General features: G+C 39.9%; 6 protein-coding genes and 1 long non-coding RNA gene across 11 annotated transcripts; 4 read left to right on the top strand and 3 right to left on the bottom strand.

Annotated features, from left to right (window-relative positions):
* Window positions 1-1,453: 1,453 nt before the first annotated feature.
* LOC306993927 lies at window positions 1,454-28,577 on the top strand. The gene is made up of 3 exons (XR_013796573.1): window positions 1,454-1,582; window positions 26,215-26,283; window positions 28,272-28,577. It is a non-coding gene; the product is annotated as an uncharacterized lncRNA (long non-coding RNA).
* Window positions 28,578-32,260: 3,683 nt separating this feature from the next.
* Window positions 32,261-61,833, top strand: ush1c (Usher syndrome 1C). Its single transcript, XM_079604141.1, is given in 28 exon segments — window positions 32,261-32,923; window positions 35,788-35,855; window positions 39,057-39,200; window positions 40,998-41,136; window positions 41,598-41,706; window positions 41,961-41,985; window positions 42,100-42,157; window positions 42,907-43,010; window positions 43,163-43,247; window positions 43,346-43,405; window positions 43,485-43,541; window positions 43,923-44,065; window positions 44,775-44,840; window positions 45,185-45,330; window positions 46,241-46,290; window positions 46,454-46,618; window positions 46,882-46,998; window positions 47,100-47,741; window positions 48,330-48,383; window positions 49,756-49,869; window positions 50,709-50,771; window positions 52,708-52,749; window positions 52,898-52,951; window positions 53,050-53,149; window positions 53,406-53,515; window positions 55,498-55,553; window positions 55,734-55,825; window positions 55,828-61,833. Coding segments are annotated over 28 exon segments (2,931 nt in total). The 5' UTR covers window positions 32,261-32,887; the 3' UTR covers window positions 55,860-61,833.
* Window positions 61,834-78,855: 17,022 nt separating this feature from the next.
* Window positions 78,856-81,371, bottom strand: LOC306993919 (uncharacterized protein). The gene is made up of 7 exons (XM_079604133.1): window positions 81,299-81,371; window positions 81,154-81,202; window positions 80,861-81,045; window positions 80,214-80,368; window positions 79,592-80,055; window positions 79,274-79,479; window positions 78,856-79,185 (listed from the first exon to the last, which is right to left on the bottom strand). The coding sequence occupies exons 2-7, from the start codon at window positions 81,167-81,169 to the stop codon at window positions 78,979-78,981; spliced, it is 1,233 nt and encodes a 410-aa protein (XP_079460259.1). The 5' UTR covers window positions 81,170-81,202; window positions 81,299-81,371; the 3' UTR covers window positions 78,856-78,978.
* Window positions 81,372-87,324: 5,953 nt separating this feature from the next.
* Window positions 87,325-94,161, top strand: LOC306993917 (uncharacterized protein). 2 transcript variants are annotated; one of them, XM_079604130.1, is made up of 7 exons: window positions 87,325-89,703; window positions 89,776-89,845; window positions 89,990-90,234; window positions 91,132-91,286; window positions 92,095-92,525; window positions 92,624-92,829; window positions 92,928-94,161. In XM_079604130.1, the coding sequence occupies exons 1-7, from the start codon at window positions 89,656-89,658 to the stop codon at window positions 93,105-93,107; spliced, it is 1,335 nt and encodes a 444-aa protein (XP_079460256.1). In that variant the 5' UTR covers window positions 87,325-89,655; the 3' UTR covers window positions 93,108-94,161. The 2 variants fall into 2 exon arrangements, with proteins under 2 accessions (XP_079460256.1, XP_079460257.1); XM_079604131.1 differs by having other exon boundaries at window positions 89,613-89,703; window positions 89,796-89,845.
* Window positions 94,162-100,217: 6,056 nt separating this feature from the next.
* On the bottom strand, window positions 100,218-104,097 carry LOC306993918 (uncharacterized protein). The gene is made up of 7 exons (XM_079604132.1): window positions 103,963-104,097; window positions 103,848-103,895; window positions 103,534-103,718; window positions 102,100-102,254; window positions 101,488-101,951; window positions 101,181-101,386; window positions 100,218-101,092 (listed from the first exon to the last, which is right to left on the bottom strand). Exons 2-7 carry the CDS (start codon window positions 103,861-103,863, stop codon window positions 100,886-100,888), a joined length of 1,233 nt encoding a protein of 410 aa, XP_079460258.1. The 5' UTR covers window positions 103,864-103,895; window positions 103,963-104,097; the 3' UTR covers window positions 100,218-100,885.
* A 7,618-nt stretch (window positions 104,098-111,715) lies between these two features.
* Window positions 111,716-115,505, bottom strand: LOC306994007 (uncharacterized protein). 4 transcript variants are annotated; one of them, XM_079604279.1, is made up of 7 exons: window positions 115,428-115,505; window positions 115,313-115,360; window positions 114,988-115,172; window positions 114,062-114,216; window positions 113,407-113,870; window positions 112,134-112,339; window positions 111,716-112,045 (listed from the first exon to the last, which is right to left on the bottom strand). In XM_079604279.1, the coding sequence occupies exons 2-7, from the start codon at window positions 115,326-115,328 to the stop codon at window positions 111,839-111,841; spliced, it is 1,233 nt and encodes a 410-aa protein (XP_079460405.1). In that variant the 5' UTR covers window positions 115,329-115,360; window positions 115,428-115,505; the 3' UTR covers window positions 111,716-111,838. The 4 variants fall into 4 exon arrangements, with proteins under 4 accessions (XP_079460405.1, XP_079460404.1, XP_079460407.1 ...); XM_079604278.1 differs by having other exon boundaries at window positions 115,313-115,376; window positions 115,428-115,490; XM_079604281.1 differs by having other exon boundaries at window positions 114,062-114,905; window positions 115,428-115,457.
* Window positions 115,506-122,491: 6,986 nt separating this feature from the next.
* LOC306993928 (uncharacterized protein) lies at window positions 122,492-128,615 on the top strand. The gene is made up of 7 exons (XM_079604142.1): window positions 122,492-122,610; window positions 122,709-122,743; window positions 122,889-123,079; window positions 126,552-126,706; window positions 126,828-127,258; window positions 127,357-127,562; window positions 127,661-128,615. Exons 1-7 carry the CDS (start codon window positions 122,594-122,596, stop codon window positions 127,838-127,840), a joined length of 1,215 nt encoding a protein of 404 aa, XP_079460268.1. The 5' UTR covers window positions 122,492-122,593; the 3' UTR covers window positions 127,841-128,615.
* The last annotated feature ends 2,726 nt before the right edge of the window (window positions 128,616-131,341 follow it).

Below are 131,341 nucleotides of genomic sequence, written 5' to 3' on the forward strand. Positions count from 1 at the left end.
ATAATACTCCTTTGCCAAGCAATGTTGGTGTGACATACTGCCATAAAGCAATCCACCCAAAATTAGTTGCTTTAGGTTCCACTGCCCATTTTAAAAAGGGATGAGACTATCTATATGTCTCACCACAGCTTCCTGTTTCAATAGAAACTATGTTTTTTTACTGACTAATGTCGACAAAGACATCGAAAGATAATTCTTTTGAGATTTTGTGATATCATGTTGCCCATTAGAGGTACAAACATCCCCAAAAATGCTAATTATTGTTATCACATTGGACTAAAACCCACTGAGTTTACTCCACTTCCCCCAAAATAATGTAGTAGGCTATTCAACATCTTTTTGCACTTGTGGTGTTCCCGGTCAAAAATGACCGGCCAAGAAAAAATTGCTTATAAATCTCTACAGTATATTATCTTCAAATGAGGCCTGCGATCAATCAGTTTACAAATAAATACAAAACCTGGCCTAATTGAAAGAAAACAATTTGACAAAAACTTCAACCCAAATGTTGGCGATAATGTAGCATAATGAGAGATATAAGCTATTTTGTGTAGGCCATTTTTGACGGGAAACACCATATGACTTTTTTCCATTTTGTACAAAACAAAAGCATCTCAAAACAAACTTCCTGGTTAAACATTAAAGTGTAATAAACGGTTCAATATTTTCCATATTTTGTTGAATATTGACAAATATATCCACAAATAAGGCTTTTTCACTCAAAAACGAAGGTGCATAAGTTCAGATCAATGAGGCCTCCGATCAGTCAGTTCCAAAAAGAAATACAAAACCGCTCCTAAATGAAAGAAAACAAGTGGACAAAAAGATTTAATCCAATTTTTGATGATAATAATATAGCATGACAAGCGATTTACAAGCAATTTGCGAACATCAAAGGTGTTACAGGTTTTTTGATACCGCATCAGGGTTAAAGCTTAAAGTTACCATGATTTTGTTTTGTTTTTTGTTTTTATGTAATATTGCCGTATTTATTATAAATCATTTATCGATGCACATTATTTTTTATTATTACTTTGCCCTTGTAATCTTCATAATCAAAATAACTTCCTCTCCCTCTTACAGCAACATCTCTTCTCTTCTCTGATGGCGTGAGGGCGGGACAACCTGTCACTCACATGAGATCCACCAATAGCAAACCACAACAATCTAATCAATTCCCCATGATCAAAATCAAGGCTCATGTTCGAGAAGATGTTTCACACAGATAAACGTCACAACAGGGAAGAAAACACTATCACAACCTCCGTATCATGACGACTTTAAAATTGGTCATTTTAGCAATTTCAAGACTTTTATCAATTCTAACAATATTACTAATGGTAATGTTTATAGTGAATTACGCACCGTTTCTAGCATGCTATCATTACACAGAGCCAAGGTATGTACATACTACACGTGTCTCTGAATAAGGGATTGACAAACAGCATAAGCCACTGTGAAGCGAATAGGTTGAGGCATAGATGTTACATTTGATGGTGGGCTCAATATCTTCTGAGGACTAAACTGGAAAGAATTTCTCCGTCGAGTGAGCTTGCCCGCTCACCATGCAAAATCGAGTGAGGTAATCCACACTTTCATTAGTTATGACTCTATGCCTGAAGTATGAGGATAGCATGACTACTACATGAAATGAAAACAAGATTTCGCATGCTTACGGAAAGCAGCCATTACTAAACTTTGTGTAGTGGAGTATATTTGTACTTTTAATTCATTTAAATAATATCATTGATCATCATCCTGTGTTTGGCCTCTGAGTCAGCCATACTAACATTCTGTTCCTGACAAACACTCAAGGATTAACTATACTCTCGCAAAAAAGTTGTGTGAAGTCGTGGGGGACATAAAAATAGCCTGTGTATATGTGTGTGTGTTCCCAATATAGACCCTCTAGCTTGTAAACTGATACTTGCTCTTGTTGCGTGAAGGCCGGTGTCATAGATGTGTTTACGGCAATATTCTGACAGCTTGTGTTGCTATGATTCAGATTTTGGTTCTAAATTGACGAAAGTGAGATCTGACCAATCTGATCTATTTGAGGATTTTACGAATGATCAAATTAAAATTGTTTGATCGACCCTTTTCATTTTGAAACTGTTGTATCTACTATTATTATCAAATTATCTAACCTTGCTGATGATGACCAAGAAGACTTAAAGGGATAGTTCACCGGTTGATGGGCGCCGTTGACTTCAATTGTATGAACAAAATATATACTATGGAAGTCATTGGGGTACACCAACAGTTTGGTTACAGACATTCTTCAAAATATCTTCTTTTGTGTTCAACAGAAGAAAGAAATTCATACATGCTTGAAACAACATCAAAAGATGAATTTTCATTTTTGAGTAAACCATCCCTTTAAGGTGCTGTATTTACAGTTGTTGCAAATTTTAATGGCCGTAATTGTTGACAATAATGTAACTTCAACAGAAATTTCACTATGTCCAAACTTGCATACTTATACTAAGCCCTACAGCATGTGCTTTGTTGGTAATGTGGAAGTACATTCTTCTGAGAGTGTAGCAAAAGAGTATTGGGAAGAACATCATGAAATGTTGATACAATAGCATTATTGCTAATTGTTCATTTAATTTAGCATATAGGTAAATTTGTTTCCTTAAAATTCATCATTAATGCACTTTTAGGTTTGTACATTTAAAAACACAACACACATCCTGTTTAAGATGCGAAGGCTGTGCACCATGGGAGTTTTTTGGAAAACAATATAAAATATATGCCTGTTGGAGTCTCCAAATACACTGACCCTTGGATGTGAGTTTGAGTATCAATAAAACCGTAAACCCCCCGAAAATAATCCATTTAAGAACACATTTCTATGTTTGGGAAAGCATACTACCATACAACTCTTATTGTGTATATTTTGCACATTATTTATTATTCTGTATGCATCCAATACCTGTGGCCTACTACATTTGCCAAAATGTGCAGTATTCAACTGAGTATAGCTTACAAATGTGCGGAATAAAATTTCCCATAATGCAATGTGTGCCACTTGACCATCCGTCTTGAAATTACGAACCGGAAGTGTTTTTTTTTTTTTTTAATATAAAATAATACAAGGATGCATTAAATAGATTTTTTACTTTCTATTCATCAAAGAATACTGGTTCCTCAAACAACTAAAATGTTAAGCAGCACAACTGTTTTCAACATTGATAATGACAGGAAATGTTTAATATAACATGCATGTTGAGGTCCTGTTTAAAACAATGTGGCAAGCTATTTTAAATGTAATTTTGCAAAAATATAATGACCAGACCTATTTGTGTTACAATTGGCCTGAAATTTGTGAAATTGTCACCTCTCAGTAACAATGGTGTAAAGCCTGGGGTAATTGCAGTTGTATTTGGCTTTAGCAAAACTATCAACACCACTGTTTTGATCAGGAAACGGGATTAAAGGATTGGACAGGAATGTTGCCTCTGATTAGCTCTTGATGTGGAATGAAGGTGTTAAGATGAAGAGAAGAACTAGGAAAAGTTTTGTTTCAAGGGAACATCTTTCATTGTGTCACAGCGTTTGCATGTTGAGCTGCAGATCATTGCATTAGCAGCATGCAAGTGTTGAGTGCACGCATGTGCATGTGAGTATATCCGAACAAACACACGTGTGCCTACAACCACACATACTCCAGCCACTACACACTCAACCTCTCAAGCTGTCTTTCCTCAAAAAACTGTCAACAGCCACTAGCGGATTCAACTCGACATCTGCAACGTCTCAGACATCGCTATTGTTTTTCCCCCTTTTTGCTCGCTCTCTCTCTTTCTCTCTCCATCTCTTTTGCCCTATGCTGCTCAAACAGGCCTACCCAGCTTTTGTTTCAAAAAGCTGATGAAATTGTCCCATGGTCTACAGCTGGTGCTCTGGACTTGACTTTGAAATCAGAGCCGGCCGTGGAGATGTTTGCATACCGCTTGTAAGCAGTGAGTGGGTTCAAGAGACCACGTTAATTAATGGACAGGATCGCACTGGTTTATCAACAGACCTCCCGTTTCAGCCCATCTCACGGTTTAGAAGAATCTCAAATGGACGTTTAATAGGACGGATGGGAACATTGAAATGACTAGCAATTTGAAGCAAAGCTGAGAAAAGGGAAGAAAATAATCGAACACGGTGTTGTAGGACTCTAAACTGGTCTTGGTCTCGAGAATGGTCTTGAGACCATTTTTTGAAGGTCTTGGTCTTGTTTCAGTCTCGACTGCATTTGTACTCAGTCTTGTCTCCGTCTCAGATTAAGAGGACTCAAGATTTTATTTCAAGATCGGTCAAGAAAACAATGGGGATATCACTGAATTGCCGGTGCATTGTCGGATTTATTTGTTAACCGTTGATGTGATTGGATTTAAAGCATACTGCTTCAAATAAAATCAATTACTTATTTTTAATTTGATGTCTTTTGTTACTATTGTGCCAGGTCAGAAATTAACAGGGAAGTGTGTCAAATATTAATACAAATGTCCAGAAAAATCAAGATGAATTAGAGGAGTGCTGGACTTGTCTTGGTCTTGACTTGGTCTCGCTTTGGCTTGTTCTTTGTCTTGTTTTGGTCTTAACCCCTCAAAGTCTTGGTCTTGTCTTGGTCTCAACCCCTCAAACTCTTGGCCTTGTCTTGGTCTCAACCCCTCAAAGTCTTGGTCTTGTCTTGGTCTCAACCCCTCAAAATATTGGTCTTGTCTTGTTCTCAACCCCTCAAAATATTGGTCTTGTCTTGGTCTTAACCCCTCAAAGTCTTGGTCATGTCTTGGTCTCAACCCCTCAGGGTCTTGGTCTTGTCTTGGTCTCAACCCCTCAAAGTCTTGGTCTTGTCTTGGTCTCAACCCCTCAAAAGTCTTGGTCTTGTCTTGGTCTCAACCCCTCAAAGTCTTGGTCTTGTCTTGGTCTCAACCCCTCACAGTCTTGGTCTTGTCTTGGTCTTAACCCCTTAAACTCTTTGTCTTGTTTTGGTCTCAACCCTCAAAGTCTTGGTCTTGTCTTGGTCTCAACCCCTCAAAAGTCTTGGTCTTGTCTTGGTCTCAACCCCTTAAACTCTTTGTCTTGTTTTGGTCTCAACCCTCAAAGTCTTGGTCTTGTCTTGGTCTTAACCCCTTAAACTCTTGGTCTTGTTTTGGTCTTAACCCCTTAAAGTCTTGGTCTTGTTTTGGTCTCTCATATATGGATGGTTTGTGTAAACGGATAAAAAAAAAAAACTGATATGACCAGAAGAACATTTTAGTTTTTCTTTTACAGTAGCAAAATACTTAAATAAACAAGGTTACAGTTATATGTTTTAACTCAAGTTAAATTAGTTGTATTTGCAATATTTAGTAAATCTTTGTAGAAATGTAGTCATTTTGGAAATGTTGGTAATTTTTTGTAATTTTAGATATTTTTGGTAAATTCTAAAGTTTAATGCTGTTGCCCTATTTGAGGTGGAAAAGTTATATTAGCTATATTATATTGCACTCCTAGGTATCGTTCATGGACATACTGTGCAGGATTCAAAGTTATTTATTTATTTTTTTACATGACTGAATGACAATTTTTGAACCCAATGCAGGTATTTCCAGAAGTAGTTTTGTCTAAATGGTAATTTGTTTTTGTCTTGTATAACTTCCATTTTAACTCAACTAATTAGTGGGTCCTAACATCCCTTTATTTTTCTTTGCTTAGCATATGCAGGCCTGCATACGTTGGTTAAGGTAAAGTAACCAACCTAAAAAGAACACAGTGTAGCTAAAAAAATCAGCTAAGTACCTTGACAAGTTTCTCAATAGCCTTCAAATCTTCTAGTATGTCGCATTAACTCATCATTGTCAACTTTCATCAAATTCGCACTCCATTATTTAGCTTGTTAGCATGTGGGAGAATGAGTGTAGTAGCTCAACAAAAGGATTCAAATTCAAATTTTGAAAGCATGTTTTTGATGGTCAAGCACTCATTTAACTTTAGCACCTAATTTTTCTCGCATTTTAATAGTTCAGTGTGTATTTCGCAGCTCTACTAATAGGACAAGTGTAGCATTTGACAGCTCGCGGTCTTTCACGCACCGCGGGACAGATGGGCCAGATGCCCATCACACCAATCCCACTTTTTCCATGCAGTTGTTAGATTCACCAGTATTGAATGAACGCAAATCTAATCGATATCAAAACTCTATATTAAAAACACGCTAAGACACTAATCCCCGCGCTAGCGCTCGAGTTTCACACGTTCTGAAAAGTGGGGATTTTCTGCTCTTCCAAAGCAGTTGGAGTTCAGATCACACACACTTCAAAGTGTGTGTAGCATCAGAGGTCCGCACCTCCTCCGAAGTTTCCCGTTCCACCTTCTCTCCGCTAGCGTCTCTGGATATCATTGTCTGGAGCGTTTAATCGAATAAATCACGCTTTGCTTTTTATCTCATCGTGAGGCCCTTTGTTTTCAGCCTCCGAAACAAAAGCATCAATAAATCCTGTTGGCAAACAGGCCGTCTAACATGGAAAAGTGATCCTGGGCTGGAATTACAAAGGCACAGAGAAGGGAATTGAGAGATTAAGCAAAGGATGTGAACGTAATGACTTTAAAGCAGATAATCCTGTGCATCTGGGGCCAGCAATTGCTTGATATTTATAGTTGATCATCAATCTTAATTGGTTTGTTATTCTTTATGAATAGAATATGAACGTGAGCGCTGCTTTGTTTTGCTTTCATTCATGTGTGGTAGCGCTGGGAGGAAATGTAGAGGTGTCTTTGAGGGACATTCAGCTCAGACTCTTTAAGCTGAAAGAAAAGCAACAGCCATGCACTCTGTGTCTATGACTTAGACAGGATTAGACTTATTAAATTTGAGTAGCTTTCTCACACCACACAGGCTTTTTCCCTCCTTTTCCTAATCCTATCAAATCAACATCAAATTTGGCTCACTGTGAACATAATAGCCAATATATTTGTTTTAAGACTTTTATTATTTCAAGTTATTCCAATTGGTTCCAATCATTTTATAACATTGCGTTATTTTGCATTTGCACATTGCATTTATTTTATCAAAAATACAGTAAAAAGGTAATATTATTAGAATTTAAAAGTGTTTTTTTTTTATATTTTGTATAATATATATATATATATAATTTTTCCTGTGATGACAGCTGAATTCAACATCAGAATCCAGCATCATTACTCCAGTCGCAGTGTCATATGATCCACAAGAAATCATTTTGATTTGCTGCTCATGAAGCATTTATTCTTATTATCAATGTTGAAAACAGTTGTGCTGTGCTTTGGGGCCGTTTACACAACACCGTTTTGAACTAAAAACGGAAAACTTTTTATGTAGTTTGGCCGACAACAGCGTTTTGAGGGCCTGAAAATGCAAGCTTTTAAAAATCGGGTTTCAAATTTAAATGCAAGTTCCATGTAATCCAAATCGTCTCCTTGTAAACAAAACAAAAACGTGAATTTGTGATGTTATGCGCATGCGTGTTATATATTTAGTGTAGTATTTCTTTACAAAAAATACAGCGTTTTTAGTCATTTTCACACATCCGTGTGGACAGGGATCGTTTTGACGACGTTCTCTTCTGTACGAAAAAAAAAAAAGGATAAACTTTTCCGTTTTCAGTGCATTGTTGTCATGTAAACGTGCCCCAAAATTGTAAAGCTCATGTTCTGTTTAGTTTTGTTCTCCCTGTTCCCGTAACCCGATTTCTCATTCCATGTTTGTTTCCATGGTTTCCAATTGAGTTACGCACCTGTTTTTTGTTTTGTTAATTATCATTCACTGTGTATAGAAGACTTTGGTTTTCCCAGTTATGTGTTTGTCATCATTATGTTGAACGGTTGTTGTCTTGTTTATTTCTCCTGCGTGTTTTCCTGGTTTATTAAACAGACTTTGAATTCATTCTGCTTCATGTGTGCTGAACTACAATGTGACATTAATAAATAGAAAGTTCAAAAGAACTATATTTATTTTGAAATAGAAATCGTTTGTAACAATAGAGCTGTCTTCACTGTCACAATTAATACATTTATAATGCATCCTTGCTGAATACAAGTATTAACTTCTTTAATCTTGATTTTGAACAACACACACACACACACACACACACACACACACACTATTTATTTTTAAATATTGATTCATTCTATTTTCTTCATGTCAGTATTAGGACACGTCACATTGCGTCTCTCTGTGTGTGATCTACGTCATTTACCAGGAAACTAACACGACTACAAGACATTTACATTTTGGCTGCTTGTTTGATGGACGGCTTTATGACTCTATTCTTGTCCTCAGCGTCAATGGAACACAAGCCAATCAGAGCTAAGTACGTACACCCCCCCCCCCACCCCCCACCCCGTCGTCTCGCGCTTCCTCTCAGCCCCCCTCTGTATGTCACGTACTGCTTATTTCTCGTGTGTGTCAGTATATCAGAAGGTGATCACTTCGTAAATTCACAGATCATCATGGTAATATGTAAGAGCTCATGAAAACAAACTTGTATATGGCTCAAACACACTTAAACATTATCCAATAATGAATTAAATGCCCTTGTAACTTTAAACCTACAGAGTCGTAGTTAAAGATCTTTCCACAGGGGGGCGTTTTGTTATGAATAATTCCTCACATTGGGATTGGATCAATTAAATCACTTATTTTATTAATAATAATTTAGATATCTAACTCTTTATATTGTGGGCCTACTTAAAGTTCATATACACAACTGTTAAAAGTTTGGGGTCAGAAATGTTTTTAAAATGTTTTTGAAAGAAGTCTCATTTGCTCACCATTTATTTGATAAAAATACAGTAAAAAAATATGAAATATGATTCAAATTTAAAAGAATAGTATTCTTTTTATGTATTTATAAATGTAATTTATTCCTGTGAAAGCTAAGTTGATTCTTCAGAAACCATTGTATGCTGATTTTCTGAAGTCACATTTATTATTATAATTGTTATTTAATTATAATATGTTGAAAACAGTTGTGTTGCTTCATATTTTTGTGAAAAACATGATACATTTTGTTCAGGTTTCTTTGAATAGATAGATCCAGAGAAAATAAATAATGACTTTAATTTTGATTAACACATCCAGGTGATGACATTGAACATATTTAATAGATTAAGATGCTGTCAACATGTGAATGATCTATATATATATGTCAGTGTCAACACAAACATATGAACATGTCTGGATGCTACAGCCAAACTTATATAATTTGCTACAATTGCTAATGAGATTTCTTTTTTTTTTTTTTTTAAATCCTTCGAAATAATTAGTTTAATTATTCACTCACCTTACAGCCACCCAACCGTTTTATATTTTAAAAGGCCTCTGTTATATCAAGCATATGAATGCATGAAAGGTCAAAGGTCATCTTCTCTCCAGACACACGCCTGGCATGATGTTGCGTCCTGTTGTCGACTGGCATGTCTCTCTCAGAAGCTGATAATGCCCACTGAGACCAAAGCCATTCCTGGCATTCATGGGGAAATGCCATAAGCAGGCAACATAATCTTCCTGTCTGATGTGTGTCTAGTACATCTAGTCAGTTGCAATATGGAGTCTACAGTCTGTTTGAGCATTTTCAAATGCTGAATTTATGCCCAAATGATCAGTAACTCTCTCATAGTCAGTGATAAAGTAATGCTGCCTGACAGCGCTGTAGGATTTGGCCCAAGGCCGAGCGCCATACCTACGTCTCCATGCTTTCTGCCAGCCATAAAACGTCAGAGGGTCTAGATGTTCACGGTGTGCAAGCCTGTTGCTTTCTAGTGCTCTGTGCTCGCGCCAGGCAGATAAATTCAGTATTAGAGCCGCACTAAAGAGGGAATGAACCCAGCAGTAGATCTGGGCAATGACCACACTCCTGCTGCAGCTGCCCGAGTCCGACGGGGAAAGAGCAAGAACAAAGGAAACATACAGTGGGGTCCAAATGTTTGGGACCACTGTGGAAAATTATCCTACAGTACTGTACTTTGTATTTTTTCCCTCTAATTTTTTTTTTTTTTTTTTTTGTATTCTAAATTATTTGAACAGGATAACAGTTTGAGTGCACTGTAAAAAAAAAAAAATCTGCGATTATTTATCACAACTTAATTTTCATTTTAGTGTTTATTTTTGTATTTAAAGTGTGTAGTTTCTCTGTTGTTATGTTTGCTTGTAAAGCGCTTTGAGAAAACAACTTTTAAAGGCGCTATACAAAATAAATGTATTATTATTATTATTAAAATCCAACATTGTTTCAACATTAAAAAGTATGTGTTCATGCTTGACTTAAAATATTAAGTTTAGTTAACTTTAGTTTAGTTTAGTTTAGTTAAGTTGGATATTTAAGTTACTTCAACAAATTTTAAGTTGTTAAAACTAATCGCAGCCACATTTTTTACAGTGTGAAAGGTAAATTGCAAAATAAAGTTAAGATTTTCAAAACAAATGTGTTGCAAATACAAAAACAAAAAAAATAAAAGAATACAAAACAAAACATAACAAACGCAAAAAAAGAAATAAACAATAAACAAAACAAAACCAAGACTCAGCACTTACTTATTAACTTATGCATGAGAGTTCTCAAAAAAGAAAACAAGAAGAAACATTTTCAAATAAGTGTAAAAAACACGTTTACATTTAAAAAAGTGTTTATCAATAAATATATATTATTTATAAAACGGTTAGTTCCAATCCTTGATTCTGATTGGTCAATAGCTGTGTTTAATAACCGTTCACCCAACTGTTCTGTGTTGTGTTCACCTCATTACCCTGTGTATGAGATAGAGGTGCAATTTGTTTTGTTCATGTGAGCATTTGTGGGGGGGGGATTTCTGTCACAATGGACCTTTCTGCCTTCCACTTATTGTGCATTGAGCAGGAGGATCGCTCCCTCGAGGGACATTTGGACGAGTTCCTCAATCTCGCTCACTTAACATCGTATCCATGTGACAACCAATGCACCTTCTTGCTCGCTGACCTGAACTCTGCCACCAAAGCGCAGCTGTCCTGGTTTGGACCTCAAGGGAATGTGTAGTGGGCACTGAGCTCCAGTGGATCTGCTTTCACCGTCGGCCCAGTAGATGACCACGACAGCCCCACTCCTGACCCAGTGCCCAGCCAGATAACACCACGCTGCGAGGAGCTACAGCATGTGCCCCACAGACGGAGAGAGCACCTCAGCCGCGATGTTAAAGCCCAGTGCAACTTCTTCACTAAGAAGGTCCTGAGGGGACCCCGTCTGACCTGGTGTTTTAGCCGGCTGACTCATCCAGTGCTGTGGAAGTCCACGTTGAGTACAAGGGAATGGAAGTGAGCCCTGCCTACCTTTCTGCCACTGAAAGTGACTACTGGCTGGATTTAATGGACAGTATCTGTGAGTCCCCCCTCCCCTGGATTTAATTTGTTTTGTCAGTCTCTGTGTTGTTCTACAGTCTACTCTTCAGCCCTCAACAACTCCTGTCACCCAGTCATTGCTACCTCCCATCAGTCCCTCTGTTCCACCTCAGCCTCCTCTCAGTGGCACGGCTACACCATCGGCCTGCTGGGAGCCATCTCCTCCTGGGAGTGAGGAGCCCATTGCTCTGCCTCCGGCCTCTGATACCCCTTTTCCACCAAGGCAGTTTGAGTGCTGGTTCAGAGCCAGAGCCTAGTTTCAAATCAGTTCTTTGTCTTTCGAAACCCAAAGCACAGATCGGCGTATAACACCAAAAGCTCTGAACCAGGAAAAATGGTTCATTAGCAACACCAAAAACATTGCTGGTCTAGAAGTAAGAACCGCTTGTGTCAGGGGCTGGGGGCGTAGTTACAGTGACCAACAAGATGAACAGAAACTTGTGACCGCCATTTTTAAATAGTAGCTAATTGTAATCTCCGTCTATGCAAATTACGGTGAACTGCGCGAACGTGTTGGATTCGCCATGTTTGGTGTAGGTTCGCAAAGCCATGAGCATTAATAGAAACGCAACGGCCGCCATTGTTGATGGAAGGCTTGATCGAGATGCATCGGAGCGGCGAGGAATGATCAGATCACGCTGCGGGCGTGTTTTGAGATCATACGACTCCTTCTGCTTTTGGATCGCTCTGGCAGTGCTTTGATGTCATGCGATGATCGGTCTTCGAGAAGCCGATGCATCTCAAACAAGCCTTGTTTTTTGGGTTTGGCGCTGCCACGCCAGCATTAATGGGCAAAATGAGATGTATACAGTGACGTAAGACCTGGCTCTGTGGTTGCTCTCTGGCCTGTGGAAAGGCAAACCGGTTCTTAGCTCGTCAGTCGAACCAACTCCGAACCGGCAATAGCTCTGGCTCTGAACTAGCCCACGACGACCGCCTAGGTCTTCGGTGTCTCTCCACTCCATTGGCTCTCTGGTCTGTACGGTGGGCTCCATCTCCATCTTTGTCGTCGCCTCCGGTCGTCCCCATGGTGGCGTCAGGACTCTTCACACCCTGGCCACTCCCTCCTGCGAAACCGCTGGGGTACGCAGTCTGCGCTGTGGCCTGCGTCGACTGCGTTACTTTCCTGTGTAAGGCCATCCTCTGGTTGTCACCTCCACCTGCACCTCCCTGGACTTTTGTTTATTTGGACCCTCTCCCGGATTCTCATCCTCCTCCGCCTTTTCGGGAGGGGGCGTAATGTCACAGTTATGTTCAGACTTTGTTTTCTGTTTTCCACCTGAGTTTGTTGTCATGGTTATTTATTTGATTTCGTCATTTGGTTCAGCTGTGTTCACTTCATTACTGTACCCTGTGTATGTACGTTCTAGTGTTTTCACTTTTGAGTTGTCTGGTGTCGTCTATGTTTGACTTGTGTTGCCTCTCCAGGAATTGTGAATTATGGATACTATTAAACTTAGTTTGAAACTCAGAAACTTCGTCTTTATGCATTGATACAGCACAAGTTTGTCCTAGCTATTAATAAATAAATAAATAGCTAGAACAAAAATAGGAGCGACCCATTTATCTATGAAATTATTCATATATAAATTGTATGCTTCACATAAGAAAATAATTTGAATCGTTTTCTTGCACATAGGCCATAAATCGGTGTCAGATTTCCCATGATGCATTTCAGCCATGTGTGTGCCAGCAGCCATGCATTAGATGGCCTCGACCTCTGGCACAGCAGTGAGCTGTCCTTGACTAAGGCCATAATTATGAAAGCTGTTTAATCATACGTCTCATGGGAGATCGACACAACTTCTATGTGCGAAATCGCGAACCCACTCAGCAGACGCCACAACCCTCCGACCCCTTGCACTCCTCAATAATCCTTCACAGTTAATGCATCAAGCCGGACGATGCGTGCTCGCATCCGCCAGGAACACCCCCCCAAATTTAAGACCATGACCCGCACTTACACGTGTTCAGACGGACGGACGCACACTCGGCTGTACACTCTGCGGGGGATTTTCTCTTCGTCTTGCTTTTTTCATGGAGGCATCTTGTTTTTTCGTTTGCTCCGTGACATTTGTTCTTGCAGCTGAACATGTGCAGCACAATTTCTTGATTCTTCCAGGACGGACAGCTGTGGTGCAAATTATACTTAATCCGTTTGCTTTGGGAGGATTAGGTGGTACAGTGTGTGTGGAGTGGATGCAGGGGGTTCAAGCTCCCCCTTGGGTCATATTAACCCTACACAACCAAAAGTCCTCACGCACCCCCGGTACTTTCTTTTGACGTGGACTTAGAAGTCGACCATGAGTCACGGACTGACAATTAAGGAAAGAACCGAGTTTTCGACAGGCTAATTGGTCTGTTGTTTGAAAGCACATTCATATAACAAAGAATGTTGTTTGTGTATAATGAGTGGTTCTGTTACAGGAAATTGCAATGTTGTCTTTTCTCACATTATTATCTTTTTATCTGCAGGAGTTTTATTTTCAAATGTCATATGAAATGTTGCAAAATAGCGCTGGGTCCCTTTTCAAATCATGAGATAGAATATGGACTGGCTGCATCCCACAGGAAGTTAAACTGAAATGACAGGAAGTGAGTTGCATTATTTCTCAAACCCAGAAACGAGTTAGCATGTTTTGTCAATTGCTTTTTCTTAAATTGTTGTTGGTTTTTGGTTACATGCCTGAAATAAGGTCTGTGAACACAAACTACAGGTATTTTCACATTTTACTCTCTCTGCAATATAAAGTACATCAGTCATACACCATTGGGATTTTTTTAAGCTTTTATTTTTCTTGGAAAAAGCTAGATTTTAAATAAAGACTGAAAGAGCTGTCGGAAGCTTAGTGATGGTGATGTTGCAGTCATGTGACCGTTGTTTGTAACCTGCGTTTAGCTTTTGACTTCTGGTGACTGCTTTTTGGCATTAAAATTCATAAAAGTAGCATTCATTTGTGAAGATTATCATGATGAACAAAACATGTAAGTATCGTTTTTGTTGGTCAATTTACAGACATTTATACACTGGGTTTATTTAGAGTCCCAAATAATACATTTAGAATATACAAAGTAAGAATGACGTCTCACTGAGAGCAACATACTTTTAATGTTCTTTCAAATAATTTCATATAATTTCTTACCCTCATATAGTTGTTATATTATATTTAATAAAAAATAAAAAAAACATTCCTCACATAAATCTATCAAATTGCACAAGATATATATTTTTTTTTCCATTTTATTTGATTATTTTTGATGCTTGACAGCAGGGCCGTGGAAAGACAATCCAGCGCTCTGGGCAAAATAGGAATATATGCGCCAACGTTCAATGCACCAACGTTCAAAATTTCGAGAGAAAAAATGCCGATTTATCACATATTGACCCCTACCGCTGACTTAAGACAGGTGTAATGAATTAACAGTTGACTCACCATTTAAAAGAGGACCTATCTTGCTTTGGCTGCTGCAAACTCTTCAATTACCTTGGAGTAATCCAATTTGCGACAGATTTGATGCTCAATTGAAAAATTCGACCAATCCATTGAAACGATCTTGTGACATTGTCGATTGCAGATAGTTCTCCTCCTCTCTGCTCTTTAGTCACTGCTGAACTAGCTTGATTAAGGTTAGGTTTCCCTTTCGGTAAAAAAGTGTGTTAGTTTTGGACAGCTTTCCAAAATTTTCCATTGTGGACGTCTCATGAAGATTACCCGTTACCACTGCTCAGAGTATGAAAATCTAATTCCCTGCTCCTAGCAAAGCCATCCATCGATTATTCAATGATTGTGCTCATCATATTGCCCTGGGAAAGTGCCCAGTTTGCCCAGCGCTTCCACTGGCCCTGCTTGACAGGCACAGTAACTAAAAACTGTTTTTTTATGATGTTGTGCAGCTCCATAAAGATTCTTCAAAATAAAATTGTTTAAGTATGGAGCAAAATGAGTGTGAGCAAATGACTATATAACTTTCATTTTGAGGTTAAGTCTTTAAATGAGGAAGATCCATACAGATGGGGTTCATCCCTCCGGCCCATGTCAGAACAGTGTTAACTTCCATGTTTCGTGTTTGGATGAAAACTTTGAAGTACGGCCTTTCAGCAGTGGCATCAAGCATGGCATGGGGCTCAACATTCTCTCTACTTCTATTATGGACTTGAATCATTTTAACATAGAGAATATATTGATTTCCACAGGAAGACATTAAACCCCCTTGAAAATTGTGTGGGTAACTCGAGCCCTCGCAGTAGAGCGGAGGGATTTCTGCAGCACTGAAAGACTTTTGTGTGCACATGTTGCACTTGAAATCTGCGTGCCGTGGCTCTCGTGAGGTCGTTTACTAGTTATTCTCTCTCAACTGATGTTGAGCCATGAGTTAGTGTGATGAATGCTGCCTGGTTCTTTACTAACAGCTGCAGCAGGTGAATGCCAACTTTCGCTATGATTCCACCTTGCCTCCGATGCTCGGCTTCAAATTGAGTCTATGAGACACCAGTGTTTCTAGTTTAGCTGCCAAAGTTAACATGTTCAAGAAATAGTTCACCCAAAAATGAAATAGTTCCCATTTTGTCATCATTTACTCATCTTTATATTGTTCCTATTTGGATTTCTTATAAAAGATAATATGTTTTGAATAATGTTCCTGCTGCTTTTAAGCACCATAAAATAGACCATATGGCTATATGCTAGCTGGCTATACATCATTAGTCCATACATCATGTATTATATCATATCATGTATTCAATACATCATTAGTCCTTTTTTTGTCTTACCCGGATTCACTATGGTAAGCCTAATAATAGTGTTTATATTTTAGACCTAGCAAGATAGTTTTCACTGGAAATTGTGTACATATATTACTCACCCGTGTGTGTCTCATATCCATAAATAATGAAAAATTGCTCCGGCTACTTTGGCGGAGCAAAGACCTTGGCGGCCTTCCTGGCTGTGACGTGCGCATAGACAGCCGCCGTGGCCTGGCATGGGGGACAGCAAATTCATAGACTCAGTGAGTTCTTGTATGGCCTCTGTGGCTGTGACATGGGAAGGGGTAAAGTGAGTTCATAATCAGGAATGACAAGAGTTGAGACCAGTGGACTTGGAAGCGCTGATACCACCGGACCTGTGACGAGGCAGCCGTGAGTATCTGGAGTATCTGGTGTAGCGGCCGTGACGTGACAAGATTCTGTCATGACGAGGCTCTAGCGTGGCGGGCATGACGTGATGAGGCTCTGGCGTGGCGGGCGTTACATGACGAGGCTCTGGCGTGGCGGGTGTTACATGAGGAGGCTCTGGCGTGGCGGGTGTTACATGAGGAGGCTCTGGCGTGGCGGGTGTTACATGAGGAGGCTCTGGCGTGGCGGGCATGACGTGATGAGGCTCTGGCGTGGCGGGCGTTACATGACGAGGCTCTGGCGTGGCGGGTGTTACATGAGGAGGCTCTGGCGTAGCGGGCGTTACATGAGGAGGCTCTGGCGTGGCGGGTGTTACATGAGGAGGCTCTGGCGTAGCGGGCGTTACATGAGGAGGCTCTGGCGTGGCGGGCGTTACATGAGGAGGCTCTGGCGTGGCGGGCGTTACATGAGGAGGCTCTGGCGTGGCGGGCGTTACATGAGGAGGCTCTGGCTTAGCGGGCGTTACATGACGAGGCTCTGGCGTAGCGGGCGTTACATGAGGAGGCTCTGCCGTGGCGGGTGTTACATGAGGAGGCTCTGGCGTGGCGGGCGTTACATGAGGAGGCTCTGGCGTGGCGGGCGTTACATGAGGAGGCTCTGGCGTGGCGGGCGTTACATGAGGAGGCTCTGGCTTAGCGGGCGTTACATGAGGAGGCTCTGGCGTGGCGGGCGTTACATGAGGAGGCTCTGGCGTGGCGGGCGTTACATGAGGAGGCTCTGGCGTGGCGGGCGTTACATGAGGAGGCTCTGGCTTAGCGGGCGTTACATGACGAGGCTCTGGCGTAGCGGGCGTTACATGAGGAGGCTCTGCCGTGGCGGGTGTTACATGAGGAGGCTCTGGCGTGGCGGGTGTTACATGAGGAGGCTCTGGCGTGGCGGGCGTTACATGAGGAGGCTCTGGCGTGGCGGGCGTTACATGAGGAGGCTCTGGCGTGGCGGGTGTTACATGAGGAGGCTCTGGCGTGGCGGGCGTTACATGAGGAGGCTCTGCCGTGGCGGGCGTTACATGAGGAGGCTCTGGCGTGGCGGGCGTTACATGAGGAGGCTCTGGCGTGGCGGGTGTTACATGAGGAGGCTCTGGCGTGGCGGGCGTTACATGAGGAGGCTCTGCCGTGGCGGGTGTTACATGAGGAGGCTCTGGCGTGGCGGGCGTTACATGAGGAGGCTCTGGCGTGGCGGGCGTTACATGAGGAGGCTCTGGCGTGGCGGGCGTTACATGAGGAGGCTCTGGCGTGGCGGGCGTTACATGAGGAGGCTCTGGCGTGGCGGGCGTTACATGAGGAGGCTCTGGCGTGGCGGGCGTTACATGAGGAGGCTCTGCCGTGGCGGGCGTTACATGAGGAGGCTCTGGCGTGGCGGGCGTTACATGAGGAGGCTCTGCCGTGGCGGGTGTTACATGAGGAGGCTCTGGCGTGGCGGGCGTTACATGAGGAGGCTCTGGCGTGGCGGGTGTTACATGAGGAGGCTCTGGCGTGGCGGGCGTTACATGAGGAGGCTCTGGCGTGGCGGGCGTTACATGAGGAGGCTCTGGCGTGGCGGGCGTTACATGAGGAGGCTCTGGTGTGGCGGGCGTTACATGAGGAGGCTCTGGCGTGGCGGGCGTTACATGAGGAGGCTCTGGCGTGGCGGGCGTTACATGAGGAGGCTCTGGCGTGGCGGGTGTTACATGACGAGGCTCTGGCGTGGCGGGCGTTACATGACGAGGCTCTGGCGTAGCGGGCGTGACGTGACGAGGTGGCAGTGTCGAGGCTCTGGCATGGCGGGCATGACGTGATGAGGGTCTGGCGTGGTGGCAGTGTTGTAACGAGGCTCTGGAGTGGCGGGCATGACGTGATGAGGCTCTGGCGTGGCGGGCGTTACATGACGAGGCTCTGGCGTAGCGGGCGTTACGTGACGAGGTGGCAGTACCGTAGCGAGGCTCTGGCATGGCGGGCATGACATGATGAGGGTCTGGCGTGGTGGCAGTGTCGTAACGAGGCTCTGGCGTGGTGGGCATGACGTGATGAGGCTCTGGCGTGGTGGGCATGACGTGATGAGGCTCTGGCGTGGTGGGCATGACGTGATGAGGCTCTGGCGTGGTAGGCAAGACGTGATGAGGCTCTGGCGTGGTAGGCAAGACGTGATGAGGCTCTGGCGTGGCGGGTGTTACATGACGTGATGAGGCTCTGGCGTGGTGGGCATGACGTGATGAGGCTCTGGCGTGGTGGGCATGACGTGATGAGGCTCTGGCGTGGTGGGCATGACGTGATGAGGCTCTGGCATGGTAGGCAAGACGTGATGAGGCTCTGGCGTGGCGGGTGTTACATGACGTGATGAGGCTCTGGCGTGGTGGGCATGACGTGATGAGGCTCTGGCGTGGTGGGCATGACGTGATGAGGCTCTGGCGTGGTGGGCATGACATGATGAGGCTCTGGCGTGGCGGGCAAGACGTGATGAGGCTCTGGCGTGGTGGGCATGACATGATGAGGCTCTGGCGTGGCGGGCAAGACGTGATGAGGCTTTGGAGTGGTGGGCATGACGTGAGGAGGCTCTGGCGTGGTAGGCAAGACGTGATGAGGCTCTGGCGTGGTGGGCATGATGTGAGGAGGCTCTGGCGTGGTGGGCATGATGTGATGAGGCGGCATACGTTGTGACGAGGCGGCCGCGGTGTGATGAGACTCTGGCGTGGCGGCCGTGACATGACAAAGAACTGATAACTAGATAACAACACCATGATGAGTGTGTGACACCATCACCATGTGAGTAGATGACAAATGAACAAAAAGACACATGTCACCAAATGACAAGATCACAAGTGGGAAACAGGGAATTTCATGACATGAACAAATTTCATAACAAAACAAAACCTTACCGGATGTGACAATGTGATTGAAAGTAGTTTCTACTGAACCTGTTTTCATCATCCAGTACATACTGTACAACTCAGTGAACAAAAATCCCAGAACACCATGTCATTGCTTTACGGTCATTGAGGTTACGTTTCTGGATCTTTGTAAGAATGGAAGAATTCGGTTTCTACCTATTGTAAAAATGCAAAGGTCAATTTGTCAGAGAGCAGGAGATTATCTCCATGTGTTTTGTGGTCTGTGTTCTTAGCTCAAGTATGACCATGAAATGCCATGTGGCCTGATGAGTAAGACGTACTTTACAGTTATGAATTCAAGGCCACTAGGTCTTTGTTTACAATGTTTGGTCAATTATTTTGATAAGTGAACATTCAGCTAACAAACATATGTTCTATAAGACCATTTGGTTACACTTTTTTTTTGATAGTCCACTTTGAACATTCTACTAACCCTAATGTTAATCGTAAACTAACAGTAGGCCTATACAACTCTAAGAGTTAGTTTGCATGTAGTTACAAATGAATGAGAGATTGTTGACATGTAGTTGCAAAGTTACTTATAGTTAACAGAAGTGAATTAGCGTAATAAAGTGCAACTGAACGTTTTGCTAACGTTCCCGTTTGACTTATGAAAACAGTATTTCTGAACATTCAAAACATCAGCTTTTTTTCTTCTTTTTTTATATATATATAAATTAACGTTAAGGGAACATTCCATGTTATAATTTTTCAAACATTATGAGATTTTTTTATTTTTTTTTTATGTTCTCTGAGTGTTCTAAACCAATTAGTAACATGTTAGTAACAAAAATGTTAGACGAAATTCCAGCTAAAATGTTTCAGAAAAAAAAAAGTTTCATGAATGATGTATCATATAAAAATCAAATGGTTAATACAATTTTGCTTACATTTTTAGAACATTAAACCAGATAACTCTGAATGCATGTTCTATTAACGTTACCGGAAGAATGTTTGCTCATAACTTTGAGAGAATCTTGCCATAGCATAAGACAAAGTTCTGAGAACATTACCTGTTGGCTGGGTAAAATATAGACCTTTTATCACATTTCAATGATTATCATGATTGTTTTTTAGGATTGGAAAGACTTTCTAGTGACTGCATGAAATTAATTCCCTGGTTTGAGAAGGTCTGTTAGCATTAGCGTTAGCATTGCAAGAAGAGAAATGAAACTTGTGTATACTCCACATTGAGTAGGTAGAATAGTGTAGAATGTGTGTGTTAATCTTAAATGAGTCAAAAAACATCTGTGAGAAGGCATTGTTGTCTCTTTGTAGGGCCAGGTCGGGGCTAATGGTAGATTTTACTGGATGTTTTATGTTTATGGTAAGTGACAGTGCCTGACTGACACGTAAAAAAGCTTTATTAGTGCCCACACATGCAGCTTGCTCAAAGTTTTTTTGATGTCCAAAATTGTGGTTTCAGGAGATACTTTCTGGTTTGGATCATAGCTAACTTTGCCATAGCTAACCATGCTAAATATGCTAATCTGGTTTCTTGTACAAAATGTAGCTAGGCTACATATCAATCATTTATAGTGTAGGCCTATATATGTGCTGTATTGACAAACAAAAAGTAATTTTATCTTTATTATAAAGCTTCCCATTTAATCAGCATTATGCAACAGTGATTTTAGAAAGGAATTTTTAACATCTGCAACATTACAAGCGTTTTTCAACATTAGTTTTACCACACCTCTGATTCTAGGGTGTTTAATAACTGTTTTATTTAAATTATTTATTACATGATTGTTTTATTATTAGATATATTAGAGATTTATCACATCCTTTGTGATCTGTTCTGGTCAAATACATTGCCTTTGACCTCGGCTGACAGGTCATCAGAGATCAGATGGAGACAGAAAAACCAAACATTTCCTAGCAAAGGATTTCCACCAGGGAATTCAGGCCCAGTGGCAGCTGCAGAAACAAGAGCCCTATACCTGCGGATGTACGAGACTCCAGTCCAAGAGAGAGTTAGCCTTTAATCCACAAATGTTCTTCAGAAAGTGCTCAAGTCATTCATAGTGCTTTGTGGAAGCCAAAATGGCTTTGAACGAAAATATAGCTTTAGTTACAGTATGTCATACAAAATAATTATAGGTGTCCAAGTTACACACACTGCATGTAAATGTAAAGTCATATACTGTACAATTAACCAAATCATTCCATGGAAAGTGTATGAATACATTTTAAAATTATTATATTAATTCAGTTTATTTAAAATTCAGGGAAAGTCACACGTACTTCAGATACTAATGCACTATAATGTATATGTTCACACTGAACATTTCAAATAGAAAAAGTGCACTTTAAATGGCTGGATAATGCACTTAATTAAGCGAAAAAACAAAATGTGGAATGTTAGACACTTCATGACTAACAATTAAGTGTAATACATTTAATGCACTAATGTCGCAGCTTTAATTATGTAGCAGAGGGGGCGGGGCTATCAGACTGACAATGAATGACAAAATAATTGTATAAAATTCATACACTATAAACGAATGAGTACATAAGTGCGTAAGCACAGAGTGTATAGTGCATCAAAATTGTATATAAGTGCATAGTGAGTTAAATATAATGAATACAAGTAAAAAAGAAAGATCTAAAATACCTATTTTTGCACTGCTATATATGGTGCAAAACATATTATATATTTTTTATTATGTTTTTTTATATCAATGCTGAAAACAGTTCATATTTTTTGTGGAAATATTTTTTTCAGGATTCTTTGATGAATAGAGAGTTCAAAAGAACAGCATTTACTTGAAATAGAAATCTTTTGTAACATTATAACTGTATTTAATCTCAGTTTTGATCAATCTAATGTGCCCTTGCTGAATAAAAGTATTATTTTCTTAATAAAGAAGAATATATTTAGTATATATATATATATATATATATATAGCATGTGTGTGTATCCGTGTGCTAATTGTAAATATGGTATATTTTTTAAAAATTCAAGTGAATGAATTTTTACGCATTAGAAAAGTGGCTTTCTTCAAGTTAAGTGTGAATGTCATTCATTGTGTCAGGCAGCTCGTGTAAGTATGGGTGAATGTTTGACCTTCTGTAGCAGCGGGTCGGGGCTCTTCAGATAGGGGCCCATCGGTGGAGGGGTGTGGGGTGGAGCGTGCCAGCGCGAGGGCCGCGGTCGCCGTGGGGACCGCAGAAATGACAGCTGCAGGTGTCGACACGGGCCCGGGGGGAGCAGAGGGCCCAACAGCAACTGTTAGCCTAATGCCAGGAGGATAAATAATAAAACAACTGTTAGATAAGAACTCCTATTCAAGTAAAAACGAGAGAGAGAGAAAGAGGAGGGGGATGTAAATGCATAACTTGTGGCGGAGCTCTAAATCTGCAAACTTTGGCATGGGAGATTATGTCCAGGGCTTTAATTAAACAGATGTTGCGATGAATATTTCAACTTTTGAGAAACAGGATAGTGGCGTGTGCTGATGCAATGCATGGTGGGATCAGTAAATAAGGCACCGAGCACCATGTGTTTGGGATAATGGGTCTGTAGTGGTGGCACACTTCTCAAATACGCTAACGTGTGTGTGTGTGCGTCTGTGTCTGTGAGTAAATCAATGTATGGACACACTTTATTAATACCTTAGATCACAACCCTGGACCAGCAGTTACCTTAAAATCGGTATGAAACATAAGTTTGAGATAGTCTTTTTCCCCCTGTTGTGATGTATATCTGAGTGAAACGGCTTCTCGAGAGAAAAAAAAAAAGTAGGGAGGGACTTGATTTTGTCTATTGGGAATTGATTGGATGTTTGTGGTTTGCTATTGGTGGATCTCATGTGAGTGACAGGTTGCCCCGCCCTCGTAAGCCCCAGTAAACACGTCATCAGAGAAGAGAAGAAATTAAAAGAGGACATGCATTGATGTAGGCCTGCATGAATAAATCATTTACAAGAAACAATACAAATTGCACAATAAAAAAAAAAATATTGTCAATTTTGATTTCATAGTGACTAACACCAAAATTTTCTTTTTTTGACACTATAGTCAAAATATCTACTTTTTTTCTACTCAAACTTCAGCATTACACTTACTATTAGTTTGTTTAGCACATTTATTGAGTGAATCTTCCATTTCAAATTTTGCATTTTACATCGCATTTTAATGTAATGTGTCCTTTTTTTGTTTTGTGTTTTTAATTCCAATTTTTCTTATAATTATCCTTACAGTAATATTATTTAGAACATAGTTATTTCAAATGGTAATAATACTTCACAATATTATTGTTTAACCTTATTTTTGCTAAATTTAAAACAAATAAAGTCAGCCTTGGTGAGCATAAGGAATTCTTTCAAAAATTGTACCGACCCCAAACATTTGAACAGTAGTGTATACTGAATATTGTACTGTTTATATACTGGATTATGTACCGTTTTATATTTGTACTGTATGTTATTATAATACAACTATTATTGCATTATAAATTGCAAAATAATAAATACAATTTTATAATTAAATGCAATAATAAATGTTTTTCTTTGGATTTTGTTGTGAAATTTGTTCTTGGTGGGCTCAATGAGATTTTTACTGTACATGTTAAACTAATAATGTTTTCTATTGGATGATCAAACTGAATCCCACTGGAAACAATTTTAACTCTTAGTAGCCATTTATACGATACCGTTTTTAACTAAAAATGAAAAAAAAAAAAAAGTATGCATTTTGGCCATTCATTTACACGACAACAGCGTTTTGGTGGCCTGAAAACGCAAACTTTTTAAAACTGGTTTCAAAGTGCAAATTTTTGAAAACGTCTCCATGTAAACTACAAAAACGTGAATTTGTGAAAATAGTGATGACATGCGCATGCATATTATGTGTTCTGTCAATACGGGCATAAGTGTTTCTTAAAGTGACTACTGGCCTGCCATGAATAATACAGCGTGTTGTGTTGTTTTCGCAGATCCGTGGGAACGCCAATCGTTGACAATGTTGTCTGTGTTGTCTGTATGCAAAAAAAATAAAAATAATAATAAAATAAAAAAATTCTGTTTTTAGTACATTGCTGTTGTGTAAATCCACCCAAAATGTGTCACTTTATCATAATGCAGATAACGGGACTCCCCACTTCTGACTGGTCTCCCCCTCCCCCTCGCCCCATCTTCTCACTCCAGTATGCCAGGCATCCAGCATGGTCAGCAGGGAAACTCTATCTGCTTTTTGCCATAGGAGTTTGGCCTTGGGTGTAACTTTGCCATTAACTAAAACAAATGCTGCCATATTTTTAGCTTCAGTAATTGCCCTGTCTCAGCATCCAGCTCTTGGAAGAAGCACAGATACACCCCAAACCCCCACCCTGTAACATGAACTCAGGTTAAGAATATTAACACGATGCAGAGAGTCGCAGGCGGCCCTGTGATGTGGGCTAGAAGTGTCAGGAGGGATTTTTCCATCTGGAGCGATTAAGAAAATCTAGATTGGATGACAGTTTAGATTCTCAGGGCCCTATCACACACCCGGTGCAATGCAGCGCCAGACGCGGCGCAAGTGTTTTTTTGCTAGTTTCAGCCCGATGCCGTTATCATTTTCACGTCCTGCGCCACGTTGTTTAAATAGCAAATGCATTTGCGCCCATTTGTGTGCCCATGGGATATGGTGGAATCCGGCTTGTCCCGTAGATGGTCTGTTTGCGATTTAACCTTACGCACGAGTAATCCGTTTCCTCTCTGGTGAAGCGTTCAGTTTTTCCGCATGCAAATTCCACCATGTAAATAGCGAATCCGCCATGGCGCGAGCGCAACTGGCTTTTAAAGGGAATGGGAGATGAGACTCTGATTGGTTTATTGTACGTTACGCCTAAAACACACCCATTAGTCATTAAGAGAATAGGGACAACCCTTTTAGACCATACGCCGGGTGCACATACCAATTTTCCCGTTTTCCCGCCGTTAAACTACCAAAAGTGGATTCGGACACGCACTTGCGCTGAGTTCTTTAGACCATGCGCTTAGATCGTTAAAATAGGGCCCTCATTTTTCAAGTTATCTTCTGTGTTGAAATTCAACATTATTTTAAGTTCTCTTACAGTATGTGCAGGCAAAAAAAAGTCAAAAGTCACATCTATGGTATTCCAAGAAAACTTTGTGACATTAAATTAGAAGTGATTGGATTTAAGTGTTAGTGAGGCCAGCAGGGGGCGCTCACCCTGTGGTCTGTGTGGGTCCTAACACCCCAGTGTAGTGACGGGGACACTATACTGTCAAAGAGCACCGTCCTTCGGATGAGACGTTAAACCAAGGTCTTGACTCTCTGTGGTCATTAAAAATCCCAGGATGTTCTTCAAAAGAGTAGGGGTGTAACCCCGGCATCCCGGCCAAAATATGCCCAGTGGCCTCTGTCCATCATGACCTCCTAATCATCCCATATACTGATTGGTTTAATCACTGTCTCCTCTCCACCAGTAAGCTGGTGTGTGGTGGGCGTTGCAAGTGGATGCTGCACATTGGTGGTGGTTGAGGAGATCCCCCCCCTTCCATATGTGAAGAAGCGCTATATAAATGTAACAAATTATTATTATTATTAATATTATTAAGCTATTGCTTTTCTGAGAAAATGGACTTTGCCTTGTGCCAGTAAGTAACCACCTAGCAGCCACCAAGAAACCACTTCAGTCCATCTTACCACGTCTCGAACCTCCGGGGAAATCACCTGTTTAAAAAAGAAAGAAAAGCTGAACAGTGAAGAGTCTGTTGGCAAAGAGAACGCAACAGAGGGTGTAATAAAACCAGAATCAACATTGGCTTACCTTTTTTACAGATGCCGAGAATGGAGGGATTTGAAATGTTGTTAAAGCGACGTGGAGATGGCGTTTTTATTTCTCAACAGGTGAGTATATTTTATTCAACAGATAAATTGTAGCTTTCTAATAGAGTTCATTGTAAAGTATTATCTATTGTGAAGGGTCGTTTCATTATTTTCATTATTATTTATTTTCAAGGAAGTACCATGTCTATTAATGTCTATTAAATGAACGTAGTTATATCTCTTAAGCCTTGCAGTGAATGTTTTATGAGCAGTAGAATAATCATATTCATCCGCAGTCACGCAGAGCCGAAGCACAACCAAAACAATGTTCTTCCGCAAAATGCCTGCAGTTTTAACCGCTAGAGGGCCAAAAGTTACATAGTGTACCTTTAACAAAACACAAGAAAACACTCAGAATAGATCTCCAGAAAGAGCTAACAAAACTTTTTGTTGCAATCTGGATTGGGTGAAATAACAGCTTCACCGCGATATCCTTCTTCCATCTTAGTTTGTGATTAAAGGCGCTTTCATCCCCAGCAGGCGTCTGGCATTGACAAAAGCTGTCATTTCTCTGTGAGGTCGGAGTGTGCCAGCTGACAGCTGCAGGGCTCAAGCCTTTACCCGCAGTCCTGACGCCTGCCCATGTAACGCCAGCGGCTGGGAGGCCAGCGGAGGGGCGGCGTGAGCACTAGCCCACGTCCCATAACACAGCCATTGTTCCCTCAGACCCTGCCATGGCCAATGATCATGGAGACCAATGGGATAATGCAGGAGGTGTAATCTAATATTCATTTAATTCACTTCGAAAACATGCACTTATAAAACAGACTTTGTCATATAATGTGTCATAATATCTTGTCTCATAGTTTTTAGAGCCAATTAAAAGTAGTTTGTGCTTTATAGTATTGAAAAATCGACTGGCCCCAAAAGCAAAAACTAGCGACACTAGACTAGAAGAGAAGCCTACAGTAAATGTGTTAAAATCTTAAATCAATCAATCGATTAACCAACCAATCAATATTCAAATGATTCAATGATTCAAAACAAAATAAATGATAAAAAAAAATCTAATAAATAAACAAACGTGATGGAATGAACAACTAGTAAATAAATATTTGAAAAAAAATATTGTTTGAATGATTGAATAAATGAATAAATGAATGAATGAAAACATAAATAAACGATTGAATTAATAAGTAAATAAGTTGAATAAATAAATAAATGATTGAATAAATGATTAAAAACATGAAATAAAAAACATTCAAATAAATAAACAAACAAATGATGGAATGAATGAATAAATAAGTAAATCAATAATTGAAAAAATAAATAAATGTTTGAAAGATTGAAGTAATGAATGAAAACAAATGACTGAAATGATGAATGAATACATAAATAAATGATTGATTGAATGATTCGAAACATAAATTTATAAATAAATATACAATTTATGAATTAATAAATACATACTGTACATACGGGGTCCAAATCATTGTACTACTATTGTTTTTTTTTGTTTTTTTGTTTTTACTGTTCAGGCTAAATTAACCGACATATTTTGGACACATATAAACTGACTGACAAAATTTGTAAAATAATTGTAATTATTAAGCGTTTTTTTGAGTGAAGTCTGCTATGGTCAGATGGACCAGCATCAGTAAAGATGTTTAATTTCAAAATATATTGTCTAAACCAGATCATAGCAAGAACAGGTCATATTTTACTGTAAAAACTTACAGTAAAAATAGAAGTACACTCACATTCAGACAGTCGACACACGTGCCCAGACACTGCAGCTGAGGAACTGTTATATAAAGTGTCACCAAGGTAAATGTCAAAAGGTCAGATATGTGTGTAAATTGCTTTGCCAGGGCTTCTAGGGTCAGTCAGTCCAAGTCACTCCCCTACTTTAACTTTACAAATTACAAACGTTTTCATACTGGTCATTGACTTAATTTTGCAGTCATGAAATGTGTTATTTAACACGCAACTCTCAACTTGTTTGCCACAAACATTGCTGTAAATCCTTCAGTTTTGTGAAGTGTTTGTGCTGTTCAGCGGTAGTATAGGCAGCTCGTGATTTGTCACACAGCGAGATGGATGAAGGAATTGGGGTTGGATTGCCATGAATAGGAACCTGATATCCAGGCCACCATGAGTTACTGTGAATACTGTACACTTCTCTTCAACAAGCTTCCAGGACACGTCTCCTCATAGACTACCAGCACCTCGTGGAAGGAAAATATGAGGAATCGCACAGCTAAAGATAACCACACATACGAATATATATATATAAAAGAGACCTATTTTTAACTACTGTCTGTAAAGCTACTTTAGCACGGGAATACACTTAACGATACATTTTGGAATAAAATCATAGATAAATATTCTAGAGATGTGAAGTTTGTTTTGATCTTATTGTGAAATACATTTTTCTGTTGTTGATGATATTGATAGAGATGATGTTTGCTTGATGGAGGACCCTGAGAAAATAAATATATATATAGGCTATCAATATATATATTTTTTTTTTCAATTGGTGCAAACTGCTGACCCACAACCAAAAGACACATTTAAAAATAATTTCAGTATTCAAATCTTAGATATTACAAAGATCCTTCTATTATCTATTGAAACCCACAATAATATTTAAAATATCAGTAATCATAATTTATTTTGTACTTTCAATTGGGAGGTGCTGTCCCGAACCCTAAGCAATTTTTGCAATTTTTCCATGCTTGTTTTGAAAATATATATATATATATTTTTTTTTTTAAGTAAAGTAAAAAATAATATTTATTTTACATTTTCTTTGTAAATTACAAAACTTTATGTTAAAAAATGTGTCCCGCGTTTTCATGTCACTACTGAAACAGTGTGTGTTTTAGTCCATTGGCTGATTTTAACCACACCCCTACATTTTTTGATCAGGAAATATTCCTGTGTCCCTCTCTCTCCATCATTTTGAGGGAAATGTGTTCAAAAGTCTGAAAATATGTGTGTAACTTTAAGGAACATCACTACCAAACACCTTTTTTTCTGCAATTAAGCAAACTTTTTTGGGTGTTATTCCATAAAATTTAGTTTTTATGTGTGTACAACAGTACAGAACTGTGCTAGCTAAACATGTGCTGTTTAGCATCTCTGAGCTATAGGTTCAAACATTTCTAAAATTGTCACTACCGAAAGAGGCATGTTTCGCTTGTGACATCATTGTTTTGGTAGTGAGAAAAAGGAAAACGTAATATTTTATTTGTGGGAAACAAACTAAATTTTAGCACAGTTATGCAAATCATTGGTATATTTTTGTAGTGTTTTAGTATGCAAGTTAAAATTCTGTAATGTGATGTGGTCGCTACCAAAACATTACTGTACAGAAAATGTGCCGTCACGACCGAAACATGGATGTTTTGTCTAAAATAAAGTATATTTAATCAAAGATATTATAATAGTGTTTGGTTCAATGTATATTCCAACTAATGAATCCTTAACTTTGAAATCAGTATGATAAACTTTTTTACAAAGAAAGATTGGATTCAAAATACAACAAATCTCAAAAATTACACTTGAAATATTGTTAAAATTGTAATTATTGATTTGAAACTTATTATTAAAATAGCACACAATATATTTACAAGGTAGCTGTAAACAAAATCTTAATTGGTCAATAATTGTTAATACATTATGCATTAGTGACAAATTTGGGGAGAGGAAAAATATTCCAAAACTTTCTGAAAATACAATATGAGAATTAACTGCACAATTACTAAAAATGTGTGCCATGGATGTTATACAATTTGTATACATAAAACAATTGTGGAAAAATATTTTTTTTTCAAGACGTTTCCAACTCTGACTTTGAATCAATTCTGTAGAATGGCCCATTACACAAAAATATTTTAAATATAATATTTTGATATATATTTTGTTTATTATTGTTTTATAATAATATTTAACAAATGGCAAGATTGTTCCCGTTCCAGTAAATTATTAGTGAGAGTATTGAGAATTTAAAACAAAAGCAAAAAAAAAAATGATTGTATGATGAATCGCTCAGCAAAAGAGAACCACACATTACAGTATGGAGGAAAAAAAAGAATTACTTGAATTACTGGGGGTAAAACTACTTTAGCACGAGAAAAACAAACAAACAAAAAAACAGACTTTTGATTTCGGCCTGGCAGATGATAACATGGGATAAAAAAATCCAATAGCCTACAGTAACTACACCCAAGCAACAGCATAGCAACACCCTGACAACGACTCACTCACGCCACGACCATTGTGGTGGGGACTTTTGCACTACTTCCATTTTCTTCAAAAAGACTGTAGTTTTTACACAAGTAGCTATATTCTGTTTAATCATACATTCAGTTGTTGCTGCCACACACCTTGACCACACACGTGTTGAGCATTTAGCGTAAGTGCTAGACTAACACATTTGCCTGTTCCTTTTCAACACCTTCACAATGTGGCTCTTCCTGTGAGCTTGAAGCTGGGTGGAGGCGGAGAGCAGAGGTGTGTGGAAAATATACGTTCAAAGCTTTGATTGTTCTCGATACAACTTTATAAGAAAAAAATACAAATAATATACATTACATTCGTTGTCATCGTTACTCACCCACATGTTGGCTCACACGACATGAGGGTGAGTTAAAACTGGCACATTTTGAATTGCGTGGTGAAAAATCCCTTGAATTGATTAGTAAAGCTTGATATAAAACAGGGTTATGCAGATGATACCGTCTAGTCACTACATTATGATGCATAACTGTCATACAGGAAGAGTGAGTGTTGGGCCGTCGAGACTTGCTTTCTCATACTGCCACCTAGAGATCACTGCTCATATTACCTTTTAATATTCTCGATGTAAAGCATGTTTTGATCGTATTGCCAAGTGGGAATGTTTTTGTTTTGTTTTGTCACAATTTAATTGAGTGTAAAGTTCGTCTAGAGGTTAATTTTTTTTTTAAATAGAACCCTATTCAATAAGGAAAATCATCACTAATGAGAATGAGACGCATTACAGTGAAATGCAATACAACGTATGTGAAAATGTACAAATCTTAAATAAATGCGATGCAACTAGAATTTCTTGCTCAAAATATGATGTTAAATATGAAAGGTGTCAATATAAATATGAAACCTTCGAATAGTTAAATGCTGTTTTTAGCGTTTGTTTGAACCCTTTTAAAATATGAAAGGTTACATTTTAATAACCAGTTGATATAGGCCTGCCTGCATAACTTGAGAGTGGAAGAGTGTTTTAGCATCATCGTTTTTTATCATATCATATTCAACTCTAAAGGTATTTTTTTTAATGAAATGCTTAAAGTGCTTTTTAGCATTTCTGCCTAATTTAGTCCGAATCTTTATTCTGTTCTGGGCCTAAAGTTTTGTCCGTCCGTGTGTTTTGATGGTGGGTTGATGAGATAGTATTACAGGCTGTAATCCCTCTCTGTAAGCCTTTGGGTCAGTGCAGGGCCTCGAACCCCCCAAGAGCACCACACTGCCAACAGCTGAACCAGCAGGGGCCAACCTGGCGTCTTCCCCTGAAAATGAGCACTGGACACATGTACACTGTCCCACACACACACACACACACACACACACACACACACACACACACACACACACACACACACACACGCACTCACGCACGAGAATATGCCAGCACCAACCTCAGGACACATACAAGCACGCACATTATCCTGTGAACGTGTGTGGTCTTTAGTCTAATGTTTTGTCATGGTGATAAATAATGATAATTACAAAGCTCCCCCAAAGAGCAGCGATGTAGAACACACACAACATACTGTGTGATAAAAACAGTACTGGTAGGAGTTGATAGGAACTGTAAGCAGTCGGTGTCCTGTTATGTCTACCCGTAATTGTCTATGGTACATTGCAAAAAGGGATAAGGGGTTAAATTATTTTCATTTGAAGGCACTATAGTCACACAAATTAAAACTACAGCCCAAGTGACACATGACCCATAACAATATGATGTTATGTTATGTTAGAAAGACAGACAGACAGACAGACAGACAGACAGACAGACAGACAGACAGACAGACAGTAGATAGATAGACAGATAGACATACAGACAGATTGATAGATAGATAGATAGATAGATAGATAGATAGATAGATAGATAGATAGATAGATAGATAGATAGATAGATAGATAGATAGATAGATAGATAAATAGATATATAGATAGATAGACAGACACAGACATACAGACAAATAGACAGACATATACACAGACAGACAGACAAATAGATAGATAGATAGATAGATAGATAGATAGATAGATAGATAGATAGATAGATAGATAGATAGATAGATAGATAGATAGATAGATAGATAGATAGATAGATAGATAGATAGATAGATAGATAGATAGATAGATAGATAGATAGACTGGCAGATAGTCAGACAGACAGACAGACAGACAGACAGACAGATAGGGTACTTTAGATAATAACGTCCTTTTCTGGAAAAAATGCCTTTGAATTCCCGTTCGATGTGTAATAATAAGCAATAACAGCGATATTACAGCAGAGATCGACCTCTGACCGGCGCTGATCCTCCACTGAGACTGTCCTCGCTCACTGACTCACTGACTGACGGTAGAGACGCCAGCACAACCAGCAACACCAGCAAAACACCCGCTGCTCATCATGGAGAGAAAAGTGGCGAGAGAATTTCGGCATAAGGTGATCTTTTAAACGGTTACTGCTTAACTTAAAATATGTGTTGACTGTTTTTACTAGCATTAGTTATTTGTGGACTAGTTAGACTATTTAGCAGTCGCTGCCCACTGTGCCCAGGAATGGCGGAGAAGCACACATACTTCATTTTTACGCTATAAAATATTTGTAAAGTATGTCAAATTAACATTCGCCTAGCTTCGGACAAGGAAAGTATTATTGTATCCATAGGGACCGTCATTATTTGAGTGTCCAAACCCAAGACCTAAACGATGTCTACACAGCATCCTACGACAGTTTTTCTGCTCTGTGATGTTTTAGACGTTTTTATTTTTTTACAGCGAACATGTAAAACACGTTACTTGTTTAATAATTTCGACGTAATGGCTTATTTCGTCCAATTTTATTGCTTTACGTAAGCCAAAGGTGCAGATAAAGGCGTAATGTACAGGTAGAAAGGTAGGCTGCACAGTGACGTCAACCGATGTACGCGTTCTGATTGGCTGAGCAGGTGATAGGTGTTAGTACAACAGGTATTATTTACCCTTTGCCTCCTAAATGTAAAGTTAAGACTTTTTAACATTATAATTTGCTATGATTTACCTATTCTGATAGGCTACCTATTTACATGCTCATGCTTATTTTTTTAGACACCATGCAAAGGCTTCCCCTGTGAAGTGTGTGTGTGTAAGTGTAGAAGTGTAGCATCTGTTGTGCGGTGGATGAGGCACACAATGGACAGTTTTTCACAGCATTAGCTGAAGTGTCAGAAATGTGTGGTCAGGCGGAAATGATATGCATTTATTGTTCTGCCTGTAGACGGGGGTGGGAAAGCTGCACAAAAGCTTTGCATTTAATTTTGGTTTCTTTTCTATGACAATATGTTATATTGCTCCCTTCAAATGAATTTGCATAACCTGTATAATAAATCAAGCTGGGATCAGTTACTGACGTCTGTTTTTATGATGTTAAAGTCCAAAGGTGGACCGTCATCTGGGCTGGTCACATGTTTATGACACCTTCATCATGTTATCATGCGGCCTGATATTGGGATTGATTTTGGAACAATGTGGATATACTCTACAATGTTCATGTAGTTTACCTACTTATTAATTTATTATGAGTAATCTGTTATATATTCTAATAATTAAAACAACAACCATACTGATAGGTAATATTTATTCATGCTAAATTAAAATAAACATATTACAACTGTTTATCTGCACTCATGTTTAACTTATTTAACTTATTTGAATATGTAAATTGTATTGTTCTTGTTATTTATCTATTTATCCACCCATTTATTTGTCATTAATTTATTAATTAATTCATTCATTCATTCAACAATTTTATTTATTTATTTATTTAGTTCGTTATTTTATTTATTGTTTGTGTTTGTTCATTTAATCACTCCTTTTATGTATGTAGTTTATTCATTATTTTTTTCATTATTTAATTTAGTAATTCTTTAATATGATCATTAATTAATTGATTAATTGATTAATTCATTCATTATTTTACATAACCTGCTTATTTGTTTATTTATTTCTTTGTTTGTTAATTTTTTCACTCATTTTATTTTTTTCATTTAGTCATTCTTTTATATGATCATTCATTCATTCTTTTATATAACCCGCTTATTTGTTTATTTATTTGTTTATTTGTTTATTTTTTCACTCCTTTAGTCATTATTTCATTTGTTTGTTCGTTCGTTCATTCATTCAACCATTTTATTTATTTAGTTATTTATTTCACTCCCTCATTTTATTTATTGTTTGATTCTATTTATGTATTGACGTTTGTTCATTTAATCACTGCTTTTATTTAGTTATTTTTTCATTAATTTTTTCATTATTTTATTCATGCTTTCATATATTCATTAATTCATTCATTCATTTATATAAACAGCCTATTGTTTATTTATTTGTTTGTTTGTTAATTTTTTCACTCCTTTTATTCGTTCATTTAGTCATTCTTTCATATGATCATCCATTCATTCATTCACTCAATCATTTTATTTATTTTTTGTTTCTATTTACTTATTTATGTTTGTTCATTTAATCACTCCTTTTATTTTATTTTTTCATTTTTTTCATCCTTTTATTTTATTCATGCTTTCATATATAATTCATTCATTCATTCATTATTTTATATAACCCGCTTATTTGTTTATTTATTTGTTTGTTCATTTTTTCACTCCTTTAGTGATTCTTTTATTCATTCCTTTGTTCGTAGGTTCATTCATTCACTTATTGTATGTGTTTATTTCTGTATTTGTTTGATTGCTTGTTCATTTGTTCACTCCTTTTATTTATTTAGTCCATTCATTCATTCTTTCAAATAACCCATTCATTTGCTTGATTATTTATTTATTTATTTTTAAACGAAGAAGTTTGGCTTTTCCATTCACATTCGATGAACTTCATTAGCATTCCTCTGATAACAATAACGCAGCCGCGCACTAATGTAAGGCGACACTGCTAGCATGATAAACCTCTTTATCCGAGCCCAGGAACATTAACAGGTCCAGTGGAGCAGATCTGAACTAATGATACTCACAGGCCCACCTAAACCATTCAAGCCTAAACAACATGAGACCCAACCAATCTGAGAGAGGCCTAACTCACAGACACACAATCGTTCGTCCACCTCCTCTTTCTCTTTCTCTCCCACGGCCTCGCTTCCCTCCGTCTCAGTCTCTCGCTCAGTGAGAGAGAGATGTGTTACATCATTGACTGGCCAAAACGCTTCCTCAAAACTTTTCTACAGCAGATTAGCCACCACCAGGTAAAAGATGTGCATGCGATTGATTTCTGATTATTAATGATGATCTGATCAGAGGTTTGTGTGTGTGTGTGTGTGTTGTGCAGGTGGAGCTGCTAGTTGATAATGAAGCAGAGAAGGACTATCTCTATGATGTTCTCCGCATGTATCATCAGTAAGTATTTCTTTACCCATTTTTTGGATGCGTAATATTAAATGACCCTGGGTGCTGACATAAGAGTTGCAGGTTCAATCCTAGTTATTACTGTTGCTCAGATTTGAGGTTAGGGATTTGAACAATCCAACCGCATAGAATACCATAGCATTGACAACATAGTGAATTTTGCAGAGAAAACGTCAAATGAAAATGTGTTTTTCTTTCACTGCAGTTTACAGATATTATATAATTCCTCATTAAAGTGAATGTAAATGGCATACGAATATCTCTGCTGCTGCATTGCGTTTTGGATGCTGATAAATAATGTAATTTCCCATCAGTAGTGCTGGCAATCTGCACATTCAAAAGGACAAACGTATTCGGTGTCTGTTCATCTGTGTGCAATAATAGGAAACGCTGAATACATTCCCTTAGGCCTTTATTTGTGATCTAGTGTGTAAATCAACACGTCATTGCTCCGCCGGACAGAAATAAGAGGCTTAATCCGATTGAAAAGTAACTTGGATCAGATCATTTCCACTGTTCTCATTGCGTTCAAGGGCAGCCATTCTCTGACGCCCCTTTGTCTCTGATATCTGAGTCAGGAGTGAAATATCAATGATTCATAGAGCAGCTGCCTCTAAATTCATAAGCTGATTTTATGTGGGTATAAAGTGTCATTTTCCTCAACAAGCAACAAATCAGAATGCTTTTAATGTAGGTTTCTATGCCAGGATATAAACGGAAATCAGGCAATTTTATAAAGATTTTTACTTTTAAATGAATAATGTTTCAAAGGCAGAATAATAAATGCCATCATGATGTACAGGTGAAACTCGAAAAATTAGAATATGGTGCAAAAGTTAATTTATTTCAGTTATTCACCTTAAAAGGTGAAACTATAGACTCATTACATGCAAAGTGAGATATTTCAAGCCTTTATTTGTTATAATTTTGATGATTATGGCTTACAGCTTATGAAAACCTTTTCACAATATTCTAATTTTGAACTTATGAATAAGCTGTAAGTTATAATCATCAAAATTATAACAAATAAAGGCTTGAAATATCTCACTTAGCATGTAATGAGTCTATATAACATAATAGTTTCACCTTTTAAGTTGAATTACTGAAATAAATTTACTTTTGCACCATATCCTAATTTTTTGAGTTTCACCTGTATAAATAGTTGACATTTTAAATATTAAACTACATTTATATATTTTCTTTAAAGCAGCACCAGGTAACTTTTCAACCTTAATAATATATTTCCAAGTCTCTTGTGATGGTACATCGACTTACAATAGGTTGAATGAAACGTCTGCCATAGCCTGACGGGGTCTGTAGCGTTTTTAATCGTACTTTTAAACTTCGGGTTTCGGGTAGTAACCGGCGAACAAAGAGAACTACAAAATTCGACTGCTTTACGGCATATACGTCACTTCCACCACCACCCCCACTTCCTTAAAATCGGACGTGCGAGCCAAACTTGCGTTTGTTTGCCAAATGTTATAGTCATGGCCGAAGCAGACAGAAAAGCAAGAAAGCAAAGGTTTTGTCGGAGGAAAGCAAAAAGAGGAAACGAGAAAGTGATCGTATTAAAGGCAGAACGAGGATCAACATTGGGCCAGCGTTTCCTCGCTGGCGTGAGCTGAATGAGGAGGAGGGGTGCCCGATGCCACCCGTCCCGGTTTTCCAGGGATTATTCTCTTTTTTGAGCGACAGTCCCAGAAAATTCATATTCTTTCCCGGGACACGAATTGTCCCGTTTTTTTGTGAAAATGTACTTCTAAAGTAGAATTTCCTGGTTTCAAATTAAACCGTTTCCGTCTACTGTTACTGTGTTTTCTTCATAGTTGTGTACAGTACATCCAATCCTGTGTCCGTAAACGGGTAAAACCATGGTAAAAACGGGTAAAACAGTGGATTGGCCAATGCCAGGCGTTTACTTTTATTTGATTGGAAGCTCAACTTATCGCCTAGTAACTACCTGTGCTGTCGGTCGGTCGGTAGGTCACGCGCGCGCATCAACACACATCCAAGATGATACAGTGTGAGTTTAGTTGCTAGCTAGCTTTTTAAAAACTGTCTATTTACATCTATTGTGTGAAATGGGGAGAGAGACGGACGAGGAGGATAACCACTGTCTATGAGGATAACACAGCAAAGTTGGATGAGCCACCAGTGTTAAAGAAAATACTATTTACAACCTACAACTCAGACTCAGACCACAAAAAAAAAAAAATCTGTGTCCCGGTTTTTCACAAATCAAAGGTGGCAACCCTATGCTCGACCGATGCGGACTTTCAAATATCAAATGAAAGCCTATGTCTAAAGGGCGTGTACAAGTTTGGTAGGGGCTACAATCTTGCAAGTAAATATATAAGATGTACAAAATAATATTTTAGGATACCTAACATGTCTGTGATATTTGTTTATTTGTCTTGCCTCAGGCTATAATGCAAATCGATTTGTAAAATTTGCAGATTCATCTATGGTAGCTTGATATTATAATATTGACGATATATGGTTATTATATCTACCACTCAAACATTGCATTGAAGTATCATATAGATTCAGTAAAACGGTAACCAATAGACTAGGCTACTATAATGACGCTGGCTTGTAAACGTGAGCATCGCGATCATTTGTCGTTTGGAAAAAAATAAAACCCATGAAATTATATTCACATGACTTGCTGAAATATATGCCACTGTACCTGGGATGAAGACATTTCACACGCGACGCAGGCAAAACACCTGCATGTGAACTCCTCCTACAGTGTTCTGGGCTATCATGGTTGTCAACAAATGCACGTGCATGTATGACAGAGTTTACGACAGTAGTAGAGGACAATACTGTTTCCCAACTGTAGGGGGACCCCAAGAGCAAAAAAAAGAAAAGTAACCTAGTGTTACTTTAATGATAGAGTAATGGGAATGAGGCTCCATTTTGCATTTTGGTGGTAAAAGAGTTTAATTGAAATGAAAATAATATTGCATTGTCATTATTTTAGCAATTTCCGTGCTTCACGCTTTATGTTTGCCCTCTCATTTGACTTGATGCAAAAGATTGAATAATGATTAAATAATAAAGATTGAGTATCAAGATATATAATCCATATCTTGAGCGCAAACCGTTTGTGCTTTTCTGAATTAGCTTTCCGGTTTGCATGTTCTCAATCAGGTCCTGTTTAAATGGCTTTGCTCTGCCCTTTAGATCCATGGAGCTGCCGGTCCTGGTCGGTGACCTGAAACTGGTGATAAATGAGCCCAAACGGCTTCCTCTGTTCGATGCCATCAGACCCCTGATCCCTCTGAAGCACCAGGTGCAGTACGACCAGCTCACGCCCAAGAGATCCAGGTGAGAGAGGAAACGAGGAATACAGGGCATAATGACGTGTTAAAGCGGTGGTAAAATGCCATTTTCACAAGATGTAAAATAAATCTCTCATGTCCCCAGAGTGTGTGTGTGAAGTTTTAGCACAGATATTTTTATATAGCATGTTAAAGTTGTCACTTTTTGAGGGTTTGCAAAAACGCACCATTTTGTGTCTGGCCCTTTAAATGCAAATGAGCTGCTGCAGAGGGCGGAGCTTCAAGAGCTGGTGTGTGTTAGCAGCTGCGATTACCTCACGCACACACACTAAAATGACAGAAACTGTTCTGCCTTTAATGTTAAAACGGAGTCAGACAAAGATGGAGAGACTCAAGAAGAAGTGACAACATGTAGAAGCAACAGGACGTCTCTGATTGGTTAGTTGATGAATTTATGTTGCTGATGTGGAGTTAACTATCTTCAATTAGCATATTCTGTCATGATAATCTATAAATCGCTCGTATAGGAACTGTTTTGAGATGCACACAGAGTGACTTTCTATTGCATGTGATAAGACAGATGCTAAAGTTTGAGCTGACTCACAAATGTGCTCGACTACAACAACTCTTCCTCTTCTCAACATGGACTGTGTTCCCGGGGGCGGGGCTTATGTAAATTTTAGGGTTGCTGATGTCACTAACCCGGGAGTGTCGTGTAGTCCCTACCAGCCGTTTGTTGTAGTCCTTTTCTTTAATAGCAAATATCTTCCTTTGCTTTGAGCTTTGAGCGTTGTAACTTTTCAGATGTTGTTTATGATCAAGCAGCAACATTACACACTAACTAAAGCTAGAAAAGTGAAATCATACTCAACCACCCCTTTAAAAAGAGGGCTAATAGTGCAGTATGGACATCTTTCTCTGCATGAATAACAGAGAAGGCAGTACAGGCCGAGAGAATGAGTGCATTGGAAATCAGAGGAGGAGGTAGAATGACAGCCAGTGCTCTCGTCTCCAGAGAGAATCATTGTTTCCCTGATGCTCGGTCAGACGTGGTTATGAGCACAGAGAGAAGAAGCTTATTCAGCCGTGTCTGATGCACTGCGCTAACAGGACCACAATACACTGGACTCTGTTTCCTCTCGCTGTGCCTTGCTCAGAGAAACAACAATACAAGTATTATTTTATATTATATTATATTATATACTTAAAAACATGGATCTTTTTATTGTGGTATTGATTTAGGTATTTGGGAGAAAATAAAATCATTTTATTTATTTATTTAAACCCCTAAACAACACACACACACACACACACACACACACACACACACACACACACACACACACACACACACACACACACACACACACACACACACACACACACACACACACACACACACACACACACACACACACACACTCTCTATATATACAAATACAAACTTTATTATTTTTATTAAGTAAATAAATAATACAATATCATTATTAATATTAATAAAGGTGTATACCCTCAGATATTATTATCATTACTTACTATAACATTATACTGGTTTAAGTCATTTTGGTATTTGGTATTGGTTTTAATTTGGGGGGATTTTTATAATTTTTTTCAGGGATTATTGGTTTATTTCCAAAACCGCTAAATAGATTAAAAAAAAATACATATACAAATTATATTTTAAGATTTTCAGGCAATTTTTTAAGTCATTAAAATTTGTCTCGACAAAGTTTTCCTTTATAATGATAATATCATTGTAATTTGTGGCACATAATACATTTCGCTAAATATCACTTTTACTGATTTTAGATGCCACTCTTTTGTCCACTTGTGTCATGAGCAGGAAGTTGAAGGAAGTCCGCCTGGACCGCACGCACCCTGAGGGTCTGGGTTTGAGTGTTCGAGGGGGGCTGGAGTTCGGCTCTGGGCTCTTCATATCACAGATAGTCAAAGATGGACAAGCAGGAAATGTCGGCCTGCAGGTACGGAAATCCAGAACATACTCAGTGATGCCTGGCTATGTGGCTTTCATAACTTTTATACAACATACTTTTATATGAGCATGTTGAACATATTTGGATCCTAAGCAGACACTCTCTCGCCTTATATTAAACGACAGAAAATGTTCAAATCTCAAATGGATGTGTGTATTTTACATGCCAAACCGTCATGATCAGTGCACCTTCTCTCCACTAGAGGGAGCAATACGCCTTCTTAAAGTCTTCCTGTCTTCTGTTCCCAAACACAGTTATTGTCCTCTACTGTAATCTCCATGATCAATGTTTGTCCTAAATGGCATTCAAATGCAGACCAATGCAGTGTTTATAGTCCAAAGTGCTACCTTTGTTATGACAGAGACTTGAAATATGAAACTATTCTGGTATAATTTAAAGTATTAACATTTTTAAAGTAATATTAATGTGGTTTGCTGTGTCTTCTTCAGGTTGGCGATGAGATTGTGCGCATCAACGGTTACTCCATCTCCTCCTGCATTCATGAGGAGGTTATTAACCTTATCAAGACCAAGAAGACGGTCTCTCTGAAAGTCCGCCGTAAGATTTTTCATTTCTATATACACATTTATGGCATCTTATTTTGCTGGGGGTAATACATTGATTTAGCTGTCAGTTACAGTGATTCGCTCACAGTTGAATGGTGATTGGTGTAACAGTTGAGCAATTCATTAGGAAACAGTGTCTTCCTTCAGAAGAGTTCATTATTGGGATTGCCACTAGCTAAATATATGAATTATTGACTATATATTGACGTGTTTTTGATTATTCCTATTGTGGCACTCTATTTACAGATGTGGGAATGATTCCTCTCAAGAGGTAATTTGGTGTGATCAATCACTTTAATTAGAGTGACTTTTGCTAACATTTTCAGTTGTCTTTTTAAAAATAATAATAATAATAATATTGTTATAATATTATTGTCCTAATCAGCTCCACTGATGACCCTCTGAAGTGGCAGTTTGTGGATCAGTTTGTGTCTGAGTCCGGGGTAAGCTTTTCCTTCTCCATATTTGAACACTATAAAGCTGTATCGTATTTGATTCGCACATTAATTTCCAAATCCTCTAAAGGAAATAAATGAAAAGTTTCCTGAAAACCTGTTATACATAATCTTACACATGCCTTCTGTCGTCTGATTAATAGTTATAGTAGCAAGTAAATGGCCTTTTAGTATAAAAAAAAAAAAAAAAAAGTTTGTTGCTGTTAAACTTAACATTTTATAAAGTAAACGTATGCATAACAGTTATATTTTTTGAAATATTGCAAGATGAACACTTATTGGACTGAGGCAACTTAGGTTTATTTGACTACCCATACATCATTTTTTAGAAAAATAAATTGTGTAAATTGTGAGTATCAAATATGATGCTTTTGAGGAACGTTTATTTGTTCGTCTCTCAATCATCATTGCGTTGCATTTTATTATACGTTTTGCCCCCACAGTAAAAGCTTCACAGCATAAAACTAAATATCTTCTTGCTAAGACATATTATTGGGAGATATAGAGTGACAACTGTCTAAAAATTGGCCATATAAATATCAGAAAGAGCACCAAATCTGAGCATATTTTTTAGTTTTTTCATCCTCAAGCATAAGCTTCATATCCTATATCATATATATATATATATATATATATATATATAATTTATTAATTTATTTTTTAATTATTTGATAGGCCAGGCTTAAACCAGTTGTAGCAAGTTAATGTAGTCACATTTTCTGAATCTTCCCTACAAGGAGAGGAAGACCAGTATTGCTGGCTTGACTTCAATTGGAGGGAAAGAGATTAAGGAAAAAAAAGTATTCCTTAGTTTGGTGGGCACCAAAGGCATGGGCATCAGGTAAGGAAGAAACTGAACTGATCCTATTCCTACCACACATACACACTGCACAGTTGAATTAAAACTTTTAAGGTTTATTGATGCATATTGTCATAATTAACTTATTATAAATTTAACGCAACATCTTGTGACAAAGAAATACTCTGTTGTAGCATATCGAGTGGACCAACACAGAAACCAGGCATCTATGTGAGCAATGTGAAGCCGGGTTCACTCTCTGCTGAAGTGGGCTTACAGGTCATTTCATTTAATTCCTAGATTAAACTGCATTAATGGAGCATTGCTGTTTGATTCAACTGCAGTAACACACATGTGTGTGTTTGTGTGGCTTGTAGATTGGCGACCAGATTGTGGAGGTCAATGGGGTGGAATTCACCAACCTGAGCCATCAAGAGGTAAGTAGGAGCTTCCTGGAAAAGTCGACCAATTAATTAAGAACCTGGTAACCATGTTGGCTAATGTGTGTGTTTTCAGGCAGTGCGAGTGTTAAAGAGCAGCAGGAGTCTAACTATTACTGTCCTCACTGGAGCTGTAAGTTCACTGAAAGCCCACTAATACATTTCTGCCATCAGAACATCTCGAATACTCGCTGCAAGGCTTCTCTCTCTCAGCTGTGTGGAAAAGAAAGCCATTTGCCTAGTATAAAGCTGTCGTAATCGACAGCGGTGGACAAGGGTAATGCATTGTGGACATGTTGTTTGTAGTATGCTGTTAACCTCTATATTATTTATTGGTGCATTTGTCTTTTTTACTGTTATTTTAGTTGGTAAATGTATGTGAATTATGCTTGACATATAGGCTGATTGTAAAATATAACATCTTGTGCTTCAAGCATGCTGACCTGTACGGTGTGTAATGGATTGTATTTGTGCGTATATTTCTGCATAAGTGCTGATTTGTCAACTGTTTCAGGGAAGGGAGCTGTTTATGACGGATGAGGAGCGGCTGGCGACTGAAGCTCGACGCGAGCTGGAAAGACAAGAGCTAATGCATCAGAAGAGGGTGGCATTAGAGACCAACAAAATCGTCAAAGAACAGCAGGAGAAAGAGCGCCAGTCAGTGAAAAACACACAACTGAACACTACACTACCTATTCACACTGTATTCTTTAAATGCAGACGCCTGTAAAAGAACATTTGGATGGCTCTTCCAAGATATAACGCAAGATAACATCATTTTGTGTCATAAGTTTACTTATTTAGGCCATTTACAGCATGCCAAATACCCAGATTCTACCAGCATAAGTGTCAAATTGCCACAGCAGAATTAAGAATTGGTCAAAAAAGATTTTCAGAACTTTTGGGGAAATTTTGCTTCACATCACAGACTATCATGTGTAAACCTTGCTATTACCTCACATTCTCATGTAAAACTATTAGGATTCTAGACATTACAATGTACAAGAACATCGAATAATCTACACAACATTCGCGCTGCAACAGGCAGAACACAAATGTTAACGATACAGCAAAATTTCATAACTAAATGCAGTTAAATTCTACTTTTTAATACATTTATGCAGTTTTTCTTTAACTGTATCTTTAATATAAACATTTTAGGTACTGTTCTCTTATGGTTAAAACAAAAATGAATATTCACTTGTACTTAAATACTTCTTTATTAAATGTCAACATAATCATGCATGAATCTGATGAAACATTACCACTGCTGAAAAATTGTCTTCACTTTAAAGACATATAATTAAAATGTAGTTATTTAGAGTTATTATCAATGTTAGTGTTTTATATGTGCAATATTTTGCAGGAGAAAGATGGAGATATCACAGAAGACTGCAGAGGAAGAACAACGTCATCGCAAAGAGATGGAGAGGTAACACTTGTATAATGTTGCCAAGCAAAAATATCTTCAAAGACAACAGGCCTCAGATGTCTGAGTAGACCAAATCGATGTTGATGAAAGCAATGTTGTGAGAGATGGAAGTACATTCTGTTCCGTATGTCCTAAGTCACTTCAAATTTTCAAAATTTGTCCAGTAAAATGTGTTCAAATTATATATATGATACATATAAACGTAACAAACAAAACGTAATGTTTACTGCAAAAGGGGTCAACTTCTTGTGTTGATGTTCATGACAAATATATATCAACTCAGAAATTATTTAGCAGGCTTGTCTGAATAGATGTCTATTTAATGGACGTGTCGTGTGTGTCAGAATTGAAGCATCGGAAAGTAAGCACCACAAAGAGTGGGAAGAAGATTGGGGCTCCAAGGAAAAATCCAAATCTCGTTCCCCCTCCCCTTCTCCCTCGCCCCAAACACCCACCCGCCTCACACCTTCACCCAAACCCAAAACTTCCAGTAAGTTGACAACACTTATAAAACTTCTCCAGTGCATGAACTTTGAATGCCCTCTGTAAAACTACACTATTCTCTTGATAATAAACAAGTATGTTACCGTGTCTAAAACGGGACACATAATGCACCATTACTCCTCTGCATGAACGGATGTGCATTTATGTTGGATGCATCATCTCTCTTTGTGTGCTCTTTGCCTTTCTGTCTATTTTGTGCCGTGTCTGTCACTTCCTGGTTCCATCAGCTGCTGAGTCCGATGAAGAAGAGAGCGAAGAAGTAAGTGAAGTATTCATATGGCATTATAGTAGGGGTGTAACAATATATCGTGCCACAATATATCGCAATACAAAAATGCAACAATACGTATCGTGGATAGTGACAATATGTATCGTGGATAGTTCACCCAAAATAGAAATTACTGTATAAGAAAAATCATGTTTTCAGAGTTTTAGTGTCAGTACTACATTAAACTACTATATAATGTTGATTATAATGTATTATAATGCAATGGTCAGCTTCAGAATCATGAATATTTTTATTCTGGTGTCACCATTGTCCTTGAATTACAAGCACCAAGTCCAAACCTGTTCATTTAAACCCACAATGTAATATCAAAGTTAGCATTTTAATCAACAGTACATTTTTTGTTAACCTTTTATCATATGTCTTGGGAGTATCGCAATAATATCGTATCGTGAGTTCAGTATCGTGATATATATCGAATCGTGAAATGAAGGTATCGTTACACCCCTACATTATAGACAACACTCTTTGACAAACTTCCCCTTTTTAAGACACTTCCACTGCATGTAGACTATACTCATCTTGTTTGGTTGGATCTTTTGGTAGCTTTTGGATGAATGAATCTGCAGAGTTTTTGCATGAAACTAATGTATCATTCTTGCTATCTTAGCATTCGGTTGGTTTTACCGTTACGAAGGAAAGTTGCCTACACTCAAAAAGGTACATTGTGTGCTGCAAGCTTGTTGTGCTGTTTTGGTGTCCCAGAACTATGGAATATTGTTGTTCATCTTGGAGATATGTCTGAAGTTATGGTTTGCATGATAGTTTGGTTGACATTGGTGAAAAGTCCACTAGGTGTTCTCAAATCACTTTGGATATTTAGAAAGGAAAAGAGACCAAAAAGAAGAAGAAGATGTCCAAGACTGACACTCTTCCAGCTGAGAAAAAGAACAAGAAAGAGATGGAGTTTGAGCTGAAACTTGCCAAGGAGAAGGAAGAAGTACTTGAGCGAGAGAAGCAGATGAAAATCAGCAGACTTCTGCAAGAGGTATCAGACTTGTTCTAGTGAGGTTACAGTAGGGTTTGCTGACTTTAATTGTACTCCCAGTTTAATGTGTGTAAATGATTCTGTCTCCTTGGCCTTTGGCCCTCTGACTCTCATTGATTGGTCAAATGTACCCATTTGAACAGAGAGTAAATACAATTTAGCATGTAACTGCACTATTGTACCCTTACCAATGGCAGTCCACCACATTCTCATTAGTATATCAAAGTTTCCATCTTTGGGTGTGGCTTTACTAATTCAACTAGGTGTCAGAAACTGAGAGGGAAGATCTGGAAGAGTCGGAAAAGGTGCAGCATTGGGTGGAAAGGCTCTGTCAAACCAGACTAGAGCAAATCTCCTCAGTTGAAAATGAGTCCCCAGAGGTAAAGTCTATCAAGTTTCACTCAAGTATACTAATGTGTGTTGGTCTTCTAGTCCATAGTTTGTTAGTTCAGAGTTCTAAGCAATTAAAGTGTACCTCTAGATGTCTCCAACCCGTTCTCCTCCATCGACTGGTCCCACCAGGCGGAGGTTCCCTGGAGGCTTGACATTGGCCACTACTGACCTTGATGACATAAACTTAGATGATGTGGACCAAAGTCTAAGGCAGCCTTTGAAAAGACTAGCCCCAACTCCACCAACATCCAACCAAGCTCCACCTCCCTTACCACGCCCTCCACCCTCACCCCGACTTTACCAGACATCCAACTATCGCCCTCCATCTCCAAGAACACAGCACCATATGCAACCAAGTTCCAGACCATCCCCTCAACGCCCACCTTCCCCACCAGCCACTTGGGTACCCTCTTCCTCAATAGGTCAAAGCCGGCAACACCCTTCTTCCCCACTATTCTCTTCCAGGGGTCTGTCCTCATCTCAGCCGCCTCCCCCTCCCCCACCACCTCCTCCTCCACCACCACCGCCTCCTCCTCCGCCACCCCCTCCACCCGTGCACATGGAGGACAAGTACCATGCAGGGTCATCCAACTATCCTCGCTCCCCAAGCTTATCTGAACAAGGGAGCAGGTTTGGGGACAATGGTTATCGGCAGAGAGGGGGCTTCTACTCCAGCACCCCCAGTGATCTCTCACGCCCACCAAGCCCGAAGTTTGACCGCAACTTGACGGTTAGCATAGTTAACATTTTTAGCAGTGTGAGAGTTGATTATGTATGTCATATAGGAGTGGGAATTTTTAGTCGCATCGCAATTCATTCCAATTTGATTACAAATTGATTTCATTATACATATTGCTATCTTCACTGAAGTGGCACCAATGTTGCATTTGCAACACTGAGCGAAAAACCCATAGAGAAGTAAATCCTGTGCAATGAAACCTGTGACAGCAGTGGTAATTCTTTTTGCTTTTCTAGTAGTTTTGGAAATTACGATGTTAGGATGATAACTGGCAGCAAGCTGAACATGCTTATAGGTGCCGTTGTACTGTCACCCTAAAAAATTAAACTTAGAATCAAATTTAGAATCAAAATTAAACTTTTTTTTTTTTTACCCACCAATTATGTCATACATACATGCATGCCTTGAGTTTGTTGTTTTGCAGATGTGAATACCCACTTTTAATTTCTTATTGAAGATGTTTGTTAGGATACATATCATCATTTGGGGTGAAAAGCATGTCGTTTGGTTTGACGACTTTGAATTACCTGTGATTTCTATTTTTGTTGGACTGTTGAAAACCTTATCCTTGTGGTCCAGGTGATGAGAAACACATCTCATGCTAGCAGGATATCCACCTCTAATAATCCACTGGTGAGTCCTTAGTTTGTAAATGATACATGTTGCACTGGACCTTCCACTCCATTTTTAGCACAAATCAGACTTGCCAACCTTGTCTAAACAAATGTAATGCAAGCTTAATGCAAACCGGCGTCTCTTTTTCAGCGGAAATAGTTTTCCAACAGTTCTCCATGCTTAGATGTTTCAATAGATCTGTTTTCCTGCTCTTAATATAACAACACCATTTCGAAACGAATATAGTTGCCACAAATCCTATATAAGGGGCTTTTTTTTTTTTTTAAATGTAACTCTTTGCACTGTATTATAAATATGCACACCTCTTTTTTATTTGTGAAGTAACAACATTTAAAAAGCCATTTAACAAAAACATAATTATTACTAAAAAGACATAGGGCCCTATTTTAACGATCTGAAACTCAAGTATCAAACGCGAAACGCAAGTAACTTACTCTTATAAACTTACATTTATAAATTACTCTTGCGCCCGACGCAAATCTAAAAGGGGTTGGTCTGAAGTAGCTTCATTACTCATAGGTGTGGTTTGGGCGTAACGTGAAATAAACCAATCAGAGCGTCCTCTCACATTCCCTTTAAGAGCCGGCACGCTTGTTCCATGGCGGATTGCTATTATTATAACGGTGGATTTGCCAGCGCACGCCAGGAGCGGTTCACAGCCGAGGAGACCGATGTTCTCGTCAGGGCCGTAAAACACAGAGAAGTGACATTGTGTGAGGATGATGGGAGAAACCACACAAATTAGCTTCGGTTAAACAGGCAAAATTTGGGTATTGTGTAATCTAGATTTATGCCTATTTATGCCTATCACATCTTCACGGACACAACAATGATTTCCCTCGTGTGGTAATATTTTTCCTTGTAATAATGTATGATTTGCAAAAATGAAAACTGCTGCGTCTGTTTAGATTAGAGAATTAAAGTGTATGCGCGTTGTTCACACGCTACATAATGGCCAAGCACGCGCCCTTAAAATAGCATATGACTAACGCGCAACGCGCCACTGTCTGGGTTTTTCCTGGTCAGTGGTGGAATTGTTTTCTGCAAAATAGCAGCAGGGAACGTTTCCGCCGGAACACGCTCCTCTTTTCGCTGAACCGTCCCTGGGAGCGCAAGTTCATTCACTAATTTACCGACGTGCGTCTGTGGAGGGAAAAGTCCGCTGTGCGCGGGTGCAAAATAGGAATGATACATGCGTCGGTGTACAAAGTCAATTGCGCTGGGTGAAAGATAGGGCCCAAAGTCTATTATGTCCTTAATGAAACGTTCCTACAATATTGTGTGTCGTGTGATTAGGATTGCATAACTCTTGAAGGTGTATCACGCCCTGACCTTAAGTTTGTGTCCCTTACTGCTAACCTCTGCATAGCAAATAGCCCCCAGCCCTCCAACCCAGCGGAGACAGATGAACCCTGTCATGTCCAAACCTATCATGCTACCAAGTCAGACCTCACACAGACCCACGCTCCGCTCTGAGACTATGGTAAGACAGGGAGAACCCGTGTGTGTACGTGCGATGATGATGATGATGAGGAGGATGATGCATGCATAAGCTACTGGATCTTTACGACTTTTGGACACATTGGTTTGATTGTTGCACCAATTGCTATTCGACTCTGATTATAATTTGAGTGTTTCAAACTCGAGGAGGACCAGGTACATGCAGCTTTTACTGATTGCACTGATTAAGAAGGCAGAAAGAGAAGGACAGAAGGGGAGAGGTTAAAAGAGAGATGCTTCTTCCATTTGCGTGCACAATGAGATAGTTTATCAGAATTAAAATGTCTTTGATTGATCAACATGACAAACCTAGACATGCTGTCCCTGTCCTCCATCAGACTCTCAGTCCTGTTTTATCAGATCACAAAGGAAGTTAATCACTTTGCCCTGTTCTTGTGCCTCCTCAATTTAAGTGAATGGGTGCTTGCCAATTCTATGGTTATTTTCGGAGGGTAGCAAGAAGGTCAAGAGAGGACAATACCTTGCTGTCTTGGGGTAGTATTCAGTCTGTTTATTATTGTTAAAGGTGTTTGCTATATTGCATAAGCCTCATTTTCTATCTTGTTCCCTCATATCTAAATAGTCAGGTGTAATTTCCCTCAAATGATCCAGTAACTTGTAGCTTCACCATCACTGCTGTTCTGTATATAAAAGATTATCAGTTCAGTCACGCAGGCAGTGCCTGAATTCATAGATACTAGTTAATAGGTCTATTTGCCATGCTGAGGTGAACCTCATATGGCACGTAATGAAATGGTGCAAGCATTTAATGTGTTATTTTGAGGTGTTTTTAAGAGTCAGTCACAATTATGTTTGTTTCAGCCCCCAGAGATGCTCAAACGGATGGTCACGTACAACATGTCCTTTAAATCCAGCAAAAAACAAGTAACTGTCATCATTACTTTGCGTTACATCTCTCTCTCTCTCTCTCTCTCTCTCTCTCTCTCTCTCTCTCTCTCTCTCTCTCTCTCTCTCTCTCTCTCTCTCTCTCTCTCTCTCTCTCTCTCTCTCTCTCTCTCTCTCTCTCTCTCTCTCTCTCTCTCTCTCTCTCTCTCTCTCTCTCTCTCTCTCTCTCTCTCTCTCTCGAGTGAAGTCTCTGCTGTCTGAGTGTATACATCTGCATGTGAAGTATATACTACATTTCTAACAATATTTCCCTGAGGATATTGGTACAATGTATCCATCTGAACTTATTTAAAACTAGTTTTGTTTCCTTGACAATAATTAAAGGGGTTGTATCATAAGGGATACTTGCTGTAAAAACAAAAAAAATGGTGTGTGATTGAACCAAAGTGATGTTGTTTATTTGTACATGGGTGTCTACATAGAAGTCTTAAAGGCACAGCAGCAAAAAAAAAAAGAAGTCCGTTTTGGTGGATTAAATTATATGAAAATACATTATATGACCCCTTTAAGGTCTGATATTTGGTTTGTTTGTGGAAGTGTAGATGTTATTCTGTCTACTGCATTTCTTGAGTTTAAACATGCATGTAATATATCTTGAAATACTCAAGGGCATCAGTAGTATGATTGCAATATTACACTTTTTTCAGTGAAGACATTACATTTGCACCTTTCCATGACACTGAACTGCTGGATTAACTCAAGTATCTCAGAATTCTACTCCTGTCACACTCATATATTTCCATGCAATCATACCTCCATCTTGTTTGCTGTGAAAGCAGCCTCTGAGTGGATCTCATTTGCACTGCACAAATGGGAGAACCAAACTGAAGTTTATATAATATTAGAGTGAATATGCAACGGATGGCATCTCCTTGTGCGTTTTCATTTTTTATGAGGAAGAGCATCACCAGAGGTCTGTGTGTTTCCATTTTGTTGGTTCAGTTTTAAGTGTGTTGTGGTTGTCAGAGACCCTTTATATTGTAACTATCTTTGCAGATGATTGTCTATTGACACTATCCAACTAGAAAGCTACCAATGGATCCAACAAAACAAATGCATCATTTCTCAGTATTAATATGTGCACCATGCAGTACGCTACTGTAGTATATTATGCAGTGTGTTACTGTTTCATCTATTATGTTATATCATGTTTGATGATTTATTGACATTTTATATTGTTTAGTTTTGTATTTAAAATGAAAGTTAGTCCAATCGTACCTGTTCATGCATTAGCTTTATGCATTAACAAATATGAACACAATAAGCAAAGTAAGCAACCGATTTTTGTTAAATGTGCACTCAGCAAAATGTTGTTTGCAATGCTGGCCGATATGATAATTGTCTTGGAATTTATCCTGACACCTATAGGTGTGGATGTAGCATTGCATAGCATTTCCGGTTACCAATTCCATCATATAAATGCACATTCAGCCATGATTTACTCTGATAGTGAAAATGTCCAGCAAAATGGAGGTCACAAAAATAAAGCGAGTAGCATTAAGCTGGTCATGTGATCCCAAAGTAGCGGCCACCATGAAGCAACCATGTAGAATTAAACTGATTTTTAGATTTTATGATTGTACACTATTTTAAATATATTCAAAATATGCTATTAGTTTTTGTGTTTAAATTACTTTAAATGAAGAAATACAGTGTTCACTTTTTAAGATCAGATGCTTTTTATAGATTGATTTAGTAATCATGCCAAACTACTAAGGCACTGATCTGGAAGACTAAACACAACCTGCCATTGATTGGGTTAGAGGTGACAATTATCCAGATATATAGTGTTCATTTGTCTTTTCTTGGAAATCAATGAGCACTAATTTGTTTTTGCTTAAATGATGTCCTTAGAACGAGCCTCACATTTTTACAGACTATACTATACTGTCAGTTTTTCCTATTTGTTTTGCAGGGATTTCAGAAATACGTTGATGATTTTGATCCATATTCCATGGTACTGTAACCCTTTACATGAACATTTCTATCTGTACCCTTTTGCCATTTTGATATTGTATAACACAGATATTCCACACTCCCTGAGCGTTTCTCTATATGAAATATTACTTTTACCATCTTAGCTCTATCTGTGTGTGTTTTAACAGTTCACGGCTGAGCAGCTAGCTGGCAGAGATGTGCGACTTTTGAGAATTAAGAAGGTAATTAAGAAAAAAAAAACAGATATGTGAGCAACATCTGTAAAATGTAAACTAAGAATTGGGAGATGTTTTTTTTTAATTCTATTCACATTCTTCAGGATGGAAAGCTTGATCTTTCCATTGAGGGAGGAATCGATTCCCCATTGGGAAAGATTGTGGTGTCATCTATCTACGACGGAGGTGCAGCAGATAAACATGGTAAGTCATACAAAAATAACACGTTTCCAAGATATCATAGAGATTTGGTTGGTTCTTTTGACTTCAGGTTTTAACAAACACTTTAGCAACCACACTCTGAAAACTAATGATGATCATGCAAAGGTCTAGTTTATTTCTCAGTCATTTGTGATATTGATTATATTGACTTAATAAAACATTTAGTTTTGTTTCAAAAGTACCTGCTTAGTGTTTATATTACTGTTAATTCTCTATGGTTTTGTTCATGTTATCTCAGGTGGGGTCGTGTCCGGTGATGAGATCATGGCTGTGAATGGAAAGATCCTCACGGATGTGACTCTAGCTGAAGGACAGACCTCAATGGCTCAGGCCTGGAACAGTGGAGGGGTATGACCCTCATTACAATAAAACAGCCTATCACTTTAAATCAGATCTGTCTGAACAGATTGTCCTAGGGTGAAGAAGACAATGTAGCTCATTCTAGCCAAATGGTTTGCATTCACACATATTTAGGGCGTTTACACTTGTAGTTCAGTTTTTTTTTTTTTTTGGTCTGGATCAAACAGGAAATGATTTATTTGTTTGCTTAGCTTTCACACTGTTATTTTTAAGAGCAAATCTAAAGATACAAAACACAAAACCGGAACTTACCGAAAATCCAAACCAATGCTGTGTGCTGGGCTAAACGTGCCCGCTGTATGTGCGTACATATGATGGTATTTTTTACCAGCTGAAAACTCATGAATAGCTTATAAATTGTGATGGGTCAAAACATTAACAGGAATTCATCCGCAACATCTTGAATATAACAAGAAAAAACAGGTATGCTTGAGCATTTTGTCCTTTTTGGGGTTGCATCTCGTGACTTCTAGATTTATTTGGTCTGCGTTCCACTCATATTTCAGTCGAACCTTACCAGAATTTATTTGGAAGTGGACCAAGACCCCCTGACAAGGTGGGTCTTGGTCCTCTTGTTTGATATGCATCAGGGTTCGGATGTTCATAATTATCCAAATTAACCGCACTAACAGAGTGATCGCACCAGAGTTCATTTTAATCAAACCAAACCTGCCAAGTGAGAACACACCCTTAAATACAACTTTTGTCAATAACACTTCTAAGTTAAATTCACTCAGAATTTGAACACTCGTCCATCATCAAATTCAACACATTTCTCACCCTCTTGCGTTTGTGAATATTTTGACAAATTTGATATTGCTTTCCACTACTAATTAGAGTCTTGCTCTCATCGTACATCTTACCATATTCAGCATTCACATCATGTTGAAATAACTGCTATTTACAACTAAAAACATTCACATAATGTCCTAAATTTAAACAATCAAGCCTTTTCAGCCTTCAACGGTTAAATGAACTTATATAGCATTGTGTCTGTCGGTCTCAAATGTAATTTTATTCTAGTCCTTGTGCAGTTTCCTTGTTCTTCAATTTTGCAGATGAATCAACACTCTTGTAGCAATTCGTAACTATTTAACATTTTGGCGTTTTATATTGGTAGTGAATTCATATGAATTCGTAAAATCTAATTCACGTTTTCATACGATCTGGGTTTGGTTTACGGGTGGACCTTCATGCTTAGTTTATTTTTTCAAAAAAATCGTACATTTTCATATGACTTAAATTGTATGAATTTGTCAAAATGTAATAGATAAAATTGTTTAGTGAGATTGGTTTGGATGAACATAGAGGTGAACTGAAATGTAGTGCTGTGTATTTTACTGTCACCAACAAAACTGGATCTTATTAGCGCTACCCTAGAAATGAATAATTTCAGAGTACAATGATGTGAATAGCACAATGTGGAATCTCTAAGGTTTCATTGCACAATTACAGTAATTACAGTAATTTTGACATCACATAATGCTGCATTAAACCAATTCTGCAGGATTACATAGATTTCAGTCAACATTTGTTATAGAAATAGTAAGGTTGTAGCTATGCATTCTTTTTTTAGATATTAGTAGGTTAAAACAACAACCTATTGTATTTTTTTTTTTTTACTTATTTTTCCTGGGAGACACAAATCACAAGAAAGTGCACATGGTCTGTTGCTGTAATGATTTTTTCAGCAAACATAATTTAATATAGATGAAGGGTTGGAGCAGAAGTGAAGCAGAATGTATCAATATAATTGTGCCAATGTGCTTGTCAAACATCAAGACAGTGGGGATTTAAGTAGGCTAATGTTATTCACAGTTAACTCATTTCATTAATGCAAATGAAACATGTAGGAGGAAAAATCTTTTATTGTGTATACAATTTATTTTGTTGTGTGCGAGAATTTATCTGACTTTCATCCTTTTGTTCATGTGCATGTGCTTGCCATTTTTCTGTGTATTTGTGTGCAGGACTGGATTGACCTGGTCATTGCGGTGTCTCCACCGAAGGAATATGAAGATGAAGTGTACGTATAGTTGCATTCTTTCTCATAATACAATGACAGCTCAAGTGCCCTCTAAATGCAATTCACTCAATTATAGTATTTTGCTTTATGTGGTCTATTTCAATTGTGCCCAATGAAAAGAGCAATCAGTTGGGTAAATGGCTCTCAGTGGTGAAGCTGTCATCTGCTGTATGTCTTCAGCCCTAAAGCAGCATCAGTCAGACCCACTGCAAAGAAAAAGGTTTTCCAAGGCAGTGCCCCTGTGTACAGACAGGGCTACGTCCTTCAGATGAGGACCCCCCATCCCCCAACCTGATCGGCCAATAGCCCAGTGGTAACCCCCCTAGTGATGCAGTGTGCATCATGTACATGTGACAATCTCTTTTCTTTGTCAATCTGGAAACTCAACCAGATGTTTTCATTTGGGGATTTGTTGTAATAATTATTCAATAATGTAATATACAATAGTTGTGAACTGTTGTTCACAAATCTGTGCAGTAGTTCTGATTGATGTTGTTCAAAGGGACTGTTACATGTCATGACTCATGCATTGATTATTGCAACTTTGATCTGTCCCTTTGCTACTGCATGTTACTATAAATGTCTTCAGCACTACTTTATGTGGAATTATGAAAAGATACTGCCATTGGTCCACTAGAAGCAAACTAGGAAGTAAAAAATGTACGGATGGGTATAATATTTGTACTTGAAGGCTGTAAAACCTTCAAAGATAGAAATGTAGTAGAAGTCTGAGTGGGGAGCAAACCAAGTCTTTATTTTATCACAAATAATGAAATAAAAGAAAGAAAATCACTTGAGTCGGGCACACTGCCATCAAAACAAACACTCCAAAATATCCCTTGCCCCCCAATTTTAGAGAGGAAGTTGGCTACAGCCATCTGTGCCCCCGGCCTGTGGGCCGCACGTTCGTATCCTTCATGTGATAGAACCACTAGAGGGGCGCGACCTGGGAACGGAGACAGGATGAGAGAGAGAAGGAAGAGAGGGGTTTGAGAGAGAGAGGTTAATGAGGGGCTTCCCGACACCAGGGCACGCAACCAGATGATCTTCAGCCAGCTGGATGGCCTGGTTCAGCGACCCTGGGTGGTTGCACTGGACCCAATCGGCCCTTCCTCGTTTTTTTCACCGCGTCTTTTTGCACAATCTGTGAATCAATGCAGTGACATTCTTTGTCATTTTTATATGTCAGTTTCATATATAGCATATATAGTCTTTGTTGTAAAATTCCTTTTCCTTGCTAAGAGTGCAACTTTTTTTCTTCACCCCTCGTGTGGATGTGAGATATAAAATGTTACGTTAGGTAGGTAACCCCGGTTTCCTCAAAAGGGGAACGAGACACTGTGTCATGGAGTTGACGCTATGGTAATGAAATACCCACTATGCCATACTCCCCAAATGCCTGCTCACGGTGTTGTGAAATCACCAGCGGGCTAAGCTGTCACAAAAGATTACTATACAGCACACCAAGTAACTGAAAACTATCAGCCTAAAGCAATGTCCGTAGCTCAATACCACCCCAATTACCTGATCTAAATGACCCAGGGGTAGAACTGACTAGGAAGATTGCAGGCTCACTGCGTCTGCCACCAATAAGGCAGGGTAGACTAGAAGACTGCCACCCAGACCCTCGACCATTAGTTCCAGAGGGAGCAAATATTATGCATTCTGTCCTAAGGACCAAGAGAGGCCTCAGGGGAGAACACCATTCTCTGAACTGCCTGCTCTACCAAGGAACATGGCTGACCAAAATTGGGTCTCCTAGGGAACTAGTCGACATACAAACGTCTGACTATTACCTCCAATGTGAATCAAAGGGAGTGGAGCGCCACAGCACTCTCATACCACTCCCTACTAAGTAGCTCTTATCTACTGATGGATGTCCATCACAACAGTTCCAGCGAATGACAAAGAGTGGGTCGCTAACTGCGATAAAGTCCACTTTTATGCTCTTTTTCGATACTCCTCGCAAACCATTAGGAAAAAGTGTTAACGTAATCCCCCACTGTGTCTACACTATCACCTCCAGGTATAGACTTGAGGAGTGACAAATTAAGGAGTGAGACACAAAGTGGAAAGCTCAATCTCCTTGCTGTACTGCCCATCCATATAAGGAAATATACTTATGCAGCCTCCAACTAGGAGGTGGCTCAAACTGCCCCTTCCCTTTGCCAAGTACCATAATGCTATTTACAATGTGAATGTGATTCAACGAGAAACATTTTTAATGCTTCTCCAAGCTCCATACCATAGAAGGTTACAGAAAAGGAAGTGGGACACCGAAGCGGTTTTGCCCACTCTTCCTGTCCCGTCTAACCTACTGACATGTGATCACAGAGGGATTAAATAGCTACCGCAATATTAGTGATTGAAAGGGCAGGGGCTGAAGCCATACTGAGAGGATGCCTGCATACAGGTAGTGGAAAGTTGCGCAAGCACTGTAGACCTTGGGGCTGAGTCCACATCCACTCTATAAAACCTGATGAATGTGTGCGGAGAGGACCAGCCTGCCGCAGCACAAACATCCCTCAAAGATGCACCTCTTGCTAATGCCTTAGAAGCAGCAACACTTAGAGTAGAATGGGCCCTGACTCCTAGAGACGAAGCCACCCCACATGCCGCAGGCCAGACCGACCGTATTTAAAACCCAGAGATATCGTCTGTTTGGAAGCAGCGGAACCTCAGTTGCGCCCTCCAAAGCAGACAAGAAGTTGATAAGATTTATGCCACTAGCCTGACTGGACATAACGTATTAAGCCTCTCTTTCTCCTGAGTTTCAAATGGTGGAGGAGAGAAGGGCTAAAGAACAACACAATGAACCGGTAAAAAAGGCACGTTAGGGATGTAATAACAAAATCACCTTGACCACTCCAGAAGCAAAGTCCAGGCAGGAGGAGGTAACTGACAAAGCCTGCAGGTCTCATATCCTCTTCAGAGAGGTAATAGTAATAAGAAAGGCCAACTTAAAGAGTAAGAAGCTTCACAGAGGCTGACTCCAGGCATTGGAAGGTAGCATTAGACAACCCTTTCAAGTACCACAGGTAGATCCCATGACGGAACCCCCAGTCTGCAGATTGGCCTCAGCCATTTGGCACCATGCAGGAAATGGGACAATAAGACATGTTTACCCACTGAAACCCCCTTGATCTGGTTGGGGTAAGCCTTAAGAGTTGCTGGGGTCGGTCCTGCTGACAGACGCTCCTGAAGGACCTCCAGTACTGAACCGACTAGGCAGTCAACTGGGTTAAGATGGTGTCGCTGACACCATGAGAATAATAAACACCATTTAAGAGCATACACCTTTCTGGTAGAAGGAGCCCTATCATTGAGAATGGTATTGCTAACTTCAGTAGAGAGACCAGAATCTATGAGCTGGTACCCCTCAGGGGCCAGACCCACAATTTCCAAATCCCTGTCGGGGTGAAAGATTGTCACTGGAGCCTGGGACAGAAGGTCCCTTCTGGTCGGAATCTCCCAAGGAGAGCATTCCAGGAGAGACACAAGGTCCGCAAACAGGACACAGGCCGGCCAGGACGGGGCTACCAATACTAAGTGGAGCTCCTCCTGACGGACCCTTACCAGGATTCCCTGGAGCAGAGTGATCGAAAAAAGTCTGTATGGCTCAGCCACGGAAAGATGTCCAGCCTCAGAGGAGTCCCAGAGGAGTCCCCAGTCCCAGAGGAGCTGGAGGATGGAGAGAAAACCACAGGGGACAGTGGGTTGACTCCTCAGGGGTGAACAAGCCCACTTCCGCCTGGGAAAACTTCTGCCATATGGGCTCAACTAATTGAGGGTTGAGTCACCAATCCTGGGGCCTAAGCCCATGCCTTGACAGGACGTCTGCTCCCAACTGATCCCAAATTGAGATGTCCAGGGATGTAAACTGCCTTTAAGGAGAGCAGTTTGCCATACGCCCCAAGAGCAGGATCTGCTGTACCAGCATGAACAGGGCGTGCGAATGCACCCCGGCCTGGTGATTTATGTAGGAGACTACCAATGTTTTGTCCATCCACACCAACACATGATAGCCCCACAGGTCTGGGAGAAAATGTTTTAGTGCTAAGAACACAGCCCTAACCTAGCATGGTTCTGACGGACGGAAAGCTTAGATTGCCTTACCTCAGATTGCCTACCATGGTGTGAATAGAATTCACCTGAGCCAGGACAATTGTGCCTGCATCATGGTAGAATCTCAAACCACCCGAGAAACGTAGTTCTCTGGCATCGTGTCAGATTGCTCTTCTTTAGATTTTGTCTCAAACCTAAATTCTCATTATGAGCAAAAACGACACCTCGATGTCAAAATACCAACTCTCTCGATCTGGCTAAAATGAGCAAGTCGTCAATGTAGTTTACCACCCACATGCCCAGGAGTCGCAGAGGAGCCAGTGCTGCATCCATGCATTTGGTGAAGGTTCAAGGAGACAAGGCTAGGCCGAACGGAACAACCGATATTGGTACGCTTCCCTCCAAAGCGAAACTCAGGAACTTCCTATGAGTGGGTAAAATATCTTTGTGAAAATATTTTAGATCAATCGTGACAAACCAATTCTCTGATTGGATTTGAGGCACGAGTTTTAACATTAACATCTTGAATCTGTAGATCCACAGAATACGGTTCAAGAGACGAAGATCTAAAATGGGATGCAACCCACCGTCTTTCTTAGAGAACGAGGAAGTGTTGACTGTAAAAACCAGAGTCCCTTTCTGGCAGGGGAACACGATCTAGAAGGGACTCTAACTTCTGTGCAAGAAACTGACCTTGTTCTGGCTTCACTGTTGTAAGAAGCATGCCATTGAAACACGGAGGATGATACTTGAACTGGATCCTGTAACCATTTTCTATTAGTCAAAGTACCCACCGGGGTACAGAAACAATTTTTCTTTTTCTTTGATCGCTGAAAGGTTGAGCCACAGATGTCTCTCCATAGCAACCACAGCAGCCATTTAACAGCAGCTGATAGCACGGGCCGTCTGCTTAGTGACGCGGAGAGACAAATCTTTGGCCCTGCTGGGTTCTTCACCGCTTCAGGGCCAAGGCTCTTGCCGGTGTCGAGTTCTTTGAGCAGGTCAGCCTGATAGGCCTGTAACAGCGCCATGGTGTGCAGGGACTGACCAGCCTGACCTGCTGCCTCATAATCCACAAAGAAGATGTGATCCTGCAGGGTCTTTTGGGCAAGGCTGGCCTCTTTATTGATGAAGCCGAAGTCGAAGCGTTAGTGAGATAGCCCGCAAGCGTCTCTTCTACCCTAGGCAATGACTCCAACATTGCTGGGTTATGAACACAATAATATGGAGTATGGAGCTTTCCATAACTTTGATTTCAGAATGAAGATTGGTAAAGAAAGGAAAGGTTACGTTTGATTAGCTGGAACAGACTGCCGCTCATCCAGCTTACTACAAGGCACTTCCCTTTTTTTGTTTGGCCACTTGAGATTTAATTTAGCCACCACACAAGTGACGACCTCTAGCAGCTCCTTATATGATATCTAGAGGGCAATAGTTGCACTCTACACATAACCGCACTCATTGTCAAACGACTCAAAGCTTGACCCCCAAGAGAGCGGGTCCTCGTCTGGAGAGGAAGAAATCGCAGAGCGAGCTTCCATATCCAGAACGGGAACCTCGGGTCCGTCGATAGAGCGAGAGAAAGGGTGGTGCCTGTCTCAGGCTCGTCTAAGACCTCCATCTGAGAACCCCATGAGAAAAGTCGACTTGATGCCTCGGCAGCCGTGGGACCCAACCCATGAGGTGTATAAATAAAATTCCCCTGATCATCAAAGAGGGCGAGGCGGGAGCTGTGCTTTCTCATATTAAAACGCTCACAGTGCACATAATCAGCTCCCCTGAGAGTTCATCAAGCGTACTCCGCTCCCAAACAAAGAATACACAGCTTGTGTCCATCATCCCCAAGAATGTAACGGGGGCACAGCGAAACCCATCTCCTAAACTTTGACATAGTTTTTTTTGTTCAACTCCTGTTCCTAAGACAAACAGACAAACGGTTTTTGAACATACAGTGACTGACAAGCGGCTTCCGAAGACAAGAAGCTGGTGACGCTCTTGCGCAGGTGTTATTTATAGAATTGATTACACACTGAGTTGTCTCTCCTGACTTTGGTCTAGGCCAATGTTTTGGCCTGTATTTCACATGGCTAACTCTGAAGACGTTCCCATTGGTTCCCATTGCGTCAACACCATGACACAGCGCCGATGTTCTCTCGAAGGGAACCCTCTTTTAAATATCTATCAGACTAATCTTATTTTTATATTTTCTGTCACTCCTATTACAGGACGTTCTTTTAAGACGGACCACAGGAGGAATCGATCGAGAGCCATTCCTTAGTAATTTGCAACAAGCATGTCATTTAGTATATATGTTGTAAGTGGAGCAAATACAATTATTAACATGATTTATAAATCAAACATCTGTTTTATAAATTCATAATTTACTGTTGTGGGCATTATTTTGTTGTTGAATGAAAAACAATAAATATGCATTAGCAAAAAGGTATTTTTGTGTAATGTTTTTATGACTTCTGATCATTCGCAAATTAAAGTGACCCCATTATGCTATTTTAAAGTCTCCTAATTTTGTTTTTGTTATACATTGCACATAACCAAATTTTTCAATGATTCTCAACGGATTCTGATGAATCAGCCTCTGTAAATCCCTCCTTTCCACGAGCTACTCTGCTCTGATTGGCCAGATGGCCCAGTCTGTTGTGATTGGTCTACCGCTTACATCATGCATCGAAAACAAAAACTCCCATTACCATAACTGAATTTCAGCTCCATCTGGAGACTTCCTAAAGCTCAGCGATTGAACACACTGTAAACCAGGGGTGTCAAACTCATTTTCACTGAGGGCCACTTTGGGGTCCGGTTGTAACGGTAAGACTTTTAAAATTTTACTACTCCTTAATATATTGTCTCTTTATTTTATTATTACTTATTTAAGTTACAAATATTGTATATGCATTTGCAGGGGTATCTCTAGGTTTTAAAAACATCAGCCTGAAACATGAGGGGCTGGGTAATAAGCTAACATGATTTGATACAGAGAATAATGTATATTGTATGCAGGGGCAAACTGGCTCAAAAAATCAGCCTTGGCACTGTAGCCACACCAGCACACATTACCACAGAGTCATGCATTCAAATGTCCCCAGATAAAATGTGGATTCTCTGACCTACAGTATGTGCATTTTAAGGTGTTTAAAGGCCAAAAGAATTGGATAACAATAGCTTTAAAAGCATGTCAGTGGGCAGTAGCATAAATTATTTGTAGATAACAGATTCTTAAAAGTGAGAATGAGGATAAATGTTGCGATGAATGATTCACTCTACAAAATGGAAATGCAGAATGTTTCTGCTTTTTGTTGACAATACACAATCACATATTCCAAACAGGAATGGCCTCAAATGAGAAATATTTCAAGGATTATTTTGCATAGATGTTACATTTCAATCAGAAACCAGTGCAATCTTTTTGTGTCCAGAGGCAAATTAGCAATTTATATTAGCATTAAAGATTGGTTTCAGGAACTTGTTTCTTTCCTGAGTTAATCAATGTTTTTGGCACTAATCAGTTTAATTAAAGTTCAATTGTTCACTCATAAAGACAGTCACTTGTCGCCACCTACTGGCTTAATGATGCAAGGACAGACAAGCGGAGTGATACAAACGGTGAAAAGGCTAATTCTGGTACCTATATTAAAATAATATAAAATATCAATATTATTCTTCAATCAGTTCTATGCAGGATAATCAGATTTAACAGATTTATTTTTTGACCAATTGTCAAAATAAAGTATAGTCCTACAACGCAATTTTTATCAGAGCATGAGCAGATTGCAGTACAGGGAGAGGACCAGTGAACGGGAGGATCGTGATTCATGTCATTTTACCATCGTATTTAGTGGTCCTGACAGAAAGGCAGTTCAAAGTCGATTCTTTGTTTTGGGAGATAACTTTATTTATTGTGCACTTTAAGGCCCAATCCCAATTCTACCCCTTTCCCCTTCGTCTACCCCTAACCCTTCGCCTTCCCCTTCCCCTTGACCCTTGAAACAGAGTGGCAAGGCGTAGGGGTGAAAATATTCCCCTAAGAAATGGGACACCACTACACCGTTACACGTCATTATACGTCGTCGCCTACGTCACAGGAGATGCGCCGATGTTTATCACAAACTTCCAAGATGCACAGGACTTGTTTTCTGTGGTGTTGTATTAACACGTTGGAGGTACAGACCTATGTTTGTCCTATTTATTTATTTACTGTGTGAAACTGTGTGAAATACGACATTGTGTGGCGTTCATGTGCGTTCAACTCATAAATACGATCTTTACGAGATGACTTGAACGCACCAATAGCTTGTGTGCTTTGTTCGGGGGAGAGGAGATTTTTTTTACAAACGTTTCTTTGAAGGAACTGACCGTAAATATGAACACAAGATTGAATGTAACATAAAGCAAATCATTATTTTTTCGTTAAAATACTTATTAAAGTCAACAATTCTTACATTTATGGTCTAATTTTTTGCTTGGGCAGCCATTTTGCGTCTGTAGCCGGTGTATGCTGTGACACTTCTCATACCCCTTCGTTTGAAGTGTGGTCCCGAAAAATCTTCGTTTGAAGGGCTATCTGGCCCTTCCCCCTAGCCCTTCCCCTCCAACCAAAAGAGAATCGAGACAGCCCTACCCCTCCACGTGCACGAGCAAAACCGAGGGGAAGGGGAAAGTGAAGGGGTAAGGGGTAGAATTGGGATTGGCCCTAAACTTTACAACTTTGCAGAACGTTTACATTCACAAACAGCTATTTTACACACTGCATGAAAGGGAATATTCGAAAAAACATAATAGGGGCATTTTAAGGATGCGTTCACATTGGAGCCTTTTTACATGTCTGGTTTTGGAACAAAGAAGTAAACTGTTGCAGGGTAAACTTCTATAAATAGGAGACTATATCAAATATAATTTCTATATAATTTTGTTATCAAAAGAAAAAAAATCCACAACTGCATTTCCATAGTTGTTTTGTATGTATTTCCCCAGATCTCTACGCAATAAGTCATGTATGGCACTATTAGAGACTGGTACAGTATGTTTAGGGCCTTTGAATCAAGAATGTGTTTTGTTTTAGACAGAATAGCCAGAGTTTTAGAAATTTTTGACTTTATATAGGTTATGTGGGATTTCCAACTGATTTTGTGGTCAATGATGACGCCTAAAAATTTAATTTAATTTACCCTTTCTAGTTCAAACTTATCAATTCTAATCTGGACGTTTGTATTTATTTGTTTATTACTAAATAAAATAAATTTAGTTTTATTTATATTTAATGACAGTTTATTAACATCAAACCATTTTTTTTATGTTTTCATTTCTGCTTCCACTGTGTCCAGAAGCTGTCCCAAATTTTGATTGGAACAAAGTAAAGTTGTATCATCTGCAAATAAAACACAATTTAATTGGGTGGACACGTTACAAATGTCATTGATATATAGTAAAAATAGCTTTGGTCCAAGGACTGATCCTTGTGGGACCCCACAAGTTGCCCTCTGTAACTTGGACCTGCTGTTGGTGAATTGCACAAACTGAAATCTATTCCTGAGATAGTCACTAATCCATCTTTGTGCAACGCCCCTGATGCCATATATTTCAAGTTTTTCTAACAATATTTTATGATCGATGGTATCGAATGCTTTTTTCAAGTCTATAAAAATTCCAACTGAGTAATTTTTATTTTCTATTGCAGAGGTTAGTTTTTCTACCAGCTCTATTACCGCCATTTCTGTGGATCGATTTGCTTGGAAGCCATATTGATGATCGTTTAATAGTTTATATTTTTTTATGAAACTATCTAGTCTTATTTCAAATAGTTTTTCTAGTATTTTTGAGAATTGTGGAAGGAGGGAAATTGGTCTATAATTTGAGAGTAAATGGCTATCACCATTTTTGTAGATGGGGATGACTTTAGCTATTTTCATGTTGTCCGGAAAAACACCAGATTGGAGAGATAAGTTGAAAATATGGGTTAATGGTTTAACAACAAATGTCATAACATCCTTAACTAGCGCCATGTCTATATCATTCAAATCTGTTGATTTTTTATTTTTAAATTTATTTATTGTATTTATTATTTCATTTTCTTCTACTGACTTTAGAAATATTGAGCTTGTATTCGATTTAATTATGTCAACACCCACTCCTACTTTTAATTCTGATTGCACAATATTGTTTGCTAGATTTGCTCCTACATTTGCAAAATAAGTATTAAATTCATTAGCAATATCGATTGGCTTAGTTATAGTTTTCAATTGGTTTGAAAAATACTTAGGAAATTTGCTTTTCTTAGTATTTCCTTTGATTGCACTATTTAGTACCTTCCAAGTCTCTTTGATGTTGCTTCTGAGTTTCCTTAATATGTTTACTAGATTGTTTTTATATAATTTATATTTAAGTTCGGCTTCCTTTGTTCTCTTTTCTAAAAAAAAAATTATATAGAAGATTTTTCTTGTTACATGCATTTTGAAGTCCTTTGGTGATCCAGGGTTTGGCTTCATACTTTGACTGCTTTTGCATGCGCATAGGACTATGTTGAATAGGTGGATAAAAATAGACAAGAATTTATCATAAGATTCATTTGGATCATTAGTTAAGTAGACTTCATTCCAAGTCTGAGTATTTAATTATTGTTTAAAGGCTTTTATAGATACTGCGGTTTTGAGTAGTTTTAGACTATATGCCCCTTGTTTCTTTGTATTTTGATTCTGAAAAAAATGTTGCAGTGTACTAAAGACAGGTAGGTGATCACTTATATAATTTATAAGCAAGCCACTTTCTATTCTGCTGTCAACTGCATTTGTAAAGATATTGTCAATTAATGTGGAACTATTGGCTGTGATTCTTGATGGTTTTATGATAGTGGGAAAAAGACCCTTGTCCCTTGTGTGACAATATAAAAAAAGTTACTCTGAGTCATTACAGGACAAACATTTTTTTAATAAAAATTTGAAGCTTGGGAGCACAGATATTAGTTTGGTCTAATTGAAAAAAAAAGACCCTTGTCAGATTACGGTTGAAGTTTAAAAAGTGTTATAAAAGTTCATGAAAATGATTTATGAACATTATTGTATATAAAATATATATTTTATAAAACATGTTGAACTCAATAAATTGCTAGAAAATCAAAGCCACAAATTTAAATAAGGTGTGTTCCAAATTTAAGGTTGATATAAAAAAATAAAAAACACCCATTAATTCTTGTTTAAAGGCTTAGATACATACTGCGGTTTTGAGTCGTTTTAGACTCAAATGCGGGGATTATGAAATCATGCAAGCTCGCATATTCTGCGTGCAGAAATCTGCAATTTATGAGGCGAAAGTGCGGCCCATTTGAAAATAAAGCTTATTTTTTGAGATATCAACCGGAAATTTGAAACACAAATTGTTCAGATTTTTGCCTTTGATTTTTTTGCAGTTTTAGAGTCCACCAGGTTTTGAAAATATATATTTTATATAAAATATGAATAATACATTTTTTAACATTGAACATTTTCATAAACTCAAACTTCTATAATTTTTTTTTTTTAACTTTCTTAATTTATTTCAAAACATTGCCAAATGTCTTCTTTACCAATCTTACATCTATATTCCAAAGCATTCCTGAATTACAACCATTTAAGTTTGGAATGTGCATTTTCATGTCTATTAAAAAAAGGGGGGTGCTTGATATTGAAGGGACAATATGTATCTTTTTATCTTTTTATCAATATTTTTATTCATAAATATGTCCTCAATGGTGTACAAATACCTCGGCCAATTATCTGACTTATCCTTATAAATGAAGAATTTATTATCTTTATATACATGGGATGGGTCCACGGAGGCTTTCATGTAGTTCCGCCATCTTGCAAAACTATAATAGCAGAAAGGGACAAAAAGTACTAAGCCAACGCGTTTCCACAACGCGTTTTCATCCAGAGCCAGCCAGTCACGTGACGTGACGTGACTGAAACCAGCAGAAACGCAGGTGCAGAGCAGTGAGAGGCGATTGAAACTGCACCGGTAAGTTTAAAAGTCTGGATTGCATTGTTATTATGGACCATACATATGCCACGCCACAGGAGAAGAAAACATCGTCGCCAAAAAAGTCAAAAATAGAACGTAAAAGGAAACGTGACCGTAGATTACAGAAAAAAAAATCATTTCTATTGCTAGACATAAATTGTACAAACCTCGGTCGCTTCTCTTCTCTGCCTTTGTAAACTTTCAATTCTATCAAGATCGTCTCTCGTAGCTGCCGGGCATCTTTGTTGCCGTGGTATTGACTCTCGCTCTCCTCCTCTTCCTCGTCGTCCACCTCCTCGCCTAGATCCCACTGATCCACTGCCTCTCTGTCCTCTCCCTCTCCTTCTCCCTATTGTTGAATCATCTGATGATGATATCTAACAATGAACATAAATAATTCAGAAAATATAACGAATAAAGAAGGCATAACTACTAATTACAATATTTCATGTTTTTCACGGTCAGTAATTCATACTGTAACATTCGTTTGTTTGTTGTCATGTTGCAGTTTGTTTGAAATAACACACCTGTTCACCTGAAGGAAAACTCGACGAAGTGTTATTAGAAGACATCATGTCAAAGCTTTTTGGTACATATCGCCTACCGTAGATGCAACGCACATTTGAAAAAGCGAGGCGCTGGAGAGCAAAATTAGTTTGAATGCAAAATACAAATTCACCTCTAGATGGGAGTAATTCATACATATTGTCCCTTCAACAATGTCGATTGTTAAAAGCGGCTTTACAGTAATAAACTGAAAATTTTAGGTAACATAGATTGTTTTGGCTTTATAGCGCTTCTTGAGTTAGTTTTGATTGATTCACTTTTTGATTAATTCACTTCCTGCCAACATGCAGTATCCCACAGCACTCTCATGGGGCGCCCTTCACCAGGCTCTCCTGTAAGATAAATAAAACCGTCAGAAACAAATGGTTTAAAACATACATCTGGTTCACTACGAGCCAGGGAAAGCTGAGACGGCACCAAGGAAGTTCGGATTAACCCCAACCCTTTTGGATACTTCCGCTCCGCCCCCTGATTTCTCTTCCAAGCATCACAGTCAGCTACCAAGTGATCAGGCTTACGGCAAAAGAAACACAATTTCTCCATCCTGGAATTAGGGGCAGCGTTGCCGCAGTCACGGACCTTTCCAGTCGGTGTGGCAGGCGCTGGCTTCTGAGAAGACGCTGGTGGGAAAGAAACCCGCCTTGAAAACCAGGTTTTATGGGTTAACGTGAATTCATCTGCCAATATGGCAGCCTGCTAGTGATGTATGTCTCGAGACCGGTCTTGGTCTCGAGACCGGTCTCGAGACCGGTCTCGAGACCACTTTTACGTGGTCTCGGTCTCGTCACGGCCTTGACGGCCTTTGGTCTTGTCTTGGTCTCGGACCTCTCGGTCTTGTCTAGGTCTCGCTGTCTCAGACCGACATAGTGGTCGGGGGATTTAGCAATACAATACTACAATATCCACGACGACACAATTAACGTTCGCGCCCTTCAAATGCATGTATTTTTTTGTGACACCACCGTTTCGCCTCTTTGATCAATGTACATCTTAATGGTCCAGTGGTAGATCTTTCGCCAACCGTGTCAGGGGTTCTGGGTTCGAATCCACACTCGTATCGTTTTTTTTTTTTTTCTCGTATAGTTTTTTTTCCTCATCAAAACCGATTATGTTCATCAGTGGTTGTATATCAAGCACGGACACGTTTGTGTGCATTATGTTTTGTGATTTCATCAGAACGAATAGAGAGTATCCGCAAGGGATTGAAGCGTGCGTCCGAGTGAAGACAGTGCGGCGTGTGCGCGAGCCACACGAGAAAACATTTTATCCGCGCCACTGATCGCAGCGCCGGCAACGAGCACTTTGATCACTTGATTTAAAAACCACATACTGTAGCAGTGACATGATGGGTTTTAACTTCATTCAGGAGATTTTGGGTAACTGCACAACTGATGACTTTGAGCGCACGGTGTGTGTGTGTGTGTGTGTGTGTTGTTTAATTACAGTAGGCCTATTGTATTTAAGATGGTGTTAGACTAAATAAATGGTATTTTAAATATCAACTGCATATCTCCGTTGTGTTGACTAAACATTAGGCCTAATCCAAGTTTATATTTGTGTATCTTTAATTTGATGTTACGATTTCATCTACACATTAAGTATAATTTCAATTGGTTACATATTTCTCATTCTTAGACAGTTGTTGGAGGAGCAAGATGGTGTTTGATGTTTTGTCAGATGAACCAGTCAGTTCCAGTCATGTCAGTCCTCAACAGTACACAAAAGTTAAGGGAGTCTCAATCCTCTAATAGTGCAGTAACAGCCGTCATGCAATTGCTATAGTTGATCTCACCCAGTCTGCAAAAACATTTACAGTGAGCTCACAGTCACACACATTACATGTTCTGTTTCTGTATTGTTCTGCCTGTGTAGTTCACGAGTTCACACTTACGAATGATCAGAGAGTAAAGGTTTATGCGTATTTGGCGTGCTGTCCGGGGGGAGGGCTCCGAGCTCGGAAATTGGGCCCGAACCCAGAGTACTCCCCCCGTCTCTGGTTAGGAAGATAGCCATGCAAGTGTGAGGAGATGGGGTGGTGGAGGGATGCTGAAAACTGTCGAGGAATAAGGGTGAGTTGACTGTGAATATTTATAGGCTTTACTCATGCTGATTGAGTGGATCTGTTCATTACTGATTGATGACAGCTGGTTGGAGTTACTTGATTGCTTGATCATTAGAACGTGTTCCTCCCGAACCTTGTTAATAAAACATCATTTCACGAGTTCACACTTACGAATGATCAGAGAGTAAAGGTTTATGCGTATTTGGCGTGCTGTCCGGGGGGAGGGCTCCGAGCTCGGAAATTGGGCCCGAACCCAGAGTACTCCCCAAAAAGCTAAGTGAGCAAAAGGACAGCCGCCAGTTTAAAGACCCCCCGAAAAGAGCGTAGAGATTGGCGGGCTGGCATTTCAAGGAAGAGCCTGGTTGTTTGGCCAGGAGAGCTCTCGCAGCGTCCGACGGGGGTTCAATATGTAAAGTCTTGGGCGGGTAAGTTCAGCAGGCATGCGGGAAGGCAAGTATGGATGTTCGAACGGGAGGGTACTTGTGGCAATTGTCACGGCATCGGAACGGGTAAGCCTCGTCGGAAAAGAGAAAACGCAAATGCTTGACTGGAAGAGTTTGCTGCGTCCACTGGGTGATTAAAACTTGCAGGACAGAGAAAGAGGAGACGAAGTCGCCTGGCCTGGGGAACTCTTGTTGTGTCCGCTGGGAGATCAAATCTCGCTGGACAGAGGAGGAGGAGACATATGCTCGACCGGGAAGGCTCTCGCTGTGTCCGCTGGGAGATCAATACTCGCTGGACGGAGAAAGAGAAGACTTGGATGCTTGACCGGAAAGGTTCTCGCTGTGTCCGCTGGGAGAATAATACTCGCTGGACGGAGAAAGAGGAGACAAGTTTGGCTGGAGAGGCTCTCGCTGTGTCCGCTGGGAGATCAATACTCGCTGGACAGAGGAGGAGGAGACATATGCTCGACCGGGAAGGCTCTCGCTGTGTCCGCTGGGAGATCAATACTCGCTGGACGGAGAAAGAGAAGACTTGGATGCTTGACCGGAAAGGTTCTCGCTGTGTCCGCTGGGAGATCAATACTCGCTGGACGGAGAAAGAGGAGACAAGTTTGGCTGGAGAGGCTCTCGCTGTGTCCGCTGGGAGATCAATACTCGCTGGACAGAGGAGGAGGAGACATATGCTCGACCGGGAAGGCTCTCGCTGTGTCCGCTGGGAGATCAATACTCGCTGGACAGAGGAGGAGGAGACATATGCTCGACCGGGAAGGTTCTCGCTGTGTCCGCTGGGAGATCAATACTCGCTGGACGGAGAAAGAGGAGACAAGTTTGGCTGGAGAGGCTCTCGCTGTGTCCGCTGGGAGATCAATACTCGCTGGACAGAGGAGGAGGAGACATATGCTCGACCGGGAAGGCTCTCGCTGTGTCCGCTGGGAGATCAATACTCGCTGGACGGAGGAAGAGAAGACCTATATGCTCGACGTACAGGGCAATACTCACTATATAATTTTTTTTTTTTTTTTTTTTTTTTTTTTACTCGATGAGGGTTTGGTGGGCTTTTTTAATGTGGTATCGGTTGGTTCTGATGTAGCTTTGGAAGGCGTCTGAGGACCATCTTCCAAGGGCTTGGATCTGCTGCTGAGAGAGGCCTTTTTGAGCTGCTGAGGTTGCTGCCCCGATGCGGAAGGAATGGCTGGAGAAATTCTCTGCCGGGATGCCTGATTGTTGGAGAACGGATTTGAGGTGCTTTTGGAACCAAAAGCGTGTCACAGGTTTGTTGGAGTCGTCCACGAAGAGGGGTTCGAGATGGGATTTAGCCTGAGAGTTTCTCAGTTGGAGGTATGCCAGTATGGTTTGGTATGGTTGAATTGGTGATGAAAGGTTGAAAATGTATATAAAATGACCTTTTTTGGTTTGATCTGTTTTGCTTTGTTTTATCAAAAAGGAGATTGTTTCGCTGTCAAGTACTGATAGGTCTGAGATGCTTGGGTGGACTTTTGGGTCAAATCGGGAAGTGATAGCCAGTTCCGAGCATCTGAGGAAACCAAAAAAGGCTAAAATAAACATGGCATCGAGCGTGCGAGAGGTGTTGAGGGATTGGTAGCCTGTGCGCAGGGTATAAATACATTTAGTGAGAATATCTAACGTGATGGGATGTCTTGTGTCCGGGCGGGTGGGCTGGGATCGTTGGATGCCTTTAATTAGGAGGGAGGTTTGAGAATTATTAATTTCCGGGGAGGGGGTGCCATGTATCAATTTGTGAAAAAATTGGATGCCGCTCAGGTAGCCTTTGATGGACCCAACTTGGAGGCCCTTAACGCTGTTGAGGTAAGAGATGAAGGAGGTTATTGAAAGGAGAGAAAAATCAGGGAATGGTGTGTTGTAGGAAAAGTGGAAAGTTTTAAAACATTTCCATGCGGTCACGTAGGATTGAAGAGTTCTGGGAGAAACTGCTTGAAGAATGGTGTCGAGCGATGTGTCGAGGAGGGATTTTAACGAGTGGGTTACGGGAATATTAATTCCGAATAATGAGGTACTGGAGTTGGGAATTTGTCCGCCTCTGGAGCCAGCGTCCTGAATTTCTGCCAGGATCTGTGCTCGGATGTTGTGGGCCACTGGTGGAGGCTCCAGAGCAACGGCGTTTTGTGGGACAGGCATCGGTGTAGCTGTAAAAAGAGAATAGTTAGATTTTGCGTTTAAGAGAGAGCTGAAAGGGAAAGAAGCCGGGGCTGCGACTATCGGCGGAGGCAGCCTCACGCTTAAATCGGCCTGAGGGGCTTGGGGAGGGAAATTGAAAGAAACATGAGGGGGAAAAGGAGGATATGAATGAGAAGTGTGAGCCTCAGTTACAAGCGGAGGCAGCCTCGCGCTTGCTTGGGCTGCAGACCACTGAAAAGGGGAGGAGTTAGCAGTAGTCGCGGGAAGATGACTGAAAGGCCGGGCCTGCGCCGCTAGCGGAGGCAGCCTCACGCTAGCGTCTGCTACGGGAGCCGGAGGCCACTGCAAAGGAAAAGAGTTGAAAATAGCGGGAGGAAAAAACTGGGAGGCTGGGGGTGGGCCGGCGGGCCCAGCTGTGTAAGGCGCTACGGCGGGAAGCGCCGCGGTGTAAAGCTGAGCTGAGGCGGGAGGCGAGTGAGGGCTCGCAGCGGAGGCATCTGGGGCGCGGCCCAGGCTCGCTGAAGGCCTGGTACTGCGGGCTGATGCACGCCGAAAACCGGATCTTGCATGAGGAGGAGACGGTGTCTGGCGAGGCGGATTCGGGGCCTCCCGGGTTTTTCTCAGCCTGCTGGCTGCCGTGGAAGCTGGGGTGGACTTGGGAGAGAGATTGGATGACTGCACGGTGACGTACAGATTGTACAATTGCGCTTTGTTCATCCTGCGTGAAGGCTGAATATCAGAATTCATCAGCGCTTGTCTCAGACTCATGACTGTCCACTTTCCAATGGGTGGAATCGTGGGTACGGCCGAATGATAGGAGGATGCCGGGGAGAAAGCTGGAGTCCTCGCTGGTGGAGGTGAGGGCAGGCCTCGGCGTCTTGGCGTGCGGGGGGTTGCTTGTGCAGACCGGCGCCCGCGAGATGAAGCCTGGGGCTCGGAGGCGATATCAGGCGGAGAAGAAGTGGTCCTAGGGCCGGCTGATGGCGGCGGAGGAACCGGAGAGCGGTTGAGCTCGTCATCGGACGGTGAACGTTGCATTTGAGACATCGTTTGCAGAACGGAGAACCAAATGCTGAAAACTGTCGAGGAATAAGGGTGAGTTGACTGTGAATATTTATAGGCTTTACTCATGCTGATTGAGTGGATCTGTTCATTACTGATTGATGACAGCTGGTTGGAGTTACTTGATTGCTTGATCATTAGAACGTGTTCCTCCCGAACCTTGTTAATAAAACATCATTTGAAGTAATATGTATTGAATGTAAACTGCGGCTGAACCCTAGTATGCTGCTGTTCTTGAATTCATACAAGTTATTGCTTAGCTTCAACACTATTTTGTCTGTTTTTCCCCCCTCCGGTCTCGACTTGGTCTCGGTCTTGGTCTCGACTTGGTCTTGGTCTTGACTTGGTCTGTCTTGGTCTCGATACCCTCTGGTCTTGGTAGTGTCTTGGTCTCGGTTTAGGCGGTCTTGACTACAAGTTTACAGCCTGCTGCAGATTGGTGACCTTCTGCTCGTTCATATAGATGTTCAGACGTTCGTTCAGGCAGACAATTTTTAAACTCCTCCAACAGCACTAACTCCGTCAAAGAGGTAAAATCGTGTGCTTTACTGGCCGCGCACCATCTGTCAAACAGTGTTCTTTTCTCCCGAGCCAGATCGACATAGGTTTGATCAGTGGTTTTTCGAAGGTTTCGGAGACGTTGTCTATATGCCTCCAGCACCAACTCATAAGCACGGAGAATAGCGCCCTTCGCTTTCTCATAGCTCAGCCCATCTTCCACTGACAGAGCCGAGTATGCATCTTGAGCTTTACCTGTCAACCGACACTGCAGTAAAATTGCCCACACATCTTCAGGCCACTGCAACGCAGTTGCAATACGTTCGAGAACGCCAAAATTATACATCAACCTCTGTCTTGCGGAAAACTGGAACTAATGAAATGTTCTTACTCACATCGAAACCGGAAGTGATGGTTCTGCCGTGGGAATGCTCACTCCCAGGGGTGACATTCTGGCCTCCCGACCTTGCCTGAAGTTCTACCTGGCGCATCCTTACAGCAGTATCCACATCAAGTTTTTTCAACTCCAGTTCACGAAGAAGCTGAAACTCCTGTTCTCGCCCCTCTTTTTCCATCTCCTTTTCTCGTGGGGACATAAAGTCAAGGGAGAAGCCCATAGAGAGTCATAAAGTTGATCCTGCTCCTAGTTCATAGACAGCTAATACTCACGCTCTCCGTCTCAGCGAGATTCGGAAGGGAATGATTCAGATTTCTCTTGGCACAGCTACTAGAAGACTTACAGCTGTCAGACAGGTTGCTCACGTCACATCACAGTACGCCTGGCGATCAGGAAGTGAGTGCTTCTAATTGACTTCACTTTTCTCCGTTGAAATCTATGGGGTCGCTGTGTCCTTTTCTTTTACTGTCTATGGTCCTGCCCATGGATAGCACTGCTGTTTTGTTCTGTGTTGATTTTGTTTTACATTTTCTTGGTTTCTTTTGTTTTGTTTAAGTTGTCTTTATTTCAGTGGCGGCTAGTGAATTTTATTTTTTGGGGGGGGCTAGACCAAACCCCTGTAGGGGTGTCTGGGGGCATCCTCCCCCATAATATATATATTTCTTTTTTTCACATACAAACGAAGCATTCTGGTGCATTCTGACAACATAATAAAGACAAAATAAGACATTTTCTTACAAAGACGAATGAGGCCGGGGAACTAAGTTTTAACTTATTTGCCTTGTAGAATTCAGCAAGATTAAAAGTGCAAATACATCAATAAAAATTGGGAATTATACACAAGTTAACATTCTCTCTCTGTGTCTGTATGCATGTTTGTGAGAGAGAGAGAGAGAGAGAGAGAGAGAGAGAGAGAGAGAGAGAGATTCTAAAATGGGTGGGTGTGTTACGGCCAATCTTGTGTTGGTAGCTTCACTCATAAATCTATCTACAGTCAAGTATGCAAATACAGTCAAATATGATAAAATATCAATATAATACGTGCAACCTTTTATGTGTGGTTGTTCAAGACACACTGAAAGCAGGATGCCACCATAGGTTTGCAGAGAACTACATGCAATATGCATCTCGGTTCTTGTACAGTGTTGACGATCCTGCTGTTAAAATTCCACCTTAGATGAAGCTCTGGGCAGTCTTCATGAAACAATCTTGTCCAGAACGCTGCACTGTTTCGGTGACCGGGAAAAGAAAGACGCAATACCGCTTGGAGGTCCTGATTGTTTTAATGCCAATTTGTCTGAATTGGATCGTCGACTAAGGGTGCTTTCACACCTGTAGTTTGGTTCATTTGGTCCGGACTAAGGGCGAAAAATTATACTTTTTATCATTTTCATGCGTTTTGGTTCCTTTTCACACCATACTGATTGCTCTGGTCCGAATCAGATGATGAGTTGATGAAACGAACCAAAATGCAGTCACGTGACAACATCCACATCACTCGTTGGCCAGAGGTAACTGCACTTCGATTGGTCAGAATTAACGTGCGGGAAAATTTCAGAGCTCCCAGAAGTAAACAAAGAGGAGGAAAATCCGGCAGACAGCGTTTGACTATGGAGAGACGACGGCGTGGGCTGATAGTATCCCTGGTCATAGTATATTACATAGTTTGTCTACACCACTTTAGGCAAACAATTACATTTCATAATGAATCGAGGATGCGGCTTGAACAGAATGTTTTAATGCACTGCACGCGGCGAAGGAGCATCGCAAGTCACTTCAGGAGGAGGCGTGAATAAATAAATGTATTTATTGCTAAATAAAGCAAATATTTCGTTGTTTTTATGGGTTTTGGAGAGTTGGGAGCTAATATGGTCATCAGACCATATTTCTATGAGGCTCCGCACCTCCTCAGATTGAACTCCAAGTTTGTCCGCGAGCTGCCATGCTAGTGCAAAATGTCAACAAACATTATTCCTCATCCCATAATGCACAGCGCGGCTGACTACGGCAGCTGGTTTAGTCCAAAAATGTGCAGTTCTCTGACAGTTGGGTCTGTTCGAGTTCGGATCACGTTCTCACCACAAACGAACCGCTCCAGAGTTCGTTTGAAAGCGTACCGAGGTACGCTTGTTTGGTCCGCTTTCGGTGCGCACCCGAGTGCGATTGCTGCATTCTCACCTGCCCAAACGAACCGCACCAATTCGGAAAACGAGCTCTAGTGCGATTCAACCGAACTAAACAAGCCAGGTGTGAAAGCACCCTAAAAGGAACTTCTTTCAGAGACGCAACGGAATTGCAAACATTAGCAGCCATCTTGAAAGTAGCAAGTGACTTGATCGAAGATATCCCCCTCGCTCTCTTTGCTCAGTTACGTATGACGCAAGCGAGTAAGTGCGAGTCCCAAATCCTGATTGAAAATCCTCATTGAAAATACTAAAAATAATAGAAATAAAGGTTCTATTAAGAGTGGTGACACTCTGCTTTTGCCTTGCATGATCCTTGTTTTTGTATTTATTTATTTTGTTGGTTGCTTGATTTATTTTACAATATTTTGTTAAATGCAATTTTGCTTTTTCTTTTGTATTTTTTTTTTTTTGCATTTATTTTGTATTTATTTTCTTGCAAACTGTTAAAACCAACTCTGTCTCTCTTTTGCATTTTCCTAACTCTTTGTTGAATTTATTTATTGTAATTTGAGGGCAACGAGGCCATGCCCATTTCTTTGTGCATTTTTTTTAAGTTATTTAAGTTATTGTCAATTCAGCAGGGGTGCAGTTTAGTGCCTTGTTCTTTATTAATACTGTGTGCATTTTAGTGACACTTTAATAAGTTTGCTCTTTTTCTTGTGTCACAGGATCTGGGTGCCAAAGGCAGGGAGCCCAGCTCTATTCCCTTCTAGCGGTGGTGGTGTGTTATTCACAGTGTGCTGTGTCCATCCATGGAAAGTGGTGTGTGTGCGTGTGTGTGTATCTGCGTGCACTGGTGAAAGGAACGATTTCTCTGCTATAGGAAGACGAAATCTCTGATAGCCTGACCCTGCCGGTAAGCCCCAGTTAGCTGTGACCTTCTTAGAGCCAAACTATTATGATGCTGTGCTTTGGCCAAGGCCTGATGTGTTTTAATGATTGTTTTACAGTGACTGTGATTTAATAAAGTAAATTGTTTTTGTATTGTTACCCACGTCTCTGAGCTCTTATTTGATGAATAAACTTGTGTGTCCTTTTGTGACCATAATGTCTCTGAGTGGAATTCCCAGTGTGACGTAGTTGTGCAAAATGATTTAAAACCAGCTGCGGGTTGCCACATATGGTCATGATAAATACACTAGTTTGTAGCGCAAATACATTTAATTTGTTGTTCTAGTTATGTACTATTGTGGCGAATGATTTGTAAGTCTCGCACATTCTCAGAAAATGTTTTACTTCAAGTCAAGTCATCTTCATTTATATAGCGCTTTTAACAATGTAGATTGTTTCAAAGCAGCTTTACAGAGATAAACATATAAATATACTTCAGTGTTGCAAATAATGTGGATATACAATGGGGACACTGGTTATTTGTTTCTGGTTTCCCTTGTTCTTGTTTATTCTCATTACTTTGCCTAGGTGTGTCCATTGGGCGTTTGCAAGGTTAGGAGATCTGAGGTCCAAAAACGAGCTTGCTAGTGTGTCTGAACAAATATCTTTCCCTGAGTACATTTTAAGATAGAGAGCAAATTTGGATAACTTTAGAACCATGTCATTGGGCAGTATCATAAATGATCTGCCAAGCAATAAGACATGATATAACTTTCATATTTATTTACAGTATACACTCATAGTCTCTTGTTCATGCTCTGGTGTTGTCCGTTTTATGCTGTCGTAGTTTCTCATGCTTTAGTTTATTGATTTCTTATTATATTTTGAGTATGTGCATTTGGCTGAACAACCCTTGCACGACAGTATCCATTTGAAAATAAAATAAGGTTTATAATTTTTAAGTCCAAAGCAATTTCATTGCACACAACGGAGAAATGGCAGGAGAGAAAATGCATGACAAATGAGCTCACTTAAAAAGGTTTTATTAAAACAGCATCATAAATAACAAATGTGTTATTCAAAGCAGTAAGCCTGAATCATTATAGGCTTGTACTCTGTTTATACTGTAAAGACTTCTTAAGTTTGTACATTACGGAGCAATGGGAGCTGGTGCTTTGGCATTGAAGGGATCAGGATTTATTTTGTTCAGATCCTCTATGACAGTGTCATATTCTTTTTTCCACTGCTCTGGTGTCAGTGTAGATGGGCTGGTCTCCAGGAACTTATACGCATCTTTAGTCTGCAAGCTAAAGATGCTTTTTGCATGAAGACAGGATTCACCGAAGGCCTTCCAATGCTGAAAGATTTGAGGAACAAAATCAATCACAGACAAAAGAATACAATCAAGGTGAAATAACTGAATATTTTCTCAATGTCTAAGTTACCCCTTGTGCTGAAGTAATAGAGTCCAGAAAAGTCTGCTTCATATCACTATCCTCGATGAAGTCTTCATTAGCAAAAGTCTCTTCTTTGAGAGCCTCCAGCATTACACCCACTGATTCCCAGAACTTCTGAAGCTGAATCAGAATGTTTTGGATTCGGGAAAGGCATTTTTGGACGTCATTCAGATGGACCGGGTCGGGTATTGAACCTTTAGAAATAATATGAAGCAGACAGTAATTATGAGAGGTCACTGAGGCTTCTGGTGTTAATCAGGGAATGTGTTGAGCACGATTGGAAACTCCTTAAGTGAAATATCTTACCATTTTTTATTTTCATGCCTGCCAACTTCAGCTGTATATCCGTCATCCTGACATGGATGCTCCACTCCTTGCCCATCAGACTTGACTTCTCGATGGAGAGTTGAGTCAATTCGCTGGACAGGACTTGGGTTTTCGCAGCTGATTCAGGGCCATTGTCACCCTTTTCAAATAGTTTAACAATGGCTCCAACAAATGGTAAAAGGCTAGAGAAGAAACCCCCATTACTCCTTTTTCTAGAAGTCTCTTTGACATGATTATACAGCTCTTGGTTTTTCTGTTTAATCGTTGCCTCAATTTGTGCAATTTTCTCATTGTTTGTTTTCAGTTGGTCTTCCAGATCTCTCACCACCTTTTCATTGGCCTCTATCTCCTCAGTAGTTTGATTTTTTTCTCTCTCTGTCTCAGCTTTTTCATGAATGACATCACTGGTGCAGGAAGCCACACTGCGGTTGTGTTTCTCATATCTGGCAATGACAGATTTCATATTAATCGTGAGCTATAGCAAATTAAATGTTCCTGATATACAGTGAGACATGTGTTCCAGATATAGTAAATTCAACAAATCTTACTACACTTTCTAATGCTAAAATATTTTTTTTAGCAACATTTTGAACCATTTTACCTGTCTACCATCAGTCCCACTTTGTCAACAATTTCAGTGATCCATGCTCTGGCTTTTTCAAGGGACTTAATAGCCAAAATGCTTTTATCCTTTTCAACGGCAACCTTCAGCGCCGGCAGAAGTGTGGAAACTAGGTTCTTACTTGTGGCCGCACACTGAAAGACAGCAGAAATGCTTACATAATTGATCCACAATGGAGTTTCCTACTTTACCTTGAAAACTATTTGTCAAAATCAATCAATCAATCAATCAACAGTTTTGACACCAATGCCTATTGTGTGTCTTGTGACCAGTTCAAGTGCCAATCAAGAGTGAAATAAGTGCAGTCAAGATGGACAGTTCTCAGAAGGTTCCTTTCGGTAGTTTGTGAAAAGTTTGTGGCAGCTGGTAAACTCATTCTACCTGTCACTAATCCATGATGATTACATAATACGTGGGTTTAAGGCTCCTAGGGCTCCGCTGTTTCATTCATCCTTCACTAAGTCAGAATCTGTATGGTATATAACGCTATATAATCTGTATGGTATAAAACGCTATATACAAATCAACTTGAGTAGAGTGACGATTTTTTTTTCAATCTTTATTTTCAAGAGTGTCAATGGATGTGGGTAGCAATAACAGAAATAGCTAAAGAACATTGGCTTTACCTTCAGCAGAAGAGCCTCAGAGGACCCAAAGAGAAGCTGAGTTTCAACAGCACGCTCTCTGAGAACCCTCTCCAACTTGGGGAACTTAGCCAAACAGAGATAAGAGAGATGGTAGAGCAGAGCCGTACGCTGAGCAGATGGAAGAAGCTCCGTGACAAAGTCAGGGCTACTTGCGACCTCAATTTCTGTAGAATTATAAATGTGATATGTACAACTTGATGGTTTTGCTCAGATTTGTGTCAATTATTAACAACATTAAAAATGTGAGAGGTTTACCCCAGATTTTTACCCACCTTGGTTGTCTGACATTTTTTGTCTGATAAAGGAAGTACCTGGAAAGCACTGAAAAACAACAACACTATTATGAGACATCACTATCATGAAACATTATTATAATGAGACAATAAACAATAAATGAGAGAGGTCAGTAAAAGTTACCTGTAAGATTAACGAACCTCTCTAAGCAATGTAGATGAATCTGTCGGTATGGGAAATTTATACTCTTTGGCACCTCCTTAAAATTGTTCATCATGTACAACTAACATGAGTCAGATGTTGCATTGTAGCCTTGGGGGATTTCTGTGGTCAGGCAAAATGAGACTTGAACATTCCACTTACCAGAACTGTTGTTAATATCCGGTGTCTAAAATGATGAAATCAAACATTCTTATTTCAATCTCCTTTCCTTAAAATGAGATTCATTGCGTGCACTGTTTTTCCTTGAATGAGGAGGCACCGAGGCAGTTTATATATATATATATATATATATATATATATATATATTATATTTATATATATGCCTAAATCAAATGTAAATTCATGCCCCAGTTACACTTGTACTTTTGTGTCCATTTGTTTTTTCTTTTTTAACCCGTAATTGAAAAATGAACGGTTGTTGTGTTTTTAAAACGCAAAGTTTTACACCAAAATTTGAATTTGAACTGTACACACCAAATGCTACGCAAAAAATAAATAAATAAATTGACGTATTTTCAGATTTTTGTTTATTACTTTTTGCCCCTTTATTAAACATTTTAAATATTCACTTGTTAATATAGAAAAAATGTCATTTTACTTGTTTTATAAGGCCAAATTAGGACCCGGCAATGATATTTTTCCCGCAGTGCTGAATGAGAAGAGCCATGTCTCGAACCATACAGAGAGGTGATTTCTGACATGATTTTAAAACACAAAACACACACGGACATTGCAGAGCACCTGTCTCAACTTGGTGTCGGGCGAGGTTGCTCGGAGAGGAGTGTGAGACAATTTTGTGCCAGTCGTTGCCTAAGATGGGAAGTTTCTGACTCTCACCTGGAGATAGCTGTATCGACAGCAGTACAAGAAGTACTAAATTACAGTAATGCAATTTTAACGTAATATATATTATAATATAGGCTATGTGACTTGTGGTGTTATCTCGACAAAGCTGTATGCATCACGGTATAGTCATTGTCATATTCATCAATATCCCTACCAAATGCAATTCTTATGAATTAAATTAATTAATTACATAAAATCATTATCCAGAAGTAAAAAATATACAGCTTACTGTATATCATTAGTTGATGCTGTGCTTTTGCGACATCTTTTTCTCATGATAGAGCCATGGGTATGCATTTTAATGTCTCTGCTTTGATTCTTTTAAATTGCAAAAATCGAATTTTTAGTGCGGAAATAATTATATATACGTGAATAATGGTCATTGATGTGTAGCCTATTTTACTCGGAAGATGGCTTAACAACATACACTGCCGGATGGCAGGTTTAAACAAATCTGATTACACCGTAACCTAGCTGTAATGATTCCTGTCTTGTGTTCCCCTTGTCTTGTGTGGACTTGTCTTGTGTGGACTCAGCTGTATATTTCTTCAAAACCTGGCGAAACCTACCAATTCACAAAATTAACGGAATGCATAGCTGATATAAAAAATTGGATGACTAGTAATTTCCTACTGCTAAATTCAGAAAAAACAGAGATTCTAATTATTGGACAAAAAACTTCCACACGTAATAACCTAGAGTACTGTCTAACACTTGATGGCTGCTCTGTTAAGTCTTCGTCGTCGGTTAGGAACCTGGGTGTGCTCTTTGATACCAATATTTCATTTGAAAGTCGCGTGTCTAGTATCTGTAAAACCGCTTTCTTCCATCTTAAAAATATATCTAAATTACGTCATATGCTCTCAATGAATAATGCAGAACAATTAGTTAATGCGTTTATGACCTCAAGGCTAGATTATTGTAATGCTCTACTGGGTGGTTGCCCTGCACGTTTAATAAACAAACTACAGCTAGTTCAAAACGCAGCAGCTCGAGTTCTTACCAGAACCAGGAAGTATGACCATATTAGCCCCGTTCTGTCAACACTGCATTGGCTGCCTATTAAACATCGTATACGTTTTTAAATATTGCTGATTACTTACAAAGCACTAAATGGTTTAGCTCCGCAGTACTTGAGCGAGCTCTTAACGCATTATAGTCCTTCACGTCTACTGCGATCTCAAAATTCCGGCCAGTTAATAATACCTAGAATATCAAAATCGACTTCTGGCGGTAGATCCTTTTCCTTTTTAGCACCAAAACTTTGGAACAGTCTTCCTACCATTGTCCGGGAAGCAGACACACTCTGTCAGTTCAAATCTAGACTAAAAACACATCTCTTCGGCCTAGCATACACATAACACATTATAGACTTCTATAATTCAATGTTAGGCTGCATAGTTTAGAACAGCCGGGACCGGGAACACTTCCCGTAAATCTTGATGTACTTGGTACATCATAAGAAGGATGGTGTCTACGCTAACGCTACGCTTTGCCGAGATAATCCATCCACCTCACAGTTGTGGCATATCAAGATGCTGATAGGACAACATGATTATTGCACAGGTGTGCCTTAGGCTGGCCACAATAAAATGCCACTCTAAAATGTTTTATCACACAGCACAATGCCACAGATGTCGCAAGTTTTGAGGGAGCGTGCGGTTGGCATGCTGACTGCAAGAATGTCCACCAGAGCTGTTGCCCGTGAATTGAATGCCATTTCTCTACCATAAGCCGTCTCCAAAGGCATTTCAGAGATTTTGGCAGTACATCCAACCGGCCTCAAAACCACAGACCACATGTAACCACACCAGCACAGGACCTCCACATCCAGCATCTTCACTTCCAAGATCGTCTGAGACCAGCCACCCGGACAGCGGCTGCAACAATCGCTTTACATAACCAAAGAATTTCTGCAAATCTGTCAGAAACCGTCTCAGGGAAGTTCATCTGCATGCTCGTCGTCCTCATCGGGTCTTGACCTGACTGCAGTTCGTCGTAACCGACTTGAGTGGGCAAATGCTCACATTTGATGCCGTCTGGCACTTTGGAGAGGTGTTCTTTTCACGGATGAATCCCGGTTTTCACTGTACAGGGCAGATAGCAGACAGCGTGTATGGTGTTGTGTGGGTGAGCAGTTTGCTGATGTCAACGTTGTGGATCGAGTGGCCCATGGTGGCGGTGGGGTTATGGTATGGGCAGGCGTATGTTATGGACAACAAACACAGGTGCATTTTATTGATAGCATTTTGAATGCACAGAGATACCGTGATGATATCCTGGGGCCCATTGTTGTGCCATTCATCCACGACCATCACCTCATGTTGCTGCATGATAATGCACGGCCCCATGTTGCAAGGATCTGTACACAATTCCTAGAAGCTGAAAACATCCCAGTTCTTGCATGGCCAGCATACTCACCGGACATGTCACCAATTGAGCATGTTTGGGATGCTCTGGATCGGCGTATACGACAGCGTGTTCCAGTTCCTGCCAATATCCAGCAATTTCGCACAGCCGTTGAAGAGAAGTGGACCAACATTCCACAGGCCACAATCAACAACCTGATCAACTCTATGCGAAGGAGATGTGTTGCACTGCGTGAGGCAAATGGCGGTCACAGCAGATACTAACTGGTTTTCAGACCCAGAAATCATCCCGAAAGTGCCTTCAAATCAACTTAAATCATAATACAGAAGAAGACAACACCGGTAAGTAGCGAAATACAGATGTTTTATTTGCAGGAACCGGAAAGCAGGAGAGAGGCAAGAGTGAGTATAACTGCCGTGAGATAGTTTTTAGGTAACTTAGCTTGATGATATCAAATATAATGAAAGTGAAGATTGGATGCAGGTGCAGTGAGTAATCGGGTGATTGTGATCAGATGTACGGAGCTGGGTGATATGGTGTTGACGGTGTGGCTGTATGTGTGGCTGATCCTGTGACAAAATCAAGGAGCAATAGAGCTTCCCTGATGCAGCAGCAGCTATGCTCACATTTGTGATGTCATCACATAAGGACTTAAACAATATTATATGTAATACCCAACTTTGAACATAAGGGGTCACTTTACCACAACTTGTTAATAGACTGGATGCAGAATCTTCATCGAGAACAGCACACTAAGGTAATTTGCCCTAAACTTTGGATGGTTGCGAGTTAGCATAGCTGCACCTGATTGGCACGCAGAGGCTTGTTCAGTTGTTGTGGCGTTTAGTTTAGAGTCCCCTAGTGTCGGTTTTTACACAATGCTGTAAATGACCAAGAGAAAGGGAACATCCCCATTACTAGTGTATCCCTCATTCCCTGATGGAGGGAAGGGAGACGTTGTGTCCCTTCTGCCACAACTCTGAACTGACGCTGAAGTGGTTGAGATGCTGTTTCGGCTCCTGAGCACAAATATGAATGTGTGGTACATGCTGGCCACCTTTTATCTATGGGGCGTGGCCAGACAAGCAAAATCCACACGCTAATTTCACTGGCCTTTTCTGAATATGTCAGAGGTGTTTGGGTAGAGGGACCCCTAGTGTCAGTTTGGACACAATTTCTCTGTTCCCTCCATTTGGGAACAAGCGTTACACAAGTAAACGACACATTTTGCTACACTATTCATAGTTTAACCATGGTATTTGTAGTAACCCTATGGTTACGCAAACGATAATAATCCACCAAAACATGTTTACTACGCTTTTACTATAAGAAAACGATGGATAATTTTCGTAAGGGCCATCTCTTTTGTTGAAGAGAATGATGAAATCATAAGAAACGTTTACCGTGATGTGAACAGATCTTCTGCCATCTGTATTACAGGGCTCTCAAGTGTCACTCATTTCAGTCTTTTGTCACGCACTCCCGCCACACATTGTATTTCTCACGCGGAAAAACTTTATAATATATTTAATATGCCGCAGCGCCCAAAACTTCTCTGGCCGCGCCGCTGTCACGACGCGTCTCCCCTGGAGTTCTTAGTTGAGCCTGCCACTTAACAGCCAATCAAAAAAAAGAAAGGGGCTACACAATAGCCAATCAGAAAATAGCACTATTGTATCTGGGTAAGATTTAACGTAACAACCAATGGGGAAAAAAGGAATTGTTCACGTGATCTTCCGAAAGTTGCATTCACCCACAGAGGAAAACACTGGATCTCGTCATGATCTCCTGTTTTAATGTTACAACAAATTCACAACTTGTTTGACACAAACAATGACAACTTGACTGCTGTTAGAAAATTTTTCCCAGATAATTAGCATCAGTTTTTCATGAGTTACTGTAACTTAGCCAACAGTTTTACAGCCTGTTCACTGACAACACTGCTCAGAACAAGTAGTCTATCACACGATGACTGACATATTGTTACATTATAAACATCTCTCTCTCCAAATAGGCTTAATAATTTTATTAGCACTAAATAAATTAAAGTGTATTGCGTAGTCGATGTTATTAGTCACTTTTAAAATCATGTCATTTTTTATAATTATATCCTGGCCATGGATGCATTAATCATTGCATCTGTCTTTCAAATATGTCAGGTAAAAAGCATACTTTGTATTTGGTTGAATTGTCAGTGCCATGTGTCAAATATTATCTTCTGCAAGTCTGAGCATTAATAATAACAACAAAAACACTAATAATATTATTATTAGTCTAATGAAACACCAATAATAATAACACTAATATGTAAACAATAATAAACACAAAAACACTAATAATAATATTATTAATATTATTATTAATAATAGGAATAATATTATTATTAATAATATTAATTATGGACCCGCCGCACCCCGCCCCATGTGTCACTCTAGCTTGTCTTCAAAACTTGAGAGCCCTGGTATTATGATGCACTCATCTTTTGGACAAACATTTGTACAATCTTAAAATAGGTTCTTTATTGGCACCTTTAGTTCTACCAGAAAGACTCTGGAGAATTATTTAAACAATCGTACATTTATTGACAGCTCAGCAAGCTGATAATATACAAAGTCATTTGGCGTAGGCCCCGCCCATAGTGCATAATCCGAGGGTATCGGATCTGCAATTCCTGCCTGAAGATGAAGGCAGGGGCGCAGCCGACCCCCTGCAAGGGTGGGAAGGGACCATCCTGGTGGTGGTGGGGTGGATGGAGGTGAATGGAAGTGTCAGCATCTGCGAACTCAAACATGTGTAAGTACCAAGCTTTTATAGAGTGAGCATAAGAATATGATTGGATAGAAAGGAAAGCAAAAGTTGACGTAGTAATTGAGTCTTCCCGGCAGAACTTATTCTAAAGCTTTCATTTCCATAAATAACTAAGAACATAAATAAGAACAAAAGGTTCTTTATAGTGGAAACAAGTTATTTAGATTTTTTAAATATTTAAAATTGTGTTTATTAGCCACAAAGGTTAGTATGTCTGAATTCTTAGCATTCATGAAACATTACTGAGAAATACCCGGATGTCTTACTATTTCTACCGAGAACCTTGAGTGTGTCTTCATCTCAAGGCCTTATTACAGCCTTCAATTGCAACATCCATAGGTGTGTTTATGGGTTGAACATGTCCTGGCCACTTTTAATAAGGCTGCTTATGCATTATTGACTTTGCAAGCCAGGTTTGTGCAATTGTGAAATTCTAAGGTTTGTTGAGATAGATCAAGTGTCATCAACAGGCCTGTACAGGAACCGCTGGCAGAGAACAATCAAATGATTACATATCTAAACAACACCCACTCGGTTTTCTCACAGACAGATAGATAGATAGATAAATCCAACAGATAGAAAGGTCATATTTTCATTGTTAGTCAATCTACAAAATCTAAGATTTGTTGAGATAGATCAAGTGTCATCAACAGGCTTGTACAGGAACCGCTGGCAGAGAACAATCAAATGATTAAATATCTAAACAACACCCAATCAGTTTTCTCAAAGACAGATAGATAGATAGATCCAACAGATAGAAAGGTCATATTTTCATTGTTAGTCAATCTACAAAATATACATTTTGTGTGAACTATCCCTTTAAGGATGCCTGCTAATCCCCCAAAGACTACTCCTACTGTTGCTTTTACTGGTTCCAGGGATCAGAGCGTGACGCACATCCATGCTCTGTCCCTGTTCCATTCTACTTGTGAAAGTGCATGACGAGCTTTCGAAATATTGGAAGGCACCTTTTTTGCCCGCTCAAGATTCGCTGGCTTCTCTGCTCTCATTACCCTCGATGGTGCGTGGGTTTACTCTGAGGTTCCACAGGTGGAGCGTGCGATTGCAGTGCACTTGTGCCCGCAAAATGCTGGCACCTGGATGAATTGTCTAAACCTCCCATCCAGGATGTGCAATTGTACTTCGTACATCACGGTGAGGGCTTACAGTGTGGCTGGCCAGGCTGCCTCCACCCTGCACGCAACGGTCATCTTGCAAGTCTATCAGGCCAAAGCATTAACAGATTTGCACAATGGTAGTCCTGACCCAAAGATAATGCAGGAACTGCATTACGGAGACCTTGGGTCAGGCGATGTCTGACCTGTGGCTCAACCTTGCGTAGATGTCGAGAACTCTACACAGCAGTTTTCGGCAGTGAAAAAGTATTGAGGCCATCAAGTGTATCCTGCCTCGGCGTGGGTCCATTTCCAAGTAAACCAGACCCCCAAGGTCTCAGGACCAGTCTGTTCATCGTTAAGGCCAGGCTCCTGTGAAGGCTGCAATGGCCCCATCACAACCTTGACCAGCAGCCAGGGTCCCCAGCAGTTCTATCACAAGCAGGTGGCACCGTCTGCCTGCCGGAAGACAGTCAAGAACCATCCTAACCCTCCTCGTCACTGCGACACCCGCACATCAGAGACTTGCCTCAGAACCCCTGTGAATGTGAATACTTTGCCTCCCACTTTTTGCTGCACCAGGCCTGAACACAGGTAAGTTGCAAGTTGAGACGAGTTGCAAAGCTCCTTTCACCTTCACTGACTTCTGCCACTGTGTGCCTCCAGACCAAGGAAGGTGCTTTCGTACACTGTTCTTCACAGCTTTCAAGCCCTCTCGATGCGGCGGGCCTTAGCTTCCCACCTCTGGTACACAGGACATTGTTTCTCTAGTGCCACTTGTTTGTTTGTTTGTTTGTTTTTGGTCTGTGTTAGCTGAGATGGGGTTTCGTTGGGTGATGACATAGTGGATGTGAATGAAAATAATTTGACAGATGAGGCAGATGGACAGACCTCTGTGGCTTATGCTTAGACAAGTAGAGTGCCTCATTACAGCCTTTAATTGCAACAAACATAGACGTTATGGGTTGAACATCTCCTGGCACATTTACTAAGGCTGGTTATGCACTCTTGACTTTGCCTAAATCAAGGCAGTGCAATTGTGAAATTTTGAGGTAAAATCAAGTGTCATCAGGCCTGTACAGGAACCGCTGGCAGAGAGCAATCAAATTATTACGTTTCTAAACAACACCCACTCAGTTTTCTCACAGACAGATCCAACAGTCTGTGTATAAATTCCCTATGCTGATACCAACAACTGCACTGCTTAGAGGTCCATTCCTTTTACAGGTAACTTTTACTGACATGCTTCATCCATCGTTTTTGTTGTGATTCTTGTCTGAGATTTTTGTTGTTTTTCAGGCACTGTCATTTCTTTACAGACTAAGAAGAGTGAAGATGTATTGCAAAAGAAGAATGCCCTCTAGGAAAGGTGAGCAAAAGTTTATCAATTGTTTTTGACCAATAAAGTGCAATAAAAAATGTTTTCACGTATTTACATGCTTAATGTTGTGGTATTTGACACAAACCTGTGCCAAACCATAATTTTCTAAGTATTACATTTGTAATTCTATAGAACTGATGTACGAACTGAAGGACGATGTGATGGACGAAGTGATGGACGAAGTGAAGGACGAAGTGAAGGTGGAAAATCACCTCAGCTTCTTTCAGGAGCTTCTTCCATCGGCTGAGCGTACAGCTTTGCTCTACCATCTCTCCTATCTCTGTTTGGCTAAGTTCCCCAAGTTGGAGACGGTTCTCAGAGAGTGTGCTCTTGAAACCCAGTATCTTTTTGCCTCCTCTGAGACTCTTCTGCAGAAGGTAAAGTCAAAAGTCTTCTGACTTTTCTTTTATTGAAGTCAAGTTTTTAAAACTCTTACAATAAGCTAATGCAATCAACAGTAGGAATCGAGAATAGATTTGTATTGAATTTTAATTCAGGTACAAAACAAGAATTTCAAGGTGTAGAATTTAAATGCATTGAAATTAATAGAAATGCCAGCATAACTTTTAATAATGCCTTTAATAAATGTATACATTTCACTGTAATTAATAACTTGAAATTTAATTTCATGCACGATTGGAGAAGAACATTTAATTTTAAGGTCACACAGGCTTGCATGGTTTTTATAGATGTTTGTACTTTTCTGGATAAGTAAAAAAATATATAATTTGGAAAAAACATAATTTCTCAAATTTTCAATAGGTCCAGTAGTTGTTAGGAGCAGCAGAAAAACAACATGTCTATTGAATTGAATACGTGTCTGATATGCAAAATAAAGTTATTTTTATTTAACTATGTTAGACTTTTTGTCTTCTGGTGGAGATAAGGTGAATGATAGGTATAAAATATTTATGATAAATGTTTGACATGATGGTACACATTATTGTAGTATCTAATGGAGTTGACCATGATATACAGTACAATACATATCTCATTACATGCTAAGACTCTTTGGTTGAGTTGATAAATTTATATTTTAATTAATATTAATGTTTATTTAAAATTTTGGATGGATTCCCCCAACCACCCGCATATTCTGGCTTCAAATGGCAAAATTCACCAAAAGGTCACGACTTTGGGGCACTATTAATTTTTCACCTACAATAAACATGGAACTTAATTATTTAATATCAAATTATTTATTTAAGTTGGCTCAAAAATCTAAGGGGGCACTTGCAAGGACATAACATGTAAAAATTCTTGCTGTCTTTTAGTGTGTGGACACAAGTAACCAAATGGTTTCCTCAATGTTCCCTCGACTGAAACTCGCTGTTGAAAATAATGAAAACATTCAGGCTACAATGTCTTTGGAAAAAGGAAAAGAATGGATCGCAGAAATTGTTCACAGAGTTGAAGAGATGGTGGACAGGTAACATTTTAGGAAATGTTTCTAAAGCCCTATTCGGACGGGATTAGTTTTACAAGGGTAGATGGAGTAATGTAATTTTACCACAGGACATCTGTAATATTAATGGCCAATTCGCACTGGATAAGACATCTCAGTAAAACTAGCAGAAGTGGGAGGGGTAACTCGATTTACGCACCTCCGTCACCTTCCTATCGTCATGTGCATATTACGGTGCTTCCTGATATCATGTGCGCAAACACATATAATCTATAACCTATAACAGTTAGGTCCGGTCGAACGATTTATTAATTAAATTAAATAAAAAAGAAGTTGTGTGCCTCTGACAAGTGCTTTCGACCTTTTTTTTATCTGAATGGTCAGCAAAAAACATTTGAATTTTGCCACAGACTTGTCCCACCGCCTAGAATGCAACTGAATGCTTTTTCAAGCGCCTCCATACTTGAAGAAACACGGAAAACTAATTTTAAAGGGCAAAATGACGGAATATTTACGTACATATTTACAGCTGGTCTATGCGCACAGGATTAGTATTATCTGGGGTCATTTTTTCAGACATTTTTACAGAAGGTAAAAGTCGCCGTAATCTTTACTGACATTGTCCGTAATGATTGCTGAGATGGCACATTCGGACGGGACTAAAATCACTGTGAAGCTCTGGTAATAATCACTTTATCCCACCTCTCCATGTTAAACTAATCCCGTCCGAATAGGGCTTAAGTGTAACATGTCAAAAGCTTTATGATATGTGAACCCATACAGAACAAAGTTTGATTGAACTAATGGTTTATCTGAAATCTGTCATTATCAGATATGAGAAACACAACCGCAGTGTGGCTTCCTGCACCAGTGATGTGATTCTTGTAAAGACTGAGGCAGAAAATAGTTTTACACAAACTACCAAGGAGATAGAGGCTCTAGAGAAGGTGGTGAGAGATCTTCAGATGGAACTGAGGAAAACCTTAGAGGAAATCGGAAAAATTGAGTCAAGGATAAGCCGGTGTGATGCCGGATTTGCTAGTAGAATTAGGTTTGGTTTTAGTTTCCTGGCTGTCGTTGTACCATTTGTTGGACACATTCTTAAATCCATTTTTGAAGCTAAACCTGCACAAAACCAGGCTCTCGCCAATGAAAAAGCTCAACTTGCTGCTCAGAAGTCAAACCTGAAAAGCCAGGAGCACAATATCCAAGTCAGGCTGACTGATGTTCAGCTGAAGTTGGCAAACAAGAAGACGGAAAAGGGTGAGATTCTTTCAAGATCTCTGTGTGCCAATGGTCAAAAACCATTGATCTCCATGTGATCTCTCATAATCAATGTCTGCTTCATATTGTTTTTCAAGGTTCAATACCCGAAACTGTCCCTCTGAGTGATGTCCAAAAGTACCTTTATCAAATCCAACAAACTCTGCTTAAGCACAATATGTTCTGGAAATCAGTGCTAGTATTTCTGGAATCTCTCAAAAGCGAGACCTTTTCTAATGAACACTTCATTGAGGAGAATGAACTGAAGGAGATTGTTCTGATGCATATTGATTCAGCGCAAGAGGTAACTTACACACTGAGTAAACGTTCAGTTGCAGGTTTATGACAGTTCATTGCATTGCCTTTTATGTGATTAACTTTTTTGTATCTCAAATCTTTCAGAATTGGAAGGCCTTTGGTGAATCCTGTCTGACGGCAAAGAGGGCCTTTAGCTTGGATAAGGATGCGTATAAGTTCCTGGAGTTCAACCCATCTTCATTGTCACCAGAGGAATGGAAAAGGCGGTATGACGTTGTCATAGCAGATCTTACCAGAATAAATACTGCCATCGGTGCATATTAGCCAATGATGGCTGCCATTACTTTACAGTACATAGAAGTAAACAACTTACACATTTATAATGTTTTACAAAGCCGCATTAAAATTATCGCTGGCTAGCACTGTGGTTTTCTTGTAAAGGTTATGAATGACATTCATGGATGTCATTCCATGTTGTGAACATCTACATTTACATCAACATTTTGGATTCAATTTTCTTTCCACTAAACATTTCATAAACAAGGGGGAAGACTACATAAATGGAACCAGCAAATGTATAATATAAAAGACAATCAAGCTGAAAAGAAAAACTGCTTGTGTAAAAAATATGAGAATACATATATTTTTAAATTAGCATATTGTCTGTAGTTTGATTTATAGAATTGCTGTGGTACTATATGATACATTTATGTAAAAATTGTAAAGCCAAAATCATGATTAATATAATATAGTTTTAAATGTTATGTTGTTTCTGTTTGTATTGTGTGTAACATGCTTTTTCCAATAAATGGATTTAAAAAACAAACATCGGTAACACTTTACAATAACAGTACATTAATAATCATGTACTAATACCTGAATTAATAATTACTTTACTATGAACTAATGATGAGTTAAGACATGTACTAATGACGAACTAACCTTAACTATGACATGAGTCATATGAATTCCTGCATGAATATACCATCTTAACTACACGTTAGTACATGCTTGTTAATTAATGTATTAATTAACATTTCGTGGTAAACTAAATCAAACATGCTCTAGATTAGAAGAAAGATGTATTAAAAGGGCACAATGTAAAATTGTTCATAAATTTGACACCAGCAACTGTCACAAACATCAGTGAATGACACTAGATGTCTTGCAATATTTACATTTAACCTTACTCATTGAACACACAATGATGCATTCATCATTAAAAACAATTTAATTCAATACCTACACTAACATATTCATTAAATAGATGCAATTTTCAAAATTAAAATCAGTGTTAGTGTAGTGGGACGTATTGTGGCCCTGTAATCAAACTAATGTGCTTGGGGTAGTGCAGGTCCAATCACGAACAGGATGGGACGGTATAAAAAAAAAAAATGTTAGTGTTCATCTGAACATGTTACTCCTTGCGTGTGCTTAACTGTTTGAGTGTCGCGTCGTTGCCCGTTGGACCGCCCCTTGTTCCTGTAGCACTTCCGCTTCTGAGGTAGGTGCTGTTTGAGCTAGGTAGTGAACACAGATGTGGGATTTCGTGTAAACGAGTGTTTTGCTCATAGGTTCGGGATGGTTTGCGGCTGTTGGCGGCTCCGGATCTCGCATTACATGCCTCTCTTGCAGTCCTGCGTCTCATGATTCTTTGAGGTAACTTTGTGTGTATGTTGGCCGATTAGTTAGTATGCAGGTATATGATTTGTCGTAATGACTGTGTATTTATAGCTGCGGGGATAGCTCGCGGTGTGAGCGTCGTATGTCCCTCTTGCATTCCTGTGCTTCAGGGGAGATTGTGTCCCGTGTCCTGTGTATGCGTGGCGTGGATGGGCGACGGTTTATGAATGAAAGGTACGTGAAACGTCCACTTTGGTACGTCCACTTTGTACAGTGCTCATGTTTTTATATATTGCAAGTATGCTTATGTTTGTATTTTTAGGAGGGATAGATGTTCTGCGACGTCTGGGGAGCAACGCCCAACACACGTGTGCGTGCACAGCATAAGCGTCTTGTGTGACGCTCACTCATTCTCCAGTAACTTACGTGCCACCGCGATCGGTTGGGTATCATCACATACAGTATACTTATGTAGCCGCGTAAATGAGTACGCTATATAAAACTCAAACACAACTAAACATCTAAAAACAGGGGTTCTTTATTTTCGACTGCGTATGAGAAAGACGCAGCGTTAATGTCTGGAGTTTCCACTTGTGGTCAGGAATATAAACAAAAACTTATACAACTTTACAATAGAAAAATATAAAACATAAAAACTTCCAAACAGAACTCGCCACGTACAGTGTGAATTACAATGTTCCACAAATGTACAGAGAAATAACCCAAAATAAAGGATAATAGTTACACTTCCTTATTTTTTCTCAGTGAGTTCTCTTTCACAATACTCAATTGTGTTAATTTTCCCTTTTTGCAAATAATTGTATATTCCCCAAAATAAAACAGAATACACAAAAACGGTTTATGTAAGCACTTTGGCTATACCCCAAATAAACAACGATAGTGGCTTTTTATGTTTTTCTGAATAAAGAACAAAACATAAACATGATTAAAGACACATTCTCCTACAGTAAGCCACTGACACACTTGTAAGACAGGAATAAACATACTTAACACTCTACAATTAACATTACTATACTAATTCTCATCTCTTACAGATTATCAATAAACTTTGACATTACAAACAGTGCAGAGCTAGCCAGATACTTTCTTTGAGTGAACATAAGCCTTTACAATAAAAGAATGAACTAAAATGACACTCACTCTGTGAAGCGATTCACCGCACTAGAAAGCCCGCGCCACGGTCACCTCACGTGCACTAACGTCTCTCCGTTCTCCCCTCTGACATTATTTTATCACAGAAACAGAAGTATTGTTTATATTTCTCCTCAATAATAACATGAGCTGTGATAATGAGTTCAAATAGCATGCTACATTTCTATTAAACAAACACTCACGCTCAATCGCCGTCACTGTGGAATGTATATGCTCGTTTCACACAGAAATCTTTGGCACTCGGGAGAAACAAAGATTCCTTGCGATGAATCACTGCTCTAACCACTCAACAAACAGAACACCAAATTGGGGTTTTCGCATAAGCAAATTATATAAGTTGGTGTTAGTTTCTAACGCGCCTCAGCTCACTCGTTCGCTGACGGTCTATCAAAAAGCAACAACAAACCCAAACTTCTTGTTCCTTCCGTTACTGCACTACTCATGTGCACCAGGGTGCCCTCTAGGGACGGGAAGCATGACTACAGAATATTTTTGCCCTGGTTACATTTATAAATTGTTTGGTATTGGATTTGTTTTTTTGGCATATTTGTTTTTGGCATTTATTTTTCTTATTTGTCTGGTATATTAATTTATCATTGTGTTATTGATTGTTTTGATTGGTGTATTTTGAGGGTTTTGCAGTGTTGTATTTGTGATTTTGCTTCTAAGGTGCTGGTAGAAGGCTGGTGAGAGTAATACCCAGTGCTGGCACTAAAACCTTCATATCTTCATTTTGTTGTATTTGTTTTCTGGTTTACTAATTTAAATATTTATTGTGCATGTCTGGAGGGAATGTTATTGTTGTATATTGAGACCTGTGGTAATTGTCGCTCTCGTTACAGGAGCCGAGGCTTCAGGGCAGGCCACTAGTAGGCGGTGGGGGTGGGCTTATCACAGAGTGCTGTGTGGTTATGTCTTGACTTTCTTGCAGTGTGTGTGTGCTGATACTTGTACACAGGGGCTGATGAATGTCAACCCGACATTCATTTCCAACCAAAATGTAACCCCTGCGACCAAAATCATCCCTGACGTTACTACTTTCTACTCAAGGACCTTGACAGAAATGTAGTGGAGTAAAAAGTACGATATTTGTCTTTCAAATGTAGTGAAGTTAAAGTAAAAGTTTCCAGAAAAAAGAATTATACTCAAGTAAAGTACAGATACTCAAAAAGTGTACTTAAGTACAGTACTTAAGTAAATGTACTTTGTTACTGTCCACCTCTGCCAAAGTGACGTTGACACCGAACAACCAATCACGTTCGATATGCATAGAGCGAAAGCGATATATTTTTCCGCGGAGGAGCAAGAGATAATCTTTCAGAATTCCGATGATGAATTTAAACATGTATTTTAAGCTCGAAGTAATACGGCCTCTGCTGCCAAAGCAAGAGAAGACTGTTGGAGAAAGATTGCTGATTGCGTTAATGCGTAGGCTAAGTTAAACAAATACGTTCTATATTCATGTAAAATTATGTATACATACATGTATGTGTAATATAGCCTGCCCTGTATTTTTATATAAAAAATGTGCATACTAAGAAAGATTAATATTCATTGATTTTTAGATGCAACCCCAACTCCAAACGTTCTCGCAGCAGATAAAGACAAAATATAATTCAAAGTGGTGAGTATTGACCACAAGCTTTTATTATTTTTGTGAAAATTTTATCACAAACACTGGTTTGCAGCAAACAGAAAAAGAGTGAAATTTAGAATACACTGGCAGAGAAGTGGTCTCTGAGTAGCAATAAGGGACGGCCGATTATGGAGGGGATTGCAGGTGCTGTACAATCTGACCCTGGTGCTGGCTCCTCTAAGCAAGTAATGTGTGTGATACTTTACTTTTTTTTTTTTTTTAGTTTTAAATATGGCTGACTGTATGTTCTGCAGTAGAGGGAAATGTAGTGTCCCTGTTGAAGCCAGCACACACACACAGTCTCCCACACAGAGGTCAGTATGCAGCAGACAGAACACCAGAAACATACTTTACATCAGTTATGCTTTATATTGGCCTACTTTTATTTAATTATAAGGGTGGAGGAAATTATAAAGACACTCTGTTCTGAGACAGTTGCTGAGGTGAATGCACTGGGCTTTTTATTATGGCAAACATTTGAATGTATGGCATAAAACAGGGACTGGCCCTTACACATCTCTTTTATTGTAGGATTTTTCACAACCTGCCCCAGAAACTGAAGCCTCTACCTCAACAGGCTTCAGAAGAAATGTGAACAATGTAAGGATTTAAAACCATTGACATAAATTACAGTCCTGTGTTTGTAGGAAGTCAAGGAACTTTTGTGATTGGATTAGCCTCCAGAAAACTTGTAATGATCATGTTTGTGGTGGAATTATGTTTCAGGTGAAAACAGACTCAGTCAGGGCCCTTTACAAAAGGAGCCTAGAACTAGACTGCACAATAAAGGAGCCTATAGAACTAGACTGCACACTAAACTAGCCTGACTGTGAGCTGAGAAGGCTCCAAATTTAAAAATAATAATAATTGGAGATCAAACAGCTGGATTAAACTGATCTCGGTATGTGACCTTATTTAACCAAGTAACACTTTAGCATTAATATTTATTAATGCAACTTTCTCCCTCCCATCCCACAAAACCAATAAAACAGTTTGAGACCTATCTGCAGTTTCAATGTGCTTTTATTAAGTGTAATCTGGTATGGTGATTGCATCTGCATCTGCACCAGCTGGGTGGTCACGTGTGATCGGGTCAGTTTCATCAGGGAGAAGCTTTGTGGTGGTTCTCTCTCCTTTCTATGGTGGCTATATTGTGTAGAATGGCACATGCAGACACTATCTGTGATGCCCGCTCTGGTGACTCTTAAGCGCCGAACACAGTTGAAACGTACCTTTAGGATGCCAAAGGTCCTCTCTAACTTCACTCTGGTGTCACTGAGGGCCACATTGAAGCAGCTCTGTGGCCCTGTCTGAGGGTCATGATAGGGGGTTATTGTGTAGGTTTTGCTGTCCCAATTTAAATGAAACAGTGTTTGGTACTGTACCAAATTAAACTTGCTTTCCTCAAAGCTATGACACAACACACTCATGGAAAATTCATGAGTCATGCAAGTCATCTGCAGATGAAATGTTTAGTAGATCATTGTTATACCTGTTAATGTTACTATTAATTTAAAGATTCATCCCACAGAAAATAATCATCTCACATGTATGCCTACCTGAACATTAAGGCTGTGAAAGGACTTCCTATTCACATAATCTGCCTCATGTTCTGCTAGAGCAGTGGAGATTGCAACATGTGTGTCCAATGACTCTAGAGAATCCTATCATACGATTAACAGAAGAATAATAAAAAAAATATTTGAAATAATTCTTAACATGTACTGTGTTGTATAGTACATCTGTGAAATGAGCTTTTTGAAAGATACCAATTTGTTCATGTGATGTCACCCTATCAATATATCTTACTGGCAATTTTATAAAAGCCCTCTTTTATGGATGTGGTCGATAAATGTCCAGGGAACATTATTAATGAAACTATTAATGTACTCCTGCAGAGCGAGGACCACCTTGCGAATGGTTCGACAAACTCTCTGTTTTCCCCTAGGTTCCGTGCATCACGACCAAGCAAGTATGTACCACTTGCAAAAAACCTCAACGCAATACCATTTGTGGTACAGTAAGTGCATGGATTCGACGTGTCAAATTCTTCATGTGCGGCTCAAGAAGTTCGCAAAGATATTCCTTCCGTGGAAAATCTGTATCTTTCATATACGTAACTATCAGGAAAGGCAAGGGGATTTTATCTGTGCCTAAAAACTCTTTCTCTACGATGTGCTCGTCTAACGATTTGCGCTGAGATATCGACAGGATTTGGAAGAAAAGTTGAAGCCATTGCAACAAACACTGGGAATTAGTTACGTCACCTATATGTTTCTTTGCTCACAGCTGATTGGTCAAACTTCAGTCTGAGATCTCGAATCCAGAACATAACCTGCCCCGGAGCAGGTTAGCCGTGCAGCGTAAGACGCCATGGCGACGAACACCGATTAAAGCCGAGCTACTTTCATAGTACCTAAAACCCAGGGTTGGCGGAAACTAAACTGAAACATAACTGGCTAGCCACCTAAACCGGCTTCATGGTATAGGCCTCTGGTGTCCTTCATGATTCCTGTTCTTTCCATCAACGAAGCACTTGAATGCAAACACGCCTGTAATCACGACTTCAGAAGTGGAAATTAGGACATTTCCAATAGCACGTAAATAGGCAGCATTACTTCCGATTTCTCTCAATGTAGGGGCAGGAGAGGTGTCAGTAAATAAATGTGAAATCAAAGTAACTTGTGTAACTAGCTTGAAAAAGTAATTTAGATAATTTGTTGTAAATTCAAAAGTAATGCACTACTTTACGTAATCTGATTACCCAACTCGCATTACTTGTAATGTGTTACCCCAACACTGTTTGTAGTGTTCTGTGCCATGCATGTTAACTGTTATACTCTCTTGAAGCTAATTAAATCCACCTGAATATCTCTAATTGATCATCTACAAAGAAAGGTTTTAATGTTTGTTGTAATATGAGCACTGAAGATAGCAATGTGCTGAAACATCTGTAATTCACATGCACACTTTTTTGTTAATTTTTGTACTTTTTTTGCTAGACTGTTTTAGCCTGGACTGAATTCGATGTTGCTTTTGCAAAAAGGTTTCTGTGTGTTCCCCAAAACACACTGTTACAAAGAATATACAACAGATCTGTGCATGCTACATATACAAGCTTTGAATTTGTGTTTATGACACTTATTAATATTTGTCTCTACTTAGAAAAACAACTTGTGATGACCTTGAATCCATCATGTGGCTTTCTCCATTTACCATCTGTATTATGGTGGATATCAACATATTGTATTGGTATATTCATATTAAATCCGCTTCCAGTTATTTTTAGCTTTATACACGGCTTGTTATTCCGTAATATATACAAATTATTGTTATTTTTTTAATGTATGGTCATAATAATAAATACACTAGTTTGTAGCGCAAATAAATGTACTTTTATTGTTCTTCTAGTTATGTACATATTGTGGCGAATGATTTGTAAGTCTCGCACATTCACAGAAAATAGCTTATTCAGCGTTGCAAATAATGTGGATATAAAATGGGGACACTGGTTATTTGTTTCCAGTGTAAATAAAAATAAAAATTTCCCTTTTTAAAGGTTTTATTAAAACAGCATCAAAAATAACAAATGTGTTATTCAAAGCAGTAAGCCTGAATCATTATAGGCTTGTACTCTGTTTATACTGTAAAGACTTCTTAAGTTTGTACATTACGGAGCAATGGGAGCTGGTGCTTCGGGATTGAAAGGATCAGGATTTATTTTGTTCAGATCCTCTATGACAGTGTCATATTCTTTTTTCCATTGCTCTGGTGTCAGTGTAGATGGGCTGGTCTCCAGGAACTTATACGCATCTTTAGTCTGCAAGCTAAAGATGCTTTTTGCATGAAGACAGGATTCACCGAAGGCCTTCCAATGCTGAAAGATTTGAGGAACAAAATCAATCACAGACAAAAGAATACAATCACGGTGAAAAAACTGAATATTTTCTCAATGTCTAAGTTACCCCTTGTGCTGAATTAATAGAGTCCAGAAAGATCTCCTTCATATCAATCTCCTCGATGAAGTGTTCATTAGCAAAAGTCTCGTCTTTGAGAGCCTCCAGCATTACACCCACTGATTCCCAGAACTTCTGAAGCTGAATCAGAATGTTTTGGATTCGGGAAAGGCATTTTTGGACGTCATTCAGATGGACCGGGTCGGGTATTGAACCTTTAGAAATAATATGAAGCAGACATTAATAATGAGAGGTCACTCTGAGGCTTCTGGTGTTAATCAGGGAATGTGTTGAGCAGGATTGGAAACTCCTTTACCATTTTCTATTTTCATGCATGCCAACTTCAGCTGCATATCCGTCATCCTGACATGGATGCTCCACTCCTTGCCCATCAGACTTGACTTCTCAATGGAGAGTTGAGTCAATTCGCTAGACAGGACTTGGGTTTTCGCAGCTGCTTCAGAGTCATTGTCAGTATTTTCAAATAATTTAACAATGGCTCCAACAAATGGTACAAGGGCAGAGAAGAAACCCCCGTCATCTTTTTTTCTAGAAGTCTCTTTGACATGATTATACAGCTCTTGGTTTTTCTGTTTAATCGTTGCCTCAATTTGTCCAATTTTCGCATTGTTTTTCTTCAGTTGCTCTTCCAGATCTCTCACCACCTTTTCATGTTCAATCATTTCCAGAGAACTTTGTTCTTTTTTTTTTTCTGTCTCAGCCTTTTCAAGAATGACATCACTGGTGCAGGAAGCCACACTGTGGTTGTGTTTCTCATATCTGGCGATGACATATTTCATATTTATCGTGAGCTATAGCAAATTAAATGTTCCTGATTTACAGTGAGAAATGTGTTCCAGATATAGTAAATTCAACAAATCTTACTACACTTTCTAATGCTAAAATACACATTTTAGCAACATTTTACCTGTCTACCATCAGTCCCACTTTGTCAACAATTTCAGTGATCCATGCTCTGGCTTTTTCAAGGGACTTAATAGCCAAAATGCTTTTATCCTTTTCAACGGCAACCTTCAGGGCCGGCAGCAGCGTAGAATATAGGTTTTTACTTGTGGCCGCACACTGAAAGACAGCAGAAATGCTTACATTGTTGATCCACAATGGAGTTTCATACTTTACATAGAAAACTATTTTGTCAAAATCAATCAATCAATATACAAAACATTAGTAGTAGTAGTAGAAGCTTTTATTGTCACTTAGTCACAAGTACCAGTGAAATTAGCCATCAACCTGTCCATGCACAAACATACATACAATATGACAATGGGGTAGACAAGACAGGAAGACAGAGGATTGAGGAAAATAATACAGCATGACATGAGGATAGGTGAGGGAAAAAAAGGCAACTCCCAGACTATGCTCCTGTGAGTACAGTCTGGGAACAGGAAAAAAAAACACCTCAGCAACATTAGCACATAATCAGTTCTACGACATGAATCCACAAGACTTGCAACAGGGGAGGGGAGTGGGGAATGGAGGTAACCCAGCACAGGCAAGCCTATTGGTGTCTCGTGACCAGTTCAAGTGCCAATCAAGAGTGAAATAAGTGCTCTTAAGATGGACAGTTCTCAGAAGGTTCCTTTCGGTAGTTTATGAAAAGTGTGTCGGCTGGTAAACTATCATTAATCCATGATGATTACATAATAGGTGGGTTTGCTCTAGAGCTCCGCTGTTTCATTCTTTCCTTTACTCAGAATCTGTATGGTATAAAACGCTATATACAAATAAACTTCAGTAGAGTGCCGAATTGCAGATCTGGTGGAAACATATCCACATTCTGTGATCTGAAGCTTTAACCGCTCTTTTCTCATTATGATAATTTTTATTGTGGTGTTGTTGTGTAATGGAGAGATAAAGTGTAGCACATATTTAAATATTAATCTTAACACTGCAGATTTCTTGACAGTGTTTAAAAGTATTTTATGACTGCAATCTCTCTTGGTGAAGAGAATGATGGACACATTAGAAATGTTAAGAATTAAGGTAAACAGGTCTTGTGCAAAATGTATAACAATGCACTCATCTCTTGGACTGACGGTTGTAAACTCTTAAAGATAACGGTTCTTTATTGGCATCTATGGTTCCATTAAGAACATTTCAAATGCTAAAAGAATATTCAAAATCTATGGAACTTTTTCATTGCACAAAAGGCTCTAGTATTTGTAAAAAAATACTCTTCACATGACTCTTTTAAGAACTGTTCACTGAATATCTTTGGTTAACCAAAGATGGTTATTCTATAGCATTGCTGTGAAAATCCATAATTGGAGTCTTTATTTTTTAAGAGTGTCAATGGATGTGGTTTGCAATAACAGAATTGGCTGAAGAACATTGGCTTTACCTTCAGCAGAAGAGCCTCAGAGGACCCAAAGAGAAGCTGAGTTTCAACAGCACGCTCTCTGAGAACCCTCTCCAACTTGGGGAACTTAGCCAAACAGAGATAAGAGAGATGGTAGAGCAGAGCCGTACGCTGAGCAGATGGAAGAAGCTCCGTGACAAAGTCAGGGCTACTCGCGACCTCAATTTCTGTAGAATTACAAATGTGATAGGTAAACTTGATAGTTTTGCGCAGACTTGTGTCAATTATTAACAACATAAAAAATGTGAGAGGTTTACATTTTATCAGTGAAAAACAATTCCTGAATTTTTACCCACCTTTGCTCTCTGACATTTTTTGTCTGTAAAGGAAGTACCTGGAAAACACTAAAAAACAACAACACTATCAAGAGACAATAATCAACAATAAACGAGAGAGGTCAGTAAAAGTTACCTGTAAGATGAATGAACCTCTAATCAATGTAGTTAGCTGTGTCAGCATGGGGAATTTATACTCTATGGCGCCTCCTTAAAATGGTTCGTCATGTACAACTAACACGATCCAGATGTTGTATTGTAACCCTTGGGGGATCTCTGTGGTCGGGCAAAATGAGACTTGAATATTCCTCTTACCAGAGCTGTTATTAATATCAGGTGTCTAAAATGATGAAATCAAACATTCTTATTTTAATCTCCTTTCCTTAAAAGGAGACTCATTGCGAGCAGTGTTTTTCTGAAATGACAAGGCAGTTTATATAAATCAAATGTAAAAGCATACCCCAGTTACACTTAATGTTGTCACATTTTCCTGGTTAAATAAATATTACATCATAAAAGAAAAAACAAATAAAATTCTATTTTGTATTTTAACATTAACTATGTAATTAATATTCAAATGATTAAATTCAAGAATAAATCGATCAATTTAGTTGTTAAAGCATTTTATGCTTTAACAACTAAAGGCTGTAACAATTTAAACAATATATTTTAGACTCAATCAGGAAGACTCAATCAGCGCGTCACGAATGACTTCACTTCTAACCAATCAGGTGCTAACACATGATGTTTTATTAATAAGGTTCGGGAGGATCACGTTCTAATGATCAAGCAATCACGTCACTCCAACCAGCTGTCATCAATCAGTAATCAACAGATCCACTCAATCAGCATGAGTAAAACCTATAAATATTCACAGTCAACTCACCCTTATTCCTCGACAGTTTTCAGCATCCCTCCACTACCCCATCTCCTCACACTTGCATGGCTATCTTCCTAACCAGAAACGGGGGGAGTACTCTGGGTTCGGGCCCAATTTCCGAGCTCGGAGCCCTCCCCCCGGACAGCACGCCAAATACGCATAACCATTTACTCTCTGATCATTCGTAAGTGTGAACTCGTGAATCACAGTATAAAAGATTGGTACTTACATTTGTCTGAGTTTGCAGATGCTGACACTGCCAATTACCTCAGGGTAGTCCAGGAGAGCACAAACCATACAAGCATCCTGTTGATCCACATTGTTGCCGGCGCCGGTGTTAAGCCAAACAGGCAAAGAAAGCAGCCAAGTGGGGAGCGGGAGCCCCGGTGGTAACATTACAGGTAAATTAAGCTAGTCCACACAACTACACGAGTAGATCAGTTAAAACAGTGTGAGATCAAGCCAGAGTGGATCAGTTAAAAAGCAGGCCAGAGTGCATCAGTTAAAAAATCAAGGACAGTTCAAATTAACTACAAAACAGTAAAAGGGGAGAGTAGCGGCAGCTAACCGCGCCAGTGTTCACTCTTCCCCAAAGTGTATGTGGCCTCAATAGTGGAAAACCATGACACTGTTGGTTGCAGGTCTTTGGGGAAGTGTGACCTTATCATTAGGTTCCTGAGAAGTGCAACGAAGATTGAATCAAGATCCTACCTAATTTCCTCTTGGGGTATTTCTTTGGTCTTACAAGCCTTACAGAAAGATCTGTTTAAACCATTAAAATCAGTCGGCATACCGTGCCCGTTGGGAGTGAGAGCTCACTCCACCAGTTAGCGCGGTCAATTTGGTTTGGTGAACGCTGCTTCATTAGCAGACATCTGTAGAGCTACGGGTTGGGCTACACTCAACACCTTAGTGAGATTTTATAATCTCTGCCTGGAACCAGTTTCGTCTCAAGTCTTGGGTAATGTTATGACTGACTCAGGGCCATAACAAGAGAGATAGGAGACCATGTCACAAGAAAACGGTGCAAAACATAAGTTTATCGTGTATCTAACACAAATTTAAACAACAGAACCAACAATGGGGTGTGAGTGTCAGTATCAGTAGTGTAGGGCAGATGCATGGATGTAATGTGTGGGGGTGCAAGTTTTGAGTGTAAAAATAAAAGACATAAACTTAGATAAACTTAAATATGCATCTATGTGAAGTACAGGACCTCTAGACGCGCGTAAACGCGTCTTTACATTGACTTAACATTGAAATCACTCAGGCCAGACGCTCAAGAGTGAGTGAGTAATCATTTTAAAATAAAATTGACTTTAATCAAACCACGGATCCATGATAAGTTTTGTGATCCGTCTCGCCACTAGTGTAGTAGCACTATGATCACTTTGAGGGGAGGATAAATTTATCCCCACCGGGGATAAAAATAATTAAGCAGAGGCAGGGATACATTGACCAGAAAGGGGGAAATCCCACACATTCCCCCCGGCAAATCGCACCCTGGCAATACCCAACTTTGAACATAAGGGGTCACTACTACAACTTGGTGATAGACTGAATGCAGAATGTTCATTGAGAACAGCACACTGAGGTCATTTACCCTGGGCTTTGGAAGGTTGCGAGTTGCAACTGTTTGGCACGCAGAGGCTTGTTCAGTAGTTGTGGCTTTTAGTTTAGGGACCCCTAGTGTTGGTTTTTACACAACGCTGTAAATGACCAACAGAAAGGGAACGTTACTAGTCTAACCCTCGTTCCCTTCTGCCACAACTTTGAACTGCCGCTGAAGTGGTTGAGATGCTGTTTTGGCTCCTGAGCACAAACATGAGTGTGTGGTACGTGCTGGCCACGTTTTATACCCGTAACTACGGGGCGTGGCCAGACATGCAAATTCCACATGCCAATTTCCCTGGCCTTTTCTGAATATGTCAGAGCTGTTTGGGGATCCCAAGAGGGACCCCTAGTGTCAGTTTCGACACAATGTATCTGTTCCCTCCATAAGGGAACAAGGGTTACACAAGTAAACAACACATTTTGCTAAACTATCCATAGTTTAACCATGGTATTTGTAGTCAAAACTGTGGTTACACAAATTGTAATAATCCAAAACATGGTTACTACACTTTTACTATAATAAAACCATGGATAATTTTCTTAAGGGCCATCTCTTTTGTTGAAGAGAATGATAAAATCATTAGAAAAGTTTACCGTGATGTGAACAGATCTTCTGCAATCTGTGTAATGATGCACTCATCTCTTGGACAAACATTTGTACACTCTAAAATAAAAATAGGTTATTTATTGGCACCTACACTGTAGTTCCACACAGAAACTTTTACATTCATGAAACTTTTCAAAATGTTCTTTATAGTGGAAACAGGTTCTTTAGATTTTTATATATATATATATTTTAAAATGTGTTTATTAGCCACAAAGATTAGTACAGGTATGTCTGAATTGTTAGCATTCATGAAACATTACTGAGACATACCCGGATGGCTTACTATTTCTGCCGAGAACCTTGAGTGTGTCTTCATCTCAAAAGGCTACCGGAGTGAATGGTTTGCAGTCCTCATCATACTTCAGCACAGTGTGGATACATTTATTTTGTTTGCACCTGGGGCTCTAGATGGGGTTGTGTTGGGTGAACATACTGTGGCTGTGAATGAAAAGAATCTGACAGATGGACAGACCTCCGTGGCTCATGCCTGGACCAGTAGAGGGCCTTATTACAGTCTTTGATTGCAACATCCATTGGTGTTGTTTATAGGTTGAACATGTCCTGGCCTTGTTTACTACGGCTGTTTATGCATTGTTGACTTTGCCTAAAGCAAGGAAGGTTTGTGCAATTGTGAAATTCTAAGTTTTGTTGAGATAGATCAAGTGTCATCAACAGGCTTGTACAGGAAACATTGGCAGAGAACAATCAAATGATTACATATCTAAACAACACCCACTCAGTTTTCTCACAGACAGTGTTACGACTGACTCAATGTCATAACAATAGATAGGAGACCATGCCACGAGTCAACGGTGCAAACATACATTTATTGTATAACTAACACAAAATGAACCAACAGAACAGAGTGTGACTGTCAATGTCAGTAGTGTAAGGCGAGTGCGGGGGTGTATTGTATGTCTGTGCGCAAGTGTTGAGTGTCAAAATAAAAGACATAAATTCAGGTAAACTTATCCATATGAAATCCTGGCGTCCCGAGCGAGGGCAACCCGGAACCCGGATAAGCCAACAGAGCCACGCTCAAGCCTCGAGCCTCGAGCCACCAGACCAGAGCGGGAAGAGCGAGCAATACAGCAGAGAAGCTCATATTTAACAGTGACTTCCCAGGTATCACCAATTAGACCTGAAAGAGAGGAGGAGGAGCAGGAGAGCGAACAGAAACAGGCCATGGGCCGTAATAGACAGATAGTTAGATCCAACAGATAGAAAGGTCAAATGTTCATTGTTCATTGTTCAATCACCGATGTTCTGCTCTGGAGAGCAAAACAGCGGCGTAGGGGTCATTGTCGCCGTACTTGGGTCCACCAGACCCTCCGTAGGTGTACCCAGTTTGGCGAGTTTTACGATTTGCTCCAGGAGCTGCGCCTGGATGACTGCCGCTTTCAGCGGTACTTCCGCCTGTCCCACACCCAGTTGATGACCTGTTGTCCCTCATCGAAGCGAGGATCACCCTTCAGGACACAACTACAGGTGGGAGTTTATCACGTCACTTCACCACGTGACAGCAGCAAGCAAGCTCCTGATTGGTAAACGCAGTACAGACAGACGCCAAAGTTCAGATTTTTCAACTCGCCGTCAGACGCAAATTCGCTTCAAACGCGTGAATGCACAAAAAGCACCAAATAAAATCATCGCACCAGACGCTCAATTCGCATCCACCGCGCTGCGCTAAACACGTCTATCACGCCGCAGGACCTCCAGACGCGCGTATACACGTCTTTACATTGACTTAACATGGAAATCACTCGCTCCAGATGCTCCAGGCGCTCCAGACGCTCCATTCGCGTTTGGTGTGAACACAGCATAAGGCTTTGAAGCGGCCCTGAGATCCAGGAAAGGAGAGGCTGCGGACCTGTTCGCTTCAGGACTTGGGGTGGGCCTTACTCCCTTTGGAGATTGGAGTGAATTTTTCATGGTCAAAAAAGAGAAATTTCCTTTTGCCCAAATACCTAAAGTTCAGGGCCCTTGTCACTGCAACACCTTCAGACACAACTGAAGGGGTTTTACAGCCATAACTTAGATTATTACACACAGACACATGCTCACGTGTATCAAACTCAAAGATTGGTTTTCTGCAATATACCTGAAGGACGTGTACTTTCATGTCTCAATTCTTCCTCAGCACAGACCATTTCTGGGGTTTGCCTTCAAGTGACAGGCATACTAGCACAAGTTCCTAATTTTTGGTTGTCCCTGTCTCCTCACGTCGTCACATAAGTTGTAGAGGCAACTCTTGCCCCGTTAAGGGATGTGGGCATTCGCATACTCGACAACTGCCTCGACAACTGGCTATTTCTAGCTTCCTCTCGGGAGTTGGTATGCATGCACTGGGACCTGGTTGTTCAGCACAGAGCCTGATTGGGACTTCAGGTCAACTGGGAGAAGAGGAAGCTTTCCCCTGTGCAGAGCATCTCTTTTCTCGGTTTAGAGAGGACTCGTCGCCATGACACCATGTATTTCAGACGATCATGTGCTCAGCTGCTTGAATCTGTTCAGGCACAAACAGTGGTTTCTCTCAAATGTTTCCAGAGGTTCCCGGGGCACATTGCATCCTCAGCCGTGGTAGGATTGTTCGCCTCCCAGGAATACGCCCACTGTGGTATTCCCTGACCAAGTCATGGACGCACTGGCTCACTTTGCAATCCCCATTATACTCCAGCACAGTAGGTGGCACAGATATAGTGGCTGTGAATGAAAATAATTTGACAGATGAGGGTGATGGACAGATCTCAGTGGTTAATGCCTGGACCAGTAGAGGGCCTCATTACAGCCTTTAATTGCAAAATAACATAGGTGTTATGGGTTGAACCCCTATTCTGGCCACTTTTACTAAAGCTGTTTATGTACTCTTGACTTAGCCTAAAGCAAGGCATGTTTGTGCAATTGTGAAATTTTTAGGTTAAATCAAGTGCCATCAACAGGCCTGTACAGGAACCGCTGGCAGAGAGCAATCCAATTATTACATTTCTAAAAAAACACCCACTCAGTTTTCTCACAGACAAATAGTTAGATCCAACAGATAGAAAGGTCAAATGTTCATTGTTAGTAAATCTACAACATGTAAATTACCTTCTCTTCTGCAGAGGGCAAAGTCAATTGTTCTTCTGACTTTTCTCTTATTGTCTTCTTTTTAAAACTCTCAAAATAAGCTAATATAATCAAAAGAAAGGAATCGATGATAAACTTGTAATTGTAATCCATTTGAATTCAGGTACAAAACAAGAATTTCAAGGAGTAGAATTGCATTGAAATTAATAGAAATGCTAGTGTAGCTTTTAATAATGCATTTAATACATGTATATATTTCACCGTAATCTATCTATAAATTACAGGAACGTCTGTCTCTCTGTCTGTGTGTTATTCACATATCTTTCGAACCATTAGTCCGATGGATTTCAAACTTGACGTGTCCTGTTACAGGCACGAGTAAGTGCAGTGCCAAGTTTGACGTTGTTTGGATTAGAAATGCAAAAGATATCAGTAAATATATCGTTAAAAGAAGCACACATTGGCTTTTGCCGCTTTAGCCGCCGCTCTAGCCACTGGCCACTCCCCCTCTCACACTGCACACTGAGTGAGCACAGCGCAGGACCAGACACAGAGAGGGTCGAAGAAAGCAGCGGAGCTTAAGTAGCGTTTTCTCAGAGCTCACTGTGTAGCCTGCTCCCTGAATCATCGCGCTTATTAATTTGTGAATGTTAACTGAATCTCTAAGGGCTGTTTACACCTGGCCACTTCATGCGTGATTCATCATGCTGACCGTGCTTATTGGATTGTTATGTTTTGGACTGAGCTTAATAATGTTAAAAACATGATTCATTGGTAAAGAGTGACGTTACAATATGGACAATGGACAATGTGTGTGCTGTATCTTCAAGGTATGGACTTCACATTTGTGTGCTGTGAACTTGATAGAATGAGACACCACAGGAAGCTAATTGGAAGCCATATTTATCCAATGGACCACAATAAAGAAAGACACTGTTTGCATCTTACATCTTTGTTCATGGAGTTTGTACGTGTCAAATACTTGCCAACTCCTTACCAATCCAAGCATATTTTTTTTACCATGTCATTTGAATGTATTGTTGTAATTGTAAATACACGGTTTGTAGCGCAAATAGTTTTACCATATACTGCACTTTGTCATTCTTCTAGTTATTTACACATTGTGGTGGGGAAAAAAATCGGAAGACTCGCACATGCACATTCATAGAAAATAGCTTACTTCAGTGTGGCAAAATAAGGTTGATATACAAATGGAAACGGATTATTTGGTTCTTCCCTTGTTCTTGTTTCCTGTCATTGCTTTGCCTAGGTGTGTCCATGGCGGTACGCAAGGTTTTAGAAATTCTGGTCCAAAAACTGAGCTTGCTGAAAAAATAGCTTTCGCTGATCATCTTGCATTTTAAGATGGAGGGCAAAATTTGGATAGAACCATGTCATTGGGCAGTATCATAAATGATCTGTCAAGCAATAAGACATTACATTTCCACAAGTATTAATACACACATGTTCTCTTGTTCATACTTTGGTGTTGCCCGTGTTATGCTATTTGTGGTGAGTCTTAGTTTCTCATGCTTTCGTTTATTGATTTAGAATTATACTCTAATTATATGCATTTGGATGAACAACCTCTGTATACAAACACACACCACACACTGCCCACTTTTTATATTGTTAATACTGTTTGTATTTTTGAAAACCAGAACAATTTCATCACAGAAGGAACAGAGAAATGGCACGAGAGAACATATATGACAAATGAGCTCACTTAAAAAGGTTTTATTAAAACAGCATCATAAATAACAAATGTGTTATTCAAAGCACTAAGCCTGAATCATTATAGGCTTGTACTCTGTTTATACTGTAAAGACTTCTTAAGTTTGTACATTACTGAGCAATGGGAGCTGGTGCTTTGGCATTGAAGGGATCAGGATTTATTTTGTTCAGATCCTCTATGACAGTTTCATATTCTTTTTTCCATTGCTCTGGTGTCAGTGTAGATGGACTGGTCTCCAGGAACTTATACGCATCTTTAGTCTGCAAGCTAAAGATGCTTTTTGCAGTCAGACAGGATTCACCGAAGGCCTTCCAATGCTGAAAGATTTGAGGTACAAAATCAATCACAGGAAAAAGAATGCAATCACAGTGAAATAACTGAATATTTTCTCAATGTCTAAGTTACCCCTTGTGCTGAATTAATAGAGTCCAGAAAGATCTCCTTCATATCACTCTCCTCGATGAAGTCTTCATTAGCAAAAGTCTCGTCTTTGAGAGCCTCCAGCATTACACTCACTGATTCCCAGAACTTCTGAAGCTGAATCAGAATGTTTTGGATTCGGGAAAGGCATTTTTGGACGTCATTCAGATGGACCGGGTCGGGTATTGAACCTTTAGAAATAATATGAAGCAGACATTAATAATGAGAGGTCACTCTGAGGCTTCTGTTGTTAATCAGGGAATGTGTTGAGCACGATTGATCTTTTAAGTGAAAGAATCTGGTCCATCTTTAGATGAATCCTGTAGAAGAATCTTCATTAGAAGAAAAGTGCAGAATGCCACTCCAAATGAAAATGATTGGACGAGACCTGTTTCTTGGAGCAGAAATCAAAGGAAGAAAAGAGCAAATAGTGGAAATCTCCATAGAAGTCACACAATTATAATATAATAATAAATAGAATGTTCAATGTATTCTTCCATAATTTTGTGACTTCTAAAGAAACTGGTATTGTCCAATAATTTGCATTTTGAGTGGCATTCTGCCCTTGTCTTGTAGTGAAGATTCTTCTAAAGGCACACTCCCTCTTCTTCTATGTGATTGCTGAAATCTCACTAGATTATTGGTCCAGATAGCCTTGGTCTTCTGGGAGGTAGTTGCTCCTCAACAAACGAAGAACAAATGTGTGACCTTTACAGACTGTCCTGAGTTAATGAATAATATGTTTACATGAATAGTGTGTGAAGTGCTTAAAATTACTAATTTAAAAAATGAATTAAAAAAATTCAAGTTTTATGAAATTTGATCATTAATCATCTGATAATTTAATGATTAACAGATCATTTAAATATGAACAAGCATATTATCACTACTTTTTCTATGTTCTATATCTATTTGAATATATATGAACTAATGATCTGTTAATCATTATATAATGTTTTTTTTAATAATTTAGCAATGAAGCTTTTAATCATAGTAAACCAAGAAATTTGTAGATAAAAAAAAGGTGATTGATCATGCTGATTAAAAGTTTAATAACATATCAGCATTTCGATGTACATAAAACAAATCTGTTAATCATTATGTAATGTGTAATAAGTTCAATAAACATTGACAGGCACATTATCTCATATGTCTAGCTATGTGCATATATATTAACTAATTATCTGTAAGACATTATGCAATGATTGTTAATGATTTATTAATGAAAGTTATTATAAAGTGTTACCAATAATCTTACCATTTTCTATTTTCATGCTTGCCAACTTCAGCTGCATATCCGTCATCCTGACATGGATGCTCCACTCCTTGCCCATCAGACTTGACTTCTCGATGGAGAGTTGAGTCAGTTCGCTGGACAGAACCTGGGTTTTCGCAGCTGCTTCAGGGTCAGTTTTAGCACCATAAATTGATTTAACAATGGGTCCAACAAATGGTACAAGGGAAGCGAAGATACCCAGACTGTTACTTTTGCTAGAAGACTCTTTGACATGATTATACAACTCTTGGTTTTTCTTTGAAATCGTTGCCTCAATTTGTCCAATTTTCACATTGTTGTTCTTCAGTTGATCATCGAGATCTCTCACCACCTTCTCCAGGGCCTCTATCTCCTTAGTGGTTTGTGCTTTTTTTTTCTCTGTCTCAACCTTTTCAAGAATTACATCACTGGTGCAGGAAGCCACACTGCGGTTGTGTTTCTCATATCTGGCGATAACAGATCTCAGATTAGTCATGAGCTAAAGCACAGTATATATTCATGATATAGGCTACACTTGATATACATGATGACGTTCTGTTTCATCCAGAGGACTTTTGGCAGTGGCCATATTGAAAGTGTTCCAGATATGGAAAATGTAACAAATCTTACTAAACTTTCTGATGCTAAAACATTTTACCTGTCTACCATCAGTCCCACTTTGTTAACAATTTCAGTGATCCATGCTCTGGCTTTTTCAAGGGACTTAATAGCCAACATGCTTTTATCCTTTTCAACAGCAACCTTCAGCGCCGGCAGAAGTGTGGAAACTAGGTTTTTACTTGTGGCGGCACACTGAAAGACAGCAGAAATGCTTACATTGTTGATCCACATTTCATACTTTACATAGGAAACAACTAGTCAAAATCAATCAATCAATGAAATATATCTCAGAAAGTTCAGTTTTTTATCCTTTTGTTGCCCAATTCGTAAAAAAATGTGTAATTTAGGTTTAGGGGCGTGGTCATGGGTAGGTCATTCATACAAATTCATACAAATTGGCCAACTCGTCAGATATGTACTTAGGGATTGCAGATTTCTGTGATCAGAAGCTTCCTTGATAATTTTTATTATGTGATTGTTGTGTAATTGAGAGATAGAATGTAACACATATTTAAATATTCATTCTAAACAATGCAGATTTCTTGCCAGTATTTAAAATTATTTAATGACTGCCATCTCTCTTGTTGAAGAGAATGCTGGACTCATTAGAAATGTTAACCATGACGTTAAACAGGTCTTGTGCAATATGTATAACAATGCACTCATCTCTTGGACAGGTACACTCTTAAAGATAACGGTTCTTTATTGGCATCTATGGTTCCATGAAGAACACTTAAAATCCAAAATAAATTTTATTTGCACAAAAGGTTCTAGTGGTAGCAGGTTCTTTGGATTTGTATAATATTCTTCACATGGCTCTTTTAAGAACTGTTCACTGAAAGTTTCTTTGGTTAACCAAAAATGGTTCTTCTATGGAATTTCTGTGAAAACACACATTTTGGAGTCTTTAAGAGTGTTATTGGCTGCGGTGTGCAATGACTGGCTGAAGAACATTGGCTTTACCTTCAGCAGAAGAGCCTCAGAGGACCCAAAGAGAAGCTGAGTTTCAACAGCACGCTCTCTGAGAACCCTCTCCAACTTGGGGAACTTAGCCAAACAGAGATAAGAGAGATGGTAGAGCAGAGCCGTTCGCTGAGCAGATGGAAGAAGCTCCGTGACAAAGTCAGGGCTACTTGCGACCTCAATTTCTGTAGAATTACAAATGTGAAAGTTACAAATTGATGGTGTTGCGCAGACGTGTGTCAATTATTAACGGTTATTAACAACATACAAAAAGTGAGATGTTTACGTTTTATCGGTGAAAAACAATTCAGAAGTTATTACCCACCTTTGCTCTCTGACATTTTTTGTCTGTAAAGGAAGTACCTGAAAAACACTGAAAAACAACAACACTATCATGAGATAAGAATCAACAATAAACGAGAGAGGTCAGTAAAAGTTACCTGTAAGATGAATGAACCTCTAAGCAATGTAGTTGACTGTGTCAGCATGGGGAATTTATACTCTATGGCACCTCCTTATTGTTTGTCCACTTTGGGGGTTTGCCTTGTGGGGTCTGGCAGGATGAGACTTGTATTTTCAACATCCCTTTTATCAGCAACTGTTATCATTAATATTAACTTTCTAAAATGTTGAAATCAAAAGTTCTTATTCCAAGCAGTGCATTTGCCTTTCATTTAAGGGAGATTCTTGGCACTCTACCTTTACTTTTAAAGAAATAATTTACTCTACATTACTTGTAACTCAGTCTGTGTAGAGTACCATCACATTAATCAAACTGTTTTATTCCATTTTAAAGGATGCATTATTTGGTTTTCACATATGAGAACAGTATGTTTATGTGAAATACATTTAAAACATGCATCACATTCATACGACTCACAGTTTTAACAGCAGTTGCTCTTCACAAGCTGCCATTGCACATCAGACTTTGCCCAAAGAAAGGTTTGTGCATTTGTGAAATTCTTAGGTTTGCAGGTCCAGACTGGCCACCGGGAATCATCCCAGAGCTCCCGGTGGCCAGTCTGGACCTGCTGGCGAGTTGGCCAGTTTCTGTAAGCACACAGTGTGGTAGACCCTTTATTTCGATAGTCCACTTTAGACATTCTACTAACTATAAGTAACTTTGCAACTCCATGTCAACTAACTGTCATTAGATTATTAAAAGACTTAATATCAGCTAACACTTTATTTTGATGCTCCCCCAACAGACATTCTACTGACTAGAAGTAATTTGGCAACTACAAGTTAACTTATTCTCCTAACCCGAACCCTAACACCTAAACCTAACCTAACAGTTTACTACAGTCTACTAATACTCTAATGAGAGTAGGTCGATCAGGTAGTTGAAAAGTTACTTATAGTTAGTAGAAGTCTAAAGTGGACTATCAAAATAAAGTGTAACCCACTAAAAATGTTTCGGGGACAAGCATTGTTTTTGCTTGCATATTTCTATATTTAACACATATGATCATTTTTTATTCTAAAATGTTTAATTCTAAAATTAAAACAAATGATTTATTGTAATATATATAGGCTAATTATAACTTCCTAAATTATTTTGCACCCTCTGTTGAAAGTACAACATTTTAAATGTTTTAGCTATGATTGTGTTATTGATCATCAGAAGTTTTGAATAACAAAGAACCAATTCAGACTGATAAAACATTTTAAAGGATGAAAGCATTTGTCTCCTGTTTCAAAGGATCTGTAAACAAATCAGTTAAAATCAGTTAAAAAGAGCTTTTTTACATCGTAAAACAAAAACATTTTGAAATATGAAAACAACATAAAAAAAAGAACATCTGTTTGTGTTTCTGCAACAGTTTTAACAGCATTTGCTCTTCACAAGCTGCCATTTGTACTCTTGATTTTGCCCAAAGTGTGTGCATTTGTGAAATTCTTAGGTTTGCAAGCCCGGACTGGCCATCGGGAGCCCTGGGATAATTCCCAGTGGCCTGGCGAATTGGCCAGTTGTCTGCAAGCAAGCAGTGTTTTGGAGACAAGCATTGTTTTTGCTTGCATATTTCTATATTTAACATATATGATTTGTTTTTGTTTTTGGTAGAAAAAATATGAATTTAAGATTAATAAAGATGTATTTTTTTATTCAAGACTGTTTTATTCTAAAAATTATTAATTATAACTTCCTAATTTCCTTTGCACCCTCTGTGGGCGGTTCAGCGAAAAGAGGAGGCGTGATCTGGCGCAAACGTTCCCGGGTGCTATTTTGCAGTTTCAGAAAACTATTCCGCCACAGACCAGGAAAAACCTAGTCTAAAGTCAGTGGCGCGTTATTCAGATGCTATTTTAAGGGCGCATGCTTGGCCATAATGTAGCGTGTGCACAACATGCATACACTTTGCTTCTCTCAATCTCTCAGTCTCTCAGTCAATAGCTACAGACCTCCAAACTTCATGTAGACAATATTGCCGTAAAGGCTCTAGGGAGCAAGGCACTCTGCATACTCACCCTCTAAAATGAGTGGAGTACTAAACTCAACATAGTTGTACCTAAAGGAGGCTCACCGAAAACCTGACGACCTGATACTGTAGACTGTGCGGAGCTCTGGGCAGCTAAGTACTCTACATAATGACCATCTTAACGAGGGGAGGACTAGCCAACTCTCTAGACTTATCATGGAGGCTTGCAAAGAGCCTTAATACTTGCACAAAAGTACACAAAAGTACACATGGCTTGAGGAGAACCATGTCACTTGATATCGCTATCCCGGCAGAGCTCAAGGGAGCGTAAACCTCAGTATAATGACTCTCGGAAACCAGAGGAAGCCTAGCTACCCTCTACTCTAGAGACAGCAGCCAAGGAGGTTCAAAAAGAGTCCTAGCACCTTAGAGAGTGACAGGACAGCTCTATCAAGGGGGCTTCACAGAGAGCCATGCTACTTGACACTATCCAAATAGCCAATCCAAGTAGTTATCCAAGCGGAGCTCAGGGGAGCGGAGACATCAGCAGAACTACCCTCAACAAACGAGAAAGAGCCTAACAAACACTCTACCCCAAGGACCGCAGCCAAGGACACTCATAAAAAGCTCAATGCTACTGTCTGTAAGGAAAAGCTCAAGACAGTGGCGCCTCAACTGGATAACTCTTTAGAATGAGAGGAGGCCTAACTACACCATTTTACAAAAAGACAGCCCCACCAAGTAGACTCACTATGAGCCGTACCACTTGGCAACATTATCTAAGTGGAGTTCTGGGGAGTGAAAGCCTTTGTAGAACGACTCTCTAATACGAGAGGAAGTCTAATCCCCCTTTATAATAAAGATATATTTATCGAGGAGGCTCACAGAGAGCCCTGCGACATGACATCACTAAGCTGCGGGGCTCAAAGGAATGCAGGACGACTCTCAAGGATGATAGAAAGCCCAGTACTACTTCTAACGCACCTATGGAAGCTCAGGAGCCCTGCGACTTAGTGCCCCTATCTAGAAGGAGGAGCTCCATCGAGAGCAGCAGGATGCCACTCTAGAGGGGACCTAATTAACAAAACCTGGTATCTAACCATGCGGAGCTCTGGGGAGCGGAAGTCTCAGCAGGACGGCTCTCTAAACAAGAGGAGACCTAACAACACTCTTTGTCAAGGAATCTCACCTGGACCTTTAATCTCACCACACTAAAGTTAAACAGAGCTCTAAAGAGTGAAGTACTCAGCATGATGGCCCTCCAAACCGAGGGAAGCACTGGTGACATTTCAACAATATTGTTAAGTCAAGGTGGCTTGTCGAGAGCCATACAACTCAACTAGTTTTACTGAACTTGTCAAGGAGGTTCATAAAACCTTTCAGCTTGACACAGACCCAAGCATGAGAGCCACACTGATAGGACAAAGTCAGTACGAGAGCCATTTTTACCGCAAAGTATAAAAAGTTACATCCAGTCATAAATACCATGTCAGCTTATCAATTTGTCACCCCTGAAAATAAAAACTGCAATGCAATAAAAACAAAAGGGTGGGGAAAAAAACATTCTTTATGATTTACCAGTAAAAATTTTAACTGAGACAAGATGATTTCCCTTAATGACAAATAAAAAAGCAGGATTTCCAGAATATATTCATCCCAATGAATGTGACCAATGAGCAATGACCTTAAGTTATTTTTTTTTCTACATTAGCCCATCACGTATCTAACCATCCAAGAGCACATGCAGCGTTAAGAGCTGGAAAGACCACCATAACTGGCAACTCCGCAGAGACTGAATATGTTTACATGCACAACTTTTGTTTTAATCGGACTGAATTCATTCCAATTGATGAATCTGAATGTATTGTAGTTTACATTAACGCTAAACATCGTGATGTGATACATGATCGTGTTGATGTGCGCGTTTATAAGTTAAAAGATTAAAATCAGAAGTTTCCCGCTGTTGTCGCTTAACCATTCTCCTATATTGGTTCTTTATTTGTTTTTTTAAACTTAATATTTATCCAATTCTGGTCATAATTTGGAGACTATGCACATATGAACCAGTGTGTGGTACTGTTTGTAGGCTATTTATCACGCAGTAAAAATGCCCAAAACCAGTCGTCTGTGGATGAGAATTTGAAATAAGTACTGGTGAGCCATTGTCCTGCTTCACAGATGCTGGGTGAAAGGAGAATTATAGAATGACAGGACACTCATTTATATGACACTTTATTCCTCAGGAGAACAGCTCGTTCAGCGTGTCACATTGTCCTTTCAGTTTCGGTTTTCAATCGATCAAGTGTTTACATGTTCTCTCGATAAACCACCCCTTTCAATCCGATAAAAAATATTTGTGATAGAGCTGACACTTTGAGTTTTTATTGGGTTATGTTATAGCCCTACTTGTTTGTAATTTTTTTAATGAAATATCTGTAGTGACTGCATGATCATATCACCGTATTATTTACCGTCATGCGAGCAACAAATTAAAGCTTGGCGAGCCGCGCAATGAGTAACACTGCTCTAGAACATGAGGGGAGTACTAGCAATGCTCAACTGAAACTTGTCAAGGAGGCTCACCAAAAAGCCTTCCAGCTTGACTCTAACAATGAAAGGATCTCTTAAGGTGTGAGTACTCACTTTAACAATCATCCAAAATGAAGGTAGTACTATCGATGCTCAACCATAATTAAGCTTGTCAAGGAGGATCACAGAAATCCCCTCACTTGATGAACAGAGCTCTTAAGGAGCAGAGTACTCCGCATGTAGGGCCTCAAACACAAGGGGAGTGCTACCAACTACCAAGGGGAGTATTAACATGCTCAGTTCAACACTAGATCCGTATTGCTCTATCGAGAAACAAACAAGAACAGAGTATGTTGCAATGAATGCATCATTATGAGTGCCTTCAACTCCTCAAGAGCTGAACGCGTTCATGCAAACACTGACTACTAACCCTCAGGAGAGATCAAAGATGCACAAAGCTTCTTACCAGTCTTTTTCAGTAGTTGCTCGAGGAGTCAAACACTTTTTTATGGTGTAAATATATCCCTTTCATGATACAAAACTCTATTTTTGGAGGACAGAGGCGACATCGAGGGGAAGGAGGAATCCGCTGCAGCCATAGGGATGGAGATTGGAGGGTGCACCGGATGGTCCCCAATAGCATTGTGGAAGTGGTGTGACGACTGACCAAGGGGGAGCCGGCAGGACGAGGGAACCCGGTGGAGCCACAAGTCAGAGGTTCTCCAGTGGAGCCGAAGGTGAGAGGAGCAAAGACGGAGCCGACAGGCCGGAAGGTTTCCAGGCACTCTCGCACGGGCGAGATTCACAACCTGCCACTCGACGTCACAGAGGCTCTCCGGAGACAGTGCAGGGCTGTAGACATCAGGCAGCGGTGGGTCTGGTGGACTGGCTGAGCTTCGTGGTGCAGCAACACATGACAAAAAAATGGCAAGAATAGCATAGTCCATGTAGAGCGATGAGATGGGGAACTCCACAATTCATACCGTCCTTAGTGCCGTCCAAACACGGCGATGATGAAGGTACGGGTGGGAGACGATATTACCTTGTCAGGCTGTCAGACTCCGTACTCCAACCAGATGGAACTGGATAAATATTGTGAATGTTCTGATCCAATCTGACTTCTGACCTGTAATGTTGCCTGAATCATAATCATAGACTGTTTGTTTGTTGGCCAGAGGAGAACTGGCCCCTGACTGAGCCTGGTTTCTCCCATGTTTTTTTTCTCCATTCTGTCACCTGATGGAGTTTTTGTTCCTTACCACTGTTGCCTTGGCTTTTGGCTTGCTTAGGTGGGGACATTTAATATTCAACAATATTATTGATCTGTCTTACTTCAGGTGGATGATGACGATGACACAATTTTCTTCTAGAAACAAACTTCTTGTATTATTTTCATGTTCATCACTGTGAAGCTGCTTTGATACAATCTGTATTGTAAAAAGCGCTATATTATAAAGGTGACTTGACTTGACTTGACTTGACGAGTTCTCCGCGGTCGAGGGTTGTAATCTGGGATCTGAGTCTGGCTGTGTCCTGGATCGGAATGTGACGCTTTCCAGACACCTAATGACAGTCTCCCTTCAGTCCATCCGGTGGTGTCTGGGAGGTCGATAGGGTGGTGTAAGGTTCCCCCGATCCAGAGCAATGTCTTCAGGGTCTCATCGTCAAAAAACTCAAAACTCAAAACTCAAAACTTTCTGAACTCAAAAGTTCAGAAAACTCAAAGAATGCGCATTATGTGTCATCAGTTTTGTTGTTGTTTTTGTTGTTGTTATTATTATGGTTACTATTATTATTATTATTATATTGCCACAGCGAATGATGGGAAATGTAGTTTGGTCACTCTGGGCCTATCAGCTCATAAACTAAATATAATATGTACAAAATTAAACTAAATTGTACTGTCGGAGTTCAGAATTAAATTTATCATGATTGAAAACTTTTTATCATGGATATATTATAAGGGACCCCGAAGCTCCCAAAAAATGGGGTGAAAGATTCCCCCCCCCCCCCAAAAAACAAACAAACAAACAAACAAAAAGTCATGTCATAGAGGGTTAAATCCATTTTAATCCTTTAATTATAATAAAAAGACCAATAACACCCCCTTCCCCTCCCATTGTTCAAGGCAAGGTTAAAGCCTTATTGTGGGGGCTTGAAAATATTTTTCTCTGCAAAAGGGTCGCCGGCAGAAAAAGTTTGGGAACCACTGACCTAGCCTAAAGCAAGGCAGGTTTGTGCAGGTTTGTGAGGTTTGTAAAGTGTCGATAAATCAAGTGTGTCATCAACAGGCCCATACAGGAATTTTTGGCACAGGTTAATCAACTTATTATAAGTCTAAAGAACACCCAATCAGTTTTCTGACAGACAGATAGGTAGATACAACATATAGCAAGATCCAATGTTCATTGTCAAAAATTTTTAATATATATATATATATATATAATTGCAGAAGAATATAAAAGATATGTATATATATTTCTTTCTTTTTTTTCTTTTCTTTTTTGTGAACTGTTCCTTTAAGGACTGCTAATCCCCCAAAGGATCCTCCCTCTGTTCTTTGACAAGCAGTTTTATGTATATATGTTCCAAACGTTTTTAAGGAGGCAACAGAGAGTATAAATTCCCTATGCAGATAATAACTGCATTGCTTAGAGATGCATTCCTCTAACAGGTAACTTTTACTGACATGCTCCATCCATCGTTGTTGTAATGATTCTTGCCATTTTGTTACTTTTTTGTTGTTTTTCAACCAATGTAATTTCTTTACAGGCTAACAATGGTTTGCAAAAGACCCGTTCCCGAAGGTGAGTAAAAGTATAGGAATTGTTTTTGACCAATAAATGTAATCAAAATCTCTCAGTCTCATAAATTCACATGCTTAATGTTGTGGTATTTGACACAAGCCTGTGCAAAACCATTATGTAGTAAGTATTACATTTGTAATTTTAGTGAGAGAAGTGATGGAAGAAAATCAACTCATCTTCTTTCAAGAGCTTCTTCCATCGGCTGAGCGTACAGCTCTGCTCTACCATCTCTCCTATCTCTGTTTGGCTAAGTTCCCCAAGTTGGAGAGGGTTCTCAGAGAGTGTGCTGTTGAAACACAGAATCTTTTTGCCTCCTCTGAGGCTCTTCTGCAAAAGGTAAAGTCAATGTTCTTCTGACATTTCTCTTATTGAAGTCAAACTAAATAGGCAGATTAAAATAAGCTAATACTATCAACAATCGAGGATAGATTTGTATTGAATTTGAATTCAGGTACAAAACAAGAAGAATTTCAAGGAGTAGCATTGAAATGCATTGAAATTAATAGAAATTTTATGAGTGTAGCTTGTAATAATGCATTTAATTTTCCTGCATGAGTTACTCATTATTGTGTTATCTTGCACACAACAAATTGGGTTTTTTTTTTTTTGTTAAAACATTAATGTCTGAAACATATATTTCACTCTAATCAATAACTTAATTTTCATTTTATGCACCATTGGAGAAGAACATTTAATTTCAAGGTCACACAGGCTTTCATAAGTTTTATAGATTTTTGTACTTTTGGGATATGAGAAAAAGATACCTTTTGGAAATGTTACATAATTTCTCTCATTTTCAGTAGGTCCAGTAGTAGCTATCAGCAGCAGAAAAACAATGACCATTGAATTTAATACAGGTCTGATATGCAAAATAAAGACATTTGTATTTAACCCTAGACTTTCTGTCTTCTGGTGGAGATAAGGGGAATGATAGTTATACAATATTTATGATAAATGTTTGACATTACACATTATTGTAGTATCTGATGCAGTTGACCGTAATATGCAGTACAAAACACATCTCAATAAATGCTAAAACTCTTTGGTTGTGTTGATAAATTAATATTTTGTAAAAATGTGGACAGATTCCCCCATCCACCTGCATATTTTGGTTTAAAATCAGCAAAATTCATCAAAAGGAGATGACTTTGGTGGACGATTAATTTTCAACATAGAATAACGTCTCTGGTTACGCATGTAACCTTAGTTCCCTGAGAGGGAACGAAACGCTGCGTTTACGCTGTGGGAACACCTCCGTGTGTTGCGTCATGAAGCACGTGTATAATCAGTCCAATGAATGAGCGAGACGTCATAGGCGGGTGACACCAGGAAGCTATAGTGTGAAACAAGTGCCCGTTTGTGTGAAGTCCTTGCGCACACTAAGAAGCGAGCAACCTCGCCCCAGGAGTAGAGAGGTCTAAATCATAAAATTTGACAAATGTATGCGGTGAGGACCAGCCTGCCGCATCACAAACGTCGTGAAGGGAAACTCTAGAAATCAAAGCGGTAGAGGCAGCCATACTCCTTGTAGAATGGGCCCGGACAGCCAAAGGTGAAGGCTGTCCGACCGCTTCATAAGTGAGTGAGATAGCCTCGACTACCCACTTGCTCATAACCTGTTTCGATGCAGGGCAACCTTTCTTGGTTGAGCCGAAGCAGACAAATAACTGCTCTGATCTACGCCACAGGGCAGCTCTGTGAACGTAGGCATCCAAAGCCCGAACTGGACACAACAAATTGAGTCTTTCCTGATCTGGGGTATTAAAAGGTGGAGGACAGAAGGCCTGCAGCACAATTGGGCCTGCAACATTAGTAAGGATCTTAGGAATGTACCCCGGCCTAGGGTAAAGAAATGCCTTAACCATACCAGGTGCAAATTCTAGGCATGAAGGAGCAACCGACAGAAGAAATTGCAAGTAGGAATAAAGTTTTTAATGTAAGGAACTTTTCTGAAACCTCTTCAATAGGCTTGAAGGGAGCCAAGGCCAGACCCTTAAGTACAATGGCCAAATCCCCAGCCGGTGCTCTAGAGTGCATTGCAGGCCTAAGCCTAAATGTGCCACGGAGAAAACGATTAATACGATTAAGAGGATCTCTCCCCAGAGAAGTAGACCCCAGAGGGGTGTGATACGCAGATATAGCTGCTACGCACACCTTTAAGGTGGAAGGAGATAATTCAGCAGAGAAACGGTCTTGTAGGAAATCGAGAACTGTACCAACCGGGCAGTTAACAGTATTAAAATTACGTTCTCCACACCAGGTAGAGAATAATTTCTATTTCAGAGCATAACGTTTTCTCGTGGAGTGGGTTCTGGATTGAAGGATGGTCTCAACGTCATTTTCCACAACTCTGGGTGAGGGTGAAATATCGTGCCCCTTGCTTGGGACAGCAGGTCCCTCCTGACAGAAATCTCCATCGGAGAGCGGTCGAGATGGGACACTAGGTCCGAGAATCACATTCGGGCCGGCCAGTACGGGGCTACTAACAATAGATGAGCCCCTTCCCGGTGAACCCTCTCCAGAACTCCCGGGAGCATCGATACCGGGGGAAGGCGTACAGGTGTGACCTCGGCCACACCTGCACCATTGCATCCAGTCCGAGAGGAGCTGGATGAGTGAGGGAGAACCACAGCGGACAATGGGTTGTATCGTAAGATCAAAAGTTGACCAAAGTTCTCCCATAGGATCCCACCTCGGGGTGAAGTCTCCACTCCAGTCTCCTGCCTTGACAGGATATCTGCTCCCACATTCAGATGCCCTGGAATATATACTGCCCTGAGAGACAGTAATTTCCCCTGGGCCCATAGGAGGATCTGATGAGCCAGTTTGCATAATATTTGAGACCTCAGACCCCCCTGATGGTTGATGTAGGAGACCACCGATGTGTTGTCCGTGCGGACAAGCACATGGTGCCCTCTCAGGTCTGGCAGGAAGTATTTGAGTGCATGAAATACCGCCATCATTTCTAGCCGATTTATGTGCCAAGAAAGCTGATGGTCCTGCCAAAGACCTGTCGCCGAGCGGCCACTCATGACTGCCCCCCATCCTGTGAGGGAAGCATCCGTCTATAGCGTTAAGCGTCGACAAGAAGCCCCCAACACTGGGCCCTGGGTGAGGAACCAAGGCTTCTTCCACATAACCAAGGCACGTAGGCAATGCCGCGTGACCTTGATCATGCGGAACGGATTTCCCCTCGGAGAAAACCCCTTGGTCCTGAGCCACCACTGCAGGGGTCTCATGTACAGAAAGCCAAAAGTTATTACGTTGGACGCAGCTGCCATGAGACCCAACAGTCTCTGAAATTGTTTCACAGAGCGTCCTCACGGACAGCAGCTCGCAATGCTCATAGTCAGCCCCCTCGAGAACTTACTGGGCATGCTCCACTCCTAAATAAGCGACACAAAGCTGATGTGTGTCACCACCCGTGACGTAACGAGGGCAGGGAACAATCTTGCTTGCTCGCCATAATGAGATATATATATATATATATATATATATATATATATATGCTGAAGGAACAGAAGCTGACACGCTCTGCGTTCAGGGGTGCTTTATAGCTTCCTGGTCTATGACGTCACCCGCCCATGACGTCTCGCTCATTCATTGGATTGATTATACATGTGCTTCATGACATAACACACGGAGGTGTTCCCATAGCCTAAACGCAGCGGGAGTTCCCTTGATAGGGAACTTAATTACCTATAATGGAACTTAATTATCTAATATAAAATTATTTATTTAAGTTGGCTCCGAAATCTGATGGGGCACATGCAAGGAAATAACATGTAAACATCTTGGTGTCTTTTAGTGTGTGGACACAAGTAACCAAATGGTTTCCACACTGTTCCCTCGACTGAAACTCGCTGTTGAAAATAATGAAAACATTCAGGCTACTAGTTCTTTGGAAAAAGCAAGAGAATGGATCGCAGAAATTGTTAACAGAGTGGAAGAGATGGGGGACAGGTACAATTTTAGGAAATGTTTCAAAGTGTTACACATCAAAAGCATTATGATATATAAACCCATACAGAACAAAGTTTACTATGGTTGAACTGATGGTTTATCTGAAATCTGTCATTATCAGATATGAGAAACACAACCGCAGTGTGGCTTCCTGCACCAGTGATGTGATTCTTGAAAAGACTGAGGCAGAAAAAAAAATTGCACAAACTACCAAGGAGATAGAGGCTCTAGAGAAGGTGGTGAGAGATCTTCAGATGGAACTGAGGAAAACCTTAGAGGAAATCGGACAAATTGAGTCAAGGATAAGCCGGTGTCAGGCCAGATTTGCTAGTAGAAGAATGTTTGGTTTTAGTTTCCTGGCTGTCGTTGTACCATTTGTTGGACACATTCTTAAATCCATTTTTCGAGCTAAACCTGCACAAAACCAGGCTCTCGCCAATGAAAAAGCTCAACTTGCTGCTCAGAAGTCAAACCTGAAAAGCCAGGAGCACAATATCCAAGTCAGGCTGACTGATGTTCAGCTGAAGTTGGCAAACAAGAAGACGGAAAAGGGTGAGATTCTTTCAAGATTTCTGTGTGCCAATGGTCAAAAACCATTGATCTCCATGTGATCTCTCATAATCAATGTCTGCTTCATATTGTTTTTCAAGGTTCAATACCCGAAACTGTCCATCTGAGTGATGTCCAAAAGTACTTTTATCAAATCCAACAAACTCTGCTTAAGCACAATATGTTCTGGAAATCAGTGCTAGTATTTCTGGAATCTCTCAAAAGCGAGACCTTTTCTAATGAACACTTCATTGAGGAGAATGAACTGAAGGAGATTGTTCTGATGCATATTGATTCAGCGCAAGAGGTAACTTACACACTGAGTAAACGTTCAGTTGCAGGTTTATGACAGTTCATTTCATTGCATTTTATGTGATTAATTTTTTTGTATCTCAAATCTTTCAGAATTGGAAGGCCTTTGGTGAATCCTGTCTGACGGCAAAGAGGGCCTTTAGCTTGGATAAGGATGCGTATAAGTTCCTGGAGTTCAACCCATCTTCATTGTCACCAGAGGAATTGAAAAGGCGGTATGACGTTGTCATAGCAGATTTTACCAGAATAAATACTGCCATCTGTGCACATTAGCCAATGATGGCTGCCATAACTTTACAGTACATAGAAGTACATACACCTTACACATTTACAAAGCTGCATTCAAGTTGTCGCTGGCTAGCGCTGTGGTCCTCATACAGTTTATGAATGACATTCATAATGTCATTCCATGTTGAGGACATCCTTTTTTTTGGAGGGGGGGGGGGGGGGGGATCCATTTTCTTTCCACTAAACATTTTGGAGGGGAAATATTATATAATCAGTAATATATCAGTGTATAATATAAAAGATAAACAACATGGAAAAAAAATGTGAAAACACATTTGGAATTAGCATCTTTAGATTTATAGAACTGCGGTGGTAATATATGATACATTTATGTGAAAATAGGGTTCCACTTTATAAAGTCCACTTTAGATATTCTACTAACTATAAGTAACTTTGCAACTACATGTCAAATAACTCTCATTAGAGTATTAGTAGACTGTAGTAGACTGTAAGGTTGTGGTTAAGTGTTAGGGTTCGGGTTATAAATTGACTTGTAGTTGCCAAGTTACTTATAGTCAGTAGAATATCTGTTGGGGGACCAACAAAATAAAGTGTAAGCAGATATTATTAAGCATACAGTCTACTAATAATCTAATGACTGTTAGTTGACATGTAGTTGCAAGGTTATTTAGTAGAATGTCTAAAGTGGACTATCGAAATAAAGTGTTACCAAAAATAGTAAAGCCAAAATCTTGATTAATATTGTATAATTTGTGAAATGCGTGTTTGTGTGTAAAAAATTTTTAATAAATGAAAAAAACAAAAACATATTGGATGTTCCTTGAGGTTCATAATGAATATTAATAATGAATGAATGTAATTAATATATATATATATATATATATATATATAGAGAGAGAGAGAGAGAGAGAGAGAGAGAGAGAGAGAGAGAGAGAGAGAGAGAGAGAGAGAGAGAGAGAGAGAGAGAGAGAGAGAGAATATACAAATTTATATATAAATTCTTCACAATACAGTGGAAGTTTTGTATGTCACTCTGTACCAGTTCAAATTACCAGTTGGATTTATCAAATATGACCTTATTGCTTTCATCTTCTTTAACTTCAACTTCATTGGTATTTAAATAGTATAGGCTTATGTTGAACATTTTTCTTGTACAAACAGACAAGTTAAGCAGTTAACTTGCTGTTCAGTTAAGCAGAACAGAACATATTGAATGAAAATATCACTAAAACATTGGTTTATTTGTCAAATATTGCATTGATTTCACTTCAGCTGTGATAAAGTGTCAGACTTGACAGCTCAGTTTTCAGCTACTCCCCGAGAGGTTACATCCAACCGAAGTCGAACACACCTAGTATCTGAACTTCAGTGGGCAATGCATTGCATATGGTGCAATGATTTAAATACATTTGTTGATGTTTTTCTCTAGAGGCAGTCATATGCAAATGGTTTTCTTATGTGATGTATATCCAAGCAACCCCTTTTTAGCGCTTGATTAAATAAATGCTTTGTTTATAATGAGGAGGACATTTTAAGCTATGAAACTTGCATGATGTTTTGCGGGACAAAGACCTTTTATACTATATATCAAAAGATCAAAGAAAAAATTGGTTTCTCATGTCATGAACCAATCAGAGTGCAAGCTGCCGCCTCCTGCCTCCTGAGACGATGTCTCATCCCAAGATGTGCTGTTGTTCACAATGGAGCTGCTCTTGTAATGGCAGTCTTTTCTAGCCGGCTCACAGTTACCCTTACACACTCCCAATAGCACATTGTCTCCCCCTACTGTTCCTCCAGGGCATTCCATGTCATCAGTCCAGCATTAATATAACAAGTGTACACAAAATCATAAACACAATAAAATAATAAATTAAATGGAAAAACTATTATTCCTGTGACTAGCAGGGTGTCACACAACGTCTGTTTCATGCCGACTTTAAGTCTTCTTTTAAATAGCATTATGAGTGTGGCAAGTAGAGCGAGGGCAAGAGCAGTGGGAAAGGAGCAAGGGCGGTGGCACAATTGCTAATAAGCATCACCTGCTATACCCGTCTCATGGAAGGACGAGAGAGGACCAAGCCTGGACTTTATAATGTGTTTGGTTTAAGTTTGTGCGGCAGTCGTTCGCGAGGGACTGTCACTTTACTTTCATTTTATGCTTATTTATTTTATGTTTAAAGATTCGTTGAATGATTGATGATTCCCACCTCCTTCTTCCCTGAACTATTAACTGTGTTACACTGGTGCCGAAACCCAGGAGGAAGGAGGGACATGCTGTCGGAGAGCCCTTTCTGCTAAAGGGGATCACGACGTTGAGGAAGTCGGGCAGCACGAAGGAGCGATGACAGCCAGTGGCAGGCCGAGGCTGTGTTGCTGGAGCGATTAAACAACAGGCGGGACAGAGAGCTCGCTGCTGTGCTCCTGGGTCGAGGAGGGGTGGCTGCCATCCGTTAGGGGACAGAGGAGGCCATTCGCCATGATGGGGGAGGAGCAGGCAGACCGAGGGAACGGGGAGCTCGCCCATAACAGAGGAGCCATTGTCGCCCGCCAGGAGGCGGAGGTACCATCACATGGCATCGCAAGTGAGGGCCTCTCGGCTGGTTGAGGACCGAGCGGCAGTGTGTCTGAGAACGTGACCAATATTTTTTTTTACCTCTCTCGTCTCTGGCACTGTCCCAAATGGCACCCCTAAAAACTTGCGGTCTTCGTGACGTAACTTGCTTTGACTGTCGGGAAGTAGTCTGCTGTGGACCTCACATCAGCTGACTCTTTACTATTGTTTTGTGTTTGTTTATTTTATGATTAATTTTGACGAACGTATGCCGGTTCCAGCCTCCTTCTAACCTGAGCTATGCAGTTACAAAAGTATCTCTCGCAAAACTATATCGTCGCCCCAAACCCCCAACCTGACTTTTTATGTCATTATTATGATTTAGCATGTCATAATTTTGTCAATTACAATTTGTTATGTCAATTATGACTAAGTATGTAATAATTATAACTTTTTATGTCAAAATTCTGGCTTAGTGTCATGATTTTGTCTTTTTACCTCATAATTTTGACTTATTGGTGATGGCAATTACAAAACATTGCTTCATGAACGGTCGAAACCTTTACAAATCTTTTTGTTATGAAGTCACGTGATTTCATAACTCTTCGAAATTTCAATGGTTCACCGCTGGGGGCGATGATCTCTGTCACCCCATGAATCATGAGAACCCGTGTCTGTGGGTTTTAACTGGGGGAACACGTTCAAGCTCAAACCGTTACGCAACTTTTTGCTACGGTTTCCGGGTTGAACGACATGTTTCCTGGAAACAGTGTGGAACAAGGTTTGAGATAGTTTTCTTTTGTTTGGCGGGTGTGTCAAAAATGCCCAATCAGCAGTACACGTATAACATGTATATAAACCACCCGGCATTAAAGAGACAGCTCGCACAATGGGTCAGAGTAAAGTCGTTTACAAATGTGTCCGCTGCACCTCGGTATACGCAACAATTGAAGACATTAGAAGACATGTTTGCC

This window comes from Phoxinus phoxinus, assembly GCF_949152265.1.
Source record: "Phoxinus phoxinus genome assembly, chromosome: 25".
In the NCBI taxonomy this organism is placed as follows: domain Eukaryota; kingdom Metazoa; phylum Chordata; class Actinopteri; order Cypriniformes; family Leuciscidae; genus Phoxinus; species Phoxinus phoxinus.

Coding starts and splice junctions, on each gene's coding strand:
- LOC306993919 (XM_079604133.1), bottom strand. Junction 80,369..80,860: donor CTGAGGCTCTTCTGCTGAAG/GTAAAGCCAATG, acceptor GCTGTCTTTCAG/TGTGCGGCCACAAGTAAGAA. Junction 79,186..79,273: donor CTATTACTTCAGCACAAGGG/GTAACTTAGACA, acceptor CAAATCTTTCAG/CATTGGAAGGCCTTCGGTGA.
- LOC306993917 (XM_079604130.1), top strand. CDS start 89,656: ATGCTGATACCAACAACTGCACTGCTTAGAGGTCCATTCCTTTTACAG. Junction 89,704..89,775: donor GAGGTCCATTCCTTTTACAG/GTAACTTTTACT, acceptor GTTGTTTTTCAG/GCACTGTCATTTCTTTACAG. Junction 92,526..92,623: donor AAACAAGAAGACGGAAAAGG/GTGAGATTCTTT, acceptor TTGTTTTTCAAG/GTTCAATACCCGAAACTGTC.
- LOC306993918 (XM_079604132.1), bottom strand. Junction 102,255..103,533: donor CTGAGGCTCTTCTGCTGAAG/GTAAAGCCAATG, acceptor GCTGTCTTTCAG/TGTGCGGCCACAAGTAAAAA. Junction 101,952..102,099: donor GTGGGACTGATGGTAGACAG/GTAAAATGTTGC, acceptor TGTCATCGCCAG/ATATGAGAAACACAACCACA.
- LOC306994007 (XM_079604278.1), bottom strand. CDS start 115,475: ATGCTGACACAGTCAACTACATTGCTTAGAGGTTCATTCATCTTACAG. Junction 115,377..115,427: donor GAGGTTCATTCATCTTACAG/GTAACTTTTACT, acceptor ATCTCATGATAG/TGTTGTTGTTTTTCAGTGTT. Junction 113,871..114,061: donor GTGGGACTGATGGTAGACAG/GTAAAATGTTTT, acceptor TGTTATCGCCAG/ATATGAGAAACACAACCGCA.
- LOC306993928 (XM_079604142.1), top strand. Junction 123,080..126,551: donor CTGAGGCTCTTCTGCAAAAG/GTAAAGTCAATG, acceptor GGTGTCTTTTAG/TGTGTGGACACAAGTAACCA. Junction 126,707..126,827: donor GTGGAAGAGATGGGGGACAG/GTACAATTTTAG, acceptor TGTCATTATCAG/ATATGAGAAACACAACCGCA.